Below are 105,000 nucleotides of genomic sequence, written 5' to 3' on the forward strand. Positions count from 1 at the left end.
GCTGGGTGACTGACTGCTCCAGGGGCCACTGGCACTAATCAAGAAGCTCCAGCGTCTCTTGTCTGTTTATCTCTTCTACCCAGACCGCAGAATTAGATGGATGATCGCCTAACTCCACCACCACCATCTCTCCATCTCACAACAATGCGCGTAAATGACGCACATCCAAGAGTTCCCAGAGCACTGGGAACAGGAACGGTTTTAAATCAGCCTATTATTTCTATGGAAAGCCGAGGAAGGCGAGATGATGGTAGGCTACATGATGGCAAGAGACAAGTAGACTAGTAGTAGTTGATACAGGCCACTCCCCCTAACTGTCTAAGCCCCTCCCCTTAACTGTCTAAGCCACTCCCACTTTGATACAGGCCACTCCCCTTAACTGTCTAAGCCACTCCCACTTTGATACAAGCCACTCCCACTTTGATACAAGCCACTCCCCCTAACTGTCTAAGCCACTCCCTAGATCAGACATGTAGACTAGTAGTAGTTGAGGAGATCAGACAGACATGGAGACTAGTAGTAGTTGATACAGGCCACTCCCCCTAACTGTCTAAGCCCCTCCCCTTAACTGTCTAAGCCACTCCCACTTTGATACAGGCCACTCCCCTTAACTGTCTAAGCCACTCCCTAGATCAGACATGTAGACTAGTAGTAGTGGATGAGATCGGAGGACATTCCCATGTCGGTCTGGTGCACAGCACGTTGCATGCATTAATTCATTTATCCAGCCACCCAGATCTGAGCTAACCGAGCTTGTATGTAGACATTCAAATAGACGATGTCATTAGGCTTTTTTAAACATTTCTCAGCATTTCGAGCATGATCAAGATGATTGACCTATTGAACGACAGTCAGACATATAAAACTGTTCATTCCTGCTGGCTTTAATAAAGCACCATCTGATCTAACAGACCATCAGGGAAGGCAGAGAGACAGACATAGATAGAGGCTATACGATCCAAAAACCAGCATGCGAGAATATGAATATGGAGCGTAATAACAATGGGATAAGCATGTCTGCATCGGAGATCAATCACGACAAGGAGCGTAAAGACGCACCGTGGCTGCACCGGGACACTGCCCTGTTTCTACCCAAGAATGAAATGAAATCAAACCGGTGAAACGACAAATGGGACCCTGTAGCCCCCCATAACGGGCACACGCTCCTGTGTCTGGCTCACGTTCCCACTTATAGCCGCACTCATTTCAATGGTGCAAAATCCGCTGAAATCATTCATGCCTGGGCAAGGATAGAGTAAAGGGGAAACAATCATTTTTGACAATAATCTGGGTAGATTTACTAACCTCTTACTGTGTCGATTGTTGGAAGAAAAATAAATCCTGTTTAGATTCCTGATCCCGAATCGTCCTGTCTCACGCACGCATACATTCATACACACTCGTTCTCCAGTCAGTTTTTCATTACGGGCGAAACTTGCCAATCCAAAGCTATTGTTAGATATGCACCGAGCCTGCTACATATCAACTCCCGCCCCCATATGCCATGTCTAGTCTCCCAGTGGCCAAAAGAGAAATCTGTCTCTTTGTCTATTGATTGATTGTGCTGTCTGTCTGTCGTCTGGGCGTGGGCTGGGCCGGTGGAGGGCGGGTCTTGGCCATGTGAGGGGTGTATTCCCAAACCATTGATCATCAGGTGAGATGAGAAGTGAGTGGTACAGTATAATATGTAATGTAGCCTATATTATGTAGATCTATTGTGTTCTGTGTTTGTTTATTTACATGATCTGTTTTCTATTCTTGGTAAATATGTAAATAAATTTGATTTAATTTAAAAAATATATTATATTAATATTGAAGTTAACTGCTGATTATTAATTATTCATCTCTGAGTATTGGAGAAGGGGTAGGATTAAATAAGCGTATGCTTCTTCCTACTCCTTCCTACTACATGTGAAGTAAATAGTGTTTTTTGTTTTGTTTAGTTTTTTCTTGTTTTTGTTTTGTTTTTTCTTGTTTTTGTTTTGTTTTTTCTTGTTTTTGTTTTGTCTTTTGTTGTTATAACTATTTCTTTTTACACATGTTCGAAATAAAGCTTTCATTCATTCATTTGTTGTTGATGTATGTGGTGTTATATAAAAGAGTAGTCTTTTTTTTCTTCCAGATTTGCATCTGAGAGACTGGCTGCATCACTGAGTTGGGATATAATCATATATGGTACTGTATGTATTTCTAATCGGGGCAGATGAAGGCAACTATATGAGGGAAGTTCTTCTGTTTGTAGTCCATTGGCATAGCCCCTAACCCTAACCCTAACCCTAAGGATCATCTATTTTAAGTATAATATCTTTGTAGGCCTATGCATGGCAGAGAGAGATGAGAAACTGTCATTGGACAGTAATGGCCGACATGAAAGGTCTCTCCCCCATGGCTCTGCAGAGGAGGGTGAACATCAGTCCATCAGCGGGGGGGAGCTCCCAGCCATCCAGGACATCTCCACCAGGCAGGGTCAGAGGTTGAACAGTTAACCCTAGACCAGGCAGGGTCAGAGGTTGAACAGTTAACCCTAGACCAGGCAGGGTCAGAGGTTGAACAGTTAACCCTAGACCAGGCAGGGTCAGAGGTTGGACAGTTAACCCTAGACCAGGCAGGGTCAGAGGTTGGACAGTTAACCCTAGACCAGGCAGGGTCAGAGGTTGGACAGTTAACCCTAGACCAGGCAGGGTCAGAGGTTGAACAGTTAACCCTAGACCAGGCAGGGTCAGAGGTTGGACAGTTAACCCTAGACCAGGCAGGGTCAGAGGTTGGACAGTTAACCCTAAACCAGGCAGGGTCAGAGGTTGAACAGTTAACCCTAGACCAGGCAGGGTCAGAGGTTGAACAGTTAACCCTAGACCAGGCAGGGTCAGAGGTTGAACAGTTAACCCTAGACCAGGCAGGGTCAGAGGTTGAACAGTTAACCCTAGACCAGGCAGGGTCAGAGGTTGGACAGTTAACCCTAGACCAGGCAGGGTCAGAGGTTGAACAGTTAACCCTAGACGCCCACCTGGACTACCCGCTGCTCATCAGCATTAGGATTAGACAGTTTGCACTGACTCTCTGTACATCAACCATACACACACACACACACACACACACACACACACACACACACACACACACGCACACACACGCACACACACACACACACACACACACACACACACACGCACACACACACACACACACACACACACACACACGCACACTCACACAGTACACTTTGTCTGACACTTATTGCCTATTATGTTATTATTGTATTGTTATTGTTATGTCCTGTTATATGGACTGTTTAGAGGAAGCATTTCATTGTACATGTTTTAACATCCTGTATTCTGTGCATGTATTGATCACACACACACACAGAATACAGGATGTTAAAACATGTACAATGAAATGCTTCCTCTAGTCTAAACAGTCCATATAACAGGACTTGACTTGAAACTTGACTTGAAAAGCAAAAGTAAAGCAACAGAGACATCTGCTGGTGATAGAGTATTGTGGAAAACGACAGTATGTACCATTTTGAACGTATCTCATTCTTAAGTCGTGTCCTTTTTTGCTTTCTTCACCGATCCTAAAGAAGGAGGTGGATAACACCTGATGTGTTAGATGTTTAGGCCTACAATGACGATAGGGAAGGAGATAAAGAAGAAATACTTCAGGAAACAGACATCCTCCTCTGTCAGGAAGTGATGTACGTTCATGTGCCTAGGCTGTTTTGTCCTCTACACACTGTATTCAATCAAATCAAAGTGTATTTATCATGCAGGATACAACAGTGAACAATACAATGACATGCTTTTGATGATCTACCTCTCAACACTGCAGTGAAATACATGGAATAACATATAAGAATAAGAACAATACACAATAATATTTATATATATATATAGACAATCTAGACAATTTGATGGCAGCTACTAGATTGTAATCAAGTGCAATACTGAAACACAACTGTGAACATTTCAAACCTGCAAACTGCGACACTTTAAATGAATGTGCAATAACACTATGTGCAATATGACAACCCTCGGGTACATAAGGTTCAGAGATAGGAAATGTTAAAATAGGTATAGCATAGCATAGAGTACAGCACAGTGTTTTATTTGTATAGTATAGTATAGTGGATAGTGTACATAGCCTTTATTTATGTAAACCAGCTCTTTTCCCTTCTTGTTTTTAGTTTTTTTCCCCTAGCACCCAAATTTCGTTGTATGGTACCTGTACTATATCAATGACAATAAAGACCATTCATTCATTCATTCATATATAATCAATAGTATGAACAGTGAGACAATAAGTGCATCCTTGGGTGCAATATATACAGATAAATAGTATAAATATAAATAAACAGTGTGTGTGTGTGTGTGTGTGTGTGTGTGTGTACAATCATACCCCAAAACAGTTTATAATCAGTTATATTAGTACACACACAGTCACATAGAACACTCAGAGACACACATGAACACTCAGGCACAGCAGTCAGTGTGTATTTATTCTATAGTTGCTGTGGAGAGTTAGTATCATGAGGAAGAGGGGCAGAGAGAGGCTTTGTTGAGGATTCTGGTTACAGGATCATTATAGTGCCATATTAATGCCTTATTAACGTGTGTGTGTGTGTGTGTGTGTAGGTGTGTCTAGGTGTGTCTAGGTGTGTGCGAGAGAGAGCAATGGTGAGGAGAGGACTGTCCTTCAGAATGTCTGATGCTGCTATTTCTGTCCTAAACCCTAGCAGATCAAATCAATACAGTCCTACAAAGTATTGTTTTTGTCGTGCCATTTTGAGTGCCGTCTTAAATAGACATGGACTTAACAAAAAGAGTCGTTCATGATAACTGCATATCTTACACTACTACATATCTTACACTACTGCATATCTTACACTACTGCATATCTGACACTACTGCATATCTGACACTACTGCATATCTCACTACTGCATATCTGACACTACTGCATATCTGACACTACTGCATATGTCCCACTGCCCTTACATACAGCAAGGCTACACAAGCATAGAACCATTGTTACAGTCCAGTGAGGTTAGAGAGCTTAGTTGAGCTTTTTCTTGTTTCATGTTGAGTTGACTCTTGGTTGCTTCCACCATCTGTCAGTGTGTTGTTTATGTGTGGCACCTAGTCATAGTCAATTTATTTCAACACGCACCAAACTACACCGGTTTAGGGCGCCCTGGGCGCGGACTCTAAAAACAGAGAGAAAACATGATGGAATATGATGACACAGACGGGTAAGGACAACAACATTGGAGGACGTCCAACATTCATAACCGCACACATTCAAAGACAGACATTTATACTACAACACACCAGGAACATCTCAGTAGCCTAGTTCACGACAGTAGTGCGTTTTAAGCACTTTCAAGACGTTTTAAGTCTTGAAAGTGTCTAGATCGGGGGCGGTCTTGATGTTCACCTATTGCTCAAAAAATTACTCCCAGTGAGCGGGCCGGCGCCTTGCATGGCAGCTTGCCACCATTGGTGTGTGAATGTGTGTGTGAATGGGTGAATGAGAGGCTGTTGTAAAGCGCATTGGAGCAGCTTTGGAGCAGCAAAAAAGGTGCTATATAAGTGCAGTCCATTTACCATTTATCATTTATTGACCAAAGCCCATGTAAAGGGAGCGTTCAAGCACTGTTTCATACTTGTTTATTACTCTGGGGGGTCCTAGCAGGTGGGAGTGTGACAGGGGCAGAATTGAACCCTGCACTGGCCTTCTTCACCCAGTTTCCCTGCAGTGGAAACTGGCTCTTGGTGTATTCCCTCATCTACTGGCTTACTTTATAAGGTGAGACTCTAAAATAGGAGAAAGCTAAACAGTGGAGGGGCCTGCTTTTACCTACCAGTCCAGTTCTTTAACATTGTCAACACACAGAAAAGTAGTGGAGACAAGAAAGCTACTTTTGGCTATTGGAAAGTATCCCCTCCCTCTCACCCCGGTGGCCTTATTGGAGTGCCTTCTGGTTGGATGCAAAGTGAAATGCGGTTATGCGATTGTACCGTATGCCACGGTTTTTTAAATAGAAAGGGTATTTGTCAATACCGTCATAAAACCATCATAAATGGCTATATATAATAAACGCCTTAAGAGTGTTTGTCCAGCACCACTGTCTGTGTGGTTGAAGACGCTATGAATGTGATGACAGAACTTTTTGTAAACAATCAAATAAATAACCTGTCCTATAATTATTAGGGTTAGGGTTAGTAATAATAGTAATAATAATAATAATAACTTGGTTTTATATAGCGCCTTTCTCATACCCAGGGACGCTTTACAGATTTTACAAACAGAAAGTCAGACAGACATCAAAAAATAACACACATTAGAAATAACCTATAATCTGTGGATGGTTTAACAGTTAAAAAAATTGGAAACCGCCCAAACCTAGTGAAATTCTTGTGATGTCATATCTTGACCAGGGCTGCCTTGCAAAATACTGTAGTCCTATTTGTTTTGTTTCATTTCCATGTAGTTATCAAAGTATCAAAGAGAGTTCCATGACGAGCCAAAGAGGTCTGCGTTTCAGGAGGCATGTGTGTATGTGTATAGTGGATGAGAGACACACACACACACACACACACACACACACACTTTACATACACAATACATCAGCTCACTCAGATATTCATTCGAGCACATAGTAATCTCACCACCCACACAAGAAAGCTTCCGGTAAAAAGAGTGGCCACTTGATCATGTATCCAATAATGTAGTCAGTCATCATAGGCTTTTCATCTCATCAGCACTGGGGGTAATGTCACATTTATGACTTGTCTGATAGATACAAACGCTAAGAACTGTTGTTTTTTTAGATACAATTGTAAGATCAAATTCAGAACTAACTCATTTTTCTAGTTGTCACAGACTGGCTGTACTGGAGCAACCACCCCCATCAGTTTGCTGCTCACACATAAGAACATACCCTGTACAGTGCACAATACGCTGTGTTGACACTGTATGTCATTGTGTTAATTCATGCAGTCTTTTAAATACTGCATCCCAAAAACTAAAAACCCAGACAAATGTAGTGTAGACAGTGTGACCACTGGTCTGTCACACGGTATGGTACACTGCTTGGATCAGCTCCTTCTAATGCTGCAGGTTTACTGATAGCATGGATATTTCTAATGCTGCAGGTTTAGTGATAGCATGGATATTTTCGTCCTCAGTGAGCTTACCCATAATGCCGTTGCCATCCACAAGCACACAGAACACCACCGTAGACCTTTCAGACAGAACACCACTGTAGACCTTTCAGACACACAGAACACCACCGTAGACCTTTCAGACACACAGAACACCACCGTAGACCTTTCACACACACAGAACACCACCATAGACCTTTCAGACACACAGAACACCACCGTAGACCTTTCACACACAGAACACCACCGTAGACCTTTCAGACACACAGAACACCACCGTAGACCTTTCACACACACAGAACACCACCGTAGACCTTTCAGACACACAGAACACCACCGTAGACCTTTCAGACACACAGAACACCACCGTAGACCTTTCAGACACACAGAACACCACCATAGACCTTTCAGACACACAGAACACCACCGTAGACCTTTCACACACACAGAACACCACCGTAGACCTTTCAGACACACAGAACACCACCGTAGACCTTTCAGACACACAGAACACCACCATAGACCTTTCACACACAGAACACCACCGTAGACCTTTCAGACACACAGAACACCACCGTAGACCTTTCAGACACACAGAACACCACCGTAGACCTTTCACACACACAGAACACCACCGTAGACCTTTCAGACACACAGAACACCACCATAGACCTTTCAGACACACAGAACACCACCATAGACCTTTCACACACACAGAACACCACCATAGACCTTTCACACACACAGAACACCACCATAGACCTTTCACACACACCATCAAATGCAATAAGAAGAGCGCACACATTGGTGTTCATACAAAAACTATTTATCTATTTATTGAACAGACTTCATTCAACAACAACAGCCCTCCCTCTTAGGGATGTTTGCTGAATGGTCTTTAGGTACAAAACAAACACAGAAAAATAGACAGAAATGTTACAGTCAGGAAGCACAGGCAGAGGGCTGTCTACAGTTGCTGCCTCTACTCATCTCTTTCTTCATCTGCTTGAACACATGATGAAAAGCAATGTGGACAAAGCCTAACACAGGTGTTTACATTTACCAGTCCGATTATTTCATATCAGTGCAGATGAAGGAGAGGACACAAGTACACTACCGGACAAAGGTTTTAGACCACCGAAATGTTTCCCCAAAAAATAAATGCAAATGAAAAAATGGCAACAAATCACTCAATAAGCTGAATTGAGTCCATCTTAATGCAAGGATAATAGTAGGTAATAGTATGTAATAATAGTATGTAATCTATTTGTTTTTCTAGGGTCTCTGATTTGCATAGGAATCAATTACACACTGTGTAGATTAGGATGTCACTACCAAATTTCATAATTTGCCAGTAGTTTAGCAGTCGTTATGGAGAACGCAAATAAACGAGTTTCCTGTTTGGGAAAATTGCGGTTTCTCAGTTAACTACAATGACAACGGACAAGGACAGGTGGATCGGCTCAAAGCTATGTGCCGCCATTGTTCCACTGCAGTCGGGTAACTGCAGGGTATGCCGTTGGCTGTACATCAAACTTAATAAACTATTATCCTTGCATTAAGATGGACTCAACTTATTGAGTGATTTGTTGATGACATTTTAGCATTTTAGCTTAATTTGAATAATAAGTATTCTAAAACTTTTGACTGGTAGTGTATAGGAAGCCACATTGGACTATAAAGCTACAGATGTAGGAAGATTGGTGTGGTTGAAACAGCATCTACTGACACCAATCCCAACTCTGAAAGGTTCAATTTCATAGATTTATGACCAAATGAATCTTTATTTACATCCAGTCATTGGATTCTATAGAAGACCCTATGGGAGGTGGATCTGGGGGAGGCAACACCAGGAGATTGGGGCGGAGATTGTGAAGTGTGTACACAGGTCTTCTATTTCTGCAAGGCATGGTCTTATTTAATAAATTGGTACATCGTACCGACTACACTAAGGCTCGGTTGTCTAAAATGTATGATGGTGTACCAGCAGCCTGTGATAGATGTCAGCAACCTCCCACACACCTTTTTGACTTCGTCCATCCCTACATCATTATAGGACAGAGATCTGTAATACCCTTTCAGAGATAATCTGGGAAAAAGTAGAACCATATGTTCTCAGTGCTGTTTGGGGTCTCCCCCTCGTTGCCTTCCCTCCCTTCGTCCAAGAAAGATGTGTTAGCTTTTGTCACCCTACTGGCTAGAAGATTAATCCTGACCAATTGAAAATCAACTGTAGTTAATCTCTCATTCCCATTGGATAAGAGACATCCTTTATTTCCTCAGGTTGGAAAAAATAAGTACTTTAAGTGGCTCCTCCAATAAATTTGGGAAATCATGGGGAAAACATTTTATGTCTGTTTATGGTTGTGCTATTTTTGTTGTGTCACTCTTTGTAAGTGGTTTTGTTGTTTAGTATTATGTCATGTCATGTACAAGTCTTCTCTATACAGTACATGTACCTTTTTATAAATGCTATGAAGAAGAAGAAAACAAACGGGATCTATTGAACTGGGGACAGAAAGTGAAGAGCGCTAAAGGCGCCAGGTAACCTCGACTGGCAGAAACCTTCTGTCCTATTCCATCATCCACCACCAGGCCTGGGATTGGGAGTTGAGAGCAACATTTCATCTGATGAGAGAGAGAGAGAGAGAGAGAGAGAGAGAGAGAGAGAGAGAGAGATAATATGCAGAAGGTCAGAGTGGTATTCATGTCAGAACACAGTCAGAGTGGTATTCAAGTCAGAACACAGTCAGAGTGGTATTCTAGTCAAAACACAGTCAGTGAAGCCTTCAGGTGGCCAGTCCAGAGACCCCCCCAGGTCCTCAGGCGTGTCCAGAGGGTGTTTCCACATCTAACAGGGACTGGATACGTGTAGGGGTAAGATAAACCCAGATAGAGCAGTTTACTGTCTCTAAAATACACGGGAGAGGTGCCCAGGTCAAACCCCTGCCAGTTACATAATATAACATATAAGCAGTGGTGTAGTCTAGTTTTTTCTAGTGGGTATACTGTGATTTTGCCCTCCCAGTCAGAGCGACACCTGTCCCGTAGCGATACCCCATACGCACCACCACACTCACTTATGCATACAGTATGCATCTACACCAGTGTTTGCTGCCTTGGGGGGGGGGGTGGCATGGACTGTACTTGTACATCAAGCTGCCTCACGCTACAGAAACAGGAGATAGGCTCCTGCCCCCTAAGGGCCGTTAGGCTCGAGAACCATCGGTTCTCAAGGCTACTTACGTGGTCTTGACTACATGTCCACTTTCTCACCTGGTTCTTGCTCTCTCTCTCTCTCTGGTGTGCCGACACCATCCTGCTCTCTCTCCTTCTCTCCCTCTCTATCCTCCTCTCTCCCTCTTTTGCTGTCACCCAAAAGGCAAATATAACAACCAGAGTATTTATAATTTAATAAGAGGTATACATTGAATTCATATAAAATCATAACATCATTCTAATTGAATATTGGGTTGCTGTGGGCAATAGAGTCAGATACTGTCTTTAATTACTCTCTCACCTGTAAGAAAATCGTATGTCCAACTACAAAAAACAGACATTTCCAATGAGTGAGGGTTTGTTCCAATGCTTCAATCCACTGTCCATGTACTGTAAATATGCCATTATGGTATTACCATAAAGCCCAATTCTAGCAGAATAAGAAAGATTGTATATCTACTTTAAGTAAAATAATAAAGTGCCTCCAGTTAGCTCTTTAGCTGGCATGTGTGCAGCAGACTAGCTCATCTAATCACCTCTGAGCTAGCTAGCTAGCTTGCTAGTTCTTTGACACTATTATTCACACCATGAAACTATAATCAGACACTTGAATGAATGAATGAATGAATGAATTAATGAATGAATGAATGAATCGTCTTTATTGTCATTGCTACAGTACAGGTACCAAACAACGAAATTTAGGAGGGGTGGCTCCCCTGGTGTTAGGAAAGGGGAAAAAACACTTTTAAAAAAATCACAAGAAGGGAAGGAGCTGGTTTACATAAATAAAGGCTATGTACACTATCCACTATACTATACTGTACAGATAGACGACTAGGGTTGTCATATTGCACAATAGTGTTATTGCACATTTATTTAAAGTGTCGCAGTTTGCAGGCTTGAAATGTACATATTTGTGCCTCAGCACTACACCTGATTTTTTCAGTCCAGCTGGCTGGCGAAATGAGGGAGTGCTTCGCCAACCAATCAGGTAGCGGTATTGCCCTGCCTCCCCCTACCATCCTAGGTTTCGCAAATTCGCGGCCCGCCCACCCCAAGGCTCTGTAGGGGAAATACTGAGACTAGCATTCTGAACGACTGGTTATGTGATAACAAACATGTCAGAAAGTTCGAAGTAAGTGCTTCGTAACACAGGTCTACGGGGTGAATTTTATGAATGAAAGTGAAAGTTCTGTCACAAAACGCCGTTACGTATCCTCGCGCATTTTCTAGTGGGTATACGCAAATCCTTGGCCTTTCCTAGTGGGTATACGGCGTAGTCCTGCGTATCACGTAGACTACACCACTGCATATAAGAACATCATTTACTACATACATACATATATTTGGAGGATTGGAGTGGGCTGTTTTTTGAAGGGTCATAATACTGTAGAATGTTGTATATTGAAGAGAAGGCAAGATGGGCCAATTTCTGGGTTTTATTTTCACACAAGTACAGCAGTGGAGCATATGAGGGGGGTAGGACTTACTGAGGAAAGGTAAGAGAAGGAGACCTGCTAATTAAGGAAGTGAGGGTGTTGAAGAAGTTGAATGGTGAGTCCATGCTCCTTCAAAACAAGAGCCGTTGTGATGATTTGACTTACCAGTGTTCTACGTCTGCGTCCTCAAACTGTCCGGCCTCCACTGACCCCGCTTCTACCTCCATACCGTCTGAGGAGACACACATCAGCACGCATCAGTACACACCCTCTGAACACACATCAGTTTCCCTCTGAGGAGAGAGGAGATTACACACACGCAGCCCATATTCCGTCGGAGACTGAAGGTTACACCTTAACTGCTCGTCCTGAAAAATCCACTACTCCCCAGCACTGCGTCTCCTGAGACACCCGCTTTTCCCCTTTACTGTGTCCCCTAAGACCTCTATTGCCCCCATTGTACTGTTTCTCTGTTTCTCCAGTGTCTATATATAAAAATAAAAATAAAGTCTAGGTTTAGAAGAAGGTGATAGAAGAAGATTTTTCCTGACTGCCAATGGCCCCGGGCCTGAGCTGGATTACTCTTCCTGCTACGACTGGTGGATTGATGATTCACTTGCTTAGTCAAATGTATCGATTGTAAGTCGCTTTGGAATAAGGCGTCTGCTAAATGCCAAAAATGTAAAATGTAAATGCATCTATAATTCCCTTTGGTAATACATAAACAACGTTGTAATTATGAAGTCCATCTGAGGAGCAGAAAGAATAGCAAAAGTAGAGGAATGTCAACTTGTGTTGCAATACGGCATTCAACACCACAGCAATGTTCAGCAGTAAACCACAACACAAGACAAACTGAGTTGAGACCTTCATACTTCCTTCCAGAAGAACTGTAGTGTAACCCAGACAAATAGAGCCTATTAATAATGCACTTTCAGTATTATGAAACGAGTTAAATAATTAGAATGAAGAGAGAATTAGTACTAAATATTAGACACTAAAAAGAAGAATATAGCTGCAAGCGGCAATTAAGGGTGCACGGGTTAACCCCATATTTGCTACACATCTCATGGCTTTTCAGAGCACACTAACTTTGAGATTGATTAGACAACAATGACTGACATAGCCAGTTGAATATGTCATAATGCATGGTACATAGTCATTTGTATATAGCTGTGTATATTTAGTATGTATAATAAGTATGAACTCCTTCACAAACTTTGCAGAGACTGGTACAAGCATACCACATACCAATGCTCCTGTCAATCGGACTTGTGGTTCATAAGAAGATTTTGAAGTGTTATTTTTTATTTTATTTAAATAATGAAATTATAAATAAATATTATTCGAAATCATTAGTAAAAATGAAAACGCAGGAACTTTTCGTGGGCACCGTTTTATAAATCCGAACGTTGGTGTAAGTAAACGTTCTTGCTTGTCTACGTACGAAAAGTGTTTACGCCACTTCTACACCGAGCTTTATAAACGAGGCCTCGGGTGTTACTCCTTCGGGGTTGTAGCTGAAGTCCTGGCTGGTCAACAGTCATGTTCAAATGACACCCAGCCACAACACAATAAACAAGACCATCCGTGTGACCTACCCTCAAACTCAGCGTTGGCTTCGTCAGTGCGGACTCCTGCCATGTGGAACTGTTGTGCCACAGACTGAGCCAGCATGCCCTCCAGTCTCTGTAGCGTGGCCTGGCCCTCCTGAGTCAAGGCTGACAGACCCTCGTCATAGGTGTAGAACGTAGAGATGTTCTCCCCCTGGCCGTGCTCTGGAGGGAGGAGAGGAAGGGAGGGGGACACAATGGAATGGGGTAGAAGAAAGAAGAGACCGCAAGATACGGTATAATAGAATAAAGAAGTTAAATAATGTCTGTGTGTGTGTGTGTGTGTGTGTGTGTGTGTGTGTGTGTGTGTGTGTGTGTGTGTGGTAGTATTGGCAGTAGTTAGGGTGGGCTTCTTACCTGCCTCTATTCCAGTAAAGCCAACACATGAGAGAGACATGGAGAGGAACATGGAGAGGGAGAGATGTTCAGTTGTTTGAATGAGTAACTGGTTAATACAAGGACGGTCATTCAACAGAAATTTATTCTTTTTAGAAATCAGAATTGGCTGCAGGGTTTCCGTTAACCGGTAACTACCGGTCTTTGTCCGGTAAAATGTGTTGAAGTCCGACAAATTGAAAACTCGTCGGACATAATGTCCGGTGAAAATAATTCCCTCTAAGCACAATTTGGCTTCGGGCCACCATTTTCAGCTGAGCACCAAACACACACACACTCATACACGCACAACACTGCCCGAGAGAGAAGGACCCGCCCCCTTTAGTTAGCCTGCCCGAGAGAGAAGGACCCGCCCCCTTTAGTTAGCCTGCCCGAGAGAGAAGGACCCGCCCCCTTTAGTTAGCCTATAGCCTATAGCCTATAGGCTAACTAAAGGGGGCGGGTCCTTCTCTCTCGGGCAGTGTTGTGTGTGTGTGTTTGGTGCTCAGCTGAAAATGGTGTCCCGAAGCGGAGCGGATAACAAACGAAACGGACAACATTTACACTATGGAGACAAACTTCAGCGATATGATCTAACAGCCGGTCTTCAGGACGACATACAAAAACAGTTATGTTCTCCTCATTGTCATACTCCCGAGTCCGATTAAGTATGATTTGACAGGCAGCTAAACGAAATGCCTTCCCAACCAGCGAGACCTGGGGGGTATTCCATCAACGTCGCTAAAGGAAAATCCTGGCTTATTTTTGATAACTCTCGCGAGATTTATCGGAATATGCCTGTATATTTTTAGGAACCCTCGCGAGACTTTGTCAGACTAAACCTGGATTTTCTTTTAGCGATGTTGATGGAATACCCCCCTGGTTATAGAAATGACGTTGTTTTATTGATAAAAAAAAAGGGTAAAACTGGAAAGAGAAAATAGAAAACTCAGATTAATCCCAAACAATTTAACAAACTTCAGTTAACGTAATGTGGAGTCCGTTCATTGATCGATGCTGTCTGTTCAGTTCCCAGTGAGGCGCCCGTTCAGCGCTGGACATAATGGCATAGCGCGCATGCGAATCATGTTATATTATTATATATTATATAGCTCGCATCTAATCGTATCGGATGAGAAATAGACATTAAATGGCATATATAGGCCGCTACACAACAGTAATCACCGCGACAAACAGCTATATTAGATTTGGAGAAAAAAAAATATGATTTTGAAAAAAAAATGTTTTATTATATTTTAATATGATGACCGGAATATATCACGTTTGTCCGGTAATTCGAAATCTTTCCGGACACGATGTCCGGCGGCAAATTTTTCTAACGGAAACCCTGATTGGCTGATCTTTGTTCTAGATATGAGATTGCCCGATATTCCTTACATTTGTTCGATACGGCAAACTGATCTATGGAGCAAAAAAAACTACCAAAAAAACCCCCACTCAGCCAAATTCCTCTACAATATATATATTATATTGCCTTTAAATGACTAAATAATTAAATTATGATTATATAATGATTGAGGAGTTGTCTTGAAGCATATCGCATGGAAGCGAGAGGGGGAGAAGCAGAAAGCTTTTGCCTCCCTCAGCTGTGAGAGACCATTAGGGTAAGGGGCTGTTGCGCACACACAAACACTATATAATCACCCACGTTGAAAGTCGTCAGCTAACATTGCCCTATTGCTTGCAAACATGGGCAGTTGTTTTCTCTAGGGGAAACTTAGGCTTAGTGTTCCAAACTGTCCCGCATTTTCCAACATTTAAAAGTTTGTTTTGTCTGTAGTGTTGATCTGTCAGCTATAGTTCAAGCATTGACCGTGTTAACTGATTAAGTGGTTTGATAGAATAGAATAAAGCAAATGATTGAGAATCTATCACTGAATTAGTTGACCGTCAGAGCTTATTTTAAACAGTTTTCAATTCAGTTTAGTATACTTTTGAAACTATTTCTTTCTTGGAGTTAAAAACTGACTAAAACTGACAACTAACCCTCTGATGGGTATCGGTCAATTCAGCGGGCAGTTATCAGCAGCCCCCCCCAAAAAACTGATTGTTTTATCTGAAGAGAGAGTCGGCCAATCCCTAGTAAATACCGTACAGTGAAGCAGGAAACAAGAGCGTGTATGAATTCGTAAGTGTATGCAGTAAACATGTGCAAATGTGCGTTTTGTATTACACACCTGCCTCCTCGACGTCATACTCCTCTCCCTCAAACTCATTTTCGGAGTCATTGTCTTCTGGGTCTGGGTGGAGTGCCTGACATTCACACATTGCTGAGAACATGGCTTCCACTACAGACAGACAGAAACACACGCGCACACACACACACACATCAACAACAACAAAACATTTAGTCACCCACTATAAGATTCACACCACTGAGACAGTCTACCTCACCCCTCGCCCCATCCCATGCAAGACTCACATGCTGCGTTGTCACTAGGAACAAAGCGGATCTCTGTGATGACTCCAGAATCTTCATCATCACTGCTCTCATCCTCGTCCACCGCATCAAAAGCATTCTCTGGCATCTCTGCCTCATTCTCATCTGGGGGGGAAACACACACACACACACAGACACAGACAGTCTCATGAACTAAAACCTTGTAAGACGCTGGTAAGATGAAGCTCTGCATGCAATATGTAGATGGCCTGACTTATATAGCGCCTTATTCCAAAGCACTTTACAACGGCCTCTCATTCACCCATTCACACACACATTCACACACCAACAGTGGCAAGCTACCATGCAAGGCGCTCATTGGGAGCAATTTGGGGGTTCCGTGTCTTGCCCAAGGACACTCGCCATGTGGCCCAGCCGGGGCTCGAACCGCCGATCTGCCAACCTTGCGATCATTAAACCCTGGCTCTACCTCCTGCGCCACGGAACGCGTCTCACCGTTCAGCTTGGCGTTGACCATGACGTACAGGTGTTCCTGCGGGTAGGCGCTGAGGTCTCTGGACACGGCGTGCAGGCTGATGGACGGGTACTCCAGGGAGAAGCCCATGCCCGATCCGTCGAACCACGACAAGCGCCTGGAATCAGAATCAGAAGACTTTATTGCCATGACATGTAAACATGTTAGGAATTTGGTTTGGGACAGTGGAGCACGGTTTACAGCAGGACAGGTGCAAGACAGGACAAGACAGTGCAAACCAACATCATAGTGCAAGAGTCATCATTAATATAAATATAAAGTGCAGAGACCAAGTGTTCAAGTGTTCATATCCAGACAGTCCAAAGCTCTCTGGGTGGGGGTGGAGGGAGGGTAGATAGATAGGGGTAGAAACACATCATATGAATCGTGTTGGCTTCACGTTTAAGCGTCTAAAGATACCAGCACTACCATCAAAGCAAAGCAACCCTAAGCTTCCTGCAGAGTGGAGCGTCACGTACGTGTCTGCGACGTACAGCGTGCCTGAGCCCAGCTCCCTGCCGTCCAGCACCGCCCGGGTCTGGGCTTGTTGGTGCCGCACTCCCTCGCTGGGAGGAGGCGGGAGGCTTCTGAGCAACACCATGGTCGTTGGAGGATCTGTGATCAATGTGATGATGACTGGATCTGATCAATGATGACTGGGAAGAAAAACAGAAGTGCTTATCGCGGTTGAGAAGCCAAGGAGCTGTCTGTCCACATTGACCTATTTTGTTGCACAAAGCTGGCTGATTTCCTCCGTTTGGAAGATATGGAGATAGATAGATATGATAGAATGATAGAGAGATAGAATGATAGATAGATAGATAGATAGATAGATAGAATTGTCGCTGATGTGTTTCTCTTACCAGCTAAATAAATAGACGAATAGTTCGAAAAGTGAAGTATTTTTCTTGAAATCTCCAGCACTTACAGTTGAGTTGGTAGCTTAACTACAATTTATTTCAGTTCTCCACGTTCTCAGTACGCATGTTAGGGTTTCACTACGACGAACGAGTGAACGTACACATCCCGCCAAGAGAAGCTCTGTGACGAGTGAAACGAGTGAAAACGCTAGCGCCCCCTACAGGCCAGGAGGGATTACAGGCCTTTTCTTCTCAACAAGGATGCCTGTACTCTTCAAATGAAACCTGGACACGTATTTGAAACTCTACATTTGATTTTTAAATAATGATAAATAATAAGGAAATATCAACCATGTTCAACATTGAGAAACAGGTCAAATTAGGTCAAATTGTCTTAACAATGACTTTATCATCACATCACACAAAAGTATTAATAACATTTTATAATTCATAATTTAACTATGATAATATAATCAGGTTTTGGTTATGAAAACCTCATGTCAGGAAAAAAGAACAACAGTGAATTTGTGAGGGGATGCTTGGATGTTGGTTTTTAATAACTTAGAAAACATCTATGTTACAGCATTTACTATAAACATACATAGAGTACAACATGTAATGTAATGTTCACCTTATGTAATATTTTTCAGACTGAACAATGCAAATAATCATTTGTTTTTCCTGGAACTTGCCTGAAGAACAGCAAACTAAACTCTACAACAGATTAATTGTCTGGAGATCTTTGATGGTGTGAACAGACAGTGGAGGAGGGGACAGATTTACCAAGTGTTTGTATTTTAAAGGACTCCCAAAAAAAGAAAGATCAAAGCTATCAACATAATGCCTTATTTACAATTCAAATTATCTGAATCATATCTACCTTTTGGTATTCCTTATGTTTTCATTATTTCAAATAATAATTTTGGATTGGTCCAAACTTAGTAAATCTGACCCAATACAGTTTTTTTTGTAGTAGAAGAAGAAGAAGAAGAAGTGTATTGTTTCCAGAGTATCTATGAAAGACCATGTGACCACATTTCCCAGGGACAGTCTTCAGTGAGAAGAAGAGCTCAACAATCAGTCCTACCTCGGAGACAAGCAGGGAAAAAAACGTAATCCAAAAAACAGTGAAATAACTGCACATAGTTAGTGCCTGTCTGGTTGTTCGTAACACAAAATAAAGCATCACGCCTTCAAACAACCACCCAGAAATATGTCTCCTTTACCTGGCTTCACACACAACTAACCCAGGGCTGATCAAAGGAATGCAATGATTCTTATCGGTTCTATCCTGATCAACATTCAACATTTATATGAATATTCTGTCGCATTGCACCATAGTGAAGAAGTTCCAGATCCTGTTTCACAGGCCAGTAACGGTAGCAGGTCTTGACAGACGTTCTTCCATTAGTGAACCGTGGGAGTTAACTGCATTGAACGCATCCATACACCTCTCTCCTTCATATAAAATATAACTATTTTACAGGGAGACAATAAGAACAGGACATCTATTATCTTACAAGGAACAACATACAAGCAGAATATGTACAGCGTAATAGACCAACTCGAGGCTCTCTTAAAAGGAGGATCAGATCACTGGCCTTGTAAGAGAATTAAGTGCTATATGAATGAAGTGCATCAGAATGAGGTACAATAAAGGACCGTGTCAATTAAAGTGTAGGTACTGCTAGACAGTAGCTCATCCTCTGGGTGTGTGTGTGTGTGTGTGTGTGTGTTTGTTTGAATGCACATTTGTGGAGTGAGGAGAAGGAGTTGTGTGCTACTATTAAAAGAGCCAGACTATCAGACAAGAGTCACTATCGTTCTAGTTCTATCACTTCTCCTGATTGAAGTGTGTTTGGTCCAGTGCTCCTGGCTCTTAACCTCGTTCAGTCAAACTCCCCAGTGCACACTGGGCCAAGTCTTCTCAGGTTACTAATACCGTTTAGGAAAAGTCCAGTGCATCAGTCATAAATCTGGCTTCTAAAGAGTTGTGGAGAGATCCTGACATGGGCGATGACAACCCTCCTCCAACCCACTATAGAGGGAGTAGTCCTTGGGCCAAACCATTTTTCATTACCAAATTCTGGGCAAATCCTAGATGTGATTTTCTTATTCCTATACATCCCTAGATTATGTTTTGATATGATAGACCTTTTGGATTGGCAGCTTATTAGTAGTTATCACCTCGTAAAGGTACGGAGTGCTTTTTTCAAAACCGGAGTTTTGCCTAAAAGTAGTGCTGTCCCAAACGACTATTTTTCTAACGATTAATCTAGCGATTATTTTATCGATTAGTCGATTAGTCTAACGACTAATTTATCGATAAGTCTAACGATAATTTTTGTACTGTAAAAATGTTTAGCCAACTTGAATGCCAACATGGCCATTTAGAAGTCTGTCCATCACCACAACACATAGCTAGCTAACGTTACTCTCGCTGCTATGTTATGATTAGCTAAATTGATGCTAACGTAGCATGCGAGCTACGAGCTAGATAACGTACAGTAGGTGCTCGCACCACAATGACAATAGGCTACCGTAGCTAGCCAGCTACATAGCTAACGTTACTAACACCAGAAGACAAGACATACGAACTGTGGTGAGCTACATTGCTTGTGTAACATTAGCTAGTAGCTATCCATTTTCACTCATACACTTAATTGTCTCGCCTGGTAAAATAAAGGTTTAAAAAAACAAAACAAAAAAAAAACGCATTTTTTAAATTTGCGACTAACCGACGCATATTACGCTAACCGACGTATTGACGTAGTCGGTGACGTCGACGACGTCGAATAATCGTAACAGCCCTACCTAAAAGTCCCCTGCCATATCCTGCTCCCCTTCGCATGATTCGCGCCTAGCTGTGCTGTGGTTGTGATAGAGACATGAGCCCTTTCATGTTCTTTATGCGCCTGAGTCTCCTAAACACGTAGAGACCAACCCCGAGTCGATCAATGATTCCTACGATGAGCTATGGTAACTTTCCCGCACCTACCCCCTACCGATGAATGCCTACTTTTTGCGGTTTTCCGGAGGTATTGTGCGGTAGGTGCGGGAAAGTTACCATAGCTCAGCGTAGGAATCATTGATCGACTCGGGGTTGGTCTCTACTTGTTCAGGAGACTCAGGCGCATAAAGAACATGAAAGGGCTCATGTCTCTATCACAACCACAGCACAGCTAGGCGCGAATCATGCGAAGGGGAGCAGGATATGGCAGGGGACTTTTAGTCAAAACTCCGGTTTTGAAAAAAGCACTCCGTACCTTTACGAGGTGATAACTACTAATAAGCTGCCAATCCAAAAGGTCTATCATATCAAAACATAATCTAGGGATGTATAGGAATAAGAAAATCACATCTAGGATTTGACCAGAATTTGGTAATGAAATGTTCAATTTGGGGGTTTGGCCCAAGGACTAGAGGGACGAAGGAAGAGATCCAGTTTAAAAAGGTGGTTGTGGTGAAAGGCAATAACGAAAAAAAGAAAGAAAGAAGGGCTTTATGTACATATCATCATGACTGTTGGCTGCTGCAGACCAAGTCAACCATGTCCGTGACTCCTGTCGGCTCGTCCTCCGCTCCTGGGGGCAGAGGGCCATTGTGCCTGTCGTACCCAGCCAACGCTGCACTGTCACTGGGTACGTCTGTACTCCCAGCCCCAGGCTTTGTAAGGCCTCTGGAGAGTCCGTTAGAAGGAGACAGGTTGTGGGCCCTCTCCTTTCCCTTGTCATCCCCAGCAACACAAGAGGATCTCAATGTTGAGTCCTTCTCTCCTGAAGACAGCTTTTTAGTCTTGGTCTCCTCCTTCTTCTTTTCCTTCTCCTCCTCCTTCTCCTCCTCCTCCTCCTCCTCCTCCTCCTCCTCCTCCTTCTCTTTCCCCTCCTCCTCCTCCTCCTCCTCCTCCTTCTTCTTCTTCTTCCCCTCCTTCTCCTCCTCCTCTTCATCTTCTTCTTCATCATCATCAGAGTCGATGCGATTTAGTCGTTTGCGGACAGGCCTGTCCTCTTCAGTTGATGACTCTGATTCATCGTCACCATCATCATCATCATCGTCGTCCTCTGTCGAGGGTCTGCGTTTCTTCAGCATCAGAGCTAAACGTTTACGTCTCTGCTCTGTCAACAGCTCCCTCCTCTTCCCCCGGCCCATCCTCTCTCCGTCCTCCTCCTCCTTCACTGCCCTTTTTACTCTCCTCCTCTTCTCCACCTCCTCCTCCTCCACTCTCCTTCTTTTCCCTCGTCTTCTTTTCTCTTCTTCTCTCCTCCCTTTCACACTCCTCCTGTTCTCTCTAACCTCTTCTCCCTTCCTCTTTACGCTCCTCCTCCTTTCCCCTTCTTCTTCTTCATCTTCTTCTTCCTCTTCCTCCTCCTCCTCCGCTTTGGAATAGGGGGATTCTGAAATAAACGAATGAAGGGGATTTAGACAGACAGACACACACAAGGAGAGAACTTAGAGGTGGGGGAGTAGCATTAACCATAGTAACAGGTACTTGGTACCATAACCAGTAAGCAGGGTTCCCACACCTTCTGAAACATCCAATTCAAGCACCTTTCAAGAACTTTCAAGACTCAATTCCCTCAAATTCAAGGACCCAACACGGCATAGTTTGAGACAGATCTAGATGAGAATTTATATAATAGGAACTCTCCGCTCACAGACAACAATTAAAAAGAGAGGCTTGAATGTGTGAACACTAGATGGTCTCTTGCCTTCTCTACCACAGCACAGCAAAACAATATATTGTGAAATATGTGTAAAGTTAAGCAATACAGAGACTTATTTACTAGTTGAAGAGTAAAAACACATTTAATATATATATTATTATTTTTAGAGAGAGAGAGAGAGAGGCGGGGGGGGGGGGGAATTCAAGCACTTTCAATGACCCATGTCTATTTTCAAAAACCTTCAAGACCATGGATTTTTTTCTCTCAAATTCACAAACTTTCAAGGATTTCAAGGACCTGTGGGGCCCTGAGTAAGGACCTGTGGGAGGAGCCCTGAGTAAGGACCTGTGGAGCCCTGAGTAAGGACCTGTGGGAGGAGCCCTGAGTAAGGACCTGTGGAGCCCTGAGTAAGGACCTGTGGGAGGAGCCCTGAGTAAGGACCTGTGGAGCCCTGAGTAAGGACCTGTGGAGCCCTGAGTAAGGACCTGTGGGAGGAGCCCTGAGTAAGGACCTGTGGAGCCCTGAGTAAGGACCTGTGGAGCCCTGAGTAAGGACCTGTGGGAGGAGCCCTGAGTAAGGACCTGTGGGAGGAGCCCTGAGTAAGGACCTGTGGAGCCCTGAGTAAGGACCTGTGGAGCCCTGAGTAAGGACCTGTGGAGCCCTGAGTAAGGACCTGTGGAGCCCTGAGTAAGGACCTGTGGAGCCCTGAGTAAGGACCTGTGGAGCCCTGAGTAAGGACCTGTGGAGCCCTGAGTAAGGACCTGTGGGAGGAGCCCTGAGTAAGGACCTGTGGGAGGAGCCCTGAGTAAGGACCTGTGGGAGGAGCCCTGAGTAAGGACCTGTGGGAGGAGCCCTGAGTAAGGACCTGTGGGAGGAGCCCTGAGTAAGGACCTGTGGGAGGAGCCCTGAGTAAGGACCTGTGGAGCCCTGAGTAAGGACCTGTGGGAGGAGCCCTGAGTAAGGACCTGTGGAGCCCTGAGTAAGGACCTGTGGAGCCCTGAGTAAGGACCTGTGGAGCCCTGAGTAAGGACCTGTGGAGCCCTGAGTAAGGACCTGTGGAGCCCTGAGTAAGGACCTGTGGGAGGAGCCCTGAGTAAGGACCTATGGGAGGAGCCCTGAGTAAGGACCTGTGGAGCCCTGAGTAAGGACCTGTGGGAGGAGCCCTGAGTAAGGACCTGTGGGAGGAGCCCTGAGTAAGGACCTGTGGGAGGAGCCCTGAGTAAGGACCTGTGGGAGGAGCCCTGAGTAAGGGTAGGCTCTGACCGTCACTGTAGGAGCTGGACAGGCGTCGGCGGTGTGGGTGTGGCTTGTCCTTGGCGGCTGTCTGGGAACCCTCCGACTCTGAGGTCTCCCGGTAGTTGACCTGCTGTCTCTGGCTCCGCCTTAAACCGTGCCTCTTCCTGTCCCCGTCGCTGTCGCTGTAGTCACTGGACCGCTCTGAGTCTACACACACACACACACACACACACACAGAGACACCAGAGAACATCCTTAGTCACCACCCATCTTCCGTCGGAGACTGAAGACCCATCTCTTCAGGCTACACCTTAACTGCTCCTCCTAAGACATCTACTACCCCCAAACTGTGTCTCCTAAGACACCTGCTTTCCCCTATACTGTGTCTCCTAGGACACCTGCTTTCCCCTATACTGTGTCTCCTAGGACACCTGCTTTTCCCCTATACTGTGTCTCCTGAGACACCTGCTTCCCCCTATACTGTGTCTCCTAGGACACCTGCTTTTCCCCTATACTGTGTCTCCTAAGACTTCTACTGCCCCCCTTGCTTCAGTATCCATTAGTATCTATTAATACAAAATAAATCAAAAAAGATTCTTCTATCACGACGACTGGCAATGGCCACTGGCCTGAGCTAGATTACTCTTCCTGCTACGACTGGTGAATTGATGATTCACTTGCTTAGTCAAATGTAGCGATTGTAAGTCGCTTTGGAATAAGCCGTCTGCTAAATGCCAAAAATGTAAATGTAAATGTAGCCTCATAGCATCATTTCCTACGTCATATTTTGGCCAAATTGAGATATCTGCCTAACTCTCCTCTCCTAACACTGCTGATTCACTGTGCGTTATGTGCCTATGCCATCAGCCTATCAGAACGCTTGTTTACATTCCAAAATCACCATCTGCCCAAGTCATCTCTTTGACATTTGGCATTTTTGACACTACATAAGACACTACATACAAAGATGGCTCGGCTGACCGCGAGTGAAGCGTGACTTGGGCGATTATGCTACGAGGCTAACGAGTTATGTAATCCTTTATTCGATTTGTGAATCGCAGTTGGATTGCAGAGCGTTCTATTCATACTCACTGATCTCTTCCTCGCTCTCTTCCTCCTCCTCCTCCTCCTCTTCGTCAGAGGAGCCTCTCCTACGTCTGCGCGGGTGTTTGCGGCCCTTCTTCGGGGTCCTGCTGGCTTTGTGTTTAGGAGCCCGTCTGGAGGCCCGTCTGAGTCCGGGTCCGCTGGCTAGGCTGTCTGCCACGCTGCCTGCTGCAGAACACAGCTCCGCCCCGCTGCCGGCGTCCTCCTCGTCCCCTGTCCCCGCAAACTCCTCCTCCTCCGTGCTGAATACACGACACGCGCACGCGCACGCGCACACACACACACACACACACACACACACACACACACACACACACAGAGAGAGAGAGAGAGAGAGAGAGAGAGAGAGAGAGAGAGAGAGAGAGAGAGAGAGAGAGAGACAGTGACACACAGACAGTCACAGACAGACAGACACACACAGACAGACACACACACACAGTGCGGCCTGTTTTAGCCTCGGCAGTCGGCAGTGTGCAAATCATTTTAGTCTCGATATGATAAACGAAGAGATGGGAGAAGATGTTGTGTGTGTGTGTGTGTGTGTGTGTGTGTGTGTGTGTGTGTGTGTGTGGGGTGTGTGTGCGTGTGGGGTGTGAGTGTGGGGTGTGTGTGGGGTGTGTGTGTGTGTGTGTGTGTGCGTGTGGTGTGTGTGTGTGTGTGCAGGGGTGGGTGTGAGTGTGTGTGTGTGTGTTACCTGCTGCTGAGCTGGAACTCCTCCTCGCTCTCGGCCGCTGTGCTGTCGCTCTCCAGGTCGTTGAGTCTCCGCCTCTTCTTGTTCCTGGTGGGAGGGGCCTGGGGCCTGATTGGGCGCCGACTCTCCTTCCCTTCCTCCGATAGGATGGTGGCCATGTCTTTACCCCGGCCCACTCCTGCAACACAGGGGTCACTTCACGTCACCATGTTTACAGCACAGAAGGAAAACGCAGCACGCGTGTTAAGGTCACCCTATCTGACCCTTATTGGAAATAAACCCTGCTTCCAAAAGAAAGTGAAAGAAGCTGTCGTTACGGAAAGAAATGATGGTTTAGCCCAGTCTGACCTTTGCCCTGACGATAATACTCTAGTTTTGGTGCAAGGTCTCTGTCTTCTTCTTTTATTATTACTACTTTGCTACTTGTATTTTATTTTAATTCTGTTATCGTATATTTTATTCATTACATTGTTTTTGTTTTAACAAGTGAATGCTGTTCACTAAGTATTCCTTTGTTGATTGATTTTGTTATGTTTGACTGTCTGTCTTTATGTGGCCCCCAGGAAGGATAGTCAGGGTTCCCACACCTTCCACACACACCACACATCAAATTCAAGCACCTTTCAAGACTCAATTCCCTCAAATTCAAGGACCCCACACGGCATAGTTTGAGAGAGAGAGAGAGAGAGAGAGAGAGAAAGAGAGAGAGAGAGAGGGGGGGGGGGGGAGAGAGAGCGAGAGAGAGGGGAATTCAAGCACTTTCAATGAACCATGTCTATTTTCAAAAACTTTTAAGACTCTTGATTTCTTTTTCTCAAATTCACAAACTTTCAAGGATTTCAAGGACCCGTGGGAACCCTGAATAGTCCTCATTATGGGGATGACTAATGGGGATCCGTTTAAATAAACAAATAAATCCACATAAATGTTTCTGCACAGAATTTGTCATTGTGGGAGAAAAAGTAGGAGAGCTTCTGTGTGCTTTTTGCGTCTTGAACTCTTTTTAAAATCATCCCTTCCTCTCTCACCTCCTCCATCTGCCTCTTGGATGTCCTCCTCTATGGCTTCATCGATGGCATCATCAAAGTCGTCAAACCTGAAACAAACAAACACACACACATTTTTGGGAAAAGTGGTTGTTAGCACTTCTCATGAAACACACAAGACTTGAGGTACTGTGCACGCATACATGCACGCGCACACACACACACGCACGCACACACACGCACACACACACACGCACACACACACACACGCACACACACACACACCTGTAGCTGATGCACTTCCTGGTTCTGGTAGATCTCCTTCCAAGGTTTTTGCTCTTTTTTGAATCTTTCTTCTTCTCTGGTTTTTCCTCCTCTCCGTCACCCTCCTAAAAGAGCACAATGAAAGGAAAACATGGAAAAAGGCCTTTCAACAGTCTTTAACAGTCTTTAACAGTCCTCAACAGTCTTTAACAGTCTTCGACAGTCTTTAACAGTCTTTAACAGTCCTCAACAGTCTTTAACAGTCTTCGACAGTCTTTAACAGTCTTTAACAGTCTTTAACAGTCTTCAACAGTCCTCAACAGTCTTTAACAGTCTTCGACAGTCTTTAACAGTCCTCAACAGTCCTCAACAGTCCTCAACAGTCTTTAACAGTCTTCGACAGTCTTTAACAGTCCTAAACAGTCTTTAACAGTCCTCAACAGTCTTTAACAGTCCTCAACAGTCTTTAACAGTCTTCAACAGTCTTTAACAGTCTTCAACAGTCTTTAACAGTCCTCAACAGTCTTTAACAGTCTTTAACAGTCTTCAACAGTCTTTAACAGTCTTTAACAGTCTTCAACAGTCTTTAACAGTCTTCAACAGTCTTTAAAAGTCTTCAACAGTCTTTAACAGTCTTCAACAGTCTTCAACAGTCTTTAACAGTCTTCAACAGTCTTTAACAGTCCTCAACAGTCTTTAACAGTCTTTAACAGTCTTTAACAGTCTTCAACAGTCTTTAACAGTCCTCAACAGTCTTCAACAGTCTTTAACAGTCTTCAACAGTCTTTAACAGTCCTCAACAGTCTTTAACAGTCTTCAACAGTCTTTAACAGTCCTCAACAGTCTTTAACAGTCCTCAACAGTATTATAACAGTCTTCAACAGTCTTCAACAGTCTTCAACAGTCTTCAACAGTCTTTAACAGTCCTCAACAGTCCTCAACAGTCTTCAACAGTCTTTAACAGTCCTTAACAGTCTTCAACAGTCGTTAACAGTCCTTAACAGTCCTCAACAGTCTTCAACAGTCCTCAACAGTCTTTAACAGTCTTCAACAGTCTTTAACAGTCTTTAACAGTCTTTAACAGTCCTCAACAGTCCTCAACAGTCTTTAACAGTCCTCAACAGTCCTCAACAGTCTTTAACAGTCTTTAACAGTCTTTAACAGTCTTCAACAGTCTTTAACAGTCCTCAACAGTCCTCAACAGTCCTCAACAGTCTTTAACAGTCCTCAACAGTCCTCAACAGTCTTTAACAGTCTTTAACAGTCTTTAACAGTCCTCAACAGTCCTCAACAGTCCTCAACAGTCTTTAACAGTCTTTAACAGTCTTTAACAGTCTTTAACAGTCCTTAACAGTCTTTAACAGTCTTTAACAGTCTTTAACAGTCTTTAACAGTCTTCAACAGTCTTTAACAGTCTTTAACAGTCCTAAACAGTCTTTAACAGTCCTCAACAGTCTTTAACAGTCTTTAACAGTCCTAAACAGTCTTTAACAGTCTTTAACAGTCTTCAACAGTCTTTAACAGTCTTTAACAGTCCTTAACAGTCCTCAACAGTCTTCAACAGTCCTCAACAGTCTTTAACAGTCTTTAACAGTCTTCAACAGTCTTTAACAGTCTTTAACAGTCTTTAACAGTCCTCAACAGTCCTCAACAGTCTTTAACAGTCCTCAACAGTCCTAAACAGTCTTTAACAGTCTTCAACAGTCTTTAACAGTCCTTAACAGTCCTCAACAGTCTTCAACAGTCCTCAACAGTCTTTAACAGTCTTCAACAGTCTTTAACAGTCCTTAACAGTCCTCAACAGTCCTCAACAGTCCTCAACAGTCTTTAACAGTCCTCAACAGTCCTCAACAGTCCTCAACAGTCCTTAACAGTCCTCAACAGTCCTCAACAGTCCTCAACAGTCTTTAACAGTCTTTAACAGTCTTCAACAGTCTTTAACAGTCTTTAACAGTCTTTAACAGTCCTCAACAGTCCTCAACAGTCCTCAACAGTCCTCAACAGTCTTTAACAGTCCTCAACAGTCCTCAACAGTCCTCAACAGTCTTTAACAGTCTTTAACAGTCTTTAACGGTCTTTAACAGTCTTCCAACAGTCTTTAACAGTCCTCAACAGTCTTTAACAGTCTTCGACAGTCTTTAACAGTCTTTAACAGTCCTCAACAGTCTTTAACAGTCTTCGACAGTCTTTAACAGTCTTTAACAGTCTTTAACAGTCTTCAACAGTCCTCAATAGGGTTGGGTACCGAAAATCGGTACCGGTAGGTACCGGTTACTTTACATTCGGTATGTACCCGTACCGAATCGCAAAGGAGATTTCGGTACCTCATTTCGGTACTTTTGTGTCCGGTGTCATGCAACAGTCAACCACACGTGACTTGAGTCGTGACGTGACATCGCCTGTTAAATTTCCAATCAGTGCGTGTCGTGGTAGTGAGGTGAGCAGTTGTGTTGAGAACTTAAGAAGAGTGAGTTTATAGTAAGTGTAGTAATATAGTTAGTGATTGTATTATTGTATTATTATTATTATTATTATCATCATCATAATCATAATAATATTATCGAATTTCGCTAGCTAGCCTAGCTACGAGGTCACCGAGAATGCCGAAGGCCCTAATGAAGCAGCGTTCTAAAGTGTGGCTGCATTTCACCCGACTCGACGAAAACAACGCGAAGTGCTCAAAATGCTTAAAATCCTTCGCACTTTATCGCTATTATGGCGATGTGCTGTGCCTATGGTGTTCCTCAGTCCAGCGGCAGTCAAATGCCGGTAGATTCGTGTCTTGCTCTCTCAGCACCGCTTCCTGGTTGACGACTCCCGTTGACAGCGGGGGGAGAGAAAAGTTTTACCAGGGAATTCGCTCCGCGCTGTGTCGTTCAGTTTCAGGTAAAGTGACGTGAAAACAATATTTGTTTACTTTATGTTTATAAATCTGTGCCATTAGACAATTATGTCAAAACAAAAAAAAAGTCAAAATGACAATAAAAAAGTCAAGAGAGGTGTCGTATTTTGCCAGAGAAGGCAAATATGCTGATCTTTTTGCAAAATAATTGCTGAGGTGGGAGTTTTATTTGTTATTTGAGTGTATATTTAACTGTAATATTATATATATATATATATATATATATATATATATATATATATATATATGTATATTGTGCCTCAGTCAGCAGGAGTTTTATTTTCATTTATTTTAATTTGAGTGTATATTTAACTAATAATATTGTGCCTCAGCAATAAAAAAGTGAAAAGCTGTTTAATGTTGTCGACCGTGTTATTATTATATATATATATATATATATATGTCATTTTAAAAAATCAAAAGTACCGAATTAAGTACCGTTTTGGTACCGGTACCGTTTTTAAAGTATCGGTTAGGTACCGGTACCGGATAAAACCCAAACGATACCCAACCCTAGTCCTCAACAGTCTTTAACAGTCTTCGACAGTCTTTAACAGTCCTCAACAGTCCTCAACAGTCTTTAACAGTCTTCGACAGTCTTTAACAGTCCTAAACAGTCTTTAACAGTCCTCAACAGTCTTTAACAGTCCTCAACAGTCTTTAACAGTCTTCAACAGTCTTTAACAGTCTTCAACAGTCTTTAACAGTCCTCAACAGTCTTTAACAGTCTTTAACAGTCTTCAACAGTCTTTAACAGTCTTGAACAGTCTTCAACAGTCTTTAACAGTCTTCAACAGTCTTTAAAAGTCTTCAACAGTCTTTAACAGTCTTCAACAGTCTTCAACAGTCTTTAACAGTCTTCAACAGTCTTTAACAGTCCTCAACAGTCTTTAACAGTCTTTAACAGTCTTGAACAGTCTTCAACAGTCTTTAACAGTCTTCAACAGTCTTTAAAAGTCTTCAACAGTCTTTAACAGTCTTCAACAGTCTTCAACAGTCTTTAACAGTCTTCAACAGTCTTTAACAGCCTTTAACAGTCTTTAACAGTCTTTAACAGTCTTCAACAGTCTTTAACAGTCCTCAACAGTCTTCAACAGTCTTTAACAGTCTTCAACAGTCTTTAACAGTCCTCAACAGTCTTTAACAGTCTTCAACAGTCTTTAACAGTCCTCAACAGTCTTTAACAGTATTATAACAGTCTTCAACAGTCTTCAACAGTCTTCAACAGTCTTCAACAGTCTTCAACAGTCTTTAACAGTCCTCAACAGTCCTCAACAGTCTTCAACAGTCTTTAACAGTCCTTAACAGTCTTCAACAGTCGTTAACAGTCCTTAACAGTCCTCAACAGTCTTCAACAGTCCTCAACAGTCTTTAACAGTCTTCAACAGTCTTTAACAGTCTTTAACAGTCTTTAACAGTCCTCAACAGTCCTCAACAGTCTTTAACAGTCCTCAACAGTCCTCAACAGTCTTTAACAGTCTTTAACAGTCTTTAACAGTCTTCAACAGTCTTTAACAGTCCTCAACAGTCCTCAACAGTCCTCAACAGTCTTTAACAGTCCTCAACAGTCCTCAACAGTCTTTAACAGTCTTTAACAGTCTTTAACAGTCCTCAACAGTCCTCAACAGTCCTCAACAGTCTTCAACAGTCTTTAACAGTCCTTAACAGTCTTCAACAGTCGTTAACAGTCCTTAACAGTCCTCAACAGTCTTCAACAGTCCTCAACAGTCTTTAACAGTCTTCAACAGTCTTTAACAGTCTTTAACAGTCCTCAACAGTCCTCAACAGTCTTTAACAGTCCTCAACAGTCCTCAACAGTCCTCAACAGTCTTTAACAGTCTTTAACAGTCTTTAACAGTCTTCAACAGTCTTTAACAGTCCTCAACAGTCCTCAACAGTCTTTAACAGTCCTCAACAGTCCTCAACAGTCTTTAACAGTCTTTAACAGTCTTTAACAGTCCTCAACAGTCCTCAACAGTCCTCAACAGTCTTTAACAGTCTTTAACAGTCTTTAACAGTCTTTAACAGTCCTTAACAGTCTTTAACAGTCCTAAACAGTCTTTAACAGTCTTTAACAGTCTTCAACAGTCTTTAACAGTCTTTAACAGTCTTTAACAGTCCTAAACAGTCTTTAACAGTCCTCAACAGTCTTTAACAGTCTTTAACAGTCCTAAACAGTCTTTAACAGTCTTTAACAGTCTTCAACAGTCTTTAACAGTCTTTAACAGTCCTTAACAGTCCTCAACAGTCTTCAACAGTCCTCAACAGTCTTTAACAGTCTTTAACAGTCTTCAACAGTCTTTAACAGTCTTTAACAGTCCTCAACAGTCCTCAACAGTCTTTAACAGTCTTTAACAGTCCTCAACAGTCCTCAACAGTCTTTAACAGTCTTTAACAGTCCTCAACAGTCCTCAACAGTCTTTAACAGTCTTTAACAGTCTTTAACAGTCCTCAACAGTCCTCAACAGTCCTTAACAGTCTTTAACAGTCTTTAACAGTCTTTAACAGTCTTTAACAGTCCTCAACAGTCCTCAACAGTCTTTAACAGTCTGATTTTAGTGTCGGTTTAGGTGATAATACTCTGTGGTCTCATAACTCTATGATTAGAAGACCAGGCATCTGTTTGACTAGCAATATTTGGGTAATTTTTACCCCAATGCTTGACTGTGGACCCAATCAAGTGTGTGTGTGTGTGTGTGTGTGTGTATACTTACAGGGATGATGTTCTCAACACTGATCCCCACATATACCAAGCGTTCCCTCCTAAAGGGACAGAAAGAGAAGAGATGGACATGACTGTATAATATGCAGACACGCATCCGTGAAAAATAATCTTTGGAATAATTCTACGGTCACTCAAACACGTATGATGTATGACGGTTTGTGTGTGTGTGTGTGTGTGTGTGTGTGTGTGTGTGTGAGTTACCTCCGCTCAGCTCTATCTCTTTTCTTCAGAGCGCTGTCTAGATTCTGGAGCTGTTCGTCAAGTCTCTCACACAGCAGCTTCTACAGGGCACAACACGGAGAGGAGACGGTTATCACACACTCACCATTTCTATATCTGTGCCCTTTTGCGGTTTATAAATCATTCAAGTCACTGCACAGGAAGATGGCCGTGGGAACACAGCAATGTTGTTTTTTGCTCATTTTGCGCACGTTGCCAGACGGGCAACCTTCTGACAAAGTGCGGAAAATCCGACGCATGTGTAAACGAGCGGGACCGATACGGTCGTATTCCCACTAATTTTGAGGGACAGTGAAAACAAAGCACTCGGATTCTGTATTTCTTCCACATTTGGAAGAAACGAGACCCGTCGACGCGTCACAGACACACCAGGACATCGGCCCAAACATCTCTAACACCGCTCACGTGTTGGCAGGGCGGGCAGAACCACTCTCCGTCTGGGATGATCATGAGGGGGGGCCGTAGACAGGCGGTGTGGTAGCCGCTGTCACAGGAGTCACACAACAGAATCTGTGGGAACACACACACACACACACACACACACACATTTATATTGTTCTTCTTATCTAGACAATCCCCCCAGAAGAATTCATATTAAAACACCTTTCCTCATAATATATTCACACATGTACGGCTTACCAGTTCAGGGTGGTTGGGTAGGCCACAGTGACTGCACGGGTCTTCGTTGGGCTTGTCTTCTGATTGGCTAGAATCATTTGAGTCACTTCCACCATCACCCTCTTCCCTTCCTTTCTCCTCTTCCCTTCCTCTATCCCCCTCCTCCCCTCCCTCGTTCAATTTGCGTCTCTTTGATCGAGGGTTAGACCACCGGGGGCGACGGTGCCTACGTCTGCCCTAGGAACACAAACACACACACACACACACACACACACACACACACACACACACACACAGACACAGACACACACACAGACACACACACAGACGGACACAGACACAGACACAGACACACACACAGACGGACACAGACACAGACACAGACACAGACACACACACAGACACACACACAGACGACACAGACACAGACATAGACAGACACAGACACACACACACACACAGTTACACTATGCCTCAGTCACATTGAGCGGTGTCCAACTGAAATTACACACACACACAGAACGTAAAAGTTACCTTTGCGGTTTTAATTTGTCCGTCAGATTCAGCCTTCCTTTCTTTCTTCTGAGCGGTCTTCTCCTCCTCTACTTCCTCCTCCTCCTCCTCATCCCTCATTCCTGGTGTCGTCTGACTCCTGTCGTGTTTTTTGTCTTGGCTCTCAACTAGCTTTGGGCTGGGCCTGCAGAGTGTCATAGTAGAATATACTTAATGTCTCTAAAGCCCTATTCGCACGGGGGGACTAGTATTACACAGAGGTCATGGGATAATATTAGTCCCGCGCAAATCTCTGTGATTTGGGGACGTTTGCAAGGTTTTTTTGTTTTCTCTGCATCTTTTAAGCTTTTAAATCTAACTATTTTATATAATGCTGGATAGTTTTACGGATGTTACACATAGCCTTGACATCATATCCGGGGGTTAACATCAGTAAATTCGAGTCAAATACAGACTTCGCTTATCCCGTGCCAATGCACCACACGAAACACAGACGTGAGCGGGGGTTTCTAAATCACATGAGGTCCCCAGGTAATACTAGTACCGTGCAAACAGGGCTTAAATGAGTATGTGCGAAGGACTACAATTTAACGAGCAGTCCCCAAAAAATGTATGTGTCCACTAAACTGAAGAACGCAGATACAGAAACTGTAGGAAAAAACACACACAAACACACCCACAAACACAAACACACAAACACACCCACAAACACAAACACACACACACACACACACACACACACACACACACACACACACACACACACACACACACACACACACCTGCATATCCGAGCGGACCTCCTCAGCGACCTCCCGTCGCCCTGCGCCTCCTCCTCCCTCTCCTCCTCTCTGTCTCTGACGGCGCGCCTCTGGTGTGGAGGGATCTTGATCTTCAGTCGGATCCCTTCGTTCTGGAGCTCTGAGGAGGCCTTCAGGGGCCTCCCCTCGGCCCCGTGACCCGCCCCCCTCTCCTTGGCCTGGGCTTCGGTCAAACCGCTGGGTGGTGCCTTGTCTTGGTCACACTGGCCCTGCTGTTGTTCTACAGGAGGTTGGGGAATCAGCAGAGTCGGTTTCGTCTTGGTCTTCTCTGAATCGGGATCCGTGTCCGAGATATTCTTCCTCTCCTCCTCTTCTTCTTCTTCCTTCCTCTCTTCCTCCGTTCCGAGGCATCCAGAAGATCCCTGGCTTTTCTTCCCGTGGGGGGGGATAGTCTCTGACCGGCTCCTTCTCTCTCTCCTCTCTTCCTCCGCTCTCCTACGGTCATCCCTCTCTCCGGGACTTAGCGTCCCTGCTGCGCCTTGCTTCCCTTCTAACCTCTCCTCCCTCGCTTTTTCTCCTCTCTTCTCCTCTCTGATAATGTCTTTCTTCGTTTCCCCTCTGGACTCCGAGACAGAACGGGGACTGACAGACACGGACTCTTCTCGTCTCTCCGGGGCCGGGAGGCTCTCGGCCCCTACGGAGGGCAGCAGAGGGAGTCTGGCTGTCTGGCTCTCTGCCTCGCCGGGGGGGGGCGCTGCTCCCGTTTCCACGCCCGCCTGGCCCTTCCTCACCAGCACCGACTGTCGGCTGCTCTCCCTCTCCGTCTCCGGAGCGACGGGTCTCTCCCCTTCCCGCCTCGACGTTCCTCTCTCCTCTTCTCTCTCTTCCCCTCTCTCCCTCGCCTCCGCTCCTACTACTCCTCTCGTGATCTCGGCCGCGGCGTGGTCCGGACACGGTCCGTTCCTCTCCTTACACGGCCCCCCTCCTCCTCCGTCCTGCTCCGGGGCCGGTCTGAGATGCTCGAAGGGGCTGCGGATCACCCCCACGTGACCTATCACCCCCACCTGACCTATCACCCCTACCACGCCGTTCTGGCTGTCCGCGTGGGAGGTCAGAGCTCTCCCGTTGGTCAGCTCACATCTCGCCGTCGACTCCTCCGGTTCTAAGACAGCCTGGCCGACGAGGGGTACCGACCGCCTGTCCTCGTCAGAGTTTAACAGATGCTCGTCTCTCCCCGTCTGCGTGACCGAGGGGTTACGGACGATAATACTACTACTGCTGTTGTTGTTGTTGTGTTGATTGCTGCTGTTGTGGTGACTGCTGTGGTGTTGGTTGCCGTGGAAACCTTCGCTGAGTTTGAGCTCTCTCTTCTTCAGCGGTATCTTGGCCTGCTGGTTGCTCCTCTGGGCTCGGTCCACTTCCTCCTCCTTCCTGCTCTCGGGGACTTTGACGGGAAGGATTTCCGGTTTGGTCACAGAGGCTGGCGCCATGACGACGGACACGGCGTTGGTTAGGGTTTCGGGGTCTCTGGGCTCCTCTTTGACGAGGGCGGTGATGGTGCTCACGCGGTTGTCGATGACCGGCGGTGACTCCTCGGATCTCTCCTCAACGCCCTTTTCCTTCTCTTCTTTCATCTCGACTTCGACCGCTTCCTGCTTCACGTACGTTACCGTGTCTATCTTTATCGTTTCCTCTCTCTTCACCGAACCGAGCGTTTTGTCGTCCGTTTCGGCGGCGTCTTCTGTGGTTCCGGTCGGCTTGGGGCAGGGAGCGACTCGGCTGTTCACCTTCTCACCGTCCTCATCCTCAGAGCCGTCACGTGATACGGCAGCCTTCTTTTTGTCGCTAGGCCCACCTACAGAAACAGCAGAAAGACATCTACAGCAACATGTTGAGTTTTTAGGATGTGAATTACAACAATGTCCTACTCCTTTTCCCCCACTCTTACCCTCCTCCTTGTCCCTCTTCCTCCCCCTCTCCTGCGAGTTGGGGCTGGCGCTAGCGGAAACACCCTGGATCTCTGTCTCTGCCCGGCTTTCTCTCTCCGTCTGCTCTGGGTCCAGCTGGGCTTTGAGAAGTTCCAGAGTCTCTGCCAGGTCGTTACGAGTCCTGAGGACACAAACATTGGTGGTTCCAGTACAGCAGTGTCGGGTTTTACTGTGACTACAAGCTAAGAGTTAGCAGCGCAGTCTCCGTTAGACAGGATTCTGATGGTTAGCGTCGCAGAAATGATTATGATCAACTAGTTCAGCATCGCTCAAATGACATGCAAAGCTTAGTTGGAAGGGTCTCTAAGGAGATGTTACCGTGTTATTTCAGCTAAGTAGATAACGAAGAAACCTTCACTACTGACTTATGAGAACAACTCATGGGTAAGATCATATTTCACCTATACATGAAAATATGCTGAATCGTCCTTTTAATAGATCGATGGACGGTTTCCAATTATTGAAACCGAAAAACCGTCAGAGAGTAAAACCGCGGTTTTCCGGTTAACCGAAAAATACAGTAAAAAAAAAAAAAAGTGCAATTTTTTTTTTTTTAAAAGAGCGCCAATTTCAAATAATTGAGCCCTACTGCTACAATACACTCATGTTGAACACCATTAAAACACCGTAAGCACAGTCGCAACACATTTAGGCTACTTAGTTTCACAAATATAAGTGGAAAGGCAGACTTTTGTAAGCTACACCATACATGAAAACACATGAACACTTAACACACCAGCTCCGCTGATCCATGGTGCACGCCTGCACGGAAGATCATCTCTTGGAACAGCGTCTTCATTGAATGAACTGCTTTCTCAATATCTTGGTTCTTAGACAAAGTTTCAGCTGCTGCTCAATGTATTTAAATATTTGAATACTGCTCAATAATCACTGAAATATTAGACTTAGAATTATGCAGTGAACATACTTAAAGCTTTTCATAAAAACCACATGCCGCGAGACTGACTCGTCCTGAACTGTCGTAAGTCAATCAACAAAGAATGCCCCATCAAAATAAAAGTGCCCATGGTAGAGCTGTCAAAATAGAGCTTTCAAAATAAATGTACTAATACAGATAGAGATAAATACAGAACTACCTTTGCGTCACTAAGTGACCGCGTATCTTCTTAGACATGCGTTCTGTCATCACTTTCAGTAGCGCCTTCACACACAGTGGCGCTGTGCACAAACACTCTTGATCCGTATAGCTCTTGTTTTATTATATTGTGGTTTAGTAAATACTGCACTTGGAGTTACATTCAATGCATGATTTGTGCTATAGAACATAAATAAAGTTTGATTGATTGATTGATATCAAATCAAATCACATTTTATTTCTATAGCGCATTTCTCACAAAAGTGACCCAATGCGCTTTACAGAGAGCAGCGAAAATGATCTTATTAAATGTAAGCGAGTAATTGTAAAAAACCTTTCCTATCTACCAATAACTGAAGGCAACTATCTTTCCCATAGAGTGATTCGTTACCCTTAAATATAATCCCAATTAGATATTAATCCTCAGTTATTCTTCACAACTGACCAAACCTCTCACTCATTGCGCGGCAGATTCAGACTATATCATTGTTATTTTCACACACGACAAACATGTGACATGTTCCAGTTTTATTCTTATTCTATTTTATTCTTCCAAAAAAAAAAAAAAAAAAACGGTTTCAGACGGTTTTGATAAAAAACCGTTTCTATTTTTATAAACCCCGGTTTTCGGTTTAACCGAAAAACCGTCCATCCCTAGTGTACACTGATAATGTTTGTTATCGTGACAGTAAACCAATACTGCTGTTTTCAAACCACCCCTGGTTTTCTGAAGGTTTGTTGGTGGATCCTGGTATCATTCTGTTCAGTTTCATGCTGCGATTAGCCTATTTTCTCTGTAAATAATTCACTCTGGCCAGGTCCTGGAATGATGATTTTTTTTTACACTGCTTCAAATCGACTACTCTGTCCCAGGTTGGGAACCACTGCACTACAGGCCTAAACATCTCCACCAATCCCGTGCCTTCTTCAGATCAGTGGAGATGAACGGAAGGAGACCTAAAACCTCTCACACACCTGACGATGCACCTCCACGTAGACCCGTCCATGTCGTCCTGCTCCTCGGTGTAGAGACGGACGTTCTGCTCCTGGTCCAGCTGCAGCCAGTACATCAGGCCCTGCCGGTCGCGGCCTATGGGCTGCATGCGCATCCGCTCAGGTTCCTCCTCGTTGATCACGGTCTTGAACTTCAGGTTATCGTCAAACTGACACTCGCACAGGTACTAGGGTCAGAGGAGACAGAGGAGAGAGAGATAAAAAGGTCAGTGATAATACAAACAATGTCACAAGTGATGGGGGGGGGGGGGGGGGGTGTAAGGCTACGATGTGAAGACGACAAGTGAGAGGGCGTACTTTGAGGATGCTGGACTTGCACTCCATGGTCATCTCTTGGTAACCCTTTTGTTCCAGCTCCCAAGCCCAGGTGCTATTAAAGTCTTGGCATACCTGGATAGATAGATACACCGACAGTCATTACAGGTGGACATTCTCAAACATGCATACAAACCGTAAGGAAATAAGACACACAGTCAAGTAAGAATATACAGTAAGACAGCACATAACCCTGGTTTCCTTATGTAAATATACCCGAAAAATGGTCTAAAACTCTGAGCTCTAAAACATATCTGCCATAAATAAATAAACACACACACACTGTAATAACACATGTACACAAACTCACCTTGGCCAGGTACTTCTCCCACCTGTCAGCTGACACAGACTTCCCCATCTTTCTAAGAAGCTTCACGTGAAGCTCCACCAGGGGCTTGGGAACTGGGTGACAGACAGAAACCAATGTTTCATTATTACCTAGAATGTGGCGGCCCGCCAGTCTCATAACGGAACGGACATAGTGTTACACCTGAGCTACGTGATTTTTACATGTAGATATCTGACTATCTATCTGACTATCTGTCTATCTGACTATCTATCTGACTATCTATCTGTCTGACTATCTGACTATCTATCTGTCTATCTGACTATCTGACTATCTGACCATCTGACTATCTATCTATCTATCTGACTATCTATCTGACTATCTGACTATCTATCTGACTATCTGACTATCTATCTGACTATCTGTCTATCTGATTATCTGTCTGACTATCTGTCTGTCTATCTGACTATCTGTCTGTCTGACTATCTGACTATCTGTCTATCTGACTATCTGTCTATCTGACTATCTGACTATCTGACTGACTATCTGACTATCTGACTATCTGACTGTCTGACTATCTGACTATCTGTCTATCTGACCATCTGACTATCTGACTATCTATCTGACTATCTGACTATCTGACTATATATCTGACTATCTATCTGTCTATCTGACTATCTGACCATCTGACTATCTGACTGTCTGACTATCTATCTATCTGACTATCTGACTAACTGTCTATATATCTGACTATCTATCTGTCTATCTGACTATCTGACCATCTGACTATCTGACTGTCTGACTATCTATCTGACTATCTGACTATCTGACTGTCTGACTATCTGACTATCTATCTGACTATCTGACTATCTGACTGTCTGACTATCTATCTGACTATCTGACCATCTGACTATATATCTGACTATCTGACTATCTATCTGTCTATCTGACCATCTGACTATCTGACTGACTATCTGACTATCTATCTGACCATCTGTCTATCTGACTATCTGTCTATCTGACTATCTGACTATCTATCTGACTATCTGACCATCTGACTATCTGACCATCTGACTGTCTGACTGTCTGACTATCTGTCTGTCTATCTAACTATCTGACTATCTGACTATCTGACTGTCTGACTGTCTGACTGTCTGACTAGATCTGACTCTCTGACTATCTATCTGACTATCTGACTATTGTCAATAACTTAGTTGTTGGTGATCAGTCTGTTGGGCTCTAGGCAGCTACAGGAGAGGCAGCAGCGTTTCATTGACAGCCACCCTGGCTACTCTTGTCAAAATAACATCCGAGTATTATTATTTGTGTACATCTAACTAGGGTATTTTGACAACCCTTAGCGACAAATATGATGTTGATATGGACTCTTAACTAGTGAATTTCACTCTTTCCTCTTGCAAACACGGTCCAACACCAGACAGACCCGCTGTGTGTCACAACAACACTCAACAACAGCTAGGCTAACTAGCTAACGTTCATTAATCATGTATCCAGTAGCTAGCCTGGTCTGTTGTAGTTGGATCATCCTGGATGCAACAAACATGGATCCCAACAAGCTTAACAAGTCAACAACATCAACATCAGTGCTACAGCTAGCTGGCTACGCACTCAGGGGTCTGGGCAGAGACCACCCACATGATCCATCCATCTAAAGACCCTCTCCTTCCTCACACGTCGCAGCTCTTTATGTCCCTCTCTCCCGGGGTCTTACCTGTCGCCGTGTCCCGGAGGTACCTCTCCATCTGCGGGAAGGTGAGCTCCGGCAGGTCCAGGGCGGCACCGTACCGCTCCAGGAAGGAGCAGACCACCGCGAAGCTCGGGCACAGAAGACCGGGAGGGCTCGAGCCCTTCGCCGCCACCGGAGCAGCAGCCATTTTCCAACCGGGGGAACTAGAGGGATGAGACTGAACGGGAGGGAGGGAGGGAGGGAGCACCGGGGAATGCCCAGCATGCACTGCGCCAGGCAGCATCGTGAGTTGACGGAGCGGGGCTCTGACCACAGAGAGACCCCCCTAGGAAGTTTTGGATGAATGAATGGTCTTTATTGTCATTGATATAGTACAGGTACCAAACAACGAAATTTGGGAGGGGGGGGGGGGGGGCTCCCCTGGTGCTAGAAAAAATAAAATAATAATAATAATAATAATAATAATAAAAATAATAATAATTATAATTATAATAATAAAATGTTCACCTTTAGAGAAAATTCCTATGCCCGTTGTGTTACCATCCAGCCAACTACTAGACCCCAGTCCAACATATTTGCATTATAATAATGTGTTATATTGTATTTATAATGTGTTATATTCATATTGTGAGTCATCTAGGTTCTACCTGGAAGACAGCCTGAGACACATGAGTGGTAAGATGTGTACCCTCAAATCCCTCCGGGGGACCAGTGATGCAGCATCAGTGAGCATGGGAGTATTGTGATAAAAAATCGGCTGGGACATAACGTGTCTGATTTATTTGTATATTATTATTCATGGAGATTCTCATGGTTGTGGAAAAAAGACATAAGCCACCGGTGATGCGTGTCTGGTGCCGGGTGGAAACGCGGCCTGTGATTGGATATCAGATGTGACGGAGAGGAGAGGGGAGGGGCGTGCACAACTGTTTAACAGTACGTGATGTTAGAATGATAAGGTTCTATCTCAATTTTTGTCAAAATTGAGTTTTTTACATAATCTGATCCATTATGTGTTTATTAATGCCTGTGTGGTGTTATTTTTAAAATGTTGACATTTTTGAGTTAGTAATTAATAAAATACAAAGGTTCCTACTCACAAAACATAATGGAATGTAAACACTTTGACGCTCAATATCTCTGAACTGCCCTAAACGGAGATAGAACCTTATCATTCTAAACGGAGATAGAACCTTATCATTCTAAACGGAGATAGAACCTTATCATTCTAAACGGAGATAGAACCTTATCATTCTAAACGGAGATAGAACCTTATCATTCTAAACGGAGATAGAACCTTATCATTCTAAACTCACGAGTAGTAAAAAGAGGGATAATGTTATTATTTTACACCTCATAAAAACATACATACCACGACATATTGTATATGTAGCCTACAATATTTTACAGACAATGTCAAAATACACAAAGTTAGATCAATTTACAATGCATACCACGACATAATAACTTCTGTAAATGAAGTTGAGATACAATTATTGGCATGGTCTATATTTACTGGACAAAAAATGCACTGTTCCAAATGATATATGCCATGCATGCATATACCGCTGTTAAGTTCTTTTTGTATGGTCATTTAACTGTCCTACTTAGGTCTCCTCTCTGTTCATCAAACTTCACTCATTACCTATACGGGAAGGTAGGAAGGAAGATAGGAAGGTAGGAAGGAAGGAAGGAAGGAAGGAAGGAAGGAAGCTGGGAAGGAAGGTAGGAAGGAAGGAAGGAAGGAAGGAAGGAAGGAAGATAGGAAGGAAGGTAGGAAGGAAGGAAGGAAGATAGGAAGGAAGGAAGGTAGGAAGGAAGGAAGGTAGGAAGGTAGGAAGGGAGATAGGAAGGAAGGAAGATAGGATGGAAGGTAGGAAGGAAGGAAGGAAGGTAGGAAGGAAGGAAGGTAGGAAGGAAGGAAGGTAGGAAGGAAGGAAGGAAGGAAGGAAGGAAGGAAGGTAGGAAGGAAGGAAGGTAGGAAGGAAGGAAGGAAGGTAGGTAGGAAGGAAGGAAGGAAGGTAGGAAGGAAGGAAGGAAGGAAGGAAGGTAGGAAGGAAGGAAGGGAAGGAAGGTAGGAAGAAAGGAAGATAGGAAGGAAGGAAGGAAGGTAGGAAGGAAGGAAGGAAGGAAGGAAGGTAGGAAGGAAGGTAGGAAGGAAGGAAGGAAGGTAGGAAGGAAGGAAGGAAGGAAGGTAGGAAGGAAGGAAGGTAGGTAGGAAGGAAGGAAGATAGGAAGGAAGGAAGGAAGGAAGGAAGGTAGGTAGGAAGGAAGGAAGGAAGGTAGGAAGGAAGGAAGGAAGGAAGGAAGGTAGGAAGGAAGGAAGATAGGAAGGAAGGAAGGAAGGAAGGTAGGAAGGAAGGAAGATATGAAGGAAGGAAGGAAGGAACAGTTAGTCGTCTATCTGTACAGTATAGTACAGTGGATTGTGTACATAGCCTTTATTTATGTAAACCAGCTCCATCCCTTCTTGTGATTTTTTTTAAAAGTTTTTTTTTTTTTCTTCCTTTCCTAACACCAGGGGAGCCACCCCTCCTAAATTTCGTTGTTTGGTACCTGTACTGTAGCAATGACAATAAAGTCCATTCATTCATTCATTCATTCATTCAAGGAAGGAAGGTAGGAAGGAAGGAAGGAAGGAAGGAAGGAAGGAAGGTAGGAAGGAAGGAAGATAGGAAGGTAGGAAGGAAGGAAGGAAGGAAGGTAGGAAGGAAGGAAGGAAGGTAGGAAGGAAGGAAGGTAGGAAGGAAGGAAGGAAGGTAGGAAGGAAGGAAGGAAGGAAGGTAGGAAGGAAGGAAGGAAGGTAGGTAGGAAGGAAGGTAGGAAGGAAGGTAGGAAGGAAGGAAGGAAGGAAGGTAGGAAGTAAGGAAGGAAGGAAGGTAGGAAGGAAGGAAGATAGGAAGGAAGGAAGGAAGGAAGGAAGGTCGGTAGGAAGGAAGGAAGGAAGGAAGGTAGGAAGGTAGGAAGGAAGGTAGGAAGGAAGGAAGGAATGTAGGAAGGAAGGAAGATAGGAAGGAAGGAAGGAAGGAAGGAAGGAAGATAGGAAGGAAGGTAGGAAGGAAGGAAGGAAGGAAGGAAGGTAGGAAGGAAGGAAGGAAGGAAGGTAGGAAGGTAGGAAGGAAGGAAGGTAGGAAGGAAGGAAGGAAGGAAGGTAGGAAGGAAGGAAGGAAGGAAGGAAGGAAGGAAGGAAGGAAGGTAGGAAGGAAGGAAGGAAGGTAGGAAGGAAGGAAGGAAGGAAGGAAGATAGGAAGGAAGGAAGGAAGGAAGGAAGGTAGGAAGGAAGGAAGATAGGAAGGAAGGAAGGAAGGAAGGAAGTTAGGAAGGAAGGAAGGAAGGAAGGAAGGAAGATAGGAAGGAAGGAAGGAAGGAAGGTAGGAAGGAAGGAAGATATGAAGGAAGGAAGGAAGGAAGGAAGGAAGGTAGGAAGGAAGGTAGGAAGGAAGGAAGGAAGGAAGGAAGGAAGGAAGGTAGGAAGGAAGGAAGGAAGGAAGGTAGGAAGGAAGGAAGGAAGGTAGGAAGGAAGGTAGGAAGGAAGGAAGGAAGGAAGGAAGATAGGAAGGAAGGAAGGAAGGTAGGAAGGAAGGAAGATATGAAGGAAGGAAGGAAGGAAGGAAGGAAGGAAGGAAGGAAGGAAGGAAGAAAGGAAGGTAGGAAGGAAGGAAGGAAGGTAGGTGGGTAGGAAGGAAGGAAGGAAGGAAGGAAGGAAGGAAGGAAGGTAGGTGGGTAGGTTGGTTGGTTGGTTGGGAGGAAGGAAGGAAGGAAGGAAGGAAGGAAGGAAGGTAGGAAGGAAGGAAGGAAGGAAGGAAGGTAGGAAGGAAGGTAGGAAGGAAGGAAGGTAGGAAGGAAGGAAGATAGGAAGGAAGGAAGGAAGGAAGGAAGGAAGGAAGGAAGGAAGGAAGATAGGAAGGAAGGAAGGAAGGAAGGAAGGAAGGAAGGAAGGAAGGAAGGAAGGAAGGAAGGAAGGAAGGAAGGAAGGAACTGAGAAGTTTTGAATGAGGGCCCTGCAGCGGGACACCTCCCGGAAGAGAGGAGAGATCATAGACATTTTAATTGGCAACTGTTCTTTGAGCGACCACCAGAGGCACATTCCGACATGAACACTTCCGTTTTCGTTTTCGCGACTTCAAATTAAAAGCGCGAGCTAAGTGACCACCGGAAACTGATGGGATCACAGTATTTTACATCTTTCATGAAATGAGGAAATATTACGTAACATAAAGTATATACAATTTCAAACACGTAATGTTGATCATTTGACATTTTAGCAGACATATTAGTCTATAGTTAGACATATTAGACATATAGTTGTCTGTCTTAGTGCCAGAGGTCAAAGACAAAACCAGTCAAATATCCAGTATAGAAAATAACAGAGCAATTGCCCTGGCTAACATACTTTCCAAGCTTCAAGAATACATAATAACCACTGACAATCAATTTGGTTTTAAACATAAACATGGCACAGATGTGTGTACTGAAGGAAGTTGTTAATAACAATAGAAGACATAACACTACAATATGTATGTGTTTTCTGGATGCGTCCAAAGCTTTTGACTGAATTAAGCATGGTAAATTGTTTGTTAAACTACAAGAGCGAGGGGTGCCCCCATATTTGATAAGGATCTTGCACCTTTGGTATTGGCATCAAACCATGCAAGCTAGATGCAGTAAGATTATACCTGCACCCTTCCTATGACTACTGGGGTTCGACAAGGTGGAATACTGTCACCTGTTCTCTTCAATCTGGATATGGAAGATCTTTCTAAAAAGTTAAAAGAGTGTAAGACTGGAAGTATGGGGGATAGTCTTATTAACCATCTGGTATACAATGATGACTTAGTTGTCCTGTCTCCTTATAGTCCTTATAGTACAGCAACTGCTTAGAGTCTGCTGAAGTCATGGTGTGCAGTGTGACATTTAATTGAAATCTAAAAAGACAGTTGTCATGATCTCTAAAACCAAGGAGGATCAGAAGCAAGATTTTCGTTCCTTCTTTATGGCAGCTTTTAGGCTGTGTTCGAAATGGCATACTAGCATAATGCATACTCAATTAGTGCAGTGGGGGGAAATAAGTATTGAACACATCAACATTCTGTCCAGTAAAAGTATTTCCAATGAGCCTATTCAAGTGAAATTTGCACCAGACTTTGGTATTTAACTCAAACAATCCAGACAAAAAATCTAAACATTAAATGTATGTAAATAAAGTAATGTGTAATAAAGTGGAACGAAACAGGAAAAAAGTATTGAACACACTAACTGAAATTAATCCAATACTTAGTGGAGAAGCCGTTGTTTGTAATGACAGCTTCAAGGCGCTTTCTGTATGAAGTAACTAATCGCCCGCAGTATTCAGGTGTCATTTTGGCCCATTCGTCTACACAGATTGTCTTTAAATCTTGAAGATTGCCCTCTTGTGAATCTGGATCTTCAGATGCTTCCACAAATGTTCAATTGGGTGATTGACTGGGCCATTCCAACAAGTTGATTTTCTTTCTCTGAAACCAATTGTGAGTTTCCTCGATAGCCCGAAAAAGTACATATAATATATTCAATAACATTTTACATAGGTCAAAATATATTCTCATCATTTCAACTCATCTCTGGTACCAGTCTACACGGCAACACTTCTAGAATAAGGATCAAGTTAGTTTGAGTCTAAAGCAGTATCTTACTTTTTACTGAGGCCATACAACTCAAAGTGATGGCCACAGTAAAAAAACATAAATATATTATAATATTTGATAAGTCACCACTTGTGAGTTATCTAAAAATTATCTAACAATATTTCTGTAGAATCCATTATCAGTTCCCTATGCAGTTCATCAAGGTAATTAGTACATTAGAATACACACACAAACACAAATAATATATTAAGTAAAAAAAAGAAAAAGAGATAAGTTAAAGTGTTAATGTCATGTGTGGTACCTTTATTCAAATGTGCTATTTCTAAATGTTTAAACAAGTTTAACTTCGCTGACCTTGATTTTGAAGATGATTATTTTTTTATTTTATTTTATTTCACTCAAGTAAAAATGTCTTCTTATGTCCTCCAATAACACTCTAGGGTTGAAATGTAGAATTTCAAAGTATTTCAATGAGTGCCCTATAAAGGGTTAACGTGGGCTCTTTTATTTTGAAGAGATCCTCATTTCCATCCACCCGAGGTATGTGGGAGGAGCCACACTGTTGTCGTTCACGGAACACACGTTTAATTGGCTCAGTGATAGTTTTGTTCGCGGCGCAGCGTGTGCGCTTATTTTATTTTATTATTATTTTTTACAGTCAATGGATTTGTCATACTACGAAGTTTACATGAGTTAACCAGGCGCATTTTACGCTCGACTTAACTTGGTCATGGTCAAGCGATCATGCGCCACAGTGACTTACCGTGGAGACTGAATGGGGAATGTAACCCCAACTTTTCTAGACTGGTTTCAATGGCGCATCGACGCAACCCGCGACTTTACATTTAAACTTTAGAACAGTGACTCGTTCGAGCGACGAGAGGAACGCCGTCTATCTATAGAGCATTCTTGGAAGAAAAGTGAAAGTACGATGGCGATCGCCCACGTCGCGACCGAGTACGTGTTCAGTGATTTCCTCCTGAAAGAGCCCACCCCAGGCCGGTACCTCTGCGCCGTGCGCACGGAGCTGGCCGTGGATAAGATGGTGACGTGTGTGGCCGTGGGGCTCCCTCTCCTGCTCATCTCTCTGGCCTTCGCTCAGGAGGTGTCTGTGGGTCAGTGGTGACAGTGCAGATATGGCCATGTGGCCAGTGTTTAGCTGTTGGCAGTCAGTGGTCATGTGCAGTTATTCAGTGTGTGTGTGTGTGTGTGTGTGTGTGTGTGTGTGTGTGTGTGTGTGTGTGTGCGTGCGTGCGTGCGTGTGTGTGTGTGTGTGTGTCTCTCTCCCTCTCCTCCTCCTCCCTCCAGGTGCCCAGATCAGTTGTTTCCCTCCTTCCAACTTCTCCTGGCGTCAGGCAGCATATGTGGACTCGTACTGCTGGGCAGCCCTCCACACACACACTCTACCCCTTTGGTTGCACAAGGTAACACACACACACACACACACACACACACACCAAGTGTTATGCGTGTAATGTACACACCTGCAGTGACGGATTAACTTAGAATTTGCTCCAGATTCAAACTTTTCACCTGTAGATAGGAATAGACCAAAGGTTATGAGAAACATAATTGAAGATCGATTCATGTTTTAGATCTTGCATATTTGATCCCCTGAACTTTGAGCTCAGTAAATCTAGGCCTATTGTGTTATTTGCATGACTGGATCTACTGGTTTAGAAGACATGTATGTAGGTAAAATCAGACACTGAGTGTATTTTCACAGATCCTCTCCTGCAGGTAGATTTTAGGTTAGCAGAACCGTGTCTCCAACACTAACTATCTCTCTCTCTCCCCCCCCACCCCATCTCATTTCATTCTTTCTCCTCTCTCCCTCTCCAATGTTCTCTATTGGTCAGTTCTTCCCCTATATCCTGTTGTTAGTAGCAGTAATGATGTACACTCCAGCTTTGTTCTGGCGTTACTCTGTGGCTCCACGGCTTCAGTCAGACTTGAGCTTTATCATGGAGGAACTGGACCGCTGCTACAATCGAGCCGTCACTCTGGCCAAACGCATGGCCACCTCAGGGGTCCTCACAGACAGGTAGCTAAATGGAGTTGGGATTGAGTTAGCCCTTACTGATTTTAAGTTCCATTTTGGGGAGGGCGAGCTGATCAAGTCTCTCAAACCAGACATGTTGCCTCTTGCCCCATTATTGTTTTCCAGAACAGATGCACAGGAAAACCAACTGTTGTTACTCCACTGAGCCTCCATGTCACTCTGAACCCCACCTACCTAAACTCCTGTCTGTCTGTAGAAGACACTCTCCAGAATGTTTTTTCTATGTCCCTTCTCCAACTTCTCAAAAACTTGATATGTTGTTTCCAGACATACCGCATTAGCTGGTACAAATGGCTAGAGACCAGTCATAGATCTGTGCCTGTGGGCAACGTTGACCCAGAACCTGAAAACAACAGAAACATATTCTGCCAGATTGATAATGCCCAATCCCTCTTTCTCCTTCCCTCTCCATCCCTCTGTCTAGTGACCCCACTGAGGGCTGTTTTATGTACCCGTTGGTGGAGAAGTATCTGATGACTAAGCGTTGCTCTCGTTCGTTGCTGTGGCGATACCTGCTGTGTCGAGGCCTGACTCTCCTCACCCTGCTGTGTGCGTGTGTGTACCTGGGTTACTACCTGCGCCTCGCTACTGTGACCGACGAGTTTGGCTGCTCGTTGCGCACTGGGCTGCTAACTTCGGACCCCTCCGTGCCAGAAGAAGTACAGTGCAAGCTAATCGCTGTAGGCGTGTTCACGTTGCTGAGGTATTTTATGTAACGCACCTTTTCAGCATGGCTTGAAGTCAGTGATTTGTTATTTCTCTTTTGGTTATATGTGACACATTCTAATGCTTTGGTCCTCATGTCGGGATCCGATGTAATGATCGGACTTTTCTTTTTCGAAAAATTGTGAATACATTTCTGCGTTGTCATTGATTTTCAACACATCGCTAGTCAACTAACACTTTGTGAGCCTGCTAACAATGTAAAGTAGTGATATAGTTAACTAGGTAGCAGTGGGGATTACTCACCCAATCCATTTCGTTGCAGCATTTTGGCTTGACTAGCGAGTTTGTGAGTCTGTGTTTCAAAAGAAAAGTCCGAACATTTTGATTGGTTGCCGACATGCGGACCAAATGATTAATTAATAATTTTGCCATTTAGCAGACGCTTTTATCCAAAGCGACTTACAATTACGAATTACAGGGACATTCCCCCTGGAGTAACTGAGGGCTAAGTGCCTTACCCAAGGGCACACTAGTAGTGGTGTGACTTCAGGTGGGATTTGAACTCACAACCTTCCGATCCCAAGTCCAACTCACTATCCGCTAGACCACCACTAATGATCACCAGTAAATGATCACACTGTGTCACATATTTAAAAAATGTTTTATCAGTATAGGCCTTATCATTAAACACATTTCCTTTTCTTATGTTTGTGTTGTTGTACAATGTTATGAATTGTTTTAAATGCACAATGAATAATGTTCAATTTAATTTTGTTTCCAGCTTTGTCAACCTGCTGTTGTTCGTGGCACTGGTTCCCGTGGTGATATACGCCAGTCTCCGCCCCCTCCTCTGCCAAGGATTCGCTCACTTTCTGGAGCCCTATCAATCCCTGCCCACAGTGAGCGTTCTACCCAGCCCTGACAGCCAATGGGATGACCTCTCTCTCTATCTGCTTTTTCTTGAGGAGAACCTCAGCGAACTCAAGTCCTACAAATACATAAAGGTAGGTGTGTGTGCGTGTGCGTGTGCGTGTGCGTGTGTGTGTGTGTGAGTGAGAGAGAGAGAGAGAGCAACTGTATGATTCTTTCTAACTCTCTTGGTCGTAGGTGCTGGAGCTGCTGAGGCGGAGGGGGGTGTATGAGGACGGGGAGTTTGACTTCATGGGACTGCTGCAGACACTGTGCCTTGTGAAGACCGATGCCGTAGATGGGAAGAGGGCCCCTGCAGTGCCAAACTTTAATGACAATGTTAAAGTGAACCCCAACCCCAGTGGTATCCCTGATTCTGATGCTAATCCCATTCCTGGAGGTGTGAGATCCAGCGGTGAGAGCCCCTCCCAGAGTCCAGTGTCCCTGAACCCAGGCCAGAGCCATAGCAACGGAACTGAGATGAAAGGTGAGTCAGATGGATTAGGCAAAAGGGAGAAGTATTGGAATTCACAGGTGTTTATAGTCAGTTATTTTGACGGGGACAATTCAGCGGCTTATTTTGTGTCCAGTGGCCATTTTGCTCAATCTGGTGGCCAGATTAAGTATAATTAAGTATAATTCATCACCCAATACAACAAAAGTGATCGAAAATCTAGCTGAGGCCATCCCATCTATTGAGACCACCGTGCATCAAGAGAAATCTGCAGACCTCAAATCCATAACCATATGAAAGCGATTACTTGAATGATTAGAAACCTACAGTGCACTCCAGAATTGTTGGGACAGTGAAGCATTTCCTCTTCTTTTGACTCTGTAATCCAAAAGTTTGCATTTAAAACCAAACAATTACTGTGAGGTTAAATTGTAGTTTCTCAGCTTTTATTTGAGGATATGTGTGTATATATTGGTTTCACCTTTTAGAAATGACAATTTGTATGCATAGTCCATAGTGATGCTCCGATCTGATCGGCGCCGATCGGTATCGGCCGATATGGCCTTGATCGGTTTTGATCGGAGTTCTCAAAACGGCCGATCAAACATGACCGATCAGTTTACAAAATGGCGTCGCCAGTCTGGAAATATTACACAGTGTCGGAAAGAGACAACAAATATGCCGTTTGTAATGTCTGCTCAAAAGAAATACCTTGCGGAGGAACGCACGCAAGGTCTTTCAATACCACGAATATCATATGGCATTTGCTGCGTTCGTCGATTCGCTCAGAGAGCGCCGAAGCGCACACTGGGCTCGACGTCATAAAGGGACCGAGTGCTTTGATTGGACGAGAGGCGTTCCACGAGTGCTGGTCAGAGTTCCAGCGCGACTTCACGAGCGTAGTGTAGGTAGTGTTCACCGACGTCATGTGACCCCGCGAGCAGGAAGTCACTTGGCCCATAGCAACAACAACTATTAGCGCGTGAGTTTTAGGTCTTCCTCTGTGCACCTTGCACAAGTGTAGATAGCGAGCGACTTTTCAGCAGCAGGACATATTTTAGATGATAAGAGGAACAGGCTGAGTGCCAAAAACGCTGAGATGCTTGTATTTCTCAAGGCTAATCTGCCAGTGATGCTGCTTAATCAGAAGTAAGGTTTGAGTCTGAAATCTCCTTAGGTGCAATGTTTTGTTTTTTTGTTTTATTGATTATTGCTGACTTGCTGTCTTATCTCCTCCTAAATATGACTTGAAACTGACTGACTTGAAACAGTATTTTATATTTGGCTATAGCCTGTTTATGTTGCAGTTTAGTTTGGGTATGTTTATTGTTCCTCAGGAAAGCTACAGTTACAGTATAAGCTCCAAGTTCTCTAAGAGCCCCTAGTTCCTCTCATTCGAGTGGAATGTTGCACATTTGATGTGACAGTGTACATTTTATTTATTATGATTTTTATTTTCACATTTTATTTGTTTTTCCTGAAGTAAGCTACAGGTGGTTGTGAATTCAATAAAACAGATGGTCGTCAATTCATGATACTTTCTCATCTCCTAATTTCATTTAAATACTTAATATACAATGTCAATGGTGTTAAGAATAATTTAAAACATAAATAATGCTACACAATAAATAGAATGCTTCAATTGCCATTTTCGACGCTGTGATCGGTGATCGGTGATATCGGATCGGCAGATCACTGATTCCAGTGATCGGTGATCGGTGATCGGCACCAAAAACCCTGATCGGAGCATCTCTAATAGTCCATGTATACAAATTGTGTTTTCCATGTATACCTGTGTTTCTGGTTAGTCAGATGTGTTCCGTGACATAATTTGTGCAGTCATAACAGAGCTGTCAATGTCTGGTCTTGACTTGTCATGCCTGGAGTCTAGTCTTGACTTGTCATGCCTGGAGTCTGGCAGCAGTCATAACAGAGCTGTCAATGTCTGGTCTTGACTTGTCATGCCTGGAGTCTGTCATAACAGAGCTGTCAATGTCTGGTCTTGACTTGTCATGCCTGGAGTCTGTCAACATGAGGAACAAACAGGTGTCACTGAAAGTCAAGGAAGCCATTTTGGGGCAAAAAGCTCATAGCCAAATCCTTCAACTTACCAAAAGCAACCTCATCATGAATCGGAACATCATGAAAAACAAAGAAAGCACTGGTTAGCTCAACAATCACAGAAAGCCTGGTATAAAAATGCTCATCATCGTTAAGAAAAAATCCCAAACTATCATACAAATCAGGAACACTCTTCATGAGGTAGACTTGACTGTGTAAAAGACTACCAATCATTTAGCAAACTACTTCTAGAGTATCTTTAAAGGTTTGCAGAGATCTTGAAAAAGGTCATGTGTACAAATATTATCATGTACCAGAGTGAATGCAAAAGAAACGTTTGGAAAAGAAATATCCATAGGGGGTGCTATGGTTTGGGAATGTATTGCTGCCATTAGAATTGGCGAAGTTGTTAGTGGGCTTCCTTCAGCAAGTCCAACTATTGTTATTGCTCATACCTATTGGTGGGCGTGCTTAAGCACTTAAAGACTTTGCAAGCCCATAACGTTTCTTCTGGAACTTCTTTTCTAGTTTTTATTGATGATGTTACTGCTGAGTGTAGCAGCAGAATTAATTCTGAAGTATACAAAAAAAACTGTGTCTGCTCGAATACAAGCAAATGCCTCCAACCTCTTTTCAGGGTAAAAAAAGTAGAAAGTTCTTGACTGGCCAATGAATATGCATTTAATTTCCTGAAGATAAGATTTTAGGCAACAACAATTAAAGATTGCTGCAGTACAGGCCTGGCGGAACATCACCGGGGAAGATACCCAGCATCTGCAGGGGTCAGTTGGGCTGCATTTACACTGCAGGTCGTAATGCCTAGTTCTGATTTTTTGCCTGTATCCGAGTTTTTTGAACGTAGAGACAGAAATTATAATCCCTTTTATATATATTATAATATTAAAGCCATTGCTTTCCGAAGTATGTTTAGAGGTCCGCAAAATATTGCGCACATTTTAAGACAGAGGACTTTTGAACAGCTGTTGAGTGAAACTAACGTCAAACCTCATCAAAATGCGAAGACGGTCACATTTTCAATGTTGTGCGAATCGGAATTACCAGTAATATCTGACCTGTCCGGTTACTTCAGTCTAAATTACAGATATCCGATTCGTATCAGGATCTGAGAATATCAGATGCAATGTGCTGTTTTACTGGCTTACACGTACATGTTACATATCCGATCTGTGCCACATGTGAGCAAAACATCTGAATTGTGTCACTTCTACCTGGCAGTGTCAACGCAGCAGCCTTGGTCACAGACTTCAGGCAGTGATGCAGCCTTGGTCACAGACTTCAGTGATGCCTAAAGGATATTCATTTGGACATGATATTATCATGAAATAGGGGGACTATGTATAGCTTACAAATTGTTGTCATATCTAAACGGTGAAACCAATATGTCGCAAATACTATCTATACTTTAACTTTATAATACTTGTTTGATTTCAAATCAACTTTTGGAATAAAGCCAAAAGAATAAAAATACTTCACTGTTCCAATAATTACAGAGGGCAACTGTATATGACTAATCCTGTAGCCATGTTGGTTAAATTAATTCACTGATGTTTTTATTCCCAGAATTCTCAGCTCTGTTGATGGGGAACAGCGAGTTGCCGGGCAGGAAATGGAGTGATGAAGGGGTGGTCCGCCAACGAGTGATCTGACGCCACTGATGTTGCAATGCAGGACGGCCCCAGTAGAGGGTGGGATATAATTGCATGAGAGACTAAACCAGAGGTCCAAGAAGTGATTACTGCTGCAAACTGTGGGGTGGTCCGCCAACGAGTGCAAACTGGTCATGATCCAAAAAGGTGACTTTTTTGGGGGGCCCGAAAACAAGACCACTTTTAAGATAATTTAAGACCTATTGAGCAAGTATTGGTATTAGATTTGTTGATTCGTTCGATTACATTCGTTGATTCTTTTCATTAGCAATGCTGGGTGATCTGTTCTGTTGCATATAGAACTTGTAAGTTACCCTACTCTATCGATTTCTTGATTCATTTCCATTGCTTCTCAACACAATACTAGATATAATAGCATAAATAACAGAATAAACTCACACACTTACTTACACTCAAAAGTGTCAAGGTTCAAGCTTATTTGCATAGCCTACATACTGAGATATGACACACACACACACTTTTCACAGGTGGGCCACACACACAGGGGGGGGCGACGACAAAATATTGATTCGGCGATTATCGTATCGTGGCCTCTTGTCTTATCGTTTCACATGGCAAAATATCGGGGGGGGGGGGGTCTGGCGGCAGCTTAACCAATGCAAACTGTTAGGTACTCCACTAACCATCGACCAGTTAGCGCTACGATCTCCCGGCTGCCTATTTCAGTAAAGTAGCCTGCATGTATGTTTTGACTTGAGTCGTGAGAGTATGTGGACCGTGTTAGATGTGATGTGACATGGGGAGGTGATTGGCTACTTACCATGATCCAGGGCAAACTGAAACTTTATAGAGAACATACATTTCAGCATCTTGCCTGATTGTATCTTACACGTGTTCTCTGATGCAGCTCACAAGTATGATCAGGGTATTGGACTGTCTGATTGAACCACAATATTTATACTGAGGGGGGTTGCATGTATGTGTGTGGAGGGGTGCACGTTTGATTTCAATATTTGTGCTTTCCTTTCCACTCATTCTATGTCCCAAAATCATCTAATGTCCAAATAAAGTACTCATGTTTAGTATTTGGTCGACAATCCTTTGCATGCAATAACTGCCTGAAGTCATTGACCCCACTAGACGCTGGGTATATTCTCTAGTGATGCTCTGCCATGCATGTACTGCTGCCATCTTCACTTGTTGTTTGTTTTGAGGTCTTTGCCATCTTCAGTTGTTGTTTGTTTTGATGCCTAAAATCTTATCAGGAAATTAAAAACATGTTCAATTGGATTTGGCCAGTCAAGAACTTTCTGCTTTTTGGACCTGAAAAACGAGTTGCTATGAGTATGTTTGGGGTCTGTCTTACTGTATGATGAAGCGCCTCTAATGAGTTTGGAGCCATTTAATGTGCTTGTACTCGAGCATGTTAATGTCCACTGCAGGGTACATTCTGCTGCTGCTCATCAAATCATAATTAAAATGTTACGATGCGGCTCTCCGACATCTCATCTGATCACACATTAAGAGAAGTCCTTACTCATACTACATTCACAACCAGTAACAACATCCAGGTTTCCTTTTTCTGCTACTAATCCTTCTCATGTCAGACGCAGTAGTGGTGAGTGGCCAGGGGGGTATTCCATCAACGTCGCTAAAGGAAAATCCTGGCTTATTTTTGATAACTTCTCGCGAGACTTATTAGAATATGCCTGGATATTTTTAGGAACTCTCGCGAGACATGTCAGACTAAACCTGGATTTTCTTTTAGCGATGTTGATGGAATACCCCCGGCCCCAGGTCGTTCAGAGCATTCATACTGTAATGATAGCGATGACCCGGTTTGTTTTTTTATTTTATTTTTTATTTCGGACCCCTTGTTACATGTTGCACATTGTTTGTAGTTAGTTAGAAACCACACACTCTTTTGATACAGTTACTCATGAACTTTTATTGATTTCCATTTACAATATGTTCGCGACAGCATACACGCCATGTCAACACATCAACTCCCGCTGTTGTTACTAGAGAGAGACGCACAATGATGACGTTACTGTGCACTACCATTGAAGATGAGGGGGGGGGGGGAATTATGGGATCTGTGTTGTTCAGACATGGTGTTTGGATAGTTTAGTAAGGTTACCTAAATAAAACTAAAGTGTATAATAGAAAATAGAAATGTTGGAAATCTTACCTGTTTAGGTTAAGGACTACTTACAACTCCCCCCCCCCGTTTGGTGAAAGGCAATTGGTTTAGTCCTGTTGGGGTGTGAACATTGATGGCTGTATGTAAACAGTAGTCTTGGCCTTCAGGAGAGACAGTGCCTGGGCTATTGGTGAAACTGGTGAGGAGTACACTGCCAATAGTCGGCTTGTTTGGTTTTTCCCCCTCAAAATGTCTACACATTCCAGTGTGTAAATACAGAGAAACACGATCTATTGAATAAATCTGCATAAAGTAAATCTGTAGTGTTGTAGCCATCAAGAATGGAAGAATGCTGCCAGGGAACATATTTATTATTTTTTAATTTAAGTAGAATATGTGATGTAAGATGTTTCCAGATAAAAGCTTCAACATGAGCTAATGGCTCTACCCACAGAAGTGAAGACTTTGCACGTTGCAGTCTCGAATAATGTCATGCGCGTGCATGTGTTGACCAAAGTGCGTCATGACTCATAACCGTCTTGTTTACTGTTTGTTTGGTAATAATAATTAATTGGATTTATATAGCGTTTTTCTGAGGCTCAAAGACGCTGACAATATAGGGGATACGGAAAACACAAAAACAACAAGTAACATGGAACACAGAGTCAGCGAACGGGGAGGGGGGGGGGGGGACAGGGGAGGTGGTTAGGGGAGACTGTATGCGTGTCAAGGGGGGGAGATGGCTAGGGGTAGGGGAGGCTGTAGGCATGGGAGAACAGGTAGGTTTTGAGGTGGGATTTAAAAGTGAGGAGTGAGGATGAGGGTGAGTCTCTGAGTGGTTGAGGGAGAGAGTTCTAGAGGCGGTAATGACATACCGTCTATGATTTTACCCCCATCACCAACATACTTTTCAGATCATTGGAGTGCGTTGTGTGACTAATGGAGTGACATTAAATTGTTTTCATTTCATGGTTTATGTGGTGAATAGTGTCTCCCAATTGTAACACTATTAAGTGCGATTTTGTTTCACCAGTGGGCCTCCGTGCACCGCCGCTAGTCCGATGTCGTCGCCGGAGATTACGTCTCTCTCCTGGGGTCACATGAAGGTGAAGGGCTGCTCCTCTGCCTATAAAGACTGTAAAGTCTGGCCCGGGGGCAGCCGTGCTTGGGACTGGAGAGAGACTGGGACTGATGTGAGTATAATTATAAGGTGATTGACACCAATAGACTGGATCTTGACACACAATCTCACCACTATTAGAATGAGTGGAAAGGAAAACACAAATATTGAAATCAAATGTGCATCCCTCCATACACACATGCATGCAACCCCCCTCAGTATAAATAGTGTTGTAGTGACTACATTATGGGTTCATGTTCTCCTCTTACTGTTGGTTGTGTAGTGGGAGGGAACCAGTTCTGGCACTAGGGGCAGAGGGGAGGATTATTAACGTTGCACCTTCCTGTTTAGATACACGAGTTTTGGTAACCATTTTCTGGTCCTGTACTGAGAGTACAAGTTGTTGTTTTGATTAAACAGTTATCATTACGTTGCCTACGTCTTTCCTTTTTCCTCCGGCACTACACTGGTGACCCGACGTGGATTTTTGTTAACGTAATTGTGTACAAAAACCAGCGACGAACATTACAATCCTGCAAAATGTCCGGGCGAGGAAGACGTTCAAACCAGCGGCAGCCATCACCATCCCCTGTCAGGGTAACGCGTGGTGCGCACACTCCCACTCTCAAGCTACCAGAATTCTGGGACTCAACGCCTGCTGCATGGTTTGCTATTGTAGAGGCACATTTCAATAAAAGTGACATCGATGACGACGACGACCGGTACAACCATGCTGTGGCAATGTTGGGCAGCTCCACCGCAGCTCGAGTGGTAGGTTTTTTGTCTGCTCCCCCGACGACGAACAAATATGAGCGCCTCAAGGCCCTGCTTCTAGAGACATTTGAACTGTCCACTGCGGAGAGGGTGCGTCGCCTATTTGCCATGTCGGACTTGGGTGACGAGAGGCCTTCTGCGAGCATGGAGAGGATGCTAAACCTGCTCGGTACAGAAGACCCCATGATCCTCTTCACAGAGCTGTTCATGCGCACATTGCCAGCTCAAGTTAGGATGGCGCTGGCCAACACCGCCATCATGGAGCCCCGCGCCCTGGCCAGGGAGGCGGACCGGTTCGTCTTGGCCATGCCTCAACGGTCCCCCGACCTGCTCGCTCCCGCGGCCGCCCCGCCACCCGACCGTCGCAGGAGAGCGAAGGATGACGCCAGACCTTCTGGCCAGCAGGGTAACGCTGCGGGCCATTGTTTCTACCACGCCACTTTTGGCGCCAAGGCCAAACGGTGCCGCTCACCCTGCACCTTCGGACCGACGGGAAACGGCGGGGCCGGCGCTCAGTAGTGGCCCTGAGCGCTGGCGTCACCAACAGGCTGCTCTTCATACAAGACACCGCCTCTGGTCGCAGTTTCCTTTGTGACACAGGTGCCCAGTGGAGCATCATTCCGGCAGAGAGATCGGATATGGCGAAGGAGGAGCGTGGTCCGCAGTTGGCAGGCGCGGACGGCACACCTATCTGCTCTTACGGCACTAGGGCGGTGGACGTGTGCTTCGGAGGGCAATGTTTTTCGTGGGAGTTTGTCATAGCGGCTGTCACATTTCCCCTCCTTGGTGCGGATTTTCTGTGCGCCCACAACCTGTTGGTGGACGTGGGGAACAGGCGCCTGGTCAACTCACAGACTTTCGCTTCATTCGCCTGTACGCAGGGGGAGGCGGTCTACAGCGGGTGGTCCAATACGCTCGCCGAAAGTGACCAGTACCTTCGGCTGCTCGCCGAATTCCCCGACCTTACCAAGCCCACCTTCTCCGCGCCCACGGTGAAACACGGAGTGGAGCACCATATCGAGACCGAGGGGCCTCCCCTCCACGCCAGGGCCAGGCGCCTCAACCCGGAGAAGCTGGCCATCGCCAGGGCGGAGTTTGCGCATATGGAGCAGGTGGGCATCGTTCGGCGCTCGAGCAGCCCCTGGGCGTCTCCCCTGCACATCGTCCCTAAGTCAGACGGCGGGTGGCGCCCATGTGGGGACTACCGCCGCCTCAACGACGCGTCCAAGCCTGACCGCTACCCGGTCCCACATGTCCAGGACTTTTCAGCGAACCTGGCAGGCAAACGCTTCTTCTCCAAAGTGGACCTGGTACGGGGGTACCATCAGGTGCCGGTGCACCCCGAGGACGTCCCTAAGACGGCCGTAATCACGCCATTTGGGCTCTTCGAGTTTCTGCGGATGCCGTTCGGCCTGAAGAACGCGGCGCAGACCTTCCAACGCCTCATGCACTCGGTGCTCCGGGACCTACCATTCCTCTTCGTCTACTTGGATGACATCCTCGTCGCAAGCACCACGGAGGAGGAGCACCTGTCCCACCTCCGGGCCCTTTTCACACGGCTCAGCCAACATGGGCTGATTGTCAATCCGGCGAAGTGTGAGTTCGGACGGAACGCCATCGACTTTCTCGGGCACCGGGTCTCCGCAGAGGGGGTGACCCCCCTCCCCTCGAAGGTAGAAGCTGTCGCTGCTTTCCCGCGCCCCAGCACAATCAGCGAGCTCAAGGGGTTCATCGGGATGGTAACCTTCTACTATCGCTTCCTCCACCACATCGCTCACATCCTGCGGCCTCTGTACGATGCCCAGAAGGGCAAGACTCTGAAGCAGCCGGTGGACTGGACGGCGGAGCGTGTCAAAGCCTTTCAGGACACCAAGGCGGCCCTGGCCCGCGCTGCCATGTTGGCCCACCCCTCGCCCTCGGCACCCACTGCTCTCACCACGGACGCCTCTGACTTTGCTGTGGGAGCGGTGTACGAACAGTGGGTTGGGGACGCCTGGCAGCCTCTTGCATTCTTCAGCCGCCAGCTGTCTCCCAGAGAGCAAAGGTACAGCACATTCGACAGGGAGCTCCTCGGGCTGTGGCTTGCTGTCAGACACTTCCGTTTTTTACTGGAGGGCCGCGAGTTTACGGCCTACGTGGACCACAAGCCACTCACGCACGCCATGTCCAAGGTGGCGGAGCCGTGGTCCGACCGCCAACAGCGCCAGCTCGCCTACATATCCGAGTTCACCACAGACATCCAGCACGTTGCTGGGAAGTCCAACCAGGTCGCGGATTGTCTCTCCAGGGCGGTGGTTGGTGCGGTCCAACTGGGTTTGGACTACGCGCGCATGGCTGCAGACCAGGCCGCCGACCCCGCCGTCCAGGCTCTCAAGTTGTCGGACACAGGACTGCGCCTAGAAGAGGTGGTTTTCGGTGACGCAGGGGCCACGCTCCTGTGCGACGTCTCCATGGGTCAGCCACGACCGGTGGTCCCCGCCAACTGGAGGCGCCCCGCCTTCGAGGCGATACACGGCTTGTCTCACCCTGGTAGGAAACCGTCCTCACGGCTGGTGTCAGAGAAATTCGTCTGGCATGGGCTCAAGAGGGATGTGAGGGCCTGGGTTGACACGTGCATCGCCTGCCAGCGCGCCAAGGTGCATCGACACGTCAAGGCCCCCCTGGAGCAGTTCTCTGTGCCTGAGCGGAGGTTCGATCATGTAAACGTGGACCTGGTAGGGCCGCTGCCCCCCTCGCACGGATACACCTATCTCTTTACCATGGTGGACAGGACGACTCGCTGGCCGGAGGCAGTTCCGCTCTCCTCAACGACAGCCCCCGACCTGGCCCGGGCGTTCATCGCGGTGTGGGTCTCCCGCTACGGCACCCCTGCTGATCTCTCCTCTGACCGTGGCTCACAGTTTACTTCAGAGCTGTGGGCAGCGGTGGCGGAGAATCTGGGGGTCAAGCTCCACCGCACAACCGCCTATCACCCGCAGGCGAACGGGCTCTGTGAGCGTTTCCATCGATCCATGAAGGCCGCCCTTCGAGCCAGCCTCACGGACAGCGACTGGCTTGACAAGCTGCCGTGGGTCATGCTGGGGCTCAGGACAGCGCCTAAGGAGGACCTCCAGTCGTCGTCCGCTGAGCTGGTGTTTGGACAGCCGCTGCGGGTCCCCGGTGACTTCATTCCCAAGTCAACGGAGCCCTGGTCCGCCGCCGCTCAGCGCGCCTCCCTGCTGGACAGCGCCAGGACCTTCGTCCCGGTCCCGACTACGCAGCATGGTGTCCCTACTTCGAGGGTGCCCCCGGAGCTGCACTCAGCGAGGTTCGTTTTCATTCGTCATGATGGCCACAGGACTCCACTACGTCCTCCTTATGACGGGCCTTTCCGTGTCATCGAGGCCGGAGCCAAGAACTTCATGGTTGACATGGGGGGTAGGCCTGAGTGTGTGTCCGTTGATCGCCTCAAACCGGCCCACTTGGACCTTGAACTGCCCCTGGACTTGGCCCTGCCACCGCGCAGAGGCCGGCCTCCAGTCCTACCTCCCCTGCCGCGCCCTGGCCATTCCCCCCTCCGACCCCGACAACCCCCCGCAGCTCGCGAGCCCCCGGTCGTCGCTGCCCCCCGTCCTTCCCTGCAGGAGGACGTGATGGGCGATGTCACACCTCCTCCCGCACCTCCTGACTTTACCTACGATCGTAGGGGCCGGGCCATACGCCCTCCTCGCCGTGAGGATTTCCAATATTGAGGTGAACACTGGGGGGGCTGGTGTAGTGACTACATTATGGGTTCATGTTCTCCTCTTACTGTTGGTTGTGTAGTGGGAGGGAACCAGTTCTGGCACTAGGGGCAGAGGGGAGGATTATTAACGTTGCACCTTCCTGTTTAGATACACGAGTTTTGGTAACCATTTTCTGGTCCTGTACTGAGAGTACAAGTTGTTGTTTTGATTAAACAGTTATCATTACGTTGCCTACGTCTTTCCTTTTTCCTCCGGCACTACAGTGTGGTTCAATCAGACAGTCCAATACCCTGATCATACTTGTGAGCTGCATCAGAGAACACGTGTAAGATACAATCAGGCAAGACGCTGAAATGTATGTTCTCTATAAAGTTTCAGTTTGGCCTGGATCATGGTAAGTAGCCAATCGCCTCCCCATGTCACATCACATCTAACACGGTCCACATACTCTCACGACTCAAGTCAAAGACTTCACCTTTTGTCACCTTTCTGGATCATGACCGGTTTGCCCCTGATCAGTGGCGTCAGATCCATTTCCTGCCCGTCAACTCGCTGTTCCCCAGCAACAGAGCTGAGAATTCTGGGAATAAAAACAACAGTGAATTAATTTAACCAACATGGCTACATTGTTGTCACAATACCAAGGTGTGGTTCTTCTCCCTAGCATGACCCAGGAGTCCAGGCTGCGGATCTGGAGGAGCTGCTGAAGAAGGGAGTAGATATTCTGGTGATCGGCCGGGGCATGAGTGAAGCACTACAGGTGATGATGGAGAGCAATGCCTCCTAGGGGTGCTGAAGAGGGTTTTTTATGTTATCCTAACCTATATTTAATATACCTGACTGTGCTTCATGGCCTAGACTGGAGGTCATTGTTTACTTGCTCATTATTTGCTGGGCTGGAACAAAAGTCTGCTCACCCCGTCTCTAATACTTGCTTCTCTATCCATCACTTCTCCATATCCCAGGTTCCATCCTCTACTCTGGACTACTTGAAGCAGAAAGAGGTGCAGGTGAGAGTACTTCAAACAGAGAAGGCTGTCGTGGAATACAACAAACTGGTGAACCAAGGTGCCAAAGTAGGCGGCGTATTCCACTCCACCTGTTGATGATGTCAAAGCTAGCACATGGTTCCTCACCCGTCATGTCAGAGTACCTCCCTGTGCTTATGTATGTTATAGGAAGAGCTGTGACAGTAGACGGATCTTTGGTTCTCAAACTGGCATATGCCATATTATAGATTTATTTGCATAAAAATAAAAACTGGAAAGTTAGAATTATGTTGTGTGGGGAGGTACATTTCAGTAATGAACAACAGTATGTACAATCTCAAATGTAAATCAACGACAAGAAACAAGTACAATACAAATAAAGTATCATTTGGTTTTATTGTCTTCCAAAAATATGTTCTTGTCATTTTAACAAACCTCTTGGGAATACCAAACAGACAACAGCTACAAAAGAATGACATGACTTCAGCTGCACTACGGAGTTAACATCGTATAACATACACTACATTGTAATATTGCACAGCTCCAAGTCTGCATGCTGTATTAATTTGTTTTAAATGTCACCTACTCAGGGGTGCAAACTGGTGATGGCCCAAAAAAAGGGGGGGGGTTATCGCTAAATGGATATCGCTAGCACTAACGGTGGTCTAACAATTGTGTATGTAAGTAGCGGCAGCCCTGACCTTAACACCTGCAATTACTTTGAAAACAGTTTACTGTCACTCCACGCTGTCTGGAATTGTATCTAGTTGCCTGAAGCTAAAAGTTGTTTCAACAGCAGCGGACTTTAGCAGACAGGAAGATTAGTTAGTTTGCGCATCATGTGACTTGGACAAGACTTAGACCGCCGCTGTCTTACTGAAAATTGGTTCAGTCCAGTCTTCCCTCTGGATACAACTGGCTAAGGACCCACACCATCAACTGCAGAGGAGCTAAGGACCCACACCACCAACTGCAGAGGAGCTAAGGACCCACACCACCAACTGCAGAGGAGCTAAGGACCCACACCATCAACTGCAGAGGAGCTAAGGACCCACACCACCAACTGCAGAGGAGCTAAGGACCCACACCACCAACTGCAGAGGAGCTAAGGACCCACACCATCAACTGCAGAGGAGCTAAGGACCCACACCACCAACTGCAGAGGAGCTAAGGACCCACACCATCAACTGCAGAGGAGCTAAGGACCCACACCATCAACTGCAGAGGAGCTAAGGACCCACACCATCAACTGCAGAGGAGCTAAGGACCCACACCATCAACTGCAGAGGAGCTAAGGACCTACACCATCAACTGCAGAGGAGCTAAGGACCCACACCATCAACTGCAGAGGAGCTAAGGACCCACACCATCAACTGCAGAGGAGCTAAGGACCCACACCATCAACTGCAGAGGAGCTAAGGACCCACACCATCAACTGCAGAGGAGCTAAGGACCCACACCATCAACTGCAGAGGAGCTAAGGACCCACACCATCAACTGCAGAGGAGCTAAGGACCCACACCATCAACTGCAGAGGAGCTAAGGACCCACACCATCAACTGCAGAGGAGCTAAGGACCCACACCATCAACTGCAGAGGAGCTAAGGACCCACACCATCAACTGCAGAGGAGCTAAGGACCCACACCATCAACTGCAGAGGAGCTAAGGACCCACACCATCAACTGCAGAGGAGCCAACCTATTCAGTCATCACACAACCTACACGCCTGGGTAGACAGCAATCATAACAATTTGTTGGTATCCCAGGACTCACCCAGGAATGAAATGAGCACAAAAGACAATACATGTATGTAGGACAATATATCTATTTGTAGGCATGATGGAAGCCATGGGGTTTCTGTTACCTACTCATAAATGGTCTGCTGAATCTTCATCTCTTTCATGCAGCTGAAGCTAAAAGGGAGGAAAGAACATGGAACGCCATTTTCAAAATAATAAAAAATTCCAAAAGGAAATAGTTGAATGCTAATGTAAGCATACAGCATGTTGCTTTCACCTAGACAGTGTTCAAAGATCACTGCACAATTAAAGGAGATGAAGAGATGAACCCACTGTAGACTATTGAGATGCAGCCTCTGTCAACAATTGGTTGCGTCTGGCGTTAGGATGTGATGGCAGGATGTGATCACCTACTGATCAAGGACACCTCCCACCCCAACCATCGACTGTTTGACCCCCTACCTTAAAGAGACTCAGGAAGTACAGCATCCTCAGGTCCCGTACCAGCAGGCTGCAGAGCAGCTTCTTTCACAGAGCTTCACTCTGATAAACAACCCCCCCCCTCCTCACACCCCTCTATTGCCCACACACACACACACACACGATTCTCAGTATCCCACCTTGGGATACTATGGCTATGACAATGAAAAATGCCAATACTATGATGACAATACTTGATGGCTGTTCATCCCTGGTTAATGTGATCACTCTATAATCTTTACACTACTGATGTTTACATTACTACCTTTGAACATACTGTATATTGCACATTGCACGTCTCCTGATATAGCTTATACTCTACATAGCTCATAACTGTATATACCTCTAAACTATACTTATGTTTACAATACTACCTCTGCACATACTGTATACGACATAGTTACCCATCACTACCATTCTTGTTCTATTTATATCATGCCCTTATATCACTATATGCACTTTTGGTTGGATGCTAAACTGCATTTGGTTGTATAGTACGACTATCTAATCTATTCAAGGTGAAACACACTCAGAACAGTCAGTGGAGGCAGTTGCTATTAGGAAAAATACAAACAGACACTTCACCAACCAAATGCCCCGCCCCCCCAACTCCAGCAAGACCACAAATGCAACAGAGGAACCGTGGCTGGTGTGGCAAGAGCTCCCACAGTAGACAGACATGTCCAGCTAAGGATGCCACTTGCAGGAACTGCCAAAAGAGAGGGCATTTTGCAACTGTCTGTCGGTCTAATAGAGCAGTGGCAGAAGTGTTGCAGGAGGAAGACATGGAAATGCCTGGTGACGAGAGCAGACATCAGCTCAGTCTACCTGTCTGTCTACCTGTCTGTCTGTCTGCCTGGTGACGAGAGCAGACATCAACTCAGTCTACCTGTCTGTCTACCTGTCTGTCTGTCTGCCTGGTGACGAGAGCAGACATCAACTCAGTCTACCTGTCTGTCTACCTGTCTGTCTGCCTGTCTGTCTGCCTGGTGACGAGAGCAGACATCAACTCAGTCGACTCGACACTGCCTCCTGCAGCCTAGAACGAGAAGTGAAGCAGCGCTTCCCCAACCGTGTGCGAGGGTATTGGCTTTGAGGAGGATTATCACATAGCCCTCACGCAACACCCTTTGTTCTCTCCACGCCCAGACGCGTTTCTCTCCCTCTCATGACTAGAGTGAAGGATGAACTTACCCGGATGGAGAAGTTGGGCACCATCTCACGAGTGGAAGAGCCCACGGCTTGGTGTGCAGGGGTGGTGGTTGTGCCCAAGCCGGGCGGCCGGGTGAGGATCTGCGTAGATCTCATCAAGTTAAACGAAAACGACCGCTGAGAACTCCACAACCGCCCCTTTGTGGAATCCACACTGGGCCAGCTGAAGGATGCCAAAAATCTTCACAAAGCTCGACGCACAATCAGGATTTGGGCAAATCCCACTTTCTGCAGAGTCAATGCTCTTGACGACTTTCATCACTCTGTTTGGCCACTTCTGCTTCTGGAGATTGCCTTTTGGAATCAGTTCAGAACCAGAACTCTTCCAACGACGCATGTCACAACTCCCGGAAGCCAGGTCTGGAAGGCTACACAGGCCCAACATGATACACGTCTCATTGCAGTTCTCGAGCGCCTCCATCAGACAGGACTCACTGATAGGATGCATTTTATCATTGTGCTTAGGTAAATCCTGAATGTTTAATCATTAGTGATTATCAGCAAGTGTAACATCTGACTATTGAGAAATGAGCCAGCCTCTCTTGCTGTATCAGCACGGGACTGCAAACTCTCTGTCTGTAACTGGACCTGAGCCAAATATAGAGATGGGGACCAGTTGGGATCTAAGGACAGTGGAGCCTTGTGGTGGTCAGCCAGGTGGTAGACTTATATGGGTACTGGGGTCAATAGATCAGTATATTTAGGACCAGCCAGTCAGCTGACCAGGGTCGGGTAGCTGGGTTGTCAGGATAATCAGCCACTTTTGGGAGATGGGGACTTCTCGTCAACAACCCTACCTAGACTCAACGGAGCCCTGTCTTTGGGAATGATTTGCATGACAAACAGCTGGCTGCTTGAGCAGCAACTTTTGCCTATATCAAGCCGCTGCAAAGTGTCATTAGGTGTGTGCCTCTCACCGTTGCTTGCTGTGTGTTGAGGGGCTGACCCAGCGCTGTGGAATAAACTTTATCTTAATTGTCTACCTGAGCATTAATTCATTATCATAAGGAAGCAACACATCTCGGCCTGCCGCCCTTCATCTGACATTCATCATCTTATCAATTGGCGTTTAACGAACAGGATCCTAGATTCAGCGAGACAGGTAAGGCAGATAAACCAGTGTGGTTGTGTGCTTAACCTGAATTGTTGTTCTAGAGGGAAAAACCTGTAATTTTTTTTCCTTGAATGAAGGAAAGGGGATGAATTTGATGATGGGGGGGCCAATGACTAGATTTGACTAAATATTAAAGGTTGAGTATTGGTGTGAACATGAAGGTCATTAATCCACATATAGGATAATACGGTATAAAAAGGACAGAGCTGCTAGGTGTCACTCTGGAGGAGATTAATACTGACACTGGATATTGATTAATTCATAGAAGAATTGATTAAACGGAATTGGGCATTCCGTGGGTTTTTATTTATGTTTTTATCTGTAAGGTACAGACATGTGGTTATCTGTATGGTACAGAAATAAGGTATTGTGTTATAGCACAGGATTTGAAACTATGAAGTAGAATGTTGATTAAGATGGTTAAATGAATAAGGTATTGACACGCAAGTGGTTATGGTATGTAATTTGAAGTGTGATTTAAAGAAAGTGTTTATATAAGTGGTCTAGTAATGTGGTATTATGTAGAGAAACAGGATAATGAAAGATATAGGTCAGCGGTAAAAAGACAGTTGTAGGACGATAAGAAGTTGAACGGATACGGTATTTGTGTTAATGGTAGAGCGCAACAGATTTGAGTGACAAGATTGATTTATTGAGACAGGAGAGAACAGATGAGACGTGGATTTAAATGACCTTGATGAGACGCAATGCAACAGACTGAATTAAAGTATATGACACGAATGGTGTAACTATAAAGCTCTAACGAGACAATTTAGATAAAAGAATTCCTTTTTACTAACATTGTGTGCAGTGTAATTAATCAAACATGGGGAATCAAATGTCTAGGACGACAAATTGTGAGAAACGGATTATTAAATATAAGTCGGTTAGGGACTTGCCACGAGGGGAAAAAAAATCTATTAAGAAACTATTGGAAATTGATCCACACATAATTGATATTCCGATAAAATACACTGATACAGTGACACCAAAAGGATGGATTTTACTTAAATTAGGACCATTCTATGCAGAACCGTTTCTAACAAAGATTGCGGAATGGAGTGACGATAATTTCCCAAGTATCGGGAGTTTTGAAAAGAATAAACTAAAGATTATTGATGAATATTTGATATCAAACAAAAGCATTTGCGACCCATTATGGGATATTGATTACATGAAAGAAGTCTATCAAGCATGGGTAATAATGTCTAATCAATGGCCTGGTAATATTGTCAGAAAAAAGGAACACAATAGGTTTAACCCTATACCCAAGGTAAAGGAGATACAGAGCGTGTCTCCTCCTGTACAGCCGGAACAGGCGGAGCAGGATGTGATACGCAGCGTGGTCCGGATGCAGGCACCATTGTTAACTATAGAGGAGAAAGTACTGTATAAACCATTAAACCTGACTGACGTATCTGCAATCATAGTCGACGCACCCAGACCCTTGATTAACCCAAAAGGATTCATAAATTGGTATAAAACAATGTTGCTCCATGGTAATTTGAATGGCACGGATTTAAGATACATTCTGATCACGTTAATGCCAGATGTTGAAATTGATACTTTGATAAATGCTTGTGAAACTTTGAATGAAGATAATGATGGGCCATGTAGAGGTAATACAATTAATGAACGATTCCCATGGTTTAATAAACAACACAAAGTGACTCACATTGAACAATTAACCAAATTTCTAAACGAACATGCCAGCCAAAACCGTGATATCTCACAAATTCTGAACTGTAAACGTAAGCCTAATGAAACAATGTCTGACTTTGTAATCAGATTCCAAAATACCTGGAGAGAAAAGGCGAATTTGGAATTAGATGACAAACCTAACGCATTCTTTACAAATATGATTCTAGATGGTATTGGAGAAGATGCAAAGAACTTTAAATTATCAACGCCAGACATTTTCTCAATGACACCAGCATTGATTGAAAAACGAATAAGGGAATTGGAAGCTTTGGGATTGTTTAATAAGCGACACCAACCACTAGTCTTGGAGCTTGCGCAATACACGGACCTAGAGGGTTGGAATGAATACTAAGCATTATGGGTAATGAAGTCTTACGTGAAGCATGTCGAGTGATAGAGTTATAGGGAAATCATTGAGTTAAGTAATAATAATCCTTGTATTGATTAACATATTGTAAACAAATGATAAAGAGTGAAATGAATAACTATTGTATTTTCAGGACAAGCTAAATAGCTTAGCACCAACAGCAGAAAAGTGGTAAAGAGACGAGGGGTGAAACACTGCTCCACAACGCTGCACCAGGGACGACGCTCTGAACCAACACTATTAATAGAACTGCCCTTGCAAACAAGACGCAGCTCGGTGACACAGACACGCAGAGAACACATAGAAGTGTTAGACATGAAAATGTAGTTGTCTCTTATTGTAATTATCATACAATTCTGCATTGACTCAGTAAACGTAACATTTGAATTTACTTAGTAAACAGAGACATGCATTGATGACTGTTGATGTTCACACAAGCAAAGAGGAATATGTGACATTTTGATTGATGAATAATCCCGAACGGACAACACAACTCTTGCCAATTCTATCTCCTGACAGACCCAAGAAAATGCAGAAACACTGAGCGACGGACTAAAAAACGGGGGCGTTGCTGAGGGCCAATCTAACAGAAGTGGGGGCTGAAATGACAGTGAACGATTGACGGATGAGAGAAAGGGGAAACCACAAATGATAATTCTCTGTGTAACTGTAAATGAAAATGTTGTTTTTCTGTTTGGAAGCGGAAACATGATAATGACATGACAGACTACAGACTTTGATAAAGCAATTACACATACGAATATGACAGTACTTCACAATCAACAGTGTTAATCGGCCAACAGCTGAATGCACGAGCATTACACATTGATGCAACATTTATGATAAAGAACCATTCACACTGACTCAAGAGTGTCTCTGATAAATCTACTAAAACCAACGGGTGATTGACGGAGAAATATTTGACTATAAGAGAGGGATAGAACATTTAAATGTTCACAGCAAATTTAAATCTTAATGCAAAATAAGCTCATAGTGTACATAGACCAACGGGGAAGTATTCAAGCCATCAGTAACGATTGTGATCAGAATTTTTAACATACGGGTAGAATAGAACCTATCTACCTCATTAAAAGTATGCTTATGGGAATTGACTCAGATTGCACATTGACAGTAAATAAACTAAGTATTGAAGAACTGATTTGGATATTAAAGGGACGGTTCACGGTTTTTCACAACACAAGTCCTAGTTTGAATACCCATGGCATGAACGTCAAATGACAAATCTTTTTGTTTCCTCTAGGAGCATTGATGAAGGACGAGTTAACCATTTTGAGAGAAACTAAATGTCTGTCTACCTGTACTTAACGATTGTGCAATCCCTGTATCTAAAAATGTCTCAGCAGGCAAGTGCATAACTCACTAGATGGGGGGGACCACAGGGGGCCCAACCCACTCTCAACTCTGACGATGAGAACCAAGCAAAGGGGAAAACACGTATTATGAAACGATTACTGATTCCAGTACCATAATGATAACTATCTCTGCTATTAACAATTATTCTTGATGTTGTTGTGAATTAAGATTGAAACTAGGACAAGAGATACCGGACAGACGATGCGTGCCGAGAGAAACCATGTGATCCTGGCCTCGCTGTGCATAAGATGGATTGCCACAATTCTATCGGTTCTGTATACGCTCTGGGTGTTAACTAACGAAACAGACTTTACTTTAACTGAAGACTCTGACACTAATCTTGTTCGCATGCGTCGTGACATCCAGGGAGTTAAACCAAATAGCGCACTAGACTCAGTTGCAGGAGTTTGCCAGTTTGTTGACAATTGTTGTACGTATTCACCACAACAGGAGTAAACCTTTAAGATCAGACAATGGGGACATAGAACAATAGGGGAGAGAAAAGTAGGGGGTAAGGATTTAGAGTTTCAATAACACTGTTAAAACATTTGAGCAAGCAGCATGAGGGTGAATGAAATAATTTCTACTGTGAGTCTCTCAATAACACAGCAACAAGACAAGAGGACACAAGGCGAAAAGACAACAATGTTCCAGCGTCTCAGATAGTGCCTCATTGCGACCGGAAAAGCATGATGGTCCCTCTGTTGAAGATCGACCTAGGATATCGAAGACACCTAAAGAAACTGATTGACGATATCCCTATTTGTTAAAAATGTATAATTATGTAACAAACTATGGAAAAACATGTGATTTGAATTAATGATGGAAATGATACCTACTTCATTTGTAATGAGTAGTTAGACATAGTAATGAAAAACCTATTTGGATATTTTCTCCTTTAAACAACAAAGGTTTTTATCCAAAGAAGGTGATTATTAATCAGAGTAGTTTTAACCACAAAGTGACCTTTTACTCATGCCAAGTCAATTGTGGAGTGAGATGTTTGTTCACTTTGTCAGGCCACATGACTGGGAACTTGCATTTGTCCATGGGAAAAGTCATTTAAAGACGATTCCGGGGGAGGAATGCGGGATCTCAACCATGGGGAAAGAAAGAGAAATAATTAAAGTTACTGTCCATTAGAGAAGACAAAAAAGAGTGGGCTGATAGGATGCATTTTATCATTGTGCTTAGGTAAATCCTGAATGTTTAATCATTAGTGATTATCAGCAAGTGTAACATCTGACTATTGAGAAATGAGCCAGCCTCTCTTGCTGTATCAGCACGGGACTGCAAACTCTCTGTCTGTAACTGGACCTGAGCCAAATATAGAGATGGGGACCAGTTGGGATCTAAGGACAGTGGAGCCTTGTGGTGGTCAGCCAGGTGGTAGACTTATATGGGTACTGGGGTCAATAGATCAGTATATTTAGGACCAGCCAGTCAGCTGACCAGGGTCGGGTAGCTGGGTTGTCAGGATAATCAGCCACTTTTGGGAGATGGGGACTTCTCGTCAACAACCCTACCTAGACTCAACGGAGCCCTGTCTTTGGGAATGATTTGCATGACAAACAGCTGGCTGCTTGAGCAGCAACTTTTGCCTATATCAAGCCGCTGCAAAGTGTCATTAGGTGTGTGCCTCTCACCGTTGCTTGCTGTGTGTTGAGGGGCTGACCCAGCGCTGTGGAATAAACTTTATCTTAATTGTCTACCTGAGCATTAATTCATTATCATAAGGAAGCAACACATCTCGGCCTGCCGCCCTTCATCTGACATTCATCATCTTATCACTCACTCTCAACACCAAGTGGGAGTTCTCAAAGAGGCAGGTGAAGTTCCTGGGCCAGGTCATTGATGGAGAGGGTGTCAGAGCCGACCCTGACATGGTCAGGGCCCTCACCCACATGGCAGAGCCGAGAAACATAATAGAAGTCTGACATTTCATGGGTCTTGTGACACACCTGGGGAAAAACCCCCCAAACCTTGCAGAAAAATCGAAGTCACTCAGGGACCTCCTGAACAAAGACACCTCCTGGTACTGGGGCCCACAACAGTGCCAAGCCTTTACGGACATAAAGAACGAACTGTCGACCCCACCTGGCCTAGCCTTGTATGACTCCAGTAAAGAGCAGATGCGTCCTCCTATGGGCTGGGGGACTCAAATATCAATAAACATTAAATAAGTAGCATTACAATAACAGTACCACACTCCGATGAGTGGATGAGGAGATTTATGATTACTGAATGGGCGCCTAAATAACACTTATCTAACTGTTTAGATAAGGCGCAGGTAAAGTAAGGTTGACGCTTCCAGTGTAATTTGGGCCTTAGGGTCCGTCCTGTGGTTCAAGTGTATATGTGGATGCAAAGGATCTTTCCTACCGAAATCCAAAAGGCACAGTAGTGTCTCTCCTTTTCTCAGTCAGATCAAATTAACACAAGGGACGTTGGGAATGGCTCGCCAGTCCACGCTCCGCACTGCTCCTCCAACAGAAGCGTAGCAGGGCGAGGACGAAGTCCAGGATCCAAAACAAATAAACTAAACCAAAAAAAATTACCACAGGAATTCTTTCCAAGGTTAAAGCAGTTTGAAACTGTAACTGTGGAAGGGTGATTGGGAGATTGTGGATTCGTAGTACCGTATGTCTTTGAAAACGGAACTGTTTAGCTATGAGGCTATGAGGCTTTTATCATCTCTTAATCATTGTATATTCTTCTTCTTTTTAGTGTCTAATTTAGTAGTAATTCACTTATTTGAATGATCATTCTATTTATTTAACTCATTTCATAATACTGGAAGTGCATTATTAATGGGCTGGGTTGTCTGGGTTACACTACTCAATCGCTAGACTTCAATCCAATAGAAGATTTGTGGAAGGAACTGAAGATCAAGATTCACCAGCAGGCCCCCCAGAATCTTCACGATTTAAAGACTGTCTGTGTTGAAGAATGGGCCAAATCCCACCTGATCACTGTGAGAGAAGTTTTCTTGTACAGGAAGCGTCTTGAAGCTGTCATTGGAAACAAAGGCTTGTCCACAAAGTATTAAATACATTTCAGTTAATGTATTCAATACTTATTTCATGTTCCCAGGAACAGGGTCTGGTTAAAAGGTAGGGCAAGGTCATTTTTCATTTTTTTCCAGATTATTGAAGTGCAGGTTGTAAGCTTTCTAATGATGTGTCATACATTGAAATCTGAGTTGAAGAAGATATGCTTATTTGAATGTTTCTACACCTCAAACCAAATACCTGAGAATATCTGAATCAAAACACAGATGCAAAACAGATGCTAATAGCTAGCGACTAAAAAGGAACATCGCTGTGAACATTTAACCACAACACGCTGGTAGAACATCGACATGCTAAAAACACATAACCACACATAATTAGATGATCACAGACAGTCCTTGCTTTTGAACACGTCCTAGAACGTATGTTTGTTTACAAGCCATGTATCACTTACCCAGTAGCAGACAAGACAGTGAATCCTATTCAAAAATTATAGTATTTAGTCTTGAGACAGCTCTTTGCTTTTAGATTAGATGAGATGCTTGTTGTGTGGCACCTTGGTAACAAAACAAAAACAACCTTTTATAGCCCATCAATATATTCTAACCCAGATGACATTAATTAGCACAGATTGGAGGTAGAGTTGCCTCCTAATTAGTTATGGTTTTCAGTTGGTTCCTTGCCTTTCCTTGCTGTGGTGTACTGCCTTTTCTTAGTGTGTTCAATACTTTTTTCCTGTTTCCACTTTATTACACATAACTTTGGACTTCAATGTTTAGATTTTCTGTCTGGATTGTTTGAGTTAATACCAAAGTCTGGTGCAAATTTCACTTGAATAGGCTCATTGGAAATACATTTACTGGACATAATATTGTGTATATCGTGTTCAATACTTATTTCCCCGATTTATCTATCTATCTATTATTGTATGTATCTACAGTGGGGGAAATAAGTATTATTTCCGAACTTCTGTTTCTAGTTTGTTATTATTATGTATAAAGCTATTCGTGTCCTAGTCCAAGACTGAATACACAAATATGAACGCAGCCTATAGCACATAGTTGTGGACACAGCAGAAAAGGCTTGCATTTGAGTGCTGTAACAACATAACTGAATGATACAGAATAATGCCTGACATTTCTTTAATATTCAGTGGATGAGATCTGTGTGAGAGTCCCTCCCATGCAAATGTAATGCATGATGGGATAATGCATGGATGCATAGGAGAACGAACTCAGGGGGAAGCTTGATCATGTTTCTTTTTATTCACACCTTGATTAATAATAAAGCCTTTTAACAATGAGGAATTCACCAAAAACAAAGCCGGGCATGGAGCCAAAAATAAATATACCTAGCTGCGGGAAACAAGAACAGATCATTTTAATTCATAACTTTTCAATCACTGATCACTGTTCCTCAATCACTGTTTAATGTAGGCATTGTCATACTATATTTAAAAGGTTTCTTTTTGAGATTATGTCATGGTCAAGATGATGAAGATCAAATGATCAGGAGATCCTATTACAGCCCACTTCCCTCTCTGAACACCTTGATAACATAGGAGGTCTGAGCTGCAGAGCAACCACTGAACAGAGGCCGAGGTGGCTCACCTACTATGAACACTTAGTTCATTTACGTACAGTGCTTGCTCTTTCTGAATGGCCAGACAGTTTATCACCTCTTCCATCATCAATCTAAGAGCCACAAGCTGGCTGACAAGCCCATCAATATGCTATAGTACAGGGGTCTGCAACCCATGGCACTGGCACGCGGCAGCTTAACCAATACGAGCAATACGTGTGCAAGATTGTTTTTTATTTTGTTTTATATGTTTTAATGTTGTCTCTCATCCGCATGCATCGTATGCCCACGCAGTGGGTCTGGCGACAATAATACATTTTCCGGTCCGCCTTTTCCCAAATAAAATCGATTCTAGGCAAGTCTAAAGCACACAGAATGACAAAGAAGCCAGATTTATCAAAATAAGCCTGGATTTTCCTTTAGCGATGTTGATGGAATACCCCCCCCAGAGCTGTTGGTCTGTTTGGTTTGATGTCGAGTCATAATTCATGTTGATATTGTGGTTGGCACACTGATTAACAAGAACATTTGAAAAAATGGCACTTCATATCAAAAAGGTTGCCTACCCCTGCTACAGTACGTCTAGGTCACCACCAGGTAAATAGGAGTTTGTAGAAGAAGTCGTAGCTCTTGGAGAAGAATCCCTTGTCTGTGCTGTGGGGCTGGAAGCTGACCTTGTAACCTTTGACCTCCACATCCATCTTGATGCAGTCGAGCAGGTCTGTAACTGTCGGGGTGGCCTTCCAGGGGCCAAATGTAACCACAGACTCCTTATCTGCGTCCAGGCTGTTAATGGCGTCATTATAACGAGCTACATCTTCCTCTGTCCGCAGCACGCAGACGATGATGGAGGAGTGGCGTGCAGCAACGGCTTCTGCTCTGGCAACTCGAACAAGCACCTAGTGGCATACATTGTCATACATATCAGTTAAGGCCATTTGGTATAGGATACTTGTCACCAATCATGGCCCTGAAAAAAACGACAGGGTGCGCAGGCTTTTGGTTTCAGCCTGGCATTAGTTTACTTGATTAAACAAATCAGGTGTGCAGGTTATAGTTCTCCAAAACCAGGAATAATGAACACTGGTGTAGGATCTAATGATATGATCTGCTGAATGTGTGTCATGTTAAGTTCTCTATGTGTTGAACTACACACAGAGGCAAGAATGTTAGATTCCGTGGTCGTCATCATAATCTGGATCACCTCGAGGTTCTCCCTGTAGTTTGGGACTCGGGAGAGGAACTGTTGCCTTCCCACTGTCTCCCCGAACAACTGTGGGATCTCCTCCAGCTGTTTGACCAGAGGTTTGATATCATAGTGGACTGCCTCCCTGTGAACCTGGAGCAAAACACAGACACACGTATGCATCATGATTAACGTTAGTGTTAGTAGTTGTCACCGTCGTACAAGCCAACTGTTGCATGACTGCCCTGAACAAACCTCTACAATGTTCTCTGTGGGCAGACGTTCTGTTAACAAACCTCTAGAATGTTCTCTGTGGGCAGACGTTCTGTTAACAAACCTCTAGAATGTTCTCTGTGGGTAGACGTTCTGTTCGAAGGAACTCGAGGACGGCTCCGAAGTGTGTCCCGTCACGATCAATGAAGTATCGCCCCGCAGCATCTGTGCGTAGTTTGGGCTGGCCGTTGAACATGTCTGCCAATTTGGAGTTGGGGTGTTTGCGGAGAGTTTTTATTGATGTGCTAAACAGATGACTGCCTACGTTCAGCTCCACGATGGGCGAAGGCTGAGGATGCACAATAAGAGGGGTAGGTTATTCTGTATACTTTTAGAAATCAGGCAATTTACATATACATATCAGGCTACATGTTAGGGCATAACACAGTGAAATAAATGCAAACTAAAGAAATAAACATGTGAATACAAAAGCATTTGTAATTGCAACAATTTTCAAACGATAAGTGGTGCATTATCTGACAGAAGTGCAGGGGTGCCAATATTTTTGCCCATGACTAAAACGGAAAACATTTCTTTTAAAAACAATGTGTAAAATGTAATTAATAGAAATGCAATCTTCTCATGAGGGAAAAAAGTAGGACACCCACATCTATGACTACTTAAAATGGCTAAAATTAGAATCAAGTGCACCACATCAGGTGCAAATGATTAGAAGAGAGGATTCTGGAGAAGCCTGTCTTATTTAAACCTCAGATATTGTGGAGAACATGTATAACAACATGGCCCGGTCTGGCCATCCTAACAAGTTTAGCCCAAGAGCAGACTGTCTCCATTCCTGTATAATTAGCCTAACACGCCTATCCAATGTATACCCAAAGTAAATTGAAAGCTGTTCTTGAACCATTTGGAGTAAATGCATGGGGTTGGTCTCCTTTTGAAGGACGGTGACACTCTGAAGTTTGTTCCCCAACAGTAAGAATGACTAAGTAACACTGGCATTGAGAAATACAAGTTTGAACACACTGAAGTAAACGTTTTTTTTAAAAAAGGTAAACAAACCATTGTTGTTGTAATGTTATTGTTTGTTGGTGGTCTGACTGAGTGGGAGAAACTTTCTCCCAGACAATGTCAGACTGGTAAACAGTTATAGGAAACGTCTAATTGAGGTTATTTCAGTTATTTCAAGGGAGCAATACCAGCTATAAGGTGTCCTAACTTTTTCCTCAGTAGGAATTGGCATCTTTGTTACTTTGATGTTAAATAAATGATAGCAAAGTTACATGTTCGTTGTTTTTGGTTCAATTACATCACCTTTATCTATATATGTTGTTTGAAAGAAGATCAAATATTGATGTGTCCAGATTTCTTTAAAAAGTATTTCATGGGGTGTCCTAATTTTTTCACAAGACCGTATAGCCCACTGTACCATCCTTATCATTTGCTTCCATAAATACACTGCAACTGTCCAAGAGCAAGTACTGTGATTTCACACTCAACATAGTATGCTCTAGCTCCTGTAAGAGAACTCTGGCTGAGGTGTTGGGCGTCTCTGTTACTCTGTACATACTTCACTGGATTATTAAACAGTGATAAGGACACATCTGTACTCTCAAGGATGTGCCTGTGCGAATGGGAAACACCCTTAAAAATAATATTGTTCATTTCGGTGAAATTATAAAAAAATGTCTTCCGCCACTTCAAATCACTTTTATTAACAGGCAATGTTTTATGAAGCACATTGAAGACATCATGAAACCCGTCTGGCCCTTTCAGGAGGATATTCCATCAACGTTGATAAAGGAAAAATCCAGGCTTATTTTGATAAATCTCGCGAGAGTTATCAGAATAAGGCTGGGTTTTTGGTAACTCTCGCGAGATCTATCAACATAAACCTGGATTGTCTTTTAGCGACGTTGATGGAATACCCCCCAGATGCGGGGAATGAAAACGGTATCATTCTGGAGGTCTCGTCTCACACAGCCATGACACATTTACCTGCAGCCATTATATCTCGACAGATACAGGTGTTTTCTTTTCTTTCTAGGAACTAAACCTCTGGATGAGAAGTAGAACTTGTTCTGGGTCTAAACTGAACCAGCCTGACCTGGTGTGCCCTATGCGAGATCACATGATAGCACGTACACACCAGGTTAGGCTGTTTCAGTTTAGACCCAGAAAAAGTTCTACTATTATTAGGCAGGGGAGAAATAATCCTGATCATTCCCGAGCGTTTCTGTTCCTCCCCCTCGACTTGTAACACTCATAGCCCAGCGATCTACCTTTCTCATAGCCCAGCGATATCCCTTTCTCATAGCCTAGCGATCTACCTTTCTCATAGCCTAGCGACGAACCTTTCTTACCATCGGTGCTGGACAGGACTGTTTCCCCGGTGGCCTGAAGTCTGGAAGACTCATGTTGGTTTGTCTGCCTCTGGGTTTCAGAGTGGAGATGACAGCAACACCTGGCAGGTACAGTGGGCGTGGCTTTATCCGCATTCGTCACCCCGGTGTCCTCTGGGAGATGTGGTCCAATCGTTCTCATTCATTGGATGCATAAAATAATTAACATATGAAAAGACAGCAAAGACCTAGGTTCTAGGCCCTGGACAATTTGATGGCAGCTACTAGATTGTAATCAAGTGCAATACTGAAACACAACTGTGAACATTTCAAACCTGCAAACTGCGACACTTTAAATGAATGTGCAATAACACTATGGGCCGGTTTCACAGACAAGGCTTAAGCCTAATCCTAGACTAAAAAACATCTTCAATGGAGATTTTACATTGAAAGTGTGATTTAGTCCAGGACTAGGCTTAAGCCTTGTCTCTGAAACCGGCCCTATGTGCAATATGACAACCCTCGGGTACATAAGGTTCAGAGATAGGAAATGTTAGAATAGGTATAGCATAGCATAGAGTACAGCACAGTGTTTTATTTGTATAGTATAGTGTACATAGCCTTTATTTATGTAAACCAGCTCTTTTCCCTTCTTGTTTTTAGTTTTTTTTCCCCTAGCACCAGGGGAGCCCCCCCTCCCAAATGTCGTTGTATGGTACCTGTACTATATCAATGACAATAAAGACCATTCATTCATTCATTCGAAATGACAGATTAAAAACATCCGCAAGCATGAACGAGCGAGACGAGGTCTGACAGATCAGTACAGTTGTACATCTTTTGAATGCATTCTTCTTCTACTACAGGCAATCTCGAAATAAAACCATAGCTCCGCAAAAGGCAATTAAGGGCGCAAGGGTTAACCTCAAATGTACTACACATATGGCACCACCGTCTCAAAGGACACCAACTTTGAGATTGATTTAAACTAACAATGCCTGACAGCCTTATTTGTATGTCATCATTTATGGTACATATTAACTTGAATGTAAAGCGGTTTAAACATGGCAACTTCTTGTTCTCAATCTTGTTAGGGACCGGTACATACTTCTTATGTACAAAGTTTTATGTTACAGTATATTTTTTTGTTTTTCACAAAAATCTAAATAGCTGAACATATTTTGGTGATGGTCTTTTCAGTCCAAATAACTTTTTTGTTCGTCTTGAGGAGGCGGATCTGCCAGTGTTTGTCTCGTGGACAAGCGTTTCTAAAGTTGCTGAACATTTGTACATATTGCTACAGCACCCTCTTCTGGAGTTTTGGCCCTCTACATGCCTGCCATAAAGCAAAACAAGTTAAATGTTTGTGGTAGTCATGGCCATTTTTCATGAAAACAGAACAGGGTTGAACACCAATGGCTTGTGCCCTAATTATTTCATTTAAAGAAATGTACTGAACTCAATTATACCTCTAATTGATAACCACTAGTGATAACGATTTCAAGTATACACCAAACTGCAATCAGTTCATGGAACTGCTTTGAATGACAAATATACACTTGTGTAAGCCGCCCTTGTTTCTTATGTTACATTAAACCCCAAAGTGGACTTTCTGTAGGTAGGGAACATTCTGACATGGGACAGACAGGAGTGCTGAAATGGGTCTGTACATCTGAAAGTGTGTGTATGAACCCTGAATGCACTCTGGGGGAGACCTTGGATACACCCTCTGGTGCTCTCATGTCATTAACATTGTCCTCACCCCAATTCTCATTTACCCAATTTCAATGTAGTAATTGCATCTCTGCCTTGCACAGCACAACCTAACACCAACGCTGCAGCATAGAGTACACGTCAGGCCTACAGCTGAGTGGATTAAATCATGACAAACAAAACAGGTTCATAATCAAGTGTAAAACAACTGGGTTTGTGTTTTGGATTTTATTGTTTTTGTACAGAGAATTCACATCTGGCTTCCATCTGTGAGGGGGTGGGGTGGTGAACACCTAGAGAAGGGAAGCAATCAGGAAGAATACATTACTCATCTGTGCACATTGTAAAGCCCACTCCATCACTACGCCTATGGTAACATCAGACATTCAGCAAGAGCTGTAGTGCCACATCTGGTTACTGATGATGCCCTTGTCAGACAAATGCCTCGTATGTCATCACATAGGACACACTGCTCTGAGAGACTGAACACAGAGCCACAGAACGTGACTCTGACCCAGCGACCCCCAGAGACACTGTGTCCTGTTCTGACTCGTCATCGTATCATCACTTAAGGGAAGCTCAGTCACCCAACTACACTAACACCCAAGTATTAGAATCACCCTTAAAGTAAACCCGACCATATCCACATACATGGTCATACTGTGGGTCGTCCACTCACCCTCTATCCTCTTATGCAGTGGGCACTGGCGTGGGGGGCATCACTGGTGCCTCTGGCTTGGCTCCCTTCTGCTCAGACATGGGCGTGGAGGGCACGGTCTCCTCCTTGGGCTCCACGATGCTCACGTGATCGGGCAGGGGCTTCTTGGGGCCGATCTTACCGCTGGGGTCCCATGGCAACATGATCTTCACCTTGATGCCCAGCACACCTGAGAGATGGTTAAGACACGTCAGTGGAATGACAGAGGAATCTGCTGCACACCCTACTGTAGCTGGGCTGCAGGAGATGCAGAGAGAGTCCTAAAAGACACTCTGCACACAGGATGAATGCACCTGGAGTAACAGACTCAACAGATCCCCGGCCCTTCTCAGACAAATGCCTCGATGTCTTCAACTGAAAAGACGCTGCTCTGAGGAACTGAACCCAGAGCCACAGAACGTGACCCTGAAAACAGCGGACCCCCAGAGACAGCTTGTCCCATTCCGACTCGTCATCGTCTCATCACTGAAGGGAAAACTATTAACCTCTGAGTAACTCTTAATTAAAACTATTAACCTCTGAGTAACTCTTAATTAAAACTATTAACCTCTGAGTAACTCTTAATTAAAACTACTAACCTCTGAGTAACTCTTAATTAAAACTACTAACCTCTGAGTAACTCTTAATTAAAACTACTAACCTCTGAGTAACTCTTAATTAAAACTACTAACCTCTGAGTAACTCTTAATTAAAACTATTAACCTCTGAGTAACTCTTAATTAAAACTACTAACCTCTGAGTAACTCTTAATTAAAACTATTAACCTCTGAGTAACTCTTAATTAAAACTATTAACCTCTGAGTAACTCTTAATTAAAACTATTAACCTCTGAGTAACTCTTAATTAAAACTTGTTTGAGGCTCCATTTCTCAGCTTGTTTAGTGAAAAAGCGAGATCACCCTACTGTACTAAAGTAGTACTAACGTCTCTAAGAATATCAAACAAACACAGGCTGCAACATTTAAAAAAAACACAATTTCCACTACAACTTATTGAAGTTGAATATCCGGAGGAGAGGTGCGGCGATGCTACGCAGGTGAAACAACCCCATTGGCTGTTGGTAACTCACCCTGCCTGAGCAGGACGTGGCGGACAGCCGTGTCGACGTAGTAGTTGACGGGGTCTCCACTGTGGATCATCAGGCCGTCCACAAACTTCATGGACTTGGCCCTCTGGCCCCTGAGCTTGCCAGAAACCACCACCTCACAGCCCTTGGCACCACTCTCCATGATGAACCTCAGCACACCATAACATGCTCTGAATGAGAGAGAGAGAGAGGGGGGGTTAACAAGCAGCTCACTGGCATTAAACAAAATAAATTATGTTCTCATGTCAAGTTGCCGACACCAGATATGGTTACCAGGGTGGGTCAAAAGGCACACACATTTACAGTCAATATTGTGACATGAACAACAGTCTAGTGATAGTGTCACGATTGGGGCTAAATGACACGAGTCCAACTGTTAAAACAACTCCAGTCAGCAGGACCAACCAATCTTGTGTCAGCCTGGTTAAAGAGCCGTCCATTTCCAACCCTTCTCAGACAAATGCCTCGATGTCTTCAACTGAATAAAAGACGCTGCTCTAAGGACCTGAACCCAGAGCCACAGAACGTGACCCTGAACCAGCGACCCCCAGAGACACCGTCTCCCCTTCCGACTCGTCATCGTCTCATCACCGAAGGGAAACATGTAACTGTATAAACTAGGGCACTCCCAACAGCCGCCCGAAGGCCCTGTGTGACATGTGGAGTTCAGACGTGGCCTTACCTACGCACAGCCAGCCCCCCGAGGAGCTTGTAGCGCAGAGACTCAGCCTGGGCGATGGCGCAGAGTCCACGCGTGGCAACCTTCTCAGCGTACAACTACAGAAACAGAGGAAGAATAACCAAAACAATCAGATGCATTCTGGGTGAATCATCAGTACAGATAATGAAGGGCAGGAGAAGAGGGGGACAAAAATGCATCAACATTCATGGCAACTAAGACACATGTGCTGACATGTTGCAAGCAGTCTTGGAAATAAGCAGCTGTCCACTATAACACTTCCTGGTGAAATGACAATTAAATAAGTAGGACATTTGGCTGAACATAAGGAGTGTAATGAGCTAGCAGATTCTATAGTAACTTTATTACTCTCCCACCTCTTCTGTAAGCACATCCAATTAGTTTACACCTTTGATACTGACTAAGCAAAAGCAATAATTCAACCGTTGGCAACCATTAAAGCACTTTAGTTTGCCGACCAAAACCAAACTCTTCTCAGACAAATGCCTCGTATGTCATCAAATGGGACACACTGCTCTCGGAGACTGAATCCAGACCCACAGAACGTGGCCCTGAACCCAGCGACCCCCAGAAACACTGTGTCCCGTTCGGACTCGTCATCGTATCATCACTGAAGGTACCGTCACGTGCACGCCACATAAAAGTTATATCAAAAAGTAATCATAACCCTCGCAACTGATTGTAGGTTAGATTTGCTCATTGTGGAATGGTCTTTGCCTGCCATGAACTAGAAACATAACACATCCCATCAGCACCAACGTACCTCCACGCTGCCCTCAGGGAAGCCAAACCTCTTCTGGACAACAGCAGTCAGCTCCCTGATGCGACGACCTTTTTCACCAAGAACATTCTGGGTCCTGAAACAAAACTACATTTTGAGTGAAGAAAATCACAGACACTGCACCACATCACGAACGTATATGGGCCGATATTTAAATTAGAACATTTATTTAATCGTCAGTTGTTCTTAAATAAGTTCGCCACATGGCAGGAGACAGACCTGCTTGGACTAGAGTAAGAACCAAACCAAACCCTTCTCAGACAAATGCCTCTATGTCTTCAACTGAATAGGACACGCAGCTCTTGGGAACTGAACCCAGAGCCACAGAACGTGACCCTGAAAACAGTGAACCCCAAGAGACACAGTGTCCTGTTCCGACTCGTCATCGTATCATCACAGAAGGGACCATCATGCACACACCAAACACTTGCAGCTTTCTTCCTTCCTTTTCTTTAGCACAAAGTACTTATTGGAAGAACGTCTGCTACAGGACTCAAATGTAATGCAAGTCGAAGGAGCAAGTTGAGCTGAGCAGAAAGTCTTTCTACCAGAGTCTACACCAATGATGGGCCCTTCACATGATGCTTACCGTAGATCATGAGAAGGGCCCGGGCATCGGGGAGGAAGCCGGGAAGCTCACCTTGTGGCCAGGATGATGATCTCTGTCCGGGTCGGGGTCACACGGACCTCCACACCAGAGTATCCATCCTCGGCGAGTTCGCGAGTCAGGAACTCGTTCAGCTCGGCCTTGAAGATACCATCTGCGACAAACTGCGGAGGCGAAATACACGTTTGATCTGTTATTCGTTAGTCGGCACTGAGCAAAACATGTCTTCATAATGTTGGATCAACATGTTGGGAGCTTAGAATGATAAGGTTCTATCTCCGTTTAGAATGATAAGGTTCTATCTCCGTTTAGAATGAGAAGGTTCTATCTCCGTTTAGAATGATAAGGTTCTATCTCCGTTTAGAATGATAAGGTTCTATCTCCGTTTAGAATGATAAGGTTCTATCTCCGTTTAGGGCAGTTCAGAGATATTGAGCGTCAAAGTTTTGACATTCCATTATGTTTTGTGAGATGGAACCTTTGTATTTTATTAATTACTAACTTAAAAATGTCAACATTTTAAAACTAACACCACACAGGCATTAATAAACACCTAATGGATCAGATTATGTAAAAAACTAAATTTTGACAAAAATGGAGATAGAACCTTATAATTCTAACGTCACGATGTGATGTGGTCAACAACGCTGCATGCCTATGGCCAACGGAACACCAGACACCCTCGACTCTAAACCTAGTTTAACCGCTCCAAATAAACAAGGCCTATTGAAAATGTTACCAATTATATATAAATGGGGGGGTGGAAAATATCACTAGTTATATGTACCTCATTTGAGCTGTGCGGTCATTTGCAAGCTATCGCCACCGCCACCCCCTATCATGTTTGCGACGTGAGGATTCAGTGTGTGTCGCATCTGTGGCCATCCTCTACGGGCTGACAGACGAGGGGACCGGCGAACACTACAGTTAACCTGAAACCCTTGTTGCGAATAGGAACCGTTCCCATTTAACAGAAATAAGCACTGGTTAATACTATTTTAGATAAGAATTCAGCTAACCTTCCTCTTCTTGGAGATTTGAACCGCCATCTTGCCGTAGGCCGCTGACAGGAAAGGACCTCTATCGGATGCGGAAACGAATTTATACACAAATGTTGGCTTCCGTTGACCTTCTAGCGATGATGGGAGTTGTAGTTTACAAAGAGAAACCAACCTGCCAGCATCTCGCAGCCGAATAGCAGTCTGTGCTTTCACCACAGAGTACCAACAGTAAACTAAGACCGTTTTTAAATCTCTGTATTCATGTATTCTATGTCTGGGTATGTAAATCTATGTTTGGTACACACTGTAATCATCATGGCATCCAATAATGGGCTACTATCTAACACACAACGATGAAGCAGATCTATTCCTTCTCCCTATGGCGTTTGTTGATGTTTGGTGCACATGTAGGCCTACCTAAACTGTTATACAGCAGTGCTCAAGGAATGACATTTCAAGAAAGAAACATTACCTTTTCAAAACAAGATTTAATACCAAAGTTTCATATGAACAAAAACACTAACAATCATTATAAGTCATCAGGTGTTTGGTTATGACTACAGTTGTACTGACAATGTTTCATTTTAATAAGACAAGATTCCTTCAAGGAGTATACTGTAGTTAATATCCATGACATTATACTGACAGTAAAACAAATACTGTAGGCAAGACGACAGATCAAATGACAGCTACCCTATTATTCATTTTTTATTAACACAAATGTTGTGTCTACAAATGGATACACAAAAACAGATAAAATACATAATTAAATCAATTCATTATATATATATAATTTACTTATACATCTGTATTTAATGGTTTCAGGAGTAAAATTGAACACAAGGTATAGATGAGTAAAATATATTACACACACATATCAAAGGGCTAAACCCATGTCGTACTGGGTGTTGCTAGGGGAAACCATCTGAGTGGTTCACTGTCACATGGGCATGACCTCTGCTGACCAATCCAGTTGATCCTTTCCCTGACAGCCCCTCCATTCTTTGTGACATCAGAGATGGAGTACACACCCACAGATCCGTCTTGAAACCCCACATACACACACAGATCCTCACACACAGATAGAGTCGAAGGGGTCTTATGCAGATACGACCTCCCCACTCTACGCCCGTCTGCCAGCTTTAACACTGTCAGGACCGGTTTAAAATGCAGGTCGCAGACACAACCACTACGCTGGACATGGGGTTGGTAAATATAGACGACATAGTGGCCAGTGTTGTTCAGGCAGACTTTGAGGACTGGACCCTCAGACCTGACTGAGCTCATTTTGGCACAGGAAAGATCCAGGAGGGTGATGACATCATCATCGACGGACAGGAGAGCATAGCTCCCATCGGAGGCCATTTGGAAGACCTGTGGCTGAAACGGAAACAGTTGGGGGAGTTGAAACTGCCGGTACACTGTCTCCTCGGTGACCCTCCACGTGTACACTGTCCCCGAGGCAGCGATCACCACCACATAGTCAGGGTGCTCCGGAAGTGTCCGGAAGGCCATGACGCTTTCCGAGCATTCCGAACAGGAAAAGCGCTTGCTGACAGAACCTGTCCACAGACTTACAGCTAGGAGGTCGCCCCGATGACGACCAATCAGGAAGGTGCTCTCGGGTGAGATCTCAGAGTCGGCCAGGTAAAGGTGTATGTTACACACCACAGCTCCACTCCCCAGTTTCCAAACGTGAGACAGCCCACACTCCGACAAACACACCCCTAAATGACCGTTAGGGGTGATCAGAACGTCGGTGGCTTGGCTACCGTGGATACGGATGATGTTGTGTCCTGTTTCACTCTGCCATACGTAAATGTCGCCCCCAGAAAGGGTCACAAGATGGCTGCCATCTGGAGACAGGCAGAGTCTCTCCACTGGGTCGTCGTGTAGGAAGTGAGCTACTGGACTTCCTGTTCGTGAGCCCCATCTCCACACTGTCTCTGACCCATCGCTCAAATAGAAACACTCTCCCGTTGCTTCAACCACCACCTCCCTCACCCCTGCCCCTGTTTTCGGGACCAAACCTGCAGCATATATGAGCTCTGAATCCCACACAGTGAGGAAGCCATTTTTGGTGACAGCTGATAGAGTGGACTTTGTTTTAAAGAGTGTGAGTGGCTGGGAGTGACCACTCGTGTCTAAGGAGAGGACACACTGGCCTGTGCTCATCCTCCACACCAGCACAGAGGGACAGGCCTCCAGCAAGGCCAGGAGGAGGTGTCCATCCTGGGCCAACATGGCTTGGGTGAAGGCCCTCCCTTGTGGAGCTAGGAACTGGTCCCACAGCTCCCAGACACAGGTATCCCACAATACGATCTGGTGTGTTTCACACACAAGTAGAATGCTACTCTCCTCCGATAGGTCTGTGTTTACCAGTTTGAAATGGCGGCCGTCTTTGCGACAAGTTTTAATGAGTTCGGGTGGCTCTGTTTTTGTCACTATATCCCATAGAAATGTGTTCCCCGTGCCATCGACACACGCCATTACCTCTTCATGCTCACAGAGAACTACGGAGACGAACGCTGCCTCTGTTGAGCTTGAACAGGTGGCTATAAGGCTGCTGGTTTCCATCTCAAATATGGACACTGTGCCTTTCTCCTGCCCACAATAGACAAAGTGACCACCAGAGGTACATGACACACTAGTGACATTGTTTTGGCACTGTAAATAAGTGAGGGGCTCGCTGTTCGAAAACCCACACACACTTACGTAGCTTCCACCCTTCCACCACACACCTACCCTGTGATCACACACCAAAAAACCTTCCACCGTGGGACTGTTGGTGTTTTGGTCAGGCTCTAAATCAGGTACCGGTGTCCTTGTAGCCTTTATTTCCTGAAAACTCTCTGAGCCGGTCATATCCCCCAGGAGGAGCCTGTTACACTGAGTGGTGAGAAGGATGAATCTCCTACTACTCTTTACACTGACAATCCTCAGTTTGGAGTCATGGGTAAGTATGAGCTCCTCTATCTCCCTCCCTTTCCACAGCCAAGCCGATCCATCAGCTCGAGTCCCGACTACAGTCCCACACTCTGTCCCTGCTGCCTCTGTCAAAGGACACTCTATCTCTCTTGTCTCTGGTAGCACACAATGTATAGAGGGCACAGCAGAGGGAGCAGGGCACAGCACCACGCCTAACCCACTGCCTCTCTTCCTCCTCTCCCGTTCCACCTCTGTAGCATAGCCCTCCAGCTCAGGGTAGACCCCGAGGAGAGGGAACAGCCTAACCTCTATCACCATGGGCAGTTCCATGGGGGAGCTCCAGAGGAGGCAGGCAGAGGCCTTCAGTATCCCTGCCAAAAGTGCCCTCTCTCTGGGGAAGGGGAGCTGTGATGCCCCCTCCTCCCCATCCATTTTCAGTAGGGTTACCAGATCCCCTAGAAGTCCTGCCTTCAGCATGGCCTGATGAAACCCCAGTGACATCATCAGTCCTTTCCCTAGCTCCTCCCACCTATTGCTTTGTTGCAAGTGAAAGGGAAGCTCAAGAAGCTTCTGCAGGTTGACTTGGACATGGTCAGAAGAGAAAGAGGAGGAGGGTTTGGCAGAGATAAACACGTAGGGTTGGCAAGGAGGCTGCCTGTCAATATGTATTTTCAATTGGGTAGTGTTAGGGACAGTCCCAGGTTGGTTGGGTCCTGTGTTCTGGGCGACGACAAGCGGTTTAGCTCTCCCACACGCCCAATGACCACTGAAATAGTCGGCCATTGCTGAGTGAATCTCACGCTTCACCTCGCACGAGCTCAGGTACCTCTTACACACCGCCGACCCAAAATGTCGGCTCACCCAGAACAGCACTTGAGTCCCTGCGACTCTCCTCCTCAACAGAAACCCCTTCAGATCCAGCAGCAGTTCCTCTACTTCCACCTCTGGCACCCTGACCCTGGAGGGGAGGTCTTCTTCTTCACCATTCTGGACATATCCAGCCAGCGCCTCATCGTTGCTGGACAGCAGGTCTGTGAGCTCAGCCTCTGTAAGTCCAGTCCTGGAGAGGGTGAGGTAGCTCAGGGCGTGTGACACCAGGACCGCACCGTGGTCCTGCTCCAGTCGATCCAGCAGAACTGAGATGCTGCTGTGGACCCCCATGGGGACAGACGACTCTGTGACCTCTGAACCTAAGAGAGACATCTGTGTTACACCATGCAGGGTTCGAGACATTAGCGGTCGCCGATTGCCCGACGCAAGTAAAACATTTGCCGGGTTTGTTTGCGCGACAGCGACGACGCTGCTGGATATCGGTGTGCAGGAAGAACAACGGACGGCGCAGGCGCCAGACCAGACTAGATGATCGTGGAGTGAAGATATTATTAAAGCGTACGCGCTGATCGACAGACAGGTGGACAGGAGAGTACGCTTTAATAATATCTTCACTCCACGATCATGTAGTCTGGTCTGGCGCCTGCGCCGTCCGTTGTTCTTCCTGCACACCGATACACAGATCCAGGATCCAGCAGCGTCGTCGATTCGCGCAATCAAACCCGGCAACCGTTAAAGTTGAACCCTGCCATGTAATAACACATGTGCAGTAATAAACAACAATAACTGTAAGGTAACAGCTACAAGTAATTGAAAAATGTTATACAACGGATAGATCTGGTCCATTGTCTCTATTGGTCAGTTTGGTCCATTGTCTCTATTGGTCAGTTTGCGTTCCAGCCGTGCCAATATCCATGATATACGCACGGCTAAATGGAATGTTAACACATCTTTTCATATTACTCCGCGTTTGTGTATTATATACAGTACAGGCCAAAAGTTTGGACACACCTTCTCATTCAATGCGTTTCCTTTATTTTCATGACTATTTGGTACATTGTAGATTCTCACTGAAGGCATCAAAACTATGAATGAACACATAGGAATTATGTATTTAACAATAAAGTGTGAAATATGTCTTATATTTTAGATTCCTCAAAGTAGCCACCCTTTGCTTTTTTGTTGTTAATAACATATATAATAATAATATTAAATATAATATGTGTTAATAATAATATTTTGTTATATATATTTAATATTATTATTATATATTTTATTAACAAAAAAAATATATATTTTATTAACAACAAAAAAGCAAAGGGTGGCTACTTTGAGGAATCTAAAATATAAGACATATTTAGAGTTATTTCACACTTTTTTGTTAAGTACATCATTCCACATGTGTTCATTCATAGTTTTGATGCCTTCAGTGAGAATCTACAATGTAAATAGTCATGAAAATAAAGGAAACACATTGAATGAGAAGGTGTGTCCAAACTTTTGGCCTGTACTGTATATATATATATTATTATACATATATTACCGTTATCAAAGTTACATTCTTACCATTGCTTAGCAACCGATAAACAACTGTTCAGCGGATGAATACACTTACAATAAAACATAGTTCCGTTAAAATACATGAATTAAAGGTTTGTCTTGTCTTTCTTTTGTAAAATATTGATAGATAAATGTGGTAACCGTTGTATAAAAGCGTTATGGAACTCGAAGCCGTGGTATATCGTGGATATCGGCACAGCTAGCGGGGTGGTTAGGCACGACGCGAAGCGGAGTCTCGTTCTCGTTCCATAACGCTTAAATAACTATACTTAGTATGTTATAACTATCTATCTATACTAACTAAGTCATATTATGTGTCATATATATGTGTGTGTGTGTGTGTATGTGTATGTCTGTACCTGAGCTCCACAGTAAGGCGTGTCCGTGCAGAAGGCGGGTGTACAGGGTCAGAGGGCACGACGTCAGGGCCTGGTTCAGGATGGCCTGCTGCCCAGACGTCACCCTCCTCCCCGAGGCAGTGAGGAGGGACTCCAGCATCTTCACACACCCCCTCCTGTCTACCGGCCCCAACTCAACACACGCATCATAACCCTCTGGTAGACAGGATGCCGGAGATTGTGGGAAGTGTAGTCTGAGGGCGTGGAGGGTTTCGGTCGGTGTGGGGGAGAGGGAGAGGAGGAGTTTGACATTGGGAGGGAGGGGGGAGGGGAGACTCTGGATGATTTGTGGTCCCGAAATAATGTCTGTGACTTGGTCTATGCCGTCGAGGATGAGAACCACGGGCCGTTTGGCGGAGGCAGAGAGGGAGAGGAGGGTGGAGAGGTTCTTCCTGAGCTGAGGGAGGGTAGGGATGGGGTCAGTATAAGGGTCAGGGTGGTGATCTCTGGTACTATGATCCCAGGGTTGGCTGTAACTCTGTGCTATCTGATAGCACAGGCTGGAGAGAAGGTGTTTAAGGGAGGAGTTGATTGACAGGTTGATGAAACGGATCATCACCACTGGATCCCTGTCTCTTTGCCAGGACTTCACCTGTATAGGAGAGGAGGGTGAGAGGGGGAGGGAGAGAGAGAGAGAGAGAGAGAGAGAGAGAGAGAGAGAGAGAGAGAGAGAGAGAGAGAGAGAGAGAGAGAGAGAGAAGGTGGGAGAGTTCAGGGAACTGTTCACGATCCCAAATGATAGGTCTTAGTGTCACCATGTAATCAGATTGATTGAAAAGATATGAATCTTTCCCATTAATCTATGAGAGATCTGGTCCTTATTCCACTTTTGTAATAACCAACACTCTCAGCTCCGTCATTATGCTATCACAAGACAATTACTAACACTAACATGTTAAGAGCTATGGGAGGAATTACGGCATTAACTGCACAGGTGTAAGAGTGGATGGAAATTAGTGGAATAGCGGATCATTCTCGGTTGTAATCCCTGAGTTAGTAATCCAGTTACCTGTTGAGCACAGTGGGCGAGCAGGACAGTTTTACCAGTGCAAGGCCCTCCTACCACCACTAGTGGGCGCTGTGTGTCCCTCTGCTCCAAGTAAACCCTGACTTGCTTTTCCTCTGGGCGAATAACCTCGTAGAGATGAGAAAAGACACAACACAGGTCTTCCTGTTCAGCCCGCTCCCTGGCTAGGGCATAATGTCCACCAGAGGGCCATGATGCGTTACCAGTCGCCATGGAGACTGAGCTGTCAATCAGATGCAGGAGGTCAGAGTGCAGCTGTTGGCAGAGACTCTCAGCGTAACCTCGCCTCCTGCTCTGTGTGTACCCATGACGACGGTCACATTCTGAGGTTGTGGTGTAAACCAAGAGCTGGCAGGAAGTTACCAGGCTGGGCAGGAAGTTGTCACGGAGCTGGGACAGGAAGCTTTCATCAGAGGTCTTCATCATAGAGCTCTGGTCCAATAAACAATTCATCACAAAAAAAGCTTAGAGCTCCTATCAATGGTAGTGCACTTTTAAAGTTTAAGGTTAAAGAGGCATAGTTAATGTTTTACCCTGAAAGTAGTCCATGGGCAGGGAGAAACTAATCCATGGTGCAAAGTTGTTTAAATAGCCACCACTAACTTCAGCAAACTTAAAAAAAAACTATGGGAGTGATGGGGGCATTTAGACAAATGTAAAAATTGCATGGCCAAATCATCTCAAATGAACTTTCTGACTTGGTTGGCAGTGACTTTGTGATGGTTTGGCCACAAACATTGAACATTGTCTTAAATGCCCCCATCACTCTCATTGTTTTCATGTTAGTCGTGGCTGACGTTTGCTGAAGTTACTAGCGGCTATACTATAACTCTGAATCATGGACTACAGTCACAAAAGAACTATCTGACTATACAGTACAGTGTACACAAGTGAACTGTCCCTTTGATACCGGGGGTATGGTCATCTGATCCTAGATTTATATCTGCATAAAGGTACAAGTTGTAATAAAGACAGGGAGTAGACCTAACTATAATATATAGAACTATAATATATAGAACTATAATATATAGAACTTGTCTCAGAACTCTGGGGTTAAGACCAACACACCTTCAGCAGAGGGAGGGGATGTGAGAGGGAATCTGGGCGTGTCTTCCCCTCTCCTCGGCCCTTCCCATTGGTGATCTTGTGGACATAGACCAGGCATCTTTTGATGATGTCATCAGCGGGTCGGTTCTCCAGAGCGAATCGTAGGTCAGCGTCAAGAGCTGGAGAGAAATAACCAAAAAGAACTTCATACCTCATCACAGTGGTTCCTACACACATGCCCCCCCCCCCCCACACCTGAACCACTCACCTGACCTATAGTAGATATGGGCTCTTTCCTGGGTCATCAGGCCCTGTTGAGCACACTGACTAACAGCAGCCTGTAAGACTTTCCTCAACTCCATCTCTTCCTCCTTCTCCTCCTCATGTAGACCCTCCGTGTCTCCCGACTTCTCATTTGTCTGAGAGCAAGGAGATGGACAAGGTTTGCATAGTCAGATATAAAGAGCAAATAAAGTCAAGTTGAGCTAGTCACTACCCATCTTCCGTCGGAGACTGAAGACCCATCTCTTCAGGTTACACCCCCCAGCACTGCGTCTCCTGAGAAACCCGCTTTCCCCCTTTACTGTGTCCCCTATGACTTCTACTGCCTCCTTGCACTGTTCTCCAGTGTCTATATAAATATTAATACAAATATATTTTTTAAAAAAAACGTTTTTTCCTTCTATCACTGAGACTGCCAATGGCCGCTGGCCTGAGCTAGATTACTCTTCCTGCTACGATTGGTGGATTGATGATTCACTTGCTTAGTCAAATGTATCGTTTGTAAGTCGCTTTGGAATAAGGCGCCTGCTAAATGCCAAACATGTAAATGTAAATAAACTACTCTCTTAATGACTTTAATTGAGAACCACGTAAGGGTAAATTGTTTAGTTCTATTTGTGTATTTGGTGATGAATGCTCAGCTGGGTGCCATGGTGAAGGTTTATGTGTGTGCCTGTGTGTGTGTGTGTGTGTGTGTGTGTGTGTGTGTGTTTGTATGGGTATCTGGCGATTTGTGACAGCAGCTGGCGAAACCGGGAACAAGTCGCCAACCAATCAAAATGTTCGATTTTTATTCCGAAAAATGTAAACACATTTCAGCGTTATTAACTAGGTAGTAGTGGGGATTACTCACCAAATCCATTGCGATGTTTGACTAGCGAGTGTGTCATTGGTTTTCAACAACGCTGAAATGTATTTACATTTTTCTGAATAAAAGTCGGAACGTTCTGTCGGTTTGCCGACTCCTGGTTCCTGGTTTCACACTGCTGTCACATGCTGTTCTCACCTGTGTCTGTCGCTGCAGACAGAAAGAAGGGGGGGTTGTGTTCTCGTCTCTCAGGTATCTCCTCTCCAGGGTGTGGGTACTGAGGCCCTCTTGCTGACATACCTGCAGCACCTGGTGGAACTCTGCTACCTCCACCTGGGCAGGTAAACAGACAGAGCCATACTGCTCCCCCACCAGGGCCTGCAGCGCCCCCCACAGGGAACAGCAGATAATAATAATAATAATAATAATAATAATAATAATAATAATAATAATGCATTGGACTTATATAGCGCTTTTCTAGACACTCAAAGATGCTTTACAAACTGAAAAGATTGAGTAGTAAAATAAAAGAAACAAAAAAAGAAAGTATAGGGGTTTAATTAATTTTTAGATAACTAAATCTAAATCTAAGTGTCTTTGTAGGACAATCTACGCTGTATACTGCAAGTATATCTGGATTTCGGGCGGAGAAGCGGCGAGAACAAGCAGCGCCAGCGTCCTCTCTCGACCCGCATTTCAGATGCCATGAGGACATGAGGCCCGGGGGTGTCATCCGCATACAGCACAAGGCTACTGATCCATATAGAAATGCATGACACAGTATTCCTATGGCAAACAGCTGTCAATTATTAGCAGATATACAGTACCCTCTATAATCATTGGGATCAGTGGAGCATTTCTTCTTGTTTTTGGCTCTCCACTCCAAAACTTCAAACCGCTAGTTTGAGGTTAAAGGATAAATGACAGATTTTAGTAGGTAATTGGTTTGGTTTCAGCATTTAGAAATGTCAACACTTTTCCAACAGTAAAGTATTGGGACACATTCATATCATGTTCAAATGTTGCACTCGTGTTTAGTATTTGGTCCTCAATCCTTTGCATGCAATAACTGCCTGAAGTCTGTGACCCTTGACCCCACCAGACACTGGGTATCTTCTCTGGTGATGCTCTGCCAGGCCTGTGCTGCAGACATCTTCAGTCATTGTTTGTTTTGAGGTCTTTTTACCTTACGTCTCTTCTCCAGCTAATTAAATTCATGTTCAATTGGATTTATATCTGGAGATTGACTTGGCCAGTCAAGAACCTTCCACTTTTTGGCCCTGAAGAACTCCCTAGTTACTAAGGCAGTGAGTTTAGGGTCATGGTCCTACTGAACTCTGCAGGCTATCTTAGTTACTTTTAGCAAACTGCAAATGTAAAGCCTATAATCAAGACTAGACATCGACAGCTCTCTTACGCCTGCACAAATGATGAGACAGAACACACCTGACTAACCAGAAACACCTGTTGAGCGAATTGTCCCAATACCTTTGGTGCGGGGGTACTATGTATCATTTTTTTGGGTCAATTCTTAATAGTGTGACCATCTATGTACGATGGACACAACTACCATCAAATAAAGCCTGAGAATCTATACTTTAACCTCAAGCCAAAGGAATGCTTAATCGTGTTCATAATTACAGAGTGCAATGTACTGGATATGTTTGAAAAAGAAGAACATACAAAATATATAATGATCAAAATGACAACAATTACCATAGTTGTCTCACTAAGTCAGACACAAGAGATGAGATTCGGAGTTCCGACATTACAATGAACGTGACAGTTAGAGCATTTATAAAATGCCGTATATGAATCCGAGCGGCCAGGGGAAGTGTGTGGGTAATGGATGGGAGGGGACCTGACTGGATCACTACCAGGTAGCATAGGGGCTAGGGGGGTAAAGGGAGGGGCTAGAGGGTAGGATGTAGGGTTGAACGCAGGCTAATCACCACTAGGTAGGGTCCAGCAGAGCTCTCTCTGCACTCCTGCAGCAGCTGCTGTCTGGTCTGCTGGTCAGGCCAGCGGCTGGGATCACTCGCCTCATATGGGTCTATCACCTACAAGGACACACACACACGCACGCAGGCACGTAGGCACGCAAGCACGCAGGCACGCACGCAGGCAGGCACGCAGGCACGCATGCAGGCACGCACGCAGGCACGCACGCATGCCCGCACACACACAGGCACGCAGGCACGCAGGCACGTAGGCACGCACGCACGCAGGCACGCACGCAGGCACGCACACACACAGGCACGCAGGCACGCACACACACACACACACACACACACACACACACACACACACACACACACACACACACACACACAGTTTCAACACCAAATTGGATATCATCTTCATGCTGAATATAAATAATGAATGACATGGTTTAGATAGCAGCATAGCTTGCAGGTTAAATCTCACATAGTAGTGTAAGTGAGTCAGTCAGTACCTGTTCATCAGAACAATAATAATACCCCCCCCTTTACCCTGGCATGAACATTCAATTGTTTAGTTCCAGTAAAGAGCCTTTAAAGGTGGATTTTCTACTCACATTGACTCAAACTATCGCTCTGAGAACTTTGTGCTTGGTACATTGGTGAGCTGTGTAACTGTATTCCTCTGGGAAAGGATGATTTTTGCATTTATGTGAACATGAACGCTTCAGCATGCAGGATGACTGATATGTGGAGTAAAGTCTCACCCTGAAGTCCAGTCTGTGTGTGTGTCTGCAGTGTTCTCTTAGTCTGGGAAATACGCTCTCTCTCAGAGCCCTCCGCTCCTGCACAGAGTCTACGAAACACACACACACACACACACAGACACAGACACAGACACAGACACAGACAGTCAGACACAGACACAGACACAGACACAGACACAGACACAGACACAGACACAGACACAGACACAGACACAGACACAGACACAGACACAGACACAGACACACACAGACACAGACACAGACACAGACACAGACACACACACACACACACACACACACACACACACACACAGTCATGTCATATATGACTCTCTTCTATCAGTAACAGTGACACATAGCCTACAGTGAAACCTACCGTGTGGGTTGGAGCACAGGTAGACTTTAACACAGGAGGACCTGGGTGGGGCTGTGGAGTCTGCCATGAGGGTCTCACACGGACCAGGAGGACCACCACCCTGAGCAGCAGCAGCAGCAGCTTGTCTCTACCATATAAAGACCCTATATACAAACACAGTGGAGAGTTCTGCCTCAACAGTTCTCTCCTCCCTCCTCCCTCCTGCCTCCACCTCCTTCTAGTTCCTGTCAGGAAACTCTGGCCTCTGACCACTCCTCCTCTCAGAGACCAACACACTCACTCTTGCACGTAATAATGACCGTTACATGATGCAGGGGTGCAAACTGGTGATGGCCCAAAAAGGTGACTTTTTGTTGTTGTTGCAATAAGACAAATATCAATGCGCAGATAACATTTTTGTTGATGGGGGGGGGGGGTGGAAAGCGCTAGCACTAGCGGTGGTAGATGGATAGCGCTAGCACTAATGGTGGTCTCAGCGGCGGTCCTAACCTTAACACCTGCATAATTATGTTGAAAACAGGTTGCTTACTGTGACTGTGTCCTCCACACTGTCTAGAATTGTACCTAGCTGCATGAAGCTAAACGTTATTTCAACAGCAGCGTTTAGCAGACAGGGAGATTAGTTAGAAGAATAGTCATCATGTGACTTTGATAAGACGTAGACCCCCCCCCCCCCCAAAATATATATTTGGGCAGATCTACATGATTCACGTGGATAACCTATTTTGTGAAAACGGCTAATTTAGCAGAAAGGTGACAAGTTTGCACCCCTGAGATGAGGATATTACACTATGAAGTTGTTGTTTTTTTTAAACAAAGAAATGACCAAAATAAATACATTTTCCATTTATTTTATTATTTAACATTTGTACACAATAAATACAAACTTTTTTTTCTCTTTTCATTTTTACAGCCAATAATATGCCGACAGAATTTTGCACCTTCTCTCAATAGTCACCAGGCAACGGTCTTAAGAGAAGGACTGTTGTTCAACTACCTTTTTAGCAGCTCTGAAACGTCTCCAAATCAAGGAAGGAAAATAAATATATAAAAACAGTAAATAAAATAGAACTACAGGGACACAGGAGAGGGAGAAACAGGGTGGTGCCTGGCCAGAGACTCGGAGGTAACACAATAGTGTTTGTATGATTGATTGATTGGTGGGCAAAACTATTTTTCTTGACAATATAAAGTATGTCACTGTAAACCATAAACTTCAAAACAAGTTTGATAAAGATTCTAAAGATCTCAGAGAGATCAAGGAGGGTCCTGTCAGAAGACGCACTAAGGCCCAGATCTAGGATCAGTTTAACATTCTCTAATCCTTAACCTTTACCATAAGAGCCACAAAGTGCACAACTGACCACAGAACAGCGTCTCGAGGCAGTTTCATCCTTGGGAGTTAGAGAAGACCAAACAAGCTGGACACATATCTGACCTTCCTCCCCCTTGTGTAAAAAAAATCACTCTCAAAGTACACACTGACCTCCAAAAAATAAATCCTAATTCTTTCTACGTTCATTCTGAGAAAAAAAATCCCTTAGGAAAAATGATGACATAACAACAAACGTTGTAATTTGTTTTAATAACACCGTGCTGGCACCTCACCCTCCAGATAAGACGGCTCCCTGTATTTAGCATAACAGAGTGAGGGACACTAACACAGACCTTTCAGCTGGACTGAACCAAGGGTGCAGAGGCACACACAGAGCAGGCTGAAGCTGACCCAAACCTCTAAGTCCAAACCTCCATGCCTGGTTAAGATACAACTAAAGCCCCATTAGCATTGTGCATTAACACAACTGACATATCTGATATGTCGTCTTTTACGGCGCAGTGGTAGATGCAACAAGACCCCCCAAAATCTGGGGTGTAAATGCAGTCTATATCCCCCCCCAACATGGTTGATGTCTGGATTGGGGTACGGTCATCTGATCCTAGATCTGTGGTTAATGGTCATCTGATCCTAGATCTGTGGTTAATGGTCATCTGATCCTAGATCTGTGGTTAATGGTCATCTGATCCTAGATCTGTGGTTAATGGTCATCTGATCCTAGATCTGTGGTTAATGGTCATCTGATCCTAGATCTGTGGTTAATGGTCATCTGATCCTAGATCTGTGGTTAATGGTCATCTGATCCTAGATCTGTGGTTAATGGTCATCTGATCCTAGATCTGTGGTTAATGGTCATCTGATCCTAGATCTGTGGTTAATGGCAGCAGGTTAGAAGTTTGAGGTCAGACAGGTGCAGCCAGAGCGCGAACAAACACTGAACAATGATAAAAAGATGCAAACAAGAGAACCAAATAAATAAAAGTGCTATACTGCCCTGGGAGTTGTGTTGGAGAGGGCCCGCGGAGGCTCTGGTCACCAACAGTTAAGTGCTGTCACACAGGGACTACTTCTGTTCTTCTGTACTGGATCTTCTTGCAAAGTGGGTTCTGTTCCTTTTAGCACAACCCTTATCGTTTGAGATGCTTTTCACAATGACTCTTTTTTTTTTGTTCAAAGTACTCAATGCGCTGACTAAGAGACGAGTAAAGTCAAGACAACTGACCCTTAGAACGGTGGATGCAGTCACAGGGTTTCAATCATTTATTTCAATAACCATCTCTCTGTCTTTGCTCTGCCCGAACCGTGCCACTCAAGCCAACCTCCAAACCTCCAAACGTGATCCGTGACAGAGAGGGAGAGAGATGCCGAGCGCTGTGGTTGCACCTAGACCTCAGCCTAGTTCCTGCCATATTGCTAAACACCCATCAGTCTGTTTCAGATGGACAAGGTGTGTATTTGCACAAGGGAAATGGAAAAGGGCAGGGTTCTGGGTACTATAGACTTGAGCGTCAGAGAAGAAAAAACGCAACCATAATGCACTTCAGCTAAATGAGGGTATGTGTGATTAGGAATAAACATAAGCCTGAGAGGAAGTATTATCAGAAGGGAAAAGTCACTTTTTTGGGGGGGAAAAAAAATCACCTCTGACAAACCGTTTCACTGTAATACACTATCCCCTCTGTACCGAGGCTCCTTTTCAGGACTAAATATTAGTGATACATACACACGCTGTTCAACAGAGGGAGAAGCAGAGGAGATATAGGTGTGTGTGTGTGTGTTTAAGTGTAGTAAGCAGTGATTAACACACAACAGGCCGTCAGAGAGAAAACAGAGGTAGGCAGAAAGAGAGGGATGGAGGCAGGAGTCAAGAGAGAGGACAATGTCAGGGAGGGTCCTGCCCCCCCTTCTCTCTCTCTCTCTCTCTCCCCCTCTCCCTCTCTCCATACCATTATACTGTACAATGCCCTTTAAGGTTGCGATGTGGATAAACTTCTACTACATATCAAATAGATACTCCAGATATTCAGCGGGATAGGTTATATGAATCGTCACGCATCATTTGGAACATTCCTATGACAACAGTAATGTACTGTACTAATACACATTAAATACGTATGATATTACTATATATGGCAAAGGACAGGGGGGAAACCCTGCCAAAACCGCAGATAAGCCCCTCCCCTTTATACCCACAACCCCCATCCCCTCCATTCCCTCACTTCCATGTCCCCCCCCCCCACCCAACATTGTTCCTCCTATTCATCTTGGGTTTGTCAGTCTGACCCTGGGGGGGGAGGGGTGAGGAGGAGGGCTGGCTACTTCTGGTTGCTAGGGGATACGAGCGCTCTCCCTTCGTTCCATGTCTCCTCCCAGCAGGAGGGAGGAAGGGGAGAGGAGCGGAGAATTTCAGGGTTCAGCCGTTTTTTATTCAGTTCAATTCAGTCCTCCGGCCACCGGAGCGGCGCTGTTGTCTGTCTCACACCAGTGTAATCTCCACCTCCTCGGTCTTCTCCACCTGTCTGCGGGGGGGCTGCTGTTTGGGAGGCGGGGGGGCCGCACGCACCTGAGGGGGGCAGGAGGGTCAATATCAAACACAGGCAGGAGGCAAAACACAAAGGTCACAGGTCAGACAGATTCAGACATTCCTCTGTCTTCTACATACGACACAGGTGGGTGGAGCTTAAGATCAGAGAAGGAGCTGGTAAAGATGGCACAGGAAGCAGGTTCAATTTCAACAATGTATCAAAATACAAAGTTGTTAGATATAAGTTCTAAAAAACACAACTGATGTGTGATGGAGTTGTTATCTAGGGGGTCGTTTGGGGGTAATTTGAGGTTAGAGAGGCCGGCTAGCAATTGGAAGGTCGCTGGTTCGATCCCTGCCTCAGAAGGGAGCTTGCATGTGCCATTGAGCAAGGCACATAACCTGCTAATTGCTCCAGGGGCGCAGACTATGGCTGACCCTGTGCCTAAGGCAAAAAAACAAACAGATTCCAACAATTGACTGACAAGTTGATTGCGTCGCCAAATAAAACCATTCTAATAGGGATGCTTTAACACTAGAACAGCCGTGCCTTTTTTACCTACTAAAAGAGCCCAAGGCTCAAATGACCCCCTCTTTACAATGCTAACCTGCTATTTACACACAACGACCACTAGTTGGCCGCTTGTAAATTACCCTGCTTCCTACATAGAAAAACGGCAAAATAGCTTCATATTAGCTTATCCTGATGTGATTTTGAAAGCGTAAGGATACTGGGTGGTAGAACACACATATCTAGGAAAAGTCATGAAAAGAGGGTCCTGAAATTGTAGAGAGTGCAAAGATATAACCTTTTTCTTTACTCACATGGCTGATTAAGTGTTTGGGGGGCTACTAACAAGTTGTTTGGGGGGCTACTTACAGGTCTGAGTTTGCTGGGGCCGCCATCAGGGGTGAAGCGCAATGGCTGGGGGACCACCGGAGACACGGGACTCACACCACAACTATGATCTGAAGAGAGAGAGAGAGAGAGGGGGGGGGGGGGGGAGAGAGAGGGGGAGAGAGAGGGGGGGGGAGAGAGAGGGGGGGAGAAGAGAGAGAGAGAGGGAAATAGAGAGGGAGAGAGAGAGAGAGAGGGAGAGAGAAAGAGAGAGAGAGGGAGAGAGAGAAAGAGAGGGAGAGGGAGAGAGAGAGAGAAGCTGGTTGATGAAGGCACGTCTTAAGCTTCTGTTCACACCCATGCCTTCCCCCTAAATTTCATGGAATTCTACACGGTCCTGAACAGGGTAATTGCCCTGAGAGAATTTCCCTGTACAGTCACGTTCACACATACACCTTACCACGTAAACTCCATGGAAATGTACTAGGAAAGGCTTGTATATGTGTGAAAGGGGTTTACCTCTGTCTCGGTTCAGGACATTCATTCATCTGCCCAATAACAAACGTGAACAGAATAGCAGGGTTCCTACAAGTTTCAACAAGTCAAGTTTAAGACCTTTTTAGACCTTTTTTAGACCTCTTTGAATATAATTCTAGACCTATTTGCGACACCATGTGATAGCTTTTTGTCATCCTGCCGTAGCTTCGTTCGCCAATAATTTCTCCCGGGGGCAGCGAATTGGCATTTTATTTGGTTCCAGCTTGATTAAGACCAGCGCGGGAACCCTGAGAATAGGAGACTAATATCTTTATCTAACCTGTATGTATCCAGATAAGTCTCATTGAGATACTTTATATCTTTATCTAACCTTTATGTATCCAGATAAGTCTCATTGAGATACTTTATATCTTTATCTAACCTTTATGTATCCAGATTCTCATTGAGATACTTTATATCTTTATCTAACCTTTATGTATCCAGATTCTCATTGAGATACTTTGGGCCGGTTTCAGAGACAAGGCTTAAGCCTAGTCCTGGACTAAATCACACTTTCAATGTAAAATCTCCATTGAAGATGTTTTTTAGTCTAGGACTAGGCTTAAGCCTTGTCTGTGAAACCGGCCCAAATTTATATCTTTATTTGAAGAGAGACCTGGTCATAAAAGTTTCTTCCAAACTTGAAATGACATGAAATAACACACTTCCTCTGTGTGTGTGTGTGTGTCTTACTGTGGGTGGGTCCCTTGTGTAGAGTGTGTGTGTCTTACTGTGGGTGGGTCCCTTGTGTAGAGTGTGTGTGTCTTACTGTGGGTGGGTCCCTTGTGTAGAGTGGGCAGCGGTAGCTTGTGTTCCCCGTTGACGGAGGGCGAGCGTGGGAGGGGAGGGGGGGTGGTGGTGGCGTCCGGACTGGCGTAGGGGCTACAGGGGGGCTGGTCATAGAGGGGGAGGGGGGGCAGGGAGGAGGGCAGCTTCTGACAGGGTGAGAACTGAAGGTGAGACAGAGAGAGAGAAAGACAGATTAAACAGGGTTCTTCTGAAACATCAAATTCAAGCACCTTTCAAGACTCAATTCCCTCAAATTCAAGGACCCAACACGGCATAGTTTGAGACAGATCGAGATGAGAATTTATATAATAGGAACTCTCCGCTCACAGACAACAATTAAAAAGAGAGGCTTGAATGTGTGAAGTCTAGATGGTCTCTTGCCTTCTCTACCACAGCACAGCAAAACTATATATTGTGAAATATGTGTAAAGTTAAACAATACAAAGACTTGTTTAATATATATAGATTTTTTAGAGAGAGAGAGAGAGAGAGAGAGAGAGAGAGAGAGAGAGAGAGAGGGAATTCAAGCACTTTCAATGACCCATGTCTATTTTCAAAAACTTTTAAGACCTTGATTTTTCCCCCTCAAATTCAAACTTTCAAGGATTTCAAGGACCCGTGGGAGCCCTGATGAAAGCACGACTAAAAACAGACTCGACTGAAAAACGGATTTCTCACTGATCCGTAAAGAATCACTTTCCAGGCAGCTTCTCCCTCCCCGGCAGACAGGGGAGGCTGGCCTGCAGATCTTTCAGCGCAGCAAAGAACACAAACACTGATAGCAGCTCTCCAGTGACTCAACTCCTGTCTAGATCACAGACCTCTCTTATCTCAGAGACGTCAGTAATAGCTGCTTAATTACAGGAAGGATACGACCACTCCTGTTCCAATCACACTACCAGACATAACAAACACAAACACATACACACACTCACACACACACACACACACACACACATACACACGCACACACACACACACACACACACACACCAAACACACGCACACGCACACACACACAGGAAAGTCCATTCAAGCAGATGAAGAATTTCCAGGTTTTTAAAAATGTATGTAAAAGTTAAAGTAAGTAGCCTTGGGAACCGATGGTTCTGGAGCCTAACGGCCCTTAGGGGGGAGGAGTCTATCTCCTGTTTCTGTAGCGTGAGGCGGCTTTGATGTACAAGTACGCCCCCTGG

General features: G+C 44.6%; 8 protein-coding genes across 8 annotated transcripts in view; 2 read left to right on the forward strand and 6 right to left on the reverse strand.

The window, feature by feature from the left end:
* Positions 1-11,981: 11,981 nt before the first annotated feature.
* Positions 11,982-17,741, reverse strand: clns1a (chloride channel, nucleotide-sensitive, 1A; the record flags this gene model as incomplete). Its single annotated transcript, XM_080543377.1, has 7 exons — positions 17,608-17,741; positions 17,224-17,400; positions 16,726-16,862; positions 16,252-16,374; positions 16,007-16,117; positions 13,422-13,598; positions 11,982-12,052 (listed from the first exon to the last, which is right to left on the reverse strand). Exons 2-7 carry the CDS (start codon positions 17,343-17,345, stop codon positions 11,982-11,984), a joined length of 741 nt encoding a protein of 246 aa, XP_080399503.1. The 5' UTR covers positions 17,346-17,400; positions 17,608-17,741.
* Positions 17,742-21,120: 3,379 nt separating this feature from the next.
* Positions 21,121-40,902, reverse strand: rsf1a (remodeling and spacing factor 1a; the record flags this gene model as incomplete). The annotated part of the gene is made up of 19 exons (XM_080543659.1): positions 21,121-21,330; positions 21,487-21,843; positions 21,904-21,998; positions 23,532-23,711; positions 24,597-24,850; positions 25,303-25,477; positions 26,328-26,395; positions 26,571-26,674; positions 32,166-32,214; positions 32,378-32,457; positions 32,822-32,926; positions 33,056-33,271; positions 33,569-33,620; positions 34,330-36,163; positions 36,257-36,417; positions 38,368-38,573; positions 38,704-38,796; positions 39,032-39,123; positions 40,740-40,902. The coding sequence occupies 19 exons, from the start codon at positions 40,900-40,902 to the stop codon at positions 21,121-21,123; spliced, it is 4,494 nt and encodes a 1,497-aa protein (XP_080399785.1).
* Positions 40,903-46,927: 6,025 nt separating this feature from the next.
* LOC308169089 (pannexin-1-like) lies at positions 46,928-55,409 on the forward strand. The gene is made up of 7 exons (XM_080543729.1): positions 46,928-47,454; positions 47,648-47,763; positions 48,199-48,383; positions 48,826-49,104; positions 49,849-50,071; positions 50,175-50,463; positions 54,073-55,409. The coding sequence occupies exons 1-7, from the start codon at positions 47,271-47,273 to the stop codon at positions 54,156-54,158; spliced, it is 1,362 nt and encodes a 453-aa protein (XP_080399855.1). The 5' UTR covers positions 46,928-47,270; the 3' UTR covers positions 54,159-55,409.
* Positions 55,410-56,432: 1,023 nt separating this feature from the next.
* On the forward strand, positions 56,433-63,220 carry aamdc (adipogenesis associated, Mth938 domain containing). Its single transcript, XM_080542724.1, has 4 exons — positions 56,433-56,461; positions 57,296-57,455; positions 62,546-62,641; positions 62,847-63,220. The coding sequence occupies exons 2-4, from the start codon at positions 57,324-57,326 to the stop codon at positions 62,985-62,987; spliced, it is 369 nt and encodes a 122-aa protein (XP_080398850.1). The 5' UTR covers positions 56,433-56,461; positions 57,296-57,323; the 3' UTR covers positions 62,988-63,220.
* A 12,302-nt stretch (positions 63,221-75,522) lies between these two features.
* On the reverse strand, positions 75,523-79,318 carry kctd14 (potassium channel tetramerization domain containing 14). Its single transcript, XM_080543413.1, has 4 exons — positions 79,231-79,318; positions 76,974-77,198; positions 76,655-76,789; positions 75,523-76,349 (listed from the first exon to the last, which is right to left on the reverse strand). Exons 1-4 carry the CDS (start codon positions 79,282-79,284, stop codon positions 76,038-76,040), a joined length of 726 nt encoding a protein of 241 aa, XP_080399539.1. The 5' UTR covers positions 79,285-79,318; the 3' UTR covers positions 75,523-76,037.
* Positions 79,319-81,108: 1,790 nt separating this feature from the next.
* rps3 (ribosomal protein S3) lies at positions 81,109-85,933 on the reverse strand. The gene is made up of 7 exons (XM_080542672.1): positions 85,835-85,933; positions 84,849-84,979; positions 84,191-84,284; positions 83,410-83,504; positions 82,710-82,897; positions 81,602-81,809; positions 81,109-81,215 (listed from the first exon to the last, which is right to left on the reverse strand). The coding sequence occupies exons 1-6, from the start codon at positions 85,862-85,864 to the stop codon at positions 81,613-81,615; spliced, it is 735 nt and encodes a 244-aa protein (XP_080398798.1). The 5' UTR covers positions 85,865-85,933; the 3' UTR covers positions 81,109-81,215; positions 81,602-81,612.
* Positions 85,934-86,701: 768 nt separating this feature from the next.
* Positions 86,702-97,847, reverse strand: LOC308169024 (NACHT and WD repeat domain-containing protein 2; the record flags this gene model as incomplete). Its single annotated transcript, XM_080543660.1, has 9 exons — positions 86,702-89,934; positions 91,495-92,125; positions 92,543-92,992; positions 93,629-93,786; positions 93,876-94,026; positions 94,896-95,075; positions 96,650-96,757; positions 97,405-97,493; positions 97,781-97,847. The coding sequence occupies 9 exons, from the start codon at positions 97,845-97,847 to the stop codon at positions 86,702-86,704; spliced, it is 5,067 nt and encodes a 1,688-aa protein (XP_080399786.1).
* A 3,745-nt stretch (positions 97,848-101,592) lies between these two features.
* The window catches only part of fchsd2 (FCH and double SH3 domains 2), a gene marked incomplete at both ends in the record, with an annotated part of 65,645 nt that continues 62,237 nt past the window's right edge, over positions 101,593-105,000 (reverse strand). The window contains 3 exons of the mRNA XM_080542912.1: positions 101,593-101,679; positions 102,521-102,609; positions 103,785-103,965. Of these exons, the coding sequence (XP_080399038.1) occupies positions 101,593-101,679; positions 102,521-102,609; positions 103,785-103,965 (357 nt within the window). The remainder of the gene's footprint in view (positions 101,680-102,520; positions 102,610-103,784; positions 103,966-105,000) is intronic.

The sequence above is a fragment of the Nansenia antarctica genome (genome assembly GCF_963989245.1).
Source record: "Nansenia antarctica genome assembly, chromosome: 12".
Lineage (NCBI taxonomy): Eukaryota > Metazoa > Chordata > Actinopteri > Argentiniformes > Microstomatidae > Nansenia > Nansenia antarctica.

Excerpts from the sequence above, each read along its gene's own strand:
- LOC308169089 (XM_080543729.1), top strand. The coding sequence starts at position 47,271 with ATGGCGATCGCCCACGTCGCGACCGAGTACGTGTTCAGTGATTTCCTC. Across the intron at positions 47,455-47,647 it reads CGCTCAGGAGGTGTCTGTGG|GTGCCCAGATCAGTTGTTTC; the intron begins GTCAGTGGTGAC and ends TCCTCCCTCCAG. Across the intron at positions 48,384-48,825 it reads TCAGGGGTCCTCACAGACAG|TGACCCCACTGAGGGCTGTT; the intron begins GTAGCTAAATGG and ends CCCTCTGTCTAG.
- aamdc (XM_080542724.1), top strand. The coding sequence starts at position 57,324 with ATGTCGTCGCCGGAGATTACGTCTCTCTCCTGGGGTCACATGAAGGTG. Across the intron at positions 57,456-62,545 it reads GGAGAGAGACTGGGACTGAT|CATGACCCAGGAGTCCAGGC; the intron begins GTGAGTATAATT and ends TCTTCTCCCTAG. Across the intron at positions 62,642-62,846 it reads GCATGAGTGAAGCACTACAG|GTTCCATCCTCTACTCTGGA; the intron begins GTGATGATGGAG and ends TCCATATCCCAG.
- kctd14 (XM_080543413.1), bottom strand. The coding sequence starts at position 79,284 with ATGAGTCTTCCAGACTTCAGGCCACCGGGGAAACAGTCCTGTCCAGCA. Across the intron at positions 77,199-79,230 it reads AGTCCTGTCCAGCACCGATG|CCTTCGCCCATCGTGGAGCT; the intron begins GTAAGAAAGGTT and ends GTGCATCCTCAG. Across the intron at positions 76,350-76,654 it reads ACTACAGGGAGAACCTCGAG|GTGCTTGTTCGAGTTGCCAG; the intron begins GTGATCCAGATT and ends GTATGCCACTAG.
- rps3 (XM_080542672.1), bottom strand. The coding sequence starts at position 85,864 with ATGGCGGTTCAAATCTCCAAGAAGAGGAAG. Across the intron at positions 84,285-84,848 it reads ATCATCATCCTGGCCACAAG|GACCCAGAATGTTCTTGGTG; the intron begins GTGAGCTTCCCG and ends GTTTTGTTTCAG. Across the intron at positions 83,505-84,190 it reads TCCCTGAGGGCAGCGTGGAG|TTGTACGCTGAGAAGGTTGC; the intron begins GTACGTTGGTGC and ends CTGTTTCTGTAG.